We start from the raw sequence: 144,179 nt of genomic DNA, 5'->3' as shown, positions 1-144,179 counted from the left end.
GAGCCTGCACGTCCGGAGCCTGTGCTCTGCAACGGGAGAGGCCACAACAGTGAGAGGCCCGCATACCGCAAGAAAAAAAAAAAAAAAGGAGTTAACTAGTCTGTGACTCAGTGATGAGCATGTCACCTGCAAGATGAAGAAGTGCCACTTGGACAAGACAGAGCCGCCTGGATCCACAGCCTACACCTGCTAGGTCACACCTGCAGCAGGCAAGTCCCCGCGAAAGCCACCAATAACTATCAATATATTCCTGGCCCACAAAACCCAGATTCAGAGGTAAAGAAATAAGTTAACTCACAGAATGGAGGCTGCAGGAGGGAGAGAGTCTGTGTGGCTCGCCTAGTTCACCCCCTACGCTAGACACGGGGAAACCAAGGACCGGATGAACCCAACGACTCTGGGAGACCCTGGTTTAAAACTGTAAGGGCTGTGCATACAGTGGAATAGTACTCAGCCTTAAAAAGGAAGGAAATTATGACACAGGCTGCAACGTGGATGAACCTCAAGGACATTATGCTAGGTGAACTAAGCCAGTCAGAAAAAGACAAATTCTGTATGATTCCATTTGTAGGACGTACCCAGAGTAATCAAATTCATAGAGACAGAAAGCAGAATGGTGGTTGCCAGAGGCTGAGGGTATGGGAGTGAAGAGTTAAGGTGTAATGGGCATACAGTTCAGTTTGGGAAGATGACAGAGTTCTGGAGATGGATGGTGGTGACGGTTAATGATGTATAATATGTATAATATCAAGGACATGTAAAATAATAAGGACATATTCAACACTTCTTAACTATATGCTTAGACATGGTTAAGACAGAAAATTTTATCGTATGTGTATTTTACCACAATTAAAACTAAAATAAAATAAATTCTTAAAAACAAAACTGTAAGAGCTAAATGAGAGTTCAGGTCAAGGTCATGGGGAAAATGAGGACCACTCAAGGCTGGAGCTCCTTCTTGCCCCTCCAGTGGGTGAGGACCCCCAAAGTGCCTCAGGCCACCCACACACATCCGTGAGAGGCACCCTCAACCGATCCCACCCACCCACCCCATCTCTGGCTGAGGAAGCATCACGCGGTTTGTACACCTCCCTTGAGCCCTGCCTCTGTCTCATGACTGCACTGTGCCCTTTGGGTGGGCATTTCTAAAGCAGGGCAACAGACCCTGAGAGGTGCACCCAGGCCAACAAAACTCTTTGGCATGAAGCCCCTCACAGACGTCACCCTCTTTCCTCATCAACACCCCAAGTCTGAACAACAGCTGAGTGTCCATCAAAGGGGGGCAATACACATAGGTGGACTCAAAAACATCTGAACAGCTACCTGGAGGAATGCTGAAAACATGAGCCACTGGGAGTCGCCTCCTCTCCACACTGACCTGCCCTCCCTGGATGAGAACATGGAAGACGTGCCGATCCAGAAGGCAGATGCAGGCAAGACTAAGAGAGGCCATCTGGACAGCAGACAAGATGAAAGGCGAACAAGGAGACAAATCTAATTCAATGATGTTTATCAGGGAAACGTGTGAAGTCTGTGCTCTGCACCCAAGGATCCAACTGTCGAGAGGGGGATGCGTCTCAGCAGTAGAGCATGTGGTCCATATGACTTCACAGTAAGTTCACTGTGACGCCATATTGTGTGGGTTGCTGAGGCAGAAGCTGCAGAAAAAGGGAGGGTAAAGTCATGGTCAGACCATCAGGCCAGAGGGAGGGAGCTGGGGGGAGGAGGGAAAAGTGAAAGAACCGGGGCCATTTAGGCACAGTGGATATGAGGTAACTGCCTCTCTCTGGGTTGTGGGTTGAATAGAAGCAGTGGGTGGAGTGAGAGAAAGAAGGGTTTTCTTTTCTCTACCGTCAGCATGCTATGCATGTGTGGTGGGCTCTCTCTGGGAGGTGATGGGTTTCTGGTCATAATATCCTGAAGCTCCCTTGACAGGATGTTGTAGAAATCTTCATGCACAATGTGGGCTATTGGACAAGTTTTTTAATCCCTTTCAACAAAATAATGAGTGGGATGTGAATTAAAAAGCTAAGTTTGCCTTCCAACTTTAACATGTGTTCAGAATTTCAATTGATTTCAATTGAACTTAAATTGTCCAACAACCAACATCTCCCTTAACCATTTTTTAACACCGGGAAAAAAAAGTGATTTCTACAAATAGGATCATTTTAGACCTAACTCTTGATTTTTCCATGATTTCACAGTACCAACAGCAATACGAGATTTCTCCACGTGCCCCTGCCTAAACAACTTCATCAACCTGGAGCACTACTGAAAACCAGCAGTAGCAAAATAGGGATGCATCCTTTGCAATGCTCAGGGCAGCAGATGAACAGATAGTTACCGAGAAAAAAATCCAGACTCCAAAACGCATGCGCTTTTCCCATGAAAAGCAGTCTCAAAGCCCTCACCACGTGCTTAAAGACTCTTCCGAGTGCACTGCTAACATAAGTTGTTTGTCTTACAAGGCTGCCACAAGCTTGAAAGCAAGCTTGAAAGGTAATGGCAGAAACATTAATGGGTAATATTGAGAAAAGAGACAAAAAATTATAAAACAGCCCCCAAAATTAACAAGCACAGTAACCTGGGGCCATTTAGTACAAGGCAAGCAAAGTAGCACGCCTCGGGATGGCCGGAAGCCGTCCGTCACTGGACCACAACAGGAACCATCACAAGAGATGACGTTTGGAAGGGCTTTGAAAACTGAACAAAGCTTGCGTCTAGTAATGATGGGGCGACACAGAGTCGGCCGTGAGAGAGGCTCTGTCTTCCTCTTTATTATGTCAGGGTGGTGACAGACGCTTTAGAAAATGTCTACCCCAAAACCAAGTCATAATTATCAAACTCCTATAAAATGAGAGTGGTGATAAGACATCTCTGGGGTCTGAAAGCCGGATACAGCCTGCTGTGGAGGAAGAAAGTGGGCTTTGAAGTTTGGCCCCTGACTCCACCATTAACTAGTCATGGGACTTCTCACCAACTTTCCAAGCTCCAGCTTCCTCATCTGTAAGAGGAGGTAATACACCTACCTTAGGAGAAATTCTATAAAGCACCTAGCACTAAGTCCTGCAACAATTATTATTTCCATGACCCCATACAAAATAAAGGGCAAGAATAAGTCACAATTCACAGCGTATTCAAGTTACCCATTCAGTTCAGCGGCCAGCGAAGAACTCACTTGCTCTGAGCATCCCCGGGAGGACACGAAGAATGAACAGTGCCTCGAGATGCGTGACTGTGCTGTGAGCCTCCTCCACCCTACGTATCCCTACACTGTTTTCACAGCTGTGTGGGTTCACTGGTGAAGCCTTTTCCATGAGACCAAAAAGTAGAAAAATTTATTCTGCCAATAAAATCTTGAGGAGTAAGTCAAACAAACTTTAAAAGTCTCATCTTTTAATAACCAGATTTCCAGACTTGGGGCTCTAGTTTTCTTTTCTTTTCTTTTTTTTTAATCTATCAAAAAGTTACAATCACCAATGGGCTAAAAATTAAATTAGCTACAAAGGGGCTTCCCTGGTGGCGCAATGGTTGAGAGTCCGCCTGCTGATGCAGGGGACACGGGTTCGTGCCCTGGTCTGGGAAGATCCCACATGCTGCGGAGCGGCTAGGCCTGTGAGCCATGGTCGCTGAGCCTGTGTGTCCAGAGCCTGTGCTCCGCAACGGGAGAGGCCACAACAGTGAGAGCCCCGCGTACCGCAAAAAAAAAAAAAAAAAAAAAAAAAAAAAAAATTAGCTACAAAGGAAGTCATCCCCATGTGTCACATAGCACCAAAAAACTATGAATAACCTAACCACCCAATACTAGAGAGTTGATTGAATAAGCTATAATCGCCATATTGAACGCACTGAAGCTATGACAAAATTATGTTGTAGGAGGATATTTGGTGCCATAAAAAAAATAATAATAAAATATTAGGTTTAAAAAGTAGGTTAAGAAACAGTGTGTCAAGGGCTTCCCTGGTGGCGCAGTGGTTGAGAATCCGCCTGCTGATGCAGGGGACACGGGTTCGTGCCCCGGTCCGGGAAGATCCCACATGCCACGGAGCGGCTGGGCCCGTGAGCCATGGCCGCTGAGCCTGCGCGTCCGGAGCCTGTACTCTGCAACGGGAGAGGCCACAACAGTGAGAGGCCCGCGTACAAAAAAAAAAAAAAAAAAAAAAAGAAACAGTGAGTCAAAATGATCCCATTTTGGTGTAGGTATGTATATTTATATATATACATATACATAAATACATACATATATTTGCATAGTACATATGTATATATGCATACGTGCAGCCATATACCATATCCATATGTGGTCACAAGTATGTATAATATATAATTTTATTTAGTAACAGAAAATATTTATAAATTTAAACTTTTTAATTAAAATTTTAAAATTCTAAATAAGTTCTAAAATAAACAAATATTTTTTTCTTTTGGCTGCATGGCTTGCAGGATCTTAGTTCCCAGACCAGGGATTGAACCCAGGCCCCCCAGCAGCGGAAGCACCGAGTCCTAACCACTGGACTGCAAGGGAAGTCCCTAAAATACATAAATTTATTAGCGATATATATTTATAAATGGGAAGAAAGCAAAGGTACCAGTAGCAAATATTCATAGTGGTTGATTCTGGATGCTAAGATTACGAATGATTTTTATATTTTTCTTTGGGTTTTGCTTCACTTTCTTTCCACTTTTTCTAAACTGACCAAGTATTACTCTCACAATAAGAGTGTCTTTTTTGTGACTCATGATTTCCCATCTCTTTTCATTCAAATGATGGGATAGATGCTCTCCTTCAGGGCAGAGTTCCACTGAGGTTTCTAAGGAATAAGAACTGTACCCTCAGCACCCAGCTGAGACTCCACGACTGCTAATGGCCTCAGTCTGCACTAGAGTAACTGACTGGCGAACATCAAGCTGAGGGCTGACCGTGGAAGACCCACCAGGAACATTCTGTCTATCTCCCATTCAGCCGGGATCGAAGTCGGTGATCCCTGGCATGGGATGCGACCAACCATCAGCCAGCAAAGCCCCTAAAAGGCCACAATTTCTTCCCTCTCACCCTACCGCGTGTGCCATCACCAAAGCCTGTACAAGAGCCTCCAAGCCCCCAAGCCCCCAAATGCAGCCTGAAAATTATTTTGTTTGAAGAACTTGCTACCTCTTGGACACTAAATTAAAACACACAGTTAGATTTCCATTAAGTTACAGCAAATTCTGCTGAATTGATCGAATCGGCCTACATTCCTATATGACATCATGCTTTAAAGGTTTGGCCTGAACATAAATACTTAATGTAAAAAATACAGTCTGAAATAGTTGATCTCCTTGGCAGTTTAATTGATCTACTACAGAGACTGACAGGAAAAATTAAGTTAGTTCTGTCTCCTCTCTGCCGAAAGCACATTTTCACCATAGAAAGGCACATGAACGATAATTTTGGTTACAAGTAGAGCTCTCACACATCGATTTCTTGTTGAACCTTCAGGTTAAGGGTAAGAGTATGGAAGGAAATGAGTAAGTGGATTTATGAGACCTTTCACATAAATACTACAGTTCATTTCTTCTTTTTTTTTTTTTTGCTTTAGAGCAAAGTAAATAAATGAATAAACATATTCTGTGATTCCTAATACCATATCCTAATACAGTTTACAAGGAATACTTGGATGGCAGTGTTAGTAGACGCCTACAGTATTTAAGCAGAGACTTTTAGATGCAGTGGCTAAGTGTGTTCACCAGTAATCAAATACACAACAGGGTCCAATTCACTCCTGGGTGACTACTATCACAGAACCCCCAAAGTGCTTTCTCCTGTACCTGTGTTATGGTTTTTATTGCCTCTTTACCATGAGTTGTGTTTATTTTTGTACCCACCGCACCTCCCAAACTTGCAGGGTAAGAGCTTTCACCTACCGCCACCCACACAGCCCTGATTCCAGAGCTAAAATTTCCAATTTGGGTACAAAGTAAGCACTTGAATATTTGGGGAAGGGAGAAAAGGAGGGAGAGTCTATCTTTCCTGACTGAGGGGGCATATTTTAATTCCTCAAAGGTTGCCAGCTCCCAGGTTCTAAGCTTCCTCAATACGCCATGGAAAGAAAAACTATGGTCATCACAGAGTTACCCAATCTGATTAATGCCAAAACCCCCAGGTTAACTTGACAGGTTATGCTGGAGGAGTGGACTCTAAATCCCTCCCTGTCTTAATTCCACGTGTGCACGCACTGTCCCAACATCTGCTTATTCACTCAGCAAATGCTCCCTGACAGGAGTCGGCTCAGTCGACCGTCCCTCATGCTGTGACCCAGTCTCGGGGCCAGAGCCAATGTCCCATTTCTGCTTGGATACCTTTGAAGGGGCAAGCAAATGATGACAGCACCCAGATTCAAGGACCCTGGCACAGCCAGAGAAGCAGCAGGGACACGCGTTCTAGGTGATCCGATGCCAGTGAGCATCACCCTCCCTCCTTCCGGCGGCTGCCAGAACTCTGGACGGGCAGCCTGCTTCCCCGCTGCCTCTGGGCACAAGCCAGGAGCCCTCTGCTCAGCTCCCTGCACTCCAGGGCCCCATTGATTAGCAGGAAGGGCAAACCCATCAGCACCCATAGGAAATGGCTTCTGGAAAGTGAGTTGCAGTTTTTAAAGCCAGAGAATGATAGCAGGGGCCTGTAAAAGGAACGGAATCAATACAGGGTGTGGGGAGCTGGCAGGTGGGACACTTGGGTCCCTGGCTTGTCTTACCTCTGGCAGAGGCACTGTGTGACCTTGGGCAAGCCTAGCCCCTCTCTGAGCCTCAGTTTCTCCCACTGTATCCTGGAGAAGTGGTGGTAATGTACTCATCAAGGAGATTCCTTACAAATGTTAAGTGCTGGGGTTCTCCACCCCTGCCTTCCTGACATCGGCTAGGCACCGAGAGGCTAGGGCTGACCAAACCACCTCCCCCATGAGGACAGACCATGTCCTGGCCCTCAGGTGCCCTGTTCCCCAAACACCTGCACCTTCAGAAATAAGCCAGGAGCCCCTGCAAGGCTGTGCTGCTTTCCTAAAGCTGCACACACTGTGGACCTCAGGCTGAGAGCCTCTCCCATTGAGGAGTGAACGCCTGCAGGAAGTGGGATCCTCTGCCCCAGAAATCCAAACCCAAACCCTAATCAGATCCAAGTGATCTCTTGGCCTCATCCTCATAACCCTAACAACAATCACCAGCGCCTACCAGGAACTTGGGTGTGCCAGGCAGAGGTACACACCCTACAGACCACAGGCAATATTGGGTATGGCCATGACGACCCTCATTTTATAGATGAGGAGACTGGGGTCTCCCCTAAGTTGGCCTTTTAAAGGGAAGGAGGCAGTGAAGGGCCATGGCTGGTCTGACTCCAGAGCCTGGGCTCATCTTGAGGCCACACCATCCTCTCCAAGGACCGTGGCTCCATCCAACCTCACACTTTGTCCTTTCCTCAACCAGCCAGCCTCAGTGCCTTTGCTCATGCTCTTCTGTCAGATGCCTGGAGTGCCCACACCCACTGGTCAGCTCCTACAGCTCCTTCAAGCCCAACTCAAGCATTTCCTCTGGAAAACCTTCCTCATTCCTACAGAGAAAGAGTTCCTCCCTCCTCTGGGCTTCCCCCACACCTTGCATGCCCTTGTTGGCCTCTATGAGGGCATGTGAGAGTGTCACAAGTGTCTCTCTCTCCAAGCCCACGCCCAGCCTTGAGCCCCTTAGGGTAGGGTTGTATCTAACTCATCAAAGGATGCTCAGCCCCCCATTCAGAGACTGACAAAGTAGGGTGCTCACTGGGTACTGAATGAAGAACAGAAGGCTCCAGCAGTTTCTGGGGCCCAGCAAGTGGCCCACAGTACAGGGCCAAGGCCAGTAGACTGGGGTCTCCTAAGTGAGGCGGGTCTCCCAGGGCCAGAACAACACGACTTTCTTTCCTTCTTTCCCCAAACGTCACTACCTTTTACTCGGCACCAGACCAGACCCTGTGTAAGGGGCAGAGGTAAGTGGCTTGGAAAGATCTAGAAGTGAGCCAGATAAGGCCAGTGCCCTTAAAGTGCTTATAGTCAGGATTGCGAAGTTGGGTGGGTTCAAAAATAAACATCCCAACTCATGTCACGAGGCCAGAGTATCCTCAATGCCTATAGAGTCAGTCTCTAGAGAGGGCCTTCAATGAACCACCCTCCCAGTATTCACACTGGTGCGCAGTTCCCTCCACCTAAGTCTGGGCTTGCTCTGTGAGCAGCTTTAATCAATAGAATACAGCAGAAGTGACATTGTGCCTGTTCTAAGTGTAAGTCTTTTTTTTTTTTTTTTTTGTGGTACGCGGGCCTCTCAGTGTTGTGGCCTCTCCCGTTGCGAAGCACAGGCTCCAGATGCGCAGGCTCAGCGGCCATGGCTCACGGGCCCAGCCGCTCTGCGGCATGCGGGATCCTCCCGGACCAGGGCACGAACCCATGTCCCCTGCATTGGCAGGCGGACTCTCAACCACTGCGCCACCAGGGAAGCCCCTAAAGTGTAAGTCTTAACAAGACCTGGCATCTTCTGCTTTTACATTCTCAGGATCCAACCGCCATCCAACTCCCACCATGGGGAGAGAGAGAGAAAGAGAGAGTGCTCCCAGCCCCCCAGCATCCCTGCCAAGGCACCAGGCACAGAAGTGATGCCATCTTGTATGTATCAGCCCCAGCTGCCATCTGACTGCAACCTCATGGGACGCCCCAGGCAAAAGCAGCAGCAGAACTGCCCGGCTGAGCCCAGCCCGTCCTTGGAATCAGGAGAGATAATAAAACAGCTGGGCAGTTCTGCTGCTGCTTTTATTATACTAAGCTGGGGGGTAAAGTAAAACAATACTGAAGCCTGGAATGGAGATTATAAGAAAAAAAAAATCATGAGCCAATTTCTTCATGATCATAGATGAAAAAACCCTAAACAAAATAGCAGCCAATCCAGCTATATATAGAAAGGATAACATGTCACATCTAATTTGGGTTTATTCCAGGAATGCCCAGTTGGTTTAACATTAAACAATCAATCAGTGTAATTTACTGTATTCATATATTGAGAAAGAAAAATCATGTGATTGTCTCAACAGCAGCAGAAAAAGTATTCAATGAAATTCAACATCCACTTATATTCATGATCTTTTAAAATAATAATTAAAATACAACTCTGAGAAAACTAGGGCAAGAGAAATATATCTTCACTTGATAAAGGGTATCTTAAAAATAAAAAGGCAGACAGCAAACACGATTGTGAAACTGTGAGAGCTTCCCCCTGAGATCAAGAATAAGGGCATAAGCCAAGGATCAGCCACAAAGAGCAGATATTGTAAGATTCCATTCAATGAGATATCCACAATGGCAATAGCAGAATGCCCACAATCTATAGAGACAGAAATATTGGTGGTAACCTGGGGCAGGGAGGGTTGGGGGAAATGGGGACTGACTGCTAATAGGTCTTGGGTGATGAAAATTTTCTAAGGTCGATTGTAGTGATGGTTTCCCAACTCTTGACTATACTAAAAATCACTGAGTTGTACATTTTAATGGATGAATGGTATGGTATGTGAATTGTATTTCAATAAATCTGTTATTGAAAAAAAAAAAGAACAAGGCAAGGATGCCTATTATCACCACTTCTATTCAGTACTGTACTAGAGGTTATGGCCAGCACAGCCAGACAAAAAAAAAAAGAGAGAGAGAAATAGGGCTTCCCTGGTGGCACAACAGCTGAGAGTCCGCCTGCCGATGCAGGGGACACAGGTTCGTGCCCTGGTCCAGGAGGATCCCACATGCCGCGGAGCGGCTGGGCCCGTGGGCCATGGCCGCTGAGCCTGCTGCGCGTCCGGAGCCTGTGCTCCGCAGCAGGAGAGGCCGCGGCAGTAAGAGGCCCGCGTACCGCCAAAAAAAAAAAAGAGAGAGAGAAATAAAAACTATAGTCTGCCCTTCTGTATCCGCAGGTTTCGCATCCCCAGATTCAACCAACCAATTGAAATCGATCCGCCAGTTGGTTGAATCCAGGGATATGAAATCCACGGATATGGAGGGCCAACTGCATTCATTATACTACAACATTTTATATAAGGGACTCAGGATGGGTGGGTTTTGGTATGGGGGTCGGGGAGGTCGTCGTGGAACCAATCCCCCACGGATACCCAGGAATGACTGTATAAGGACTGGAAAGGGAGAGGCAAACCATCTTTATCTGCAGATGATCTGAGCATGTACACAGAATATCATTAAGAATTGACAGCTAAACCTAATTACATGGATAAATCTCCCAAACATAATGCCGAGTCAAAGTAGCCAGGCACGAAAAATACAACCTGTATGATTCCATTTATATGTATACACACGTACAGTTCAAAAAAGTTCAGACTAGACAGTAGTGTTTCTGAATGCCTATGCAGGTGGTCGGCAAAGCTGCATTACCACAAAGGTCAGCATAGTGGTTTCCTTTAGGGGGAAGAAAAGTGACATTAGTAGAAAGGGGCACAGGGATTCGGGGGCTTCTGGGGTGCAGGCATAGTTCCAAAGGAAGGGTAGCACATGGGTGCTTAAAATCATTCATTAAGTTCTAGATGCATGTTTTCTGAGTTTTTGATTAACATATTTCATAATAAAACAATTTTAATTGCTTATTAAGACTGTGATTTTTTTTTCTTTAATCACAGCACAGGAAAAAGTGATTAAGAGAATTAGGGGGAAAATGTTTTCAGGGGACCTGAAGGAGGAAGAGGCTGCCTCCGGCTCTGAGTTTAGCCCTGGCGGGCAAATGTTCATTGGCCAATAAAGCCCTTCCAATCTCAGACTCTGGACACTTTACCCTGGCCTGGAGGCCCAAGGGCCAACGCCAACGTGAAGCAGGGAGGGCACATTCTTGGGTAACTAAGGGGCCCTGCTCTCAAGAAGGACACGACCAGACCCTTTCCCAGCACTGGACACCCTGCCCCTCGCCTGCCTGCTCGTCCTCACACACATGATGCAGGCCCAGGACTGCTACTCTGATTGCTAGCATTGACTGAGCACCCACTGCGTGTCAGGACATCTCCGTCAGTCCTCACGGCTTCCCAGGCCTGGATGGATGGAGCTCAGCTACGGAGGTAGGACCAGGTGTGTCTGCCTCCAGACTCCTCCCTGCCCGGGCCGCATGTGGGACCACAGGAGCCATCTGGCCTCGCCAGGAGCCGACGGGAGGTCAGCCGTGATGCCCCGCCCAGCCGGGGAGAGTGGCTGTGACTCCCGGGCATGAGCGCGGACTGAGTTATGAAAACTCTCCCCTGGCAGCCGTAATGAGTTTCCACCTCACACCCAGCTCTCCGAATCACAGGTTAGAGGCAGCCGGGCCAAGTGCACCAGGGAGAAGGCCTCCGCTGACTGTGGCCCGTTCTGTGGCCAGCACTTCCCCGGAACAAACCCAAGCACTTCCCTCGGCCATTAATAACCTCCTCTGCATTAATGAATTGCGAACAGGAGGCTGGCCATTAAGACAGTGCAGGAAAGCTCTTTGTGTTGCAAAGGCTTTTCCTCTGGACACCCATTATTGTTATGCAAACCCTGACTTCATGGGGTAGGGTCCCGCTGCCTTTTTATTTTTAAGTTTCCGTGGAACACTCAATCAGGAAACACACTGACTGCATGCCTGGCCAGGATGGGCCCTCTCTGACCACCCCAGAGTACAAAGCACATCACTGGCTGCATGAAGCCCCAGGGAGGGAATGGATGCCCTGACCAGCAAATCCTACCAGGGACAGGAAGGAGCTCCCATCACAGCCAAAAATCAGAACAACGAGGGTTGACGAGGAAAAGGTGAATGTCAGCAGCGATACAGTTCAAAAACAATGGGAGAAGTTTGGGAGAAAAGACATTTCAGTTTGTCTTTTAAAGATGAGTGGGACCCGGTGACTTGAAAATGAGAATGGAGGAATCTGATTAATAATAACGGTGTTGACTCACACCTCTCACTGGTCCAACTCACACTCTACCCATTTGGTCCTATAAATCCAGTCCTGTGATGGTCAAGATCCCCAATTTACAGATGAAGAAGCAGAGGTAGAGATTCCCAGTACTTAACTCAAGACTTACATGGCCAGAGAATGGAAGAATGAGGATTCACACCAGGCAGGACATCCAGAGCCCTTGCTCAACGCTACTGTGCTAGTTGACTGCTTGATAATTAAAGGATAATTAAAGGAGGAAATTTCCACAAGTGCCTGGTTTTCAGTTACCTGGCTCTGTTGCTGGTGGGCAGTTTTCTGGCCCCCTCTGATGGGCACAGCCCAATGCCCATCCACACCTCCCTGCCCAGCAGAGCGTGGAGGCAAGTCTGCCACACGTCTACCTATAGACACTCTGCTTACCCAGCCACCCCGAAGGGGCCTTCCTTCAAGGGCACCGGCCCCACCTCCCACCCTTCCCAGGCTCCCGATTGCTTGAGCAGCCTTGCTGACCTAGCCAGACCCATCCCTCTGTGAACACCCCCATCCACACGCCCCAACACTGAACCTGCTGAATACGTGTCCCCAGGGCTCCAGCCCCAGAGCTGCATCTCAGCCACCTGCCCAAGCCTGGGGACCTGGCAGCAGAACACAGTCCCCTGGCACAGGATGTGGCAGAGGGCGAAGCTCTGGAAGGTCTCTTCCCTCACCCCTTGGCCTGAGGCAGACCTGCCAAGCCAGCTCAGTGTGCGCTGTGGCAGTTCTGAGCTGTGCAGATTTTCCAAAGCCAGGGGTCATTTCCAGCCTCATCTTGGTTTCCCTAGCTCTCGAGCTGCTTCCGAACCCCAGGCCCCTGCCTTCAACAGGTGTCTCCAGGGAATGAGAATTAGGGCCTCTAATTTCCTAAGAAACCCATAATCTGCTACTGACTTCTCAGTCTGGGTGCTAAAGCTCAGCAAAGCAGCTGAACGACCTGTTCCTCTTCACCTTTTCTTTTTTTTTTTTTTTTTTTTTTTTTTTTTTTTTTTTTTTGCTGTACGCGGGCCTCTCACTGCTGCGGCCTCTCCCGCCGCGGAGCACAGGCTCCGGACACACAGGCTCCGCGGCCATGGCTCGCGGGCCCAGCCGCTCCGCGGCACGTGGGATCCTCCGGGATAGGGGCACGAACCCGTGTCCCCTGCATCGGCAGGCGGACTCCCAACCACTGCACCACCAGGGAAGCCCCTCTTCACCTTTTCTGGGCCACTTCCCCCACAATCTAAAAATAAAAAAGCAGAGTCTAGATCCACCAGCATGTTCTGGGCCACAGTCATGGAGCTGCCAGGGCCCAGCCCACCCAGCCATTCACATTGGAGGCAAGGCTTGACGACACCCCACAGCTCTGTGCTCTGGGAGTCCAGTTTCTTGGGCATCCCCCCCAGCACATTCCCTCTATATCCAGCACCCCGATCTGCCCCTGCTTGCCCTTTTCCTCCCCCCAGTGCCACCTGCTCCAGGAGCTGATAGCCAATATTCCAAGAATGCCCTTGTTTTCAGAGCACATTCAAAGCCAAAGTGTTTCCAGGGAAGTGAATTCAACAACTACTTAGAGGACCTAAGGACTTCAAGGACCGGTACTCAAAGGAATTCAGCAAACCGTACCTCAACAACCCCCAGGCTCCCCTACAAACACACCTGGAGGCTCTCTCAATGTTTCCCAGGAAGAGACTTCACATCTGTCACAACAACACATAGAACCGAAAGACCAGGACCCCCAACTCAGAGTCCTTCGACTTGTAGCTCTATAGAATGCTCTGCAGGCAGTTAGCTCTGGGAGCACTCGCTGGGGTGCTCCATGTGCCCCCAGGGAGAACTGATCCTGCCTCGACACTGGGAGCCCGGATTCCCCTCACACCCAGGCCGGGTGCTGGTGTAGCACATCTCAGCCTTGGCTTGGATCCTCAAGCCCTGGTCTGGAGTCTCAGGTCTGGAGTCTAGGGATGGACACAAAGAGTGCTGTCTGGGGCAGGGCCGGAATAATGGTGGCCTCTCCAGGACACCTGCTGTCTTTAGTCCAGGGCCATATGATCCCACTAGGACCACAAAGCCTGGGGAAGGAAACCTGAACACTGGTTTGAGTCCAGAAGCTGAAATTCACTTTGATTCTTTCTTGGGGATGATTTGCAAGTTGCCTCGGGCCTGGAGAAGTGGGTTGGGATCTCTGGGCTGGAAGGGGCTGCGGTGCTCAGCTCACAATGGTTCTGGTCTCTGGGTGAGTCCAGATTCTTCCCCCAGGGCTCATGCCCGGTGGACCGCCAGCTGTCCTCACTTGCCAGGCAGAGAAGCAGGGCGGGGGTCAAAAGCCCCTACCAACAGGTGCCTACCCAGAGGAATGAATGAATAAATCATGCCTGGAGGAAAGAGCACACCAGGATCCTGTGGAGATCAGCCTAGATCTCAAAGGGGAGACCTCGCTGATATGAGTGACCTGTGAGCAAGTGGCTTTCCCTCCGGGAATCTCAGTTTCTCGTTTGTAAAAAGAGGGATGGGTATGGAAGCCCAGGTGTGTGCCTTCTAGCACACACGTAGATGAAGCTCCTCGCAGCTTGCTGAGGGGGCCCCCTTATTGGCCAGAGGCCCCAGGAAGCAGAGCTCAGGCCACCAGCTCTGCCAGCACCTGGCCGCCCAGCCACCTCTGGGGGTGAACTCAGGAAAGGGAGGCCAGGTCACAGCCCAGAGGTCCGGGCACTGAGCCAAGCCTAGAAAATTGGGATTGCTCCTCTCTTGGGCCTAAACTGGGCCACGCACTTAACTTCTGTAGCTGGGGAACCCTCGGAGAAGAAGACGTAGGCTGCAAGAGCCTGGAAGATGTAGGCCTCAAACCACTTAACAAATGTTCCGGAAAACAGTCGAGAGTTGAATCCCGGGGCATCCAGAACCTGACTTGCAGGTACACGCTTGTTACCCCAGGTTCTGAGGCAGAGGCAGGTCCCCCAAGCACATCTCCAAGGACGGCCGAGCCCACCTGGACTGGAGCGAGGCTGTGCCGCCACCTCACAGGGTCAGGCACTCTTAGAATGCAAAGATACCCCAACCAATGCCAGCTGCTATCGCAGAGCCATCCCAGCTCCACTGACCTGCTGTGCAGCTCTGGAGCCTCCCTGATACATCGTTTACTACGCTCCTCTACCGTGAGAATTAAGCGGGACCACACATGAGACCACCGGGCAGAGGACAGAAAAGGTTTTCAATAATCACTCATTTCCCTCCCTTTCCAACACCACTTAGCTTGCCGGAGACTAAAAAGCCAGCTGCTCAGAGGGGCCAGATAGCAAGGGCCTTGGTGGGTGAAGGGGTCAGGATGAGCTACAGGAGGGGAACTTTGCCGGGGGAGGCCTGAGGAGGAGCTACAAATGCAGGGAGAAGAACACAGAAAGCAGAGATGGGAGGGGTGGAGGAGAAGTGCCCCCCACAGAAAGGCAGTCTGCAGGCTGGTCTGACCAATGATGCACCCATTTGGCCCAAAGACTTGGAGGTCACATTTAAAAGATGGGACTATTTTGGGCTTCCCTGGTGGCGCAGTGGTTGAGAGTCCGCCTGCCGATGCAAGGGACACGGGTTCGTGCCCCGGTCCGGGAAGATCCCACATGCCGCGGAGCGGCTGGGCCCGTGAGCCATGGCCACTGAGCCTGCGCGTCCGGAGCCAAAAGATGGGACTATTTCAAATAAAAATCCAGATTTCCAGCTTCTCCTGAAATTTCAGTAGTTCTGGCAATGTAGGGTCCACAGACCCACTTGGCCACCATCGGCTGACGTGAGTAGTAGTTGACCCTTGAGTGGGCAAATGCTCCCCAGCCCACCTCTGCCGAATCTCAGGGAGCCCCTTAGCGTGCTCCTCGCATAACTGCTTCTGACGTAGAGAAACGTGCCTTTTCCCCACCCCTTTCTCACAAGTGGGAGAATGACGTATAGACCAAGACGGCTGCATGTCCCAGATGAGCAAGAGCACATTTGTATCTGGGGGAGCAAAGACAAAGCCTACACATACTCACTTTGCTCATTGCCTGCCTGGCTCTGGAACTATCAGAGTGTGTCACCTGCCCCAGCACACCTCGTGTCCCTGATCGTAGCCAGGAAGACCTTCCAGTGGGGATGTGCAAGCTTCCCGAGCAAGTGCCACCACAAGGCACAAAGATGTGCCCTGGCTTGGTGAGCACACTGTGACTTCCATCACTTCTGCCGAATCCTGACACCCCAACGCCCCATCCCTCCATCAAAGGAAAGTCTGTTTCCAGCGAAGCAGGCACAGGTCAGGCCCCAAGGGAAGTGCTGGGGCTGGGGGAGTACATACGAGTAAAGGAAGAAGAGGAGAATGACAGATTTACCTGCCCCTCCCACCAGCCCTGCTTCCTTCTGCTCCGTCCTCTGTCTTTCTCTTACCAGTGCCTCAGCCTCTCAGTGGCAGGCAGGCACTCCCACCCTCCCTGCCAGCAGCCTGGCCCTCTCTCCACTCATTCAGCCACCTCAGGCCTTCACCAGGGCCTGGGCTTTGCCCCAGACCCCTCCCAGCTGCCCCAGCGAAGAGACGTGGGATTCACCTTCAACTCGTGAGGCTGGAGTGGGGCAAGCAGAGAACATTGATAAAAGAGACGGTTACTCTCAGGAACTGAGCTGGGCCTCACCGAAGCAGAGAGAATTTCATGGATGGACACAGGATTGCTTTTCTGCCCAGAGCAGCTCCTTGAATGATATACAAGTCCCACTTGGGTAATCTCCTTCTGGAAGCCCCTTCCAATTGGGACCCTATCTTCACAGTGCCCTCTCAGCCTATTGTGTCTGTGAATATGTCCCAAGGCCACTCTGTGGCAGGGGGCTCTACTTGGCCCCTGGAGCACACAGACCCTGGAGCTGAAGGAAGCACTAGCAGGGCACGGGGTCCAGAGCTGGATGGAGCTGAACCTCATCAACCCATGCTGGCCATCTAAGCACGGCGACTTGCCCAGCTGCCTGGACCACGCAGAAGTGGCTCCAGGCCTCAGGGTCCCACCTCCTACAGTGGAAAATCCAAATGCAGGAGTGCGGCATCCAAGGCCTGCAAGCTCTGGCCCCTCCACCTTATCTCTGGGCACTCTCCTGTGGGCACCCAACATACCAGCCATTCTCCAGACAAGCCTGGTTCTTCTCCCTGCTCCTGGCACTCTGCACGTGTTGTTCCCTGTGCATAGAACACCCTTCTCTCCCTTCAGAGATTCCCTAGAGAGGCTCCATCATGCCCTTATTCAGGCTCCAGAAACTACATTTGCAATGCAGATTGCCAGTGTGCGTATGCGTGTGTGTGTGTGTGTGCGCACGCGCCCATGTGTACACGCACGTGCAAGACCAACCTGCAGGAGGGGGAACCTCTCGAGAGCAGGAGACCCCAGACTCTACAACAGAGCACACAGGAAACATCCTAGGGGGGCCTCTCCCACTGCCTATTATGGGGAAAAAGCCTACAGCCCGCACCTGCACCCCCATCTCCCAGACCCGCTGTGACAGACAAACCCCAACACTAATACTCACTGTCCCAGACGAACTCTGGGGCCCAGCCCTGCTCCCGGCCAGCACAGCTGCTTGGTCTCCTCACAGGAAGAGTGAGTTTGGGGCCAAGAATTGAAAGACACTAGATGGACCCATTCATCCAGTAGGGTTGACCCAGAAACCCCCAAAGGACAGCCCCACCAGAGTCCTTCTCTCTGGACCTGACAAAAATGCCCCAAATGGTTTCCATCCTTCAGACAACCACAGCCTTTGAGAAGACAGCAAATCTTAGAAAACCACAAATCCTAACCCCTGACATCAGGAGGCCCCAGGGAAGGCACCTGGGGAGGCTGCACGTATGGGGAGGGTCCTCACGAGCTGGGACAACGGTCCACCGCAGGCCTCACCCACGAGCTGCAAGCTAGCACCTAAAACTGGCACCGACAGGAGGTAGCAGTCTGTGAACATGCAGTGGCCCCTTCTGAAACAGCCGTCTCTCAACCAATTCCGCAGCTGGTGCAGTGAGACGACATTCACCTACATCCTCAGGCCATGTAGAAAGCAAGCAAGAGAGCATGTGTGGAAACAGATGCTGTTCATGACCCTTGGCTGTGATTGACAGGAGGAGAAAAGGAGCTATACCAGCCCCAGGTGCAAGGATGGACCCGCCCAAGAAAACAGAAGAGGCAAACCATCTCCATGATCCCCTTGGAGGTGGTGCAGGCAGGCAGAGCCCCCGCCCCGCACCAGCAGGCAACAGAGCCCAAACTCACCTTTCAGGGAGGCAACGTGTGACAGGGCCTGGGCGTACGTGGCCGTATTCAGGAGGGTCCCCGGCAAGCAAGAGGGGAAGAAAGGCCCTGTGGGACCGACAGTTCGCCCCAGGCTGGCAGTGAAGGAAAATGACACACTGAGTTCCCAATCCTGGGTGCCCGCCAGCCCTCCAGGCCCTGGGTTCAGCCAGCCTCACCTCTGCTGGGCCTCCAGGACCTCCTTCTTGCTCCGGGCCTGGTCCCCAGGGGGCGGGGAGTTGATATTTCTCACAGGCGGTGGCGTCACCTCTGCCATGGGCTCCTTGGCTCCTGGCTCCTGGTCCGAGGCCCCTCTCTCCGTTTTCCTCCATTTGGCTCTTCGGTTCTGGAACCAAACCTGAGTCCCCGAAGGAAGCACACACCCAACAGAGGCAGAAAATCAGACAGAAGGAGGCAACCAGAACCTAAACCCGAGTGCCTGGTCCCCGTGCCCCCGGCTCACAGCTCCCCTGCAGTAGGTGTGCGGGAGCACAGCCTCCTCTCTCTAAAGATCTAGCAAAGCAGTGCCCCCTGAATTGCAGCTTCAGACTCATGGGTGGGTCAGAAAATCAGAGTCGAAGGTGTGACAGGCATTTTTTAATGAGTGTGAAATCATAGAAAGTATCCAAATGCACTGCCCACAGTAAGGGTAAAAGTACTATCTTGTGGAAATTCTCAGTGTATGCAAGTACACTTATTTGATGTGAAATGTGTTTCCTACGGGGAGGGGGGGGATTCATCATCAGAGCAGTTTGTAAAACACTGCCCTGGGATTTCCTCATCAAAAAATACTCATTCTCTCATCCAGCAGGTTTGGCCGGAGTGTGTCTGGCCTCATACAGGTGATTTAACACGGACACATCACGGCAAGTTCATGACCATCAGCCTAGTGCATCCACTAGAAACACTGACTCTGGAGTCAGTCCTGGTTGAGAATTCTGGACCCCGGTGAATCTGGTTTAGAATCCACTGCAATCCTTTAAGGCAGGTAGTTCTACTACCCCCACTTTACAGATGAGAAAACTAAGCACAGACAGTTTAATTAACTTGCCTGAGGTCATCCAAGTGCTAAGTGGCAGATCCACAATTTGAAGCCCAGTGGCTTGGCTGGGTACCATGATCCAAATTGTTTGAGAGTACTAATAACAGCCATCCCCAAGCATTGTTAGGAAATTTAATGGAGATGCATGCAAAATACTAAGCACAGTGCCTGGCACACAGCAATCAATCACTCGGTGAACATTAGCTAGTGTTATTATCTCCACCATCCTCAGGTTAGGAGGCAGCTTGTGATTCACCTGCCCTGAGTGCCTTCTTAGAGGCGGGTGTGGAATTCTTTAAGCCTTAGAAACCAAGATCGCATTGCAGGACAGCCTCAGGGTAGTCAGGCAGCCTGGGCCCAAGGTGTTCCCAGAGGTCAGTGAAATCCTGCTGCTCTTTACTCCGTGCAGCTAAACCTCTTCCCCCTCTCTCCTGGAAGATAATTCCTGGCTTAAAAAAAAAAAAAAAAAAAAAAAAAAAGGGCTTGTCTAGACCTCCCTCCGATTCCCCTGGGCATCCTCTCCTCCTTGCCTGTCAGCAGACTGGCCCAGGAGAGAACCTCGGTCTCCAGGCTCATCCCACCTCCAAATTTTCATTCTCCTTTAACTGGGTTTCTTTCTTTCTTTTTAATCTAGTTGGTTTTTAATTGCACATATCAGCAACCACTGAATAATGATTTTATCTATATTCTAAATTTAGGGCAGTTAAATGCAAAGCAAAATGCAGACACTTTCTGGCGTCTTAATTGAATGAAGGTCACAGCTATAACAACATTTAATTGAGCTATTTTTCATTATCATATTTTAATGACTTTGCACTAACAGTTCGCCTGCTTCTGAGGAAAGAGCATGATGGAGTCGTTTATTTCCCTATTTAGCTATTGTTTGACAACATCAGCTTCGATTAAGACCCTGCTTTATAGAACATTAATCATATTTGAATGAGCAAGGGGTGTAAATGTAAACACATCTCCCTTCCCGCCACCAAAGCCGTGTCCCCACATGGAGTCTCACTAAACAAATGCTTCACAGCCATTGTCTGTTTGCATAATAGCCAACAATAGCCCCAACAACAATTCCCAGCTTTAATTGTCACCACCCCTATCTCACCCTTGCACCTTTCAGGGAGAAGTTATGATCTTCCACTTCTGAATGCTCAATAATTGTGCCATTTATCTCAATTTGCAGTTCAGTCTTTAGGCAGCTATTGGCAAGCTGGCATTAAAAAAAGAAAGGATAAACGGCATCCTGGCCAAAGGAGATTTTCATTTCCAAATAATAATCAGTTTAATTTGCCCGCATATGACCAATGATTCATGTTCAGATTTAATAATCAGGATCACATAATCTGATTATAGGGGAAATAATTTGTTTACAACCCCCAATTTACTGTTCAGAATTCCATTATCTCTCTTCAGCCATAGGTTTTTAAGAGATACTAACATGACCCAGGGGAACCGAAAGCAAACTATTATATTTCCTACAATTAGATCTTTGCATAGTCTTAACCCCAAGCCCCTACATAAAAAAGAACAGAAACAGCATGGAGGAAACCCCATAAATAAAATGAATATATAATTGTGCTCAAAGAATAGCTCGCCCGGAGAGGCGCTGCTGCAAATCTGTTCCTCCTGCGTTCGGGCACATCTGCTGGGCTCGACGGGTTTGTGCACTTAAACGTAATCACCGTGTAGCTTCTAAAAAGAAATCCTGCTTAGAGACAGTCACCACGGGCCACGCTCGGCTCTGAGGCAGCCCTTTTGCTGCTGCCGTTTAAAGATTTTTAAATTGCCCATGTTCTTCGGACCACTTCGCTGAAAGAGTCCACGTGCTGGGGAAAAGTTGGACATGATGCAATTTCTGGAAAGCAGATCCTACTCTGTTCCCATATGAAAACACAGTTCTCTGCAATTGACCGGCCTTACCCCAGAGCGGTCAGAGCTGCTTTGAGAAGAGCATCTCAGCTCTTTTTTTTTTTTTTTTTTTTCCAAAGCAAGGAAATGGATGTGCATTGATGTAATTTAGTACCTTAGAGACGCGGACAAATTAGTGTAGAACATTATCACTAGTTAATTATGAATGACCGATTAATCAACCTAATCTAATATTCCACATTATGTTGATGTTATTAAAGTGCATCATGAAAATGACAGATAGTCTTCATTTGCTTTCTTTGGCCAAATGTGCACTCTGCAGTCATGATGTCAAAAAAAAAAAAAGTTTGCCAGTTTTAATATTAGAGAGTTAAATAATTAAAAAGAAGGTTTACCTGCACTCTGGCTTCTGTGAGGTTGATTTTCATGGCTAGCTCTTCTCTGGTGAAGACATCAGGGTAGTGTGTTTGGGCAAAAACTGCCTCCAGGGCTTCCAGCTGGTAAAAGGAAAAAAAAAAATATTTACTGGTGAGAGGATGTGGCTAGGTGAGAGGAAGCAGATGCATATTTCAAATTTGCTATATGTGGTGAGGAAGTAGTTTCACAGATCAAGTAGGGGAAGAAGAGGGAGAAAAATGCTCTTTGAAAGGATCCCACAGAATTAAAATGTCAACCGCGGAAGACTTGGGAGCTAAGACTTACTAACACTAACAACCTCAGTGCTACCCCAAGAGGTAGAAATAAGAGAGGCACAAACATCTGAATGCATTTACATTTAAAGTGCAACCCACGCAGCTTTCATTATAGAGCTTGGAAGAACAGAATCAACTTGCAGAAGCTCTCACTGGGTCAGCCCCACAGAAACCACCTAGGGTTTCTGCTCCAGTGTGCTCTGGGAGACAAACGGATCTAAGGGAAGGAGCCCCGGCCCTGGCAACACAATATCAAGGTTCCAGTTGTAGCCCTTCCACTTATGGACAACAATACCTTCTACAAATCAGTCAACCTCTTGGGCCCCGGTTTTCTCATTTATCTACTGGGGATGAGAACACCTGACCTGCCTTCCTCAGAAGGTTATTTCGAAGTTGAAATGATGTTGCTGTATTGCTGATGTGGAAACGTTCCCCAAACTATCAACTTGAGACAAAAGGGTGCCGTCATCATTGCCTCTTCACTGACTATCTGGGAGCCTAATGTCACAGTCCTCTGCCCTCTCCCCAGACAGATTCCTTGACACATCAATTGTTCAAGAAAACAGAAAGATCCAGTTAACATGATCAGTTGGCTTTATTTTAAAAGACAAAGAAGAGCTGCTCAAACTCTGATTATTTTGGAGGCAGGAAGTGGATGGCTCTCAGAAGGGGAACATCATTACCTGCTGAAGAGTGAAAGTGGTCCGGTTCCGGCGCTGTTTTCTCCGCAGAAACCCATCATCGAAATCTCCTGTAGAGTGGTTGCCAAAGGGTGCAGTGCCTGCAGGGAACAAACTGGATCAGCCTGAGCACAGGGACCCCCAGTCTTCACATTGAGCCTCTGCCATGCACACGCACTCAGTGACCCATCCCACCCAGACGGAGCCCTGTCTGTCCTAAAGCATCTTTCTCTGCTCCTGTTATTAAGGCTCCCTCTTTTTCACTCTCTCGTGCTTTCTCTCTCTCCCAGTAATCTCTGACTTTAGGCCTAACTATGCCTATTTCATAGGATGAGTGGAGACCTTACTCCCCTAGACAGCCAAGTCCACTTGTGAAATTCTAGACTCTGAGCCAGGACGGGTCATTAACTTGAGATGGAGCCTTCATCGGCCCTCTGGCTCCCAGCTGCCTGCACCTCTGTCCAATGTGCCTTCAGCTCATCCCTTCTACCTCTGATCCTTTAATAAAAGCCTCTACGTTTCCCTTTTGCTCACTTGTTATTTGACTTTCCCTGGTTTCTACAACAATAAGAATTAAAGGCTGGGGATAGGGGAGGAATGAAATCACCAAGAGCTTTTCCCAGCACTTTTCTCCAAGAACTTCAGGACACGAGGAGGTAAGAAGTTTATAAATGAATATTAATACTGTTGGTCACAGCTCATCAGCACTCTAGTGGATCTGTTATATAGATGTCAATTAACAAGAAATCTGCACCAATAGCGACTGTCCTGAATTCCAGGCAGACTTAAACAGGAGCCTCTGGCCAGGCTCATAAAAGACCCACTACTCCCACTTCTGTGAAAAGAAAGGCATCCTTTCCACAGTCCTCCCTGCCAGCCTCCAAAGCTCGGATTAAGCCACAACAGAGTTTGGCCCCAAATGTTCATTCAGATCATTTTCCAAATTTGCATCATTTACTTGACAGTCCACCATTTACTTGGCTTCTTAGGGAAACAAATGAGCAAGTTCCCATTAGCCAGTGAACGCTGTACCTGCCATGGGCTCCGGTCTCAGAATCATTGCATGTTCGCCATTAGGAGCTGGCAAGCGACACTGCCCAGGCATCATCCCTCTGAAGGACCTCAGTCTCAAAGAAGCAAGGTCCTTCGGCTTTTTAAAATTCTATCTGCTAAAGGGAGTCCCTCTTACTTATTATTCAACTCCCCAGTGCACATCCTTTGTCACAAGACCTCCACTCTCTGGTGAAGACTTCTCTCTCCACCATCCCATCCAAATTGCTTTCTTCCTCAAAATCCTAGTTACAAATATTTCTCTCCAGCTCATTGGGAACTTCAAAGGGACAGCCTCAAAGCGGTCTTATTTCCATTATTTTGTGGGAAACCAAACGGTTTCCTTTTCAAACAAAGTACTTGACTGGTGAGGATGAAATGCAATCTCTGAGGCTCTCAAATCACAATCAGCCTCACAAACTTCTACCGGCTTGTCCCAAACTGTTTCACAAAGTGTACGTATAATATCTTTAAGTGAAACACTGCATGTCAAACTGGATCCTAAAAAAAGCTGACAGTTCATCAAATTAATAAGAACAACGATTGACAACCTAATAGAAAAGAGGAAATTATGACAACAGGCTTCTTACTTAAAAATAAATAGAATGGTTGATAATGTTATGAAAATGTTAAACCTTGCAATAATTAAACAAAACATTTTTGCCAAAAAGATAAGCTGCACAATTACACCCAGTACAGTTAAAAGCATAATGAATTGTACACACAATTCACCATTTGTAGGAGCATGAATTTGTGCAGCCTTATTAGAGGGTAATTTGACAATATCCATCAAAAATTTTAAGTGCACATACAGGTATGTAGTCTATGAATATACTTTAAAAGTGTGCCAAAATGGAGAGAGAATATTGTTCCTGGTAACATGGTAACAGAAAAAAAAAAAAAAAAAAAAGGAAACAACCAAACTGCACAATTGTAGGCACTTTCTGAACAATATATAATGGAATACTACACAGCTATTTAAAAGAAGCCAGTCAGGCTTCCCTGGTGGCGCAGTGGTCAAGAATCCGCCTGCCGGGGCTTCCCTGGTGGCGCAGTGGTTGAGAATCTGCCTGCCAATGCAGGGGACACGGGTTCGAGCCCTGGTCTGGGAAGATCCCACATGCCGCGGAGCAACTGGGCCCGTGAGCCACAGCTACTGAGCCTGCGCGTCTGGAGCCTGTGCTCCGCAACAAGAGAGGCCATGACAGTGAGAGGCGCATGCACCGTGATGAAGAGTGGCCCCCGCTCGCCACAACTAGAGAAAGCCCTCACACAGAAATGAAGACCCAACACAGCCAAATAAATAAATAAATAAATAAATAAATTTATAAAAAGAAAGAAAGAAAAAGAATCCGCCTGTCGCCTGTCATTGCAGGGGACACGGGTTCGATCCCTGGCCCGGGAAGATCCCACATGCCGTGGAGCAACTAAGCCCACGTGTCACAACGACTGAGCCCGTGCACCAGGCTCCACAACAAAAGAAGCCACCACAAGGAGAAGCCCGTGCACCACAACGAAGAGTAGCCCCCACTCGCCGCAACTAGAGAAAGCCCACGCACAGCAACGAAGACCCAACACAGCCAAAAATAAAAACAAATAAGTAAATAAATTTATTTTTTAAATAAATTAAAAAAATAATAAAGGAAGCCAGTAGATCTGCATACATTGACACGGAAAAATCGCCAAAATCTGTATTATGAAGTGAAAAAAGGGAAGTCCTAAATGATGTGCCGGTATGATCTCAGCGCAAATAAGGCATAAAATATAAAGGAAAAATACATAAATGAGGGTAAACGCAGGTGATAGCATGTTTTTCTTGAAGGAATCACAAGAAACCAACAATAGGGAGTATCTTTAGAAAAAGAGGTAGAGAAGGAGGATTTCACTTTTCAGTGTATAAGTTTCTGTTCTATTTGAATTTCCTAAGCAGGTAGATGTAATACTTTCTAGTTTAATATCAGCAAAATTATCTGAGAAGTGAGATTATGAGCCATGCTTTGCTTTCTCCTATATGCCTCTCTAGATTAATTTTAAAAAAATTACAATTAAAAAGCTGATAGGCAATAATGAGAAGTCAGATTACAAGGGTCTGTCCTTAGCCTTTCCATCGGCAGCAGGTCACCTCCCTCCCCCCCAGCAATACTAAACTAAAATAAAACACCCGTTTCTGTAAAACTGCCTTTGAAACACATCTGCAGAGGAAGAAAAAAGTTCTTAAAGACCCATCTTTTCTTCTGGTCACAGCAATCAGAATAAGCACTGAGGTGGGATGTGCCCCAGGTGTGGGAAGGAAAGGTGAGCTAAGCTGAGCTGAGGGCACCAAGCAGCTCAGTGTGCTGGGGCCACGACAGGCTGGCCAGGGCTCTCCCCAGGTGACTTCTGCAACCCACCCTGCAGACTGGGCTTTCCCCTTCAGTCACCTAGGCAGCCTACCATCTGCTAAATGCCCAAACCTCAACCTTCCCACTTTAACTGGAAGGGTGGGCTGCCGAGTATCAATCAGTCCAAACCTGAGGTTCAGAGATGCAGAAAAGGTGTGTCCACTGCACAAGCAGAGGATCTCCCTGCAGTCCTAGGTGTCAGGGGATGAACCTCTCAGACCTTTATAAAGCCCATCTGCATGGGTCATTGGAAGTAAAAGGAGGTGAAATGCAGCCAAGTGTCTGGCCTTCTCTTCTTAGGAATGCTGATCGGGCTGGCAGGGCTTGAACCCTGGTGCTCATTAGCCTCCTTTAGAAAATCCTACTGAACTCTTAAATGCTTCCATGGGGAAAACAAAACAAACTTTCTGAAATCCCTGCATACACTGGCCAGCTGAGGCCAGCTACTGCTCAAGGTAACCAGGGCAAGGTGAAGGAGCATGTTCTGATGTTTCAGGTCCCCCCGGTGTCTGACCACTTTTTGCCCTGTCCCGTGCCTTTCTCAATTTCTTCCCCTCCAAAATTCACTCACTGCCCCCCCCACAAAGGAGTAGGTTGCCAAAGCCAAGTCCTGGTACTGCTCCCAATTATATAAGTCCTAGTAGCCCATGGCTGAGACTACTGGTCTGAGGAAGGCGCTGTTAAAGGGCCAGAGTGTGTGGCTTTGCATTTGCCTGATACATAGAAATCCCCTTCTTGTGTGGAGGGCCCACCCCTGGGGAGCCCCCAAGACCAGAAATCCAAGCTATTTCCTTCTCACCAACCTACCCCCACCTAACAACCCAGTGCAGAGACCACACCAAGGATCCTGAAGCGAAATTTCTTCTAAGAACTGGAGACCCTCAAAGACCCAAACCCTGGTCATGGGCTGGCCCTGGGAGTGGGAAGTGGTTAGCATCTGAGGTCAGAAACCCAGTGAGTCACAGAGGAGCAGCCATGCCAGGGCACTTCTGGCAGTGGTGAGCAGGGCCACCCTGCTCCTGAGGGCCACATTGGCCTGGCTGAGCAAGATGGCCTTGGGCAGGGAATGAGAGCAACCTGGCAGCGGGGGTTCCTGCTCACGTCTGGCCCAGGACCCTACGGGTCACCTAGTCCACCTCCGCTTATCGGGATGTTTGCAAAACACCGTGAAAGATTGATGCGGCCCCCTGGGCAGGGGAGCCCGAATTAGAGGCGTGACACCAGCATCTGTGCTGGGAGGATCCGCCGGTCCTGGCAGTGCTCATAGCCCGGGGGCCAACCCGCCCAGGCCCGGTTGGGGTGGGGGGGTAGGAGGCAGGTGGCGACGGGGTGGAAGGCTGGAGCCGGATGTGGGGAGAGGGCCAAGGGCGCCTCTACCCACCTCCGGCGGCTGCGCCCCTCGCTGATAAGGGACCCAACCACCAACCAGCCCCAGCTGCTGCTATGGCCCTTTCTGGCCGGCGCCGGCCTTTTGGAGCAGCTCCTGGCTCGGCGCTTACTCACCCTCTAGCTGTGGCGGACAGTGGAAATAAAACATCGCCGACGGCCGGATCGACCTGACGGCCAGGACTCGGGAGGGTGACTGCGGGACCGACAAGGCACGCGTAGATCTGGCCTGGCTGCAAAGCAAACAGCGACAGAGCCTCAGTCTCCCTCTGCCTTCGCCCCCGCCCGGCCCTGGAGCGCCCCGGGCGCTCCTTTCATGGAAAGCCCCCTCCCAACGCCTTCAGCCCACTCTGGGGACTGGGGGGGAGGTGGCAGCGCCGTCGCAAGCCGGAGACCCCGTGGGACAGCCCTTCCGTTCGGGTCCACCACCCGGACAGACGTCCCCCCCACCTCGGCCCCAACACCAAGCCCACGCAGTCTGGTTCCCGGCTCTCAGGGGTCCCCGCCACAATCCCTGCACCCAGGCCAACGCAGCCGAGTCCGGAGAGCGCGCCAGGCCATCTGCGCGAAAGGCAGCCCCCGCCAGGAAGGCAGCCGAGTCCCAAGGCCAGACGCGCAGGGCTCGGTGTGTGGGTCGGGAGCCGCGCGTACCTCGGCGGGCGGCGGGCGAGGAAGGCCGGAGCGTGACCGCCTCTGGTCCGCTCGCCCGGCTCTACTGGATACGGGCGGGGCTCCGCGCGGCTGGCGCCCGCAGGACCAGAAAAGTGACTCGGGAAGTGGCCAGATGTCTTGCTATCTGTCTACAGCGCGCGCCGCCGCTCAGCACTCGCCTTTATAATCTCACGCGTAATTGGCCTTAATCTGATTATTTCCAGCGCTGTCTACAGCGAGTAACTTGGATAGGTCTACTGGGCCTTACAAATGGCCCACGTGGTGTAAAAAAAAAAAAAAAAAAAAAGAATCCGTCATTTCTCAGCTAACATCAGGAATGTTTTTCCTCTTTTCTTTTAAAAGAAGGTTGAAACAATACCACTACCACCATCCGCCAGAAAGCATTATTTTCTGAACACTCCACCCCACCCCCACGCCAAGTTCCCTGTGACTCAAACCTTCTTTCTCGGGGAGAGCTTGGTTTTAAGCTCCCCTTGTCAGGCCTGGTGACTCCTGGGCTGCAAACTGACAAAGCGCTGCTAACTGTCGCCACCGGATGGGTTTTGGGGGGACTCTTTGCACACGGCTTCCCTTTCCAAGCGACCATACAAAAGGAAAGTTTGATTTTGTTCTCAGCAAGGGGTCCCAGAATTTATGTTCGCTTCTCCATGCAAATGATATGCAGTGGGACCCTTCGCAATTACTTTTAAAATGCATCCGAGGCAGAAGCTCAGCGGAGAGACCGCCCTTCCCTCTGCCTGGGTGAAAATGAAACTCTAAAGTACCGGGCTGAAATTTTCAAGTCAGGGGTGCGGGATTGGATCAAATCACATAAACTGCAAAAAAAGCAAGTCTAATGGCACATAATTGGTTCTGTAATAGCATTACACCAGGATAATAGCCCGTTACGGCCCCCTGCACTATTAAGTGCTTCCCTGGCGGAAAGCCTTTATGATATTAAAGGGGGAATATAATGATATTTTGGTTATTAAATGCGTGTAATTAATTTATGCACCACTGAAAATAAAGTTGGTATTATGACCCACTCAAGATGCATCAGAAGATGCAAGTCAGACAACTGTTGATAAGTTCTGGTGTCTGTGTTCCGTCTAGACTGCTGATTTTATTTTGGGACGATGGCTTCTTGGACAGACTACATAAATTGAATATTTTATAAACATTCTAATGCTGCGTTCAGGAGCCCTGGAGAGGCGGTGGGTCGGGTCCCTGCACCGCCTGGGATCCAGCCTTGATCTTAAAGATACAGTGAGTTGGAAACAAAAGGCCTGGCTGGGCCACACGTGGACACCCGCCCCGAGAGAGGTGCGTGGAGCTGGAGGGCAGATTACTGGGGCCCTGACCGGCCCGTGGACGCCCCTCCGAAAACCGCCAGGAGGAAGATGCAGCACGGCTCCTGCAGAGGCAAGTCGGGGCCGGTGCACTTCAGCGGCCCCTCCTGGGCTCAGCCCGCCCAGGCGCGGAAAGTCGACCCAGTCACGCGGAAGAAACCGCTGGAAACGCCGGCTGGGTTCAGAGCGGAGAGAGCCCGCTGCGCCAGCTCCGGGCTGGGCCACCGACTCCAGGAGTCCAGGTGACCCGCCGGCGGGGAGCGCGCATGCGGGTCTGGGCGGCGGGCGCGGTAACAAGCAGGGCCGGCGGGCCATTTCCACTTCATCCAGAAAGGGATGGAGCCCTGAGAAACCGACCCTATTTCAACCCAGGCCAGGAAGCTCGGCGCGCTCTCTCTCCGTCTCCCTCAGAGTACCCTTGCTCTCTGGATCTCTTTTCAAGAGCCCGAGTCTCCCCTTGCGTGCTTGGGTTTGCCCAAAGCCCCCTCAAACTCCCACCTGCCCTAGGCGGCATCCCCCCTCCTGCAAGAGCCCCGCGCGCTCCGGAGCCTAGTGCCTGCGAAGCGGGGTGAGGAACACATCCGGGCGGGCCCGGCCAAGATGCTCCAAGGAGCACCTGAGTATCTGTACGGGAACTCAAGGCACCAGGCGCCCAGCGCCGCGTTGGCCCCAGAAACCAATGAGGTCCAAACCCCAGTTTCAGCTCCCCATCCCTGACATCCGCCGAAGCAGTTTCTTGGCAAGGCCCAGAGATGTCCCGGGGGCTGGACAGGCTTGTTCTGGGTCGGCGGGCAGCGCGCTCCCAGAGCCTCCCGGTTAGTCAGGACCCTGGACAGAGGCACCTGTTCCTCCTGGGCTGCAGAGGAAAGAGACCAGTCACAAGGGCCGCTCTGTGGCCCTGCACTGCGCCGCGGCCGGACGCGCCCCGCCGGATTCTGGGTGTTGGGGGCCCGATCCCAATCCTCTCCTGGTCCAAACCTAAGAAAGTTACTTGGGACGCGCGCTCAGTGCTCGCAGCAGGGACCAAACTCTCGGCTCCGCAGACCCACGCCCCACTCCTGTCCCACGGCTACGGCCGGGAAGCTTCCCACGGCCGGTCGCCGCCTGGTCCCGGCTTTCCCAGCGTCCCCGACGCGAGCCTGGTTGTCTCCCTGATGGGACACTTAGCCAGGCTCCCGCAAAACACCCACCTGGCGCGGGGCTCAGAGCCAGCGGGACCCTCGGCCTCGTCTCCCCCGAAGTTCCTCTCCCCCAGCAGGGAGGCCGGGCTCGTTCCTGTTGGCAAAACAGTGAATAAACAACCAACCAAGCAATCGCAGAGAGGAAAGGCTACAGCAAACTTTGATGACAACGCGGGCCGCTTTTTTTCCTCGGATTGTCTCTGACACTCGGGGCCGGAGAGAGGCGGCTAACATGTATGTATGTATTCGCTACCATCTCCCTCCCCTCTAAAAAAGAGCGTTGGCAACGAAAAGGTTGTTTTTCCTTAATTCTTGTGCAGTAAAATGTATTTTCCAATTAACCAAATTCACCAATCTGTCCTGCTTGGACACTCTGATAATTTACAACCTAAAAGTGTACTTTCTTTATCTAAAGACCAAGGTGACTGCTTTTAATTTTCTCTAACCTCTTTACACTTGATGTTCACCAGACTCATAATGTTAATTGGCTTCATATACGGATCATCAGTTTAATGAAGAAATAAATCCTGTGTTGCTTTATGTTTTAACAGTGATTGCTTTAATGAGGAATGTGACGTGTTCCAAAATCAAAGCTGCAGGAGACATTAGAGGGAGCTTCTATTAGGACGGAAATGCTTATTTAAAGTTAAAACCACGGGTCATATTTCAACAGATTCTCACACCGCTGCCCTCCCTACCCCCACCTGGGTTGCTTCCAGCCTCTGGAAGGAGACAATTCTGTGGTTGGTCCTCAAAGGCTCCTTCTCTCCGTATTTAATGCACAGCAGCCACAGTCTCCATTCCCTCTAACAATCACTTTCTGGTTACTAAACAGGCATGCTACGTTACCTCCTGTCCAGCAGAGCAGAGAGAAGCTGGAACAGAGTGGGGAGTTCAACTTTCAAGGTTGTTCACTTTTAAAAAAATAATAAAACCAAGTGGGAAGAGAGTAACACACACCCTAAGATTTGTGTGCGGATGCTGCAGAGAGGCTCCCCCGTGCAGCGCATCCCTACCCCTGAAAACACAAGCCTCCGCTCTTAGACAGACAGCTCCGGCTTGGGCCAAATGGGCTGCTGTTGACCCAGACTCTGGCCCCTGAGAATGTCTGCAGGGGATGCACTGGGCTCCCATCTGGGTGATGGTAGCTTTCCATCTCTGTATCAATTAATGAGAGTAAATCTGCTTTCTCTAATGGGTGTTCGATTTTTCTAATTTTAAGCTTGTTCTATGAAGGGAGAACTGCCACCTCAAAAACACTGAGAGCAGCAATAAAATGCTGGAAATTGGAGCATCTATACCTGGAAGGCCTAAATTGTCTTTCAGTTGAATTAGGAATTATTTGTAATTGATTCTTGAAAAGAATCCCAAATCCTTAGAAAATGTAGGGAGCTGAGGCTCCAGGTCAGTTTCTCAAACACCACACGTGGTATTTATTTCTTACCATTTGCTCTGTTTTAGGAAAACGGAGAAACCTTTGAAAACACCACTGTCAACATCTTCTGAGCCTGAATGCATGAACATATGTTGGATTTGACATCTCAACTGTGCTCAGAAGAGATTTTTCCAACCTCCCTTTTAAAACTTTCTTTAGCAGAAACAGTTTTAGTAAACATCGTTTAAAACCATAACAGTGGGCTAAAGCAGATAAAATACTTGCATTTTCAGGGAGAAAAAAAACCCCACTGAATTCCTAATTATGTGTTTTTAAAGTGTCTGGGTGTTTTGTAATATTGTTTCGTTATTAAATTTTTTAAAGCCTCTCGGGTGTAATACTCAGTGGCCACACAGCTCTCCCAAGACAGAAGGTGCAGCATATGCATGTTCAGTATGGACCCCACACATCCTCTATTTGTCTGCAAATCTATTGTCATTCTGTAGTTTTGGAAATTGCCAAGAAAGTTTGCAATTGCTAAACACAATGGAATATGTGAGAAAAAAAAAAGCAGCTAATTGAAATTCCAGATGAACAGGGGACTATGAACAGAAGAAAAAATTAAAATATATATATATATATATATAACAAGGGATAAATATGCATTTTATCTTCGAAATTTCCTATCATTCATTAGTTTTACTGTCATGTAAAAGTAATAGCAGCTACTTAAATACAAGCCAACTTCTAATAATCTCACCTGCAGTGGCCACAGGACAGTGTATTCTCATGTGGCGCTCAGGGAATCTCACAGCTGGCTCCAGTCTGCCTAATCCTCACGAGGTAAGAAAGCATTACACCTGAGGCAGGCCCGCTTCCTGAAGACTGTGCATACTTGCCTTCACTCAAGCAGGCTCCAGCCCTCATGAGAAAGGTGAGCTTGAGCAGGTCACGTACTCCTTCAGGACCCCCGTGACTTTCTCTGTGAAGGGGGGATAAAAATACTTACATCAAGTGCTGGTGGGCAGATTAAAAACAGTGTTAGAGGGTTTAGGGCAAAGAAAGTATTCTGTATGTTACCGTGGTGGATACATGTCATTATACTTTTGTTAAAACCCATAGACGGTACAACACCAAGGATGAACCCTAATGTAGACTCTAGGCTCTGGCTGATTATGGTGTGTCAATGTAGATTCATTGACTGTAACATCTGATGGGGGATGTTGGTAATGGGGAGACTGTGCATCAAAAACTGCTCTGAGGGCTTCCCTGGTGGTACAGTGGTTGAGAGTCCGCCTGCCAATGCAGGGGACACGGGTTCGTGGCTCGGTCCGGGAGGATCCCACATGCCACGGAGCGGCTGGGCCCGTGAGCCATGGCCGCTGAGCCTGCGCGTCCAGAGCCTGTGCTCCGCAACGGGAGAGGCCACAGCAGTGAGAGGCCCGCGTACCACCAAAAAAAAAAAAAAAAAAACTGCTCTGAAAAATAAGTCTATTTTCTTTTAATTAAGGGGGGGAACTGAAAACAATGCCCAGCACGTAACAACCACTCATTAGCTACAACTGTTCTACTACCATTATTGTTATTATCTTCTCAGTACTATGGCCCACTAGGGGGCCACATTCCTGGAGAGATGCTATCCTGAGCTGCTTCGGGTACTTACAAGATGGCATCTGCCTCTTCTGGCTGTCTCCAAGATGAGCCCACCTTGGGTCGAAGCAGTACCACCATGGGGAGAGCTCCTCTGTGGCTCTCCCTCCTACTCGTCTGCCAGTCTGCCTTGTTTATTTCCTTACATTTTTCCCTTCATGCTTCATTGCTTGGTTTGTTGAGTTTTACACAGCACACAACTATTTGACTAGAAAACCTAAACCAAGGGCCTTTAAGCTGTATCAGAGGTATTTTACTTGGCCAACCGAAGTTTTTTAGAAATTCAAATTGAGTGCCTTTAGACTGGGCCTGTCAACTCTACTTAGCCACAGACCCCACTATTCTGCACTATTTCCTCCAGGTCACCTCTCACATCTATGTGACACACTTGGTTCCTGCAGACATCTGACTTTCCTACCCCTGACATAAATTCTGTGTGAGTCTAGCATAATTTCCCAACTGATAATGCCTTCTTATCAAATGTTAGGATGGGAAAGGGGTGTATTGAGGGAGACTAAGTCCACAGCCCCTGGAGTTTCAGAGTCTAGTTCAGTCCACTTCTATAAACACTTATCTAGCACCCCCTCTGTGCTAGGCACAGGAGATACAGAATTGATTTCTTGGCCTCAGGAGCCAGCCACTAGAGATTCTGGCGAGGAAATGAGATGGGGTAGCAGGGAGAAGGGAAACTGACACCATCTGGTACCACACCGAAAGGCACTGGATTCACTGGGTCTTCCCTCCTCTGCCCTAGAGAGCTTTTTGGAAGGGCAGCTCTCAGAATACATCCCACCCCCAGCTGAAGGAGGGGCTCCCATACTCCTGTATCCTTATGCGGCTTCAAATGGAGAAGTGGCCTCTCTCCCCAGAGGCCACGGACCCAGTCTCCCCTCGGTCCCCAGTGTTCAGGCAATCACACCAGAATCCAAGAGTCTTGACAAGGCTCAACAACAGCCTTCAGCCTCCTGCTTCCCAGTTTCAGCTACAGTGAAAAATCTCAGGGAGCTGGACCACAGTCTGGGATATATCCTACAGGTGCACCTGCAGGATTCAGTTTCTAAGATCCCAACATCCAGGACTACTCTGCAGGATTTACTGGAGTCACTGACTTGGAGCAAAATCATTTTAGGAACGTTTAGTTGTTAATTCCAGCCGGCTATTATTAAAGACGTCATAATAAGTTGCTGATAAGAAAAAGAAGTCAGTCCAGGGAAATCTCAAATAGGATCCAGCCAAAAATAGAAGAAAGATCTGTCTCCAAATCTAAATTATCTCACCAGTAAACCTTTAGGACAAATAACTTTCAAGGTCAGCTCTTTGGTGTAAAACAGTTGTCCGTAAGAATAAAATAACAGAGGCGCAGAATGTTAAGAGGAGGAGTGGGGAGATGGCAACTGGAGGAACTGGTTATCAACAGAAGCAAGACTGGAATCCATCCCCCAGCCCCAAGCCCAGGGCTCTTGGCTGTGCCCTCTTTAATGAGACATGTTTCTCCTGAAACAAAATACACAGTCGTTTGCCCATGCTAAATGTTTAGTAAATGTGCAGAATTTAATTGAAATGACTACTAAAGAAATGAAATAGGTTTACAACATGAAAATTAGTAAGCACAATAAAAGCCTTCTAATTTTTAATAGACTTGAATTCTGTAAACATCTACAGTGGGAGGGGGGTAGGTTTGCAATCAAGCAGACTTGGGGTTAACCCCCCTTTCCTTGTCTGCAAAGCAGGATTGACAATGCCTGCCTTTCAGTATCTGACCAGCTATCAGTACATCAGAACATCAGTGCCTTATTCTTTCTCTCTCTCTCTTTCCCTCTCTCTCACACACACACACACGCACACACACAGAGTAGGCACTTTATAACTGTGACTTCTCTGTGACACCCTTCCCAACCTGGATCTTTAGGAACCTCCCGTTCCCTCTGATCAGCCCACTCGTGTCCATGGTTACATCCTCCCCTCCTTCTCCAGGATGCTGCCCCCAACCCCACACCCAGTCCACAGCTCTGCTCATATTGTCTGGTTCTCCCTTTGTGACTCAGTTCACCATGGCCTTGCCCAGCATGGAGAGACCATGTGTACGTACAGCAGAAATTCTCAGCACACTCCAAGGGTACGGTCCTATTGCCTCCCTTCCCTCCTGCTGGCCTCAGCCTCACTCAGTGGCAGACTCAGAGCACATTTAAATCCCAACATAAATATTTATTGAATGACAATGACTGGTGTCTGAGCAATGCTGGTGCAGGCAATTCCCACCTCTCAGTCGAGTCACCAATCAGCCCACAGTGCCCCACAGGCCAGCCTGGTGATGGGCAAGGCTCAGCTTGACTATTGATACAACTGGGGGCATCCTCCATGTACCTGTCTATCCATCCACTTCTTCATTCATTCCCCAAATAGCTGTGGAGTACCAGTTTCGTGCCAGGTGCATTCAGGGGATGCACTTATACACAAGATCCAGGGATAGAGAAGGTAAGTGTGTCAGGAAAGCCTCTCATAACCATTATAGCAGAGCTTGCTAAAGCCCAGGCTCCAGCGACAGGCTGTACCCTTGGAGAGGACCCCTGCTGCCCAAGGCTGCCCCCCAGTCCTGCAGCCGTGTGGCCCAGAATCCCAGCCAGAGAGACTGAGCCCAGCTGCTGCAGGAGGGCAGCTGAAGCAGGGATGGATGAGGCCTCAGCTTTGCTGGGGAGGTGGAGGGCCCCATCAGAGCTTCCCTGATGCCATCCTGTAGCTCCAACATTCCTCTTCTCCTTCACCTCTCACTCCTCCAACAGATGCTCACAGAGAACCATGTTTGTGCCAGCCTTACGCTGTGGGCAAGAGAAAAGAGATGTCTTTTCTTTCACTGTGCTTAAACCTTTTAATATCGTTTATTTGTGTGATTTTTTTTTTTTTACTAACATTACCTCCCCAAGTAGACTAAATGTCATGAAGTTAGAGAACAGGTCACAGTGGGTTCATCATGATATTCTTAAGCCCTTAGCCCAATGCCTGGCACCTAATAGACATGCAAGAAAGAACGCATAAGAATAAAACGAGATCTAGAGGCTCAAGTCCAAGAGGACATAGACATGAACAGAGCATTTGGCGATCAACGTCTCTCCCTTCAAGTGTTGGGCCGTGTCCTTCAATGCTCCCTGGGACAAGTCAGGACAAAAATAAGTACATGAATCAAGGGCCAATCAACCATCTCCTCTCTCCCGTATCTCTTACTAAACGTTGCTGAGGGCCTTCGAACAGTTACAAGCAGTCACCTCCAAGATGGTCACAAGCAAATCAGATACTCCTTCCAGTCTTACAGGATGAAAGCACTCTCCTGGGCTGTTTTGCCTGACTCTACTCACAAAGCATTCTAGAGCCTTCTCTCTCCCCACTCCACAGCATGCAGTATAGAATGCACATGGTGTTTCATGTCCGAAATCCCTGGCTCTTCTTTCCAGCTCCTGGGTCCTCTTAGCTTTTTGAACATCATCTTCCCCATCTGCAACAGAGAAATGATTCCCATCTCAGAAGAAGTACTTTATGAAATGGTAAAAGGCTCTGTAGATGTGGTGGTAGAGGTTAGCTTGCGTGAGCTCCCTTTCATAAAACTAAAGAGGGGTGAGGTTGGGAAATGGATAATAGCCCTTCCACTTTCACATTCTCTCTCTCTCTGTGTCCCTCTCCCTATGCTAAATTCTGTCCTATCCAAGGGATGCCTATCTCCTTCCCTCTCTGCTGTAACTCTCCCAAGAGTGTCTGTGTGGGCTCTGACCTCTCACCACCTTCACCCTTTTAACCAAGAAATAATGTTTGGATGTGGGGAGGTACGAGTGAAGAATGGGGGAAGAGGAGTAGACCCTCATTTTTTACTTTCTGAAGGGGTGGCCACCTGGCTATTGCGGTGAAAATTTTTTTGTTCAATCCAAATTGGTATTGGCTTTGTTTTATTTTCTTTAAAATGTGAAAACGATTGTATGGAACACAACTGATCAAGGTCCATATCCTGCCCCTTTGTAACACTGGGCACTTCACACAATGATGATTTCTATCTGACATCTGAAGGCATCTGAACTTACAAACCCTGGATAGATTTTTTTTAAGTGGTAGGTTTATGGCTGACGTTCCTTTTCCTCTGCTCCTCATAAAAAGTTGTCTAAAGGAAAAATAAATCAATCAATGAATTAAACGTTAAGATATTTCTAAAAAGCGCATAGAGCAATGAAATTAAAAACATCCACAATCTCACAACTTAAGAAGACCATTATTAACATTTCATTATAGAGCATAACAGATATTTTACATGAATTTATTTTATGCATTCTTTTTAAAGAAAAAAAGTAGGATCATAACACTACCTGGTTTTGTAGTTTCTTACTCTCTTAAGAATATATTGTGAATGTCTTTCTATGTCATTAAATGTTCTTCCACAATATTCTTAGTGGTTCTACACATAGTTAGGATATATGTTTAGTTGCTGTGATAGAGACACATAACAGTGGCTTAAAGAAGACAGTTCGTTTCCCTCCTGTGAGGATGTCCACTCTGGTATGGTGGCCCTGCTCCGTGAGGTGGCAGAGCTCCCTTTAATCTGCTTTCTCCACCATCCCTCGATGAGGCCCTGTCCTCATGGCCCAAGAGGACCCCTCTCCATGTCTGCCTTACAGCCACCAGGGAGAGGAGAGAAGGAGGGTGGGTGGCACACCCTTCACCGGAGGGCACAGCCCTTCCAGCATCTGGAAGGTGCACATGTTACCTCTGCTCTCATCCCCTTGGCCAAGACTGTGGCTACACCCAGCTGTTAGGGAGGCATCCGTGTGCCCAGATAAATATCACAGGGTCTGTTATCATTGGAGAAAAGAGAGTGGATATTGGGTGACAACTGTCAGTATCTGTCACGGTGCTGTTTCATTTGGGGGACTGTTGTGGAACATTCATCCAGCCATTGTTATCCTCTTAAGATACATTTTCAGTATTCTCTTATTGATCAAACAATAAGCATACTGAAGATTCCCGAGAGTCATTTGTACTTCTTCCCAATTCTGTGAAAGCCCATACCCACGTGCATATTTTTCTTGTTGGCTTCCCTTCCACTTTGAGGAACCTTCAGCTCTCCATCCTTTAACATGGGGACCAGCCTGCATGGGTAGTAGACGTCAGTGGGCATAACCCCCAAATGAAAACCACGTCTGTAACGCAAATCCCACAGGCCAGCGTCAGCCCCCTCTAGTCGCGGGTGGCAACGTTGGAGCCAATTAGGGTCTCAGGGACAGTCCAGAAAGTCAGATACTGCCGGCGAGAACCCATGGACCACAGGACAAAGGTCTGGATGGAAGCCCCTGATCCCCCAAACAGACCCTTGCGAGGCTGGCTGGGGAGAGAGGTCACAATCAGGAAACCTGAAGCCAAAGGACACTGGGGCGGGGACTGGAAGGCGGCAGAGGCAGGTCCTGGGACAGGTATGAGATCAGGGCTTTCTTTCCCAGGCTGAGGAGGAAGATAGTCTGGAGGTCAAACATCAGGGGAGTCAATACGCTAGGCCACTGGCTGATTTCTCCCTAAGGCAGGGACATCTAGCAGTGGTCCTCAGGACTCCCTGAACCCACTCAGCTCCTCCACCACCAGGGGCTGCCACCAGCAGATGAGGCACTCTGCTTACATCCCTACAGAGTGGCCATACATCCCGGTTCACAGATCAGTACTGTAGACTCCATGAAAACGTAAGCCCAGGTTAAAAGGAGAACAGAGGGAGTGGGAGGAAGGCAGGAAGGGAAAACCCTAGGCAACCCCATCTTGGGGAGCAGAAAAGGGGATGAGGGAGGGCTCTCTGTGTCCCCAGTTCTCCCAGCCCAATTTCCTCAGACTGGGCTGGCAAAGTGTTACCAACCGACTATGCAACTTCTGAGATTGCTGCTGTTATCCTGAGGTCCCATGGAGCCCCCCAACCCAGAGTCGCCCCGGTTGATTTAAGCCGGAGCCAAAAACTGCCACCAGGTGGCACCAAACTGCAAAGACAGTAGCTCCTTCCTCTTCAGCTCAAAATCCTGTACAGACAGCTTCACGTCCACAGCTGGAGCCCCGGCTGATTTATCTGTATGTTGCCTGCTCCCGCCGAGGCCCTGGCACAGAGTGAGGGCTCAGAATATGCGAATGTCTTCTGGTTTCAGGATGGACAGGTGGATGGTTGGAGCTGATTCCCACTGCAGGAGCTGGACACATCTTCTCCTTCAAGTGGGCACTGCAGATGAAGCTGAGGGTGCACCCCGGGCCTCACACGTAGCTCCAGCTCAAGAACAGGACTTCCCAGCTGCCTCTGCCTCTGGCTCCATCTGGGTCCACAGCCTGCAGAGAGGGTCTTTATTATACAAACTGGTGGTCTACCGCCATGCCAGGGGTTGAAGAGTAAGAGGTCGCTGTGGGTGTCCTAATGGGGCATCTCACCTGGGATGATCAGAGAAGCCCCTCCTGTACCCAGTCCCCACCCCAGCCTGGCCAGCTGTCTTCCCACCCTCTTCCTGGCTCTCCTCTCTGCCTCGGAAGCCTTTGTCAACTACAAATTGGCATTTTCCACTGACACTTGCCATCTACCTCTACAAGGATTAAATCATGCGCTGCTGCAGCTGCTGACTTTCAACAACCCCTGAAAGGAGCTCAGGTGGAGAGCAGAAATGAGGCACTCTGTATTCTGGGAAAAACTGGCAGAACAGGTCTTCAGATAGTTAGATATTTTCAGGAGCCACTTTTATGAGCCCAATTCTTGTATCTCCTCATATCTAGAAAAGCACTAAAATTCTTCATGGTGACAACTGTTCCTCTAGACTAGCAGTAACCTGCACGAGACTAGCAGAAAATTTCACAAAAAATATATGCTTCATGACCCAGGAGGGCCAGACTATGTTGCCCTCTAGGTGGAGGAATTGACCCGGGCTTGAGCACAGGACCCAAATAAGACAGGCTTTTTCATTCTGAGATAGGAGACAGCGAAGTGTCCAGAAGCCTGGAGTACACAGGCGCCGTCTGTGCTGCCTCATGAGAAGAACAACCCTTAAAGTGAAGTCTTCATAGCAGACAGTAAAGTCCCAAGATGGAGATGGTCAAAGCCCCTATGGCAGTTGGTACCTCTCAATGCAATTGTACCTGAAGCAGCTGCCTCTGGGGTTTCCCAATGATTGAGGCCAATAAATTCCCTTGTTGCTTAAGCCAGTTTGGTGTAGATTTCTGTTACTGGAAATCAGGCATCTTCTAATATATGATGTTACTCAGATCCAGCTGAAGTAACCTCATCCTCTGAGATTTAAATAAAATGTATTTGTATCCCCTTCCCTTTAAAAAAAAAATATATGTGCTTGATTACATGTATTCCCCCTTCACCAAAATCACATATATGCTGACCTTCCCCCCTCTGCCTCTTTGGAGCAGTTTCTAAGAGCTATCTGGGATGATGCCTCTGGGTTGCAGTCCTCATTTTGCCGCAAATAAAACTTAACTGTCGGGCTTCCCTGGTGGCGCAGTGGTTGAGGGTCCGCTTGTCGATGAAGGGGATGCGGGTTCGTGCCCCGGTCCTGGAATATCCCACGTGCCGCGGAGCGGCTGGGCCCGTGAGCCATGGCCGCTGAGCCTGCGCGTCCGGGGCCTGTGCTCCGCAACGGAAGAGGCCACAACAGTGAGAGGCCCGCATACCACAAAAACTTAACTGACAACTCTCACGCTGCGCATTTTGTTTAAGTCGACACCTTCAAGCCTCTGGCCCTCACATCATCTATTCCCACCTCTAAGTCATCTCTTCAAGAGAAGACTCCCAGGGCTACCACAGCCCCACCCTCCCCACACCCCCCAACTCTCTGCTCTTCTCCTGCTTTAATTTCCTTTTTAGCTGTCAACACCTCCTCGCGTGTTTTATTGGTCTACCTCCCTGCTACCGTGCAAGCTCAGTGGAGCAACCCAGTGTCTAGAACAGCACCTGGAACACAGCATTCTGCTGACCCAACAAACTCCAGCTCCTCCCCTAGCTAGACCAGTTTCTGGCAGCCCCTGGTCCCCTCCCCCACCCCAGCCAGGACTCCCACCACCAGGGAGAGTTCATTACCCCTGAGAAGTGCATCTTTGCACAACAAAGGCAACTTCCCCTTAATTACTCTGCTGATTGTAAGTCTTGAAGTCCTAGATCTGCACCACCACCACTGCAAACCTCATTGCCTTGTGAAGTCCAAGATAAACAAATCTAATATATTTTGTTTTAATTATCGTTGTTTAATGAGCCATAACGAAACTATGGTGAGGGTGCATGAAAGGAGATCATTTAGGGGAGGCACCCGTGCAGAGCTGCTGGTGAGTGAGAGTCTTACCTGCTCTCATCTGCTGTCATCCGGCTGCCCCTCTGTGCCCAGAAACCTGTCACTCACTCATCCCTCTCTGCTTCTGGCTACTCTGCTCTTCGTTGCGGTGCGCGGGCTTCTCGTTGTGGTGGCTTCTCTTGTTGCGGAGCATGGGCTCTAGGCACGTGGGCTCAGTAGTTGTGGCTCGCGGGCTCTAGAGCGTAGGCTCAGTAGTTATGGCACACGGGCTTAGTTGCTCCACGGCACGTGGGATGTTCCCAGACCAGGGCTCGAACCCGTGTCCCCTGCATTGGCAGGTGGATTCTTAACCACTGCGCCACCAGGGAACCCCAGCAGGCAACTTTTAAAATCATTTCTGACAGTCTGATAAGCCACACACAAAAAAGGCATCTTGCTTTATCTTTTGTTTTTCATTTTTATGAGGTTAAACAGTTTACTGTACATATATTGCTTCTACTATACTGTATTTCTTTGGGGTTTTGGGGGTGGGGGCTTGTTTATTTTCCTGTTGGAGGGTTCATGATTCCTACTGGAGGATCAATGATTTGTAAGAGCTTTAAATGCAAAAAGATTTCACTCTTCTGTTTGTCATCTGTGTTGCAAATGTTTTTCTTAGTTTATTGTGTGGCAGTGGCTGTGTGTCTACCCAGGACAATCCCACCCGCTCTGGGCTTTCGCCTCGATGAGGCGGGGTTGTCCCCCCACTGCCCTCGTGATGAGTCAGGCGGAGGCAGAGCCCTCATTCCTCAGTCGGGCGCTGGTTGTCTGGTTACCCAGAAAGGGAAACCCCTCCTCCCCAGCCCCCAGGAGGACCCCAATCTTGCCTACATCAGCCCCATCACTTCCCCTCCATCCTGCACGCCCACATCCCTGTTTTTCCAGACACTTCCTCTATTCTAGTCTTACATTTAGGATCCTGGATCCATTGAATCTTTGTTTCTGCTTAGGAGGGGACTAGAGAAGGAAAAGACAGCCCTGGGACACCAGTGAGAGAATTCAGGGGAAAGGAACTATCCAGAAAACTACACAGATGAGCCTGAAGGCTCCCTGCACGACGGCTTGTCTTCCTTGTCGTGTTCACGGAAAGCTTTCTAAACTAGGGGCCAGCCTAGGAGCAGGAAGAGTGAGCGCTGCTTTCAGCATCAGCCGTCCCTCAAGGGAGTGTTTGATGGAGGAATTTGGGGAGGCAGTGTCAGCTGCAGAGAAGGTGGGGGGACCTTGGAAACAGCCAAGGCCTCAGGTAACACTCAGCTCTGCAGAGCCACAGCCAGTCACTCACAAGCTGCCCCTGACCATCCAGAGAGCCAGGGTGATGGGAACAAGGCACAGTTGCCCCCTTGCACGGGATTTCCTGGCTCAGCCTGACCCTGGTCCTTGGCACACAAAATCCTGGAGGGGAACAGGGGCCCGAGGGGGTTTGTCTGGTCCCCCACTATAGCCAGAGGATCATTTGCAGAAAATGAGTACTGGGAGTGCTTTCATCTATTCAATCAACAAACTGTTGCCAGGCTAGAGGGGCCCAGACACGCCCAGAGGCATCCTGCTGTCAGGACACCTCCACAGTAAAGCAGCAGAAGGCTCTGCAGATCTAAAGAACCTGTTCCCATTTTGCTCTGCAGACAGCCAGTGTTCCCATAGACTCATGCCTATGCAGTTGGGTTTTTCCTGCAAAATGATAAGCTTCTGTCTGCGATGGGGAGACTGATGGTTGGGTTGGGAGCTGGGGGACCCATGGGCCAGGGTCTCTGATTGCCAAGCCACTCTGCAGACCCCAGCCCCACAGAAGGTATGAGAGGAGGGTAAAACCACAGACCCATGGAGGGACTAAGCTGGGGCAGGGCGCAGCACAGTCAGTCCACACCAACTCCATCACGATGGACTAATGGAAAAAACAGCCAGGACTGGAACCCGGGTCCGCGGGCTCAGGAGTCATGCCGTGAGTGGAGCCTGAGCAGCTTCATGCTGGCTGGGCAGGCAGGACCCTGCGGGGGAAAAGTGACTAGGAGAGAGGGGAGTGGCCGAGCCCAGGGAGGGCTGGGGAGGGACTCTGAACGCAGCTTCTACTCCATCTGGGCCAGTGGCCAGCACACCCATGCTTTGGTCCTGCTCATTTGGGACTTTGACTATATTCTCAGTGTGCAAAGGGCTGGGACCTGACCGCTCTCATCTCTGATGCCTCCCCTGCCTGCCAGAGGGGCCCGTGACACCCAGCGCACTGTCAACCAAGCCCTCACCCACTCAGGCTGAGCATGAAGCTGTCCTCACCGTTGGGCAGGGCCGGCTAGTCCCCCAGGGGGCTCCTTGCCCCTGCTGTTGGTGCAGATGACAAGCAAGGAGTTCCCGTTCTCTTTCCTGTCCTCTTTTGGTCGATCTTGCCTTAGTTGTCCTTCTGCAGCGCACCCACGCTCTTTGTGGTCAGAATCAGAAAGCTCCTGGCCAAGGCCTTCTTCTGGATGCAGACAGACACCCAGAGACAGCAGGGTCCCAACAGGTAGGAATCAAACAGGATGGCCCTGCGACCGCACCACCTGGGTCCAAACTCTGGGTCTTATTAGCTGAATGGTGTTTTTTCCCCCAATGGTTAGCATTTAATGGGAACTTTCTATGTGCCAGGCACTTGATTTTTTGCATTATCTGAAACCAATCTTCACAGTACCTTCATGAAGTAGGCGCTATATTTATCCCCGTTTTACATATAAAGCATCTGAGACTTAGAAATAAGATGTGTTGAAATAAGTAAATTTCTTTAATATGCACCAGTTCTCCTTAAGACAAACCAGATGAGCAAGTCGTGGTTTTCTGCCTAAGCAGACCCAAGCCAGTGCATGTTTTTAATGGAAAGACAATCCCAATAAACATTTTATCTTTGAATATTAGCAATGGAAGAGACCTTAAATTTCATTCAGTGCCACAACCCACACCCCAGATTAAGAAAGTAGAGATCAGCATCCTGGTCACCATCACAGACTTGAGTTACTGCAGCACCAAAGAGCCCTGACCCACCAAATGGCCTCTTGTGCCTCAGTTTCCCCATCTGTACAATGGCAACAAGAATGGTGTAAATCTCATAGGCTTGCTGAGAACATTAAATTCCTTTGACGTGTTATGAATGAGCTATTTTTCTTAGCCCAAGCCAACTTCCCCACGAGCTGGGCATTCCCAGCATTCAGTGTTTTGGGGGGATGCCAAAGTGCCCCTTGGTATTCAAAACCAAGTCCAGTACAATGTGGTCTGGAGTTTTCTTGACTTCATTCATTTATTTCCCACCTTCACAATGTGATACAACAAATTCAGTGCATAATATTGACTTCATATTTTTCTATAAATCACATCACTTTGGTAACCCAAAATTTATTTTAAATAAACACTTTAAAGCACTATTATAAACCCAGTATCTTTGTGTTCCTGAGGATAGACTGAAAATAAATATGGAATACAAATGATACTCCAATAGCAATGAGCATATATACAGTGTTTGGTTTTTCAGTACCATTCCCCACTAAAACAGGAGTCAGGCTCGCAAATGCTATGTAAGTTTGAAATTGTTTCAGAATAAAAAGAAAGAGAGAGAGGTGGGGGGGAACACGACTCAGAGGAATGGCTGATTCCAACTCAAGAGGAGAAAAGTACACTGTGAGCCTGAACTATCTTGCTGTGCCAGGAGGGAAGGAAGTAGCCAAAAACTATGGGAACACGTCAAAAAGCTATAAGAGCTCACATAACACAGCTCCGGGCCAAGACTGGGAATGTCTGAGCATCAAACTAAATGATGATACTAATGGATTATAATCTACTGAACAAAATAAAATTCCATAAGTCCATTCTGCTCTAAATAAATAAGCAGGGATAGCTCTTCCTTCTAATGAATGCAATAATAAATATAGAAGGAATGATGAAGTTAGAAAATCCTCTGGCAACCATCATAGTAATCATGGATCCAGGCAAATCTCATCAATGAAGATTAAAAACAGTGGGCAAAAATTTGATGAGGAACAAGATAGCCATATAATCTCAAAAGCAACTCCCCACAAAATACTTAATGAGCTTAAAGAGGGGGGTAAAGAGTAACATAGAGGGGAGGAGCCTGGGGGGAACCCACCTTCCCTAGGTGGTCAAGGTCAGCATGACCAATATGGGGTCAGAAGCTCATCAAGCCTGCCAAGGCCATGCCCTGAAGGGACAAGACACCACCTCTGCTAAAGATGCTTCACCAAACCCTCATCGTAAGCAAACACCCCACAGACCCAAACTGAGAAACATTCTGCAATGTCCAAATTGTGAGGGTCATGAAGGCCAAAGAAAGGTGGGACTACTCCACTTAAAGGATACTAAAAGAATGGATGACCAAAGGGAGTGTGTGGTCTTGGACAGGCGGGTGGCAGGAGCTGCAGAGGACAGAGTGGGGCAGCTGATAAAATCTGAATATGGCCTTCATATCAGATCATAGTATTGCATCAAATTTAAATTTCATGCCTTTGATAACTGCACTGTGGGTATCTAAGAGATTGTCCTTGTTCTTAGGAAAAGCACACTGAAATATTTAGGGGTAAAGGGGCATGTATACAACTTACACTCAAATGTTCAGGAAAAAGTATGTGTGTGTGTGTGTGCGTGTGCACACGTGTGCAAGCAAATGGGGCAAAAATGTAAACAGTTGGGCTTCCCTGGTGGCGCAGTGGTTGGGAGTCCGCCTGCCGATGCAGGGGACACGGGTTCATGCCCTGGTCCGGGAAGATCCCACATGCCGCAGAGCGGTTAGGCCTGTGGGCCATGGCCGCTGGGCCTGCGCGTCCGGAGCCTGTGCTCCGCAATGGGAGAGGCCACAACAATGAGAGGCCCGCGTACCGCAAAAAAAAAAAAAAAAAAAATGTAAACAGTTGGTGAATCTAGGTCAAGGGAGTTCTCTGACATTCTCATAACTTTTCTGTAATGTTGAAATTATTTCAAAACAGCAAGATTTTTAAATTAAGGGTATTTATCCATGTGCTGACCCAGATCCTCTGCCTTGGACATCATCAAAAGAGTGAAAAGAGAATGTGGCTGACTGCCGCCCTGCAGCCCAGCACCTGCGTGTGGTGTCCAGGAACACCAGAGCCTAACCTGGACACCTGGGAACTGGAGCCAGAGCAGCCTGGGTGGTGTTGGAGGAGGTCCATCTGAGACAATGCACGTGAAGTAGCAGCAGTGCCTGGCACATAGCACACTCCACGCTGCTTCCCTGGGCCCCCAGCCCCTCCAGCCCAGAGGGTTGAGGCCCCCTCCACCACTTACATCCAGGTGACACCAAATAGCAGCCAGCCATGGGAGGTCAGGGGCATGTCCATGACTGAAAGGAGGAGACCTCCCTCCAACTATGGGGGGATCCCAGGACCTGAGGGATTTCCACCAGGGACACAGCAACCCTGCCATGAGCTGAGCCCACATTCCCAAAAGCTCCACATAGCACCAGTATGAAATTAGACCCAGATGCCTAGAAACGCCATGCCAGCCAGGGAACTGGCCTCTTCCTTTCCAGGGAACGTGAAGGTCTCTGACCTGGGAATCCTTCCAGGAAAGTGATCCAGAATGAGAAGGGAGAGAAAACCGTCATGCATGGGAATGTCCACCAGTATTATTTATAACAGGAGAAAATGGGAAACTGATGTTAAATTATTATATATTAAGTTAATAAAAATGGTATAAACCTCATAGGCTTATTTATTTAATAAATTAAATAAATTATGATATACCTGCATATGACAATATTATGTGACCAAAAGAATTCTTTTTTTTTTCCAAAAGAATTCTTAACATGGGAAAGTGATTAAATGAAGACACCAAATGAAAAAACATATGTAATATAATCTGTTATTAAAAGTATTCAGAAGAAAAAAGACTGGAAGGAAATATATCTAGAAGTTAATTATCGTTGCCCATGAGTCATATGATTATGGATATTTTATTAATTTTTCTTTATACTTTAGGTTCCAGATTTCCCCCAGTGAGCATGTGTTCTGTGTCCTTATTACCCTATGAAATAAAATCCAGCTCCATCCTTGTTATTCCAGGCCTTCTAGGATTACCTCTAACCACCCACCACCCATGTCCCAGCACAAACTGGACATTCGTGTTTCCCCTCCTGGAACATCTTCCCTTCTCTGCCTAGCAAGGTCCATGCATCTGTCAAGACAGCCTAGACAGCAGGTACTTTTCTGGGGATGCTGTCTGGCCTACAGTGTGCCCAGTAGAGGACTGTGGTATGAATGAGTGCAATGCCACCTTCGATACCAGCTTTCCTTGGAATCCCTGCTTCTCTTTTCTTTTCTTTTCTTTCTTTTTTTTTTTTTTTTGTGGCCATGCAGACAGCTTGTGGGATCTCAGTTCCCTGACAGGGATTGAACCCAGGCCACAGCAGTGAAAGCCCGGAATCCTAACCACTAAGCCACCAGGGAACTCCCGGAATCCCTGTCTCTTGAGACCCCTACCAGGGCATGGGTTCATCCTGCCTCTTGATAGTTCATTGAGAGCCTGTCTCCCCCAGGAATGGGTCTCTTTGAGAATACAGCCATTACCTTCTTTATTATTATTATTATTATTATTATTATTATTATTATTATTATTTTGGCCACGCCTCGTGGCATGCGGGATTTTAGTTCCCTGACCAGGGATCGAACCCTTGGAATCACAGAGTCCTAACCACTGGACCACAGGGAAGTCCCTACCTTCTTTATTTACCCTTAGAGAACAGATTAATGGTGCATACTGTTGACACATAATAAACATGACCAAATGATTGAGAGAGGGGGAGGAGGAGGAAGGGGGAATAAGGGAAGGAAGGTGCATTGGGGAACTTGATAAATTCACCCCAGAAACACACAGCACCTGCCCTCAATGCACACTGTGCCACCTCGATGCCCCCTGCTGAGGATGCCCACCCTGTCTCCTTCAGAAGAAGGCCCATGTGGCCTGAGGAGCTGCCCTCCATGGCATCCCTCTGCCCATGCTCTCCCCAATTAACTTGAGAGCCAGAGCATTACCTGAGCCAGGCTTGAGACCAGACACCTAGGTCCTGCTGCCTCTGCTCCCACTGGCTGTGGGCAAACTGAGAGCTCAGGGGAAATGCATCTAGACGGGCCTAAGCTGGTTATCCCTTCCCAGACACTCTCCTTGTGGGCCATCTGCTCCCCTGGCAGGCCCAGCTCGCCCTGGGGTCATGATGGGCCTTGTCATGGACAGGAGTCCTGTGTGGATGATGGAGTTTAGAGCGTGGCACTCAGAACTTCTGGGGTTTGCCTTCTGAGTAGACGCTGAAGAAAAAGTGGACTGGACTACAGGTGCTGCAGAAGACTGGGAAGGGGGGGTGGGGCAGTACTCACTGCCCTTTGTTCTCTCCCTTGGGTGGGGTGGGTTAATGAGGATAAGGCAGAGGGTGGCTGGGTCAGTGGAAGAGAAGTGATAGGTCTCGGGGGGTGTTCAGTCCCCCAAAACCAGGGAGCCTGGCCTCACTCCTCACTCCCCTTCCCCTTTAGTATGTCTTATTAGGTAGCAACAAATTTTGTTTTTGTTTATCTGGGCAAGTTTTTATTTCACCTTCAGTTTTTAATGATAACTTTGCTGGTAAAATGATTCTACGTTGATAGTTTTTTTCTTTGAGGACTTTGTTATCCCTGCCTTCTGGCTTCTATTGTTTTCTGAGAAGTTAACTGTTAATCATATTGAAGTTCCCTTGTAAATGATGCATCATTTTTCATCTGCCACTTTCAAGATTTTGTCTTTGATTTCAGCAATTTTACTGATGTGTCAGTGAGAGCCTTTGCATTTAGTTCACTGAGCTTCATGGATTTTTAAAAAAATAAATTTGGGATATTTTCAGGCATTATTTCTTAAAATATTTTTTTCTCTTTTCTCTCTCCTTCCATTACTCCCGTTATGCATATATTGGTGCACTTAATGGTGTATCACGTTCCCCTTTGGCTTTGTACATTTTTCTTCATTCTTTTTTCTCTGTTCTTTGGATAGTATAATCTCTATCCATCTATCTGCAAATTGCCTGAATCTTTCTTCAGCCAGTTCAAGTCTAGTGAATTTTTTAACTTGTCATTATGCTTTCTAACTCCATGAATTTAGCCCCTGCAACTTGGAGCTGGAGGGGATGAGAAATGCTGCCAGCATGCCCCTCCCAGTGAGATACAGTATCCCTGGATTGGGAATTGCAGGAAGGAGCCACATTTTCTTGGCTAAACCTACCTGGATCACAGACTCTGTCATCACACTGAGATGAGGAGGAAGTGGGGAAGGAATAGGTCGTGGCTCAAGAGTCACAGACTTTTGCTGTTCTTACCAAGGTTTAGTAGATTTTCTTGACTGTCTCTTCATTTACAATATACCCTTAGGATTATTTCCAGAAATATTCAATTTTCTGGGGGAGGGAGGGGATGTTTGTCTTCTGGAATTTTGTCCAGTTATAGTCATTTTCTGGATTGCACTTCTGCAGGGTCCTTCACACTGCCATTCTGGAAGTAGAAGTCTAAAAGATGTTTTAATTTTGGAAAATTACTGTGTACTTTACAACACTGAGAGAGATTTAAAGGAGAAAAACTACACAATTAAATCAATAGTGCAGAAAAAGCATTTAATAAAATTCAGCACTGGATTCAGGATTGGAAAGAGCATTTCCTTTTTTTAAAAAAAATTTATTTACTTTATTTTTGGCTGCACTGGGCCTTCGTTGTTGTGCGTGGGCTTTCTCTAGTTGCAGCAAGCGGGGGCTACTCCTTGTTGCAGTGCATGGGCTTCTCATTGCAGTGGCTTCTCTTGTTGAGGAGCACGGGCTCTAGGCGCACGGGCTTCAGTAGTTGTGGCACGTGGGCTCAGTAGTCAAGGCTCGCGGACTCTAGAGCGCATGCTCAGTAGTTGTGGCGCATGGGCTTAGTTGCTCCACGGCATGTGGGATCTTCCCAGACCAGGGCTCGAACCTGTGTCCCCTACATTGGCAGGCAGATTCTTAACCACTGTGCCACCAGGGAAGCCCAGAAAGAGTATTTCCTTAACCTGATAGAGATCATCTGCCAGAAAGCAACAGCAACTGCATAATTAACGGTAAAACTTTAGAAGTCAGGAATAAGGCAAGGATGTCAACCGTTGTCAATTATATTCATTATCATATTGGAAATACATGGTGTAAGTATTGAAATGGAAGAAATACAATTGTCATTATTTGCAGCTGACATGATTGTAACACACAGGACAATTTACAGACTTACTGGAATTAATAAGAGTTCAAGCAAGGTTGCTAAATACAAGACCAATATGTAAAATCCAACAATACTCTTATAAACTAGAAAATGTGATTTTAAAAATGTTACTTACTATAGCAACAAAAACTGTAGGATAATTAGGAGTTAATGTAAGATGTGCATGACCTTATGAAAGTGAAAGACATTATGGAATTATGAACAGAGTGATATGTCCTATTCATAGATGAGAAACTCGGTAAACAATCCTCCTTAAGTAATCTGTACAGTCATTACAATTTCAAAAACAACAACAAAATCCAAATGTGACAAGCTGATCTCAAACAAAGGTCCAGGAACTAAGAAATTTTTTGGAAGATGAGGGGAATCATTCTACCATATGTGATTGCCACTTATAAAGCTAGAATTATTAAAACAGTGGGTTGACACGTGGAACAACTCCTACAGAACACCTACTGAACGCTGGCAGAAGACCCCAGACCTCCCAAAAGGCAAGAAACTCCCCACATACCTGGGTAGGGCAAAGTGGAGAGATCCCCACACAGAGGATCGGTGCCGAGCGGCGCTCGCCGGCCCGAGAGGCTTGTCTGCTCGCCCGCCGGGGCGCGCAGCGCTGGAAGCTGAGGCTCGGGCTTCGGTCAGAGCGCGGGGAGAGGACTGGGGCTGGCGGCGAGAACTCAGCCTGAAGGGGGCTAATGTGCCACAGCTAGCCGGGAGGGAGTCCGGGAGAACTCTGGAGCTGCCGAAGAGGCAAGAGACTTTTTCTTCCCTCTTGGTTTCCTGGTGCGCGAGGAGAGGGGATTAAGAGCGCTGCTTGAAGGGGCTCCACAGACGGGCGCGAGTCGCGACTGAAAGCGCGGAGCCCAGTGACGGGCGTGGGACGCTGGGGCTGCTGCTGCCGCCGTCAAGAAGCCTGTGTGCGAGCGCAGGTCACTGCCCACACCGCCCTTCCGGGAGCCTGTGCAGCCCGCCACTGCCGGGGTCCCGGGATCCAGGGGCGGCTTCCCTGGGAGAACGCACGGCGCGCCTCGTGCTGGTGCAACGTCACGCCGACTTCTGCCGCTGCAGGCTCGCCCCGCACTCCGTGCCCCTCCCTCACGCCCGGCCTGAGTGAGCCAGAGTCCCCGAAGAGGCTGCTCCTTTAACCCTGTCCTGTCTGAGCGAAGAACAGACGCCCTCCGGCGACCTACACGCAGAGGCGGGGCCAAATCCAAAGCTGAGACCCAGGAGCTGTGAGAACAAAGAAGAGAAAGGGAAACCTCTCCCAGCAGCCTCAGAAGCAGCGGATTAAAGCTCCACAATCAACTTGATGTACCCTGCATCTGTGGAATACATGAATAGACAACACATCATCCCAAATTGAGGATCCCGGAGTCAGTGCTGTGCCTCTGAGGTGGGAAAGCCAACTTCAGGACACTGGTCCACAAGAGACCTCCCAGCTCCACATAATATCAAACGGCAAAAATCTTCCAGAGAACTCCATCTCAACACCAGCACCCAGCTTCACTCAACGACCAGCAAGCTACAGTGCTGGACACCCTAAGCCAAACAACTAGCAAGACAGGAACACAACGCCACCCATTAGCAGAGAGGTGGCCTAAAATCATAAGAAGTCCGCAGACACCCCAAAACACACCACCAGACGTGGACCTGCCCACCAGAAAGACAAGATCCAGCCTCATCCACCAGAACACAGGCACTAGTCCCCTCCACCAGGAAGCCTACACAACCCACTAAACCAACCTTAGCCACTGGGGACAGACACCAAAAACAACGGGAACTACGAACCTGCAGCCTGCAAAAAGGAGACCCCAAACACAGTAACATAAGCAAAATGAGAAGACAGAAAAACACACAGCAGGAGAAGGAGCAAGATAAAAACCCACCAGATCTAACAAATGAAGAGGTAATAGGCAGTCTACCTGAAAAAGAATTCAGAATAATGATGGTAAAGATGATCCAAGATTCTATTTCCCAGATCCAAAATCTTGGAAATAGAATAGACAAAATGCAAGAAACAGTTAACAAGGACCTAGAAGAACTAAAGATGAATCAAGCATCGATTAAAAACACAATACATGAAATAAAAAATACTCTCGATGGGATCAATAGCAGAATAACTGAGGCAGAAGAATGGATAAGTGAGGTGGAAGATAAAATAGTGGAAATAACTGCTGCAGAGCAAAATAAAGAAAAAAGAATGAAAAGAACAGAGGACAGTCTCAGAGACCTCTGGGACAACATTAAACGCACCAACATTCGAATTATAGGGGTTCCAGAAGAAGAAGAGAAAAAGAAAGGGACTGAGAAAATATTTGAAGAGATTATAGTTGAAAACTTCCCTAATATGGGAAAGGAAATAGTTAATCAAGTCCAAGAGGCACAGAGAGTCCCATACAGAATAAATCCAAGGAGAAATACGCCAAGACACATATTAATCAAACTGTCAAAAATTAAACACAAAGAAATCATATTAAAAGCAGCAAGGCAAAAACAACAAGTAACACACAAGGGAATCCCCATCAGGATAACAGCTGATCTCTCTCAGCAGAAACTCTACAAGCCAGAAGGGAGTGGCAGGACATAATTAAAGTGATGAAGGAAAAAAACCTGCAACCAAGATTACTCTACCCAGCAAGGATCTCATTCAGATTTGATGGAGAAATTAAAACGTTTACAGACAAGCAAAAGCTGAGAGAGTTCAGCACCACCAAACCAGCTTTACAACAAATGCTAAAGGAACTTCTCTAGGCAAGAAACACAACAGAAGGAAAAGACCTACAATAACGAACCCAAAACAATTAAGAAAATGGGAACAGGAACATACATATCGATAATTACCTTAAATGTAAATGGACTAAATGCTCCCACCAAAAGATACAGATTGGCTGAATGGATACAAAAACAAGACCCATATATATGCTGTCTACAAGAGACCCACTTCAGACCTAGAGACACATACAGACTGAAAGTAAGGGGATGGAAAAAGATATTCCATGCAAATGGAAACCAAAGGAAAGCTGGAGTAGCAATTCTCATATCAGACAAAATAGACTTTAAAATAAAGACTACTAGAAGAGACAAAGAAGGACACTACATAATGATCAAGGGATCCATCCAAGAAGAAGATATAACAATTGTAAATATTTATGCACCAAACATAGGAGCACCTCAATACATAAGGCAAATACTAACAGCCATAAAAGGAGAAATCGACAGTAACACACTCATAGTAGGGGACTTTAACACCCCACTTTCACCAATGGACAGATCATCCAAAATGAAAATAAATAAGGAAACACAAGCTTTAAATGATACATTAAACAAGATGGAATTAATTGATATTTATAGGACATTCCATCCAAAAACAACAGAATACACATTTTTCTCAAGTGCTCATGGAACATTCTCCAGGATAGATCATATCTTGGGTCACAAATCAAGCCTTGGTAAATTTAAGAAAATTGAAATTGTATCAAGTATCTTTTTCGACCACAATGCTATGAGACTAGATATCAATTACACGAAAAGAGCTGTAAAAAATACAAACACATGGAGGCTAAACAATACACTACTTAATAACGAAGTGGTCACTGAAGAAATCAAAGAGGAAATTAAAAAATACCTAGAAACAAATGACAATGGAGACACGACGACCCAAAACCTATGGGATGCAGCAAAAGCAGTTCTAAGAGGGAAGTTTATAGCAATACAATCCCACCTTAAGAAACAGGAAACATCTCGAATAAACAACCTAACCTTGCACCTAAAGCAATTAGAGAAAGAAGAACAAAAACATCCCAAAGTTAGCAGAAGGAAAGAAATCATAAAAATCAGATCAGAAATAAATGAAAAAGAAATGAAGGAAACGATAGCAAAGATCAATAAAACTAAAAGCTGGTTCTTTGAGAAGATAAACAAAATTGATAAACCATTAGCCAGACTCATCAAGAAAAAAAGGGAGAAGACTCAAATCAATAGAATTAGAAATGAAAAAGGAGAAGTAACAACTGACACTGCAGAAATACAAAAGATCATGAGAGATTACTATAAGCAACTCTATGCCAATAAAATGGACAACCTGGAAGAAATGGACACATTCTTAGAAATGCACAACCTGCCAAGACTGAATCAGGAAGAAATAGAAAATATGAACAGACCAATCACAAGCACTGAAATTGAAACTGTGATAAAAAATCTTCCAACAAACAAAAGCCCAGGACCAGATGGCTTCACAGGCGAATTCTATCAAGCATTTAGAGAAGAGCTAACACCTATCCTTCTCAAACTCTTCCAAAATATAGCAGAGGGAGGAACACTCCCAAACTCATTCTACGAGGCCACCATCACCTTGATACCAAAACCAGACAAGGATGTCACAAAGAAAGAAAACTACAGGCCAATATCACTGATGAACATAGATGCAAAAATCCTCAACAAAATACTAGCAAACAGAATGCAACAGCACATTAAAAGGATCATACACCATGATCAAGTGGGGTTTATTCCAGGAATGCAAGGATTCTTCAATATACGCAAATCAATCAACGTGATACACCATATTAACAAATTGAAGGAGAAAAACCATATGATCATCTCAATCGATGCAGAGAAAGCTTTCGACAAAATTCAACACCCATTTATGATAAAAACCCTGCAGAAAGTAGGCATAGAGGGAACTTTCCTCAACATAATAAAGGCCATATATGACAAACCCACAGCCAGCATCATCCTCAATGGTGAAAAACTGAAACCATTTCCACTAAGGTCAGGAACAAGACAAGGTTGCCCACTCTCACCACTCTTATTCAACCTAGTTTTGGAAGTTTTAGCCACAGCAATCAGAGAAGAAAAGGAAATAAAAGGAATCCAATTTGGAAAAGAAGAAGTAAAGCTGTCACTGTTTGCAGATGACATGATACTATACGTAGAGAATCCTAAAGATGCTACCAGAAAACTACTAGAGTTAATCAATGAATTTGGTAAAGTTGCAGGATACAAAATTAATGCACAGAAATCTCTGGCATTCCTATATACTAATGATGAAAAATCTGAAAGTGAAATCAAGGAAACACTCCCATTTACCATTGCAACAAAAAGAATAAAATATCTAGGAATAAGCCTACCTAAGGAGACAAAAGACCTGTATGCAGAAAATTATAAGACACTGATGAAAGAAATTAAAGATGATACAAATAGATGGAGAGATGTACCATGTTCTTGGATTGGAAGAATCAACATTGTGAAAATGACTCTACTACCCAAAGCAATCTACAGATTCAGTGCAATCCCTATCAAACTACCACTGGCATTTTTCACAGAACTAGAACAAAAAATTTCACAATTTGTATGGAAACACAAAAGACCCCGAATAGCCAAAGCAATCTTGAGAACGAAAAATGGAGCTGGAGGAATCAGGCTCCCTGACTTCAGACTATACTACAAAGCTACAGTAATCAAGACAGTGTGGTACTGGCACAAAAACAGAAAGATAGATCAATGGAACAGGATAGAAAGCCCAGAGTTAAACCCACGGACATATGGTCACCTTATCTTTGATAAAGGAGGCAGGAATGTACAGTGGAGAAAGGACAGTCTCTTCAATAAGTGGTGCTGGGAAAACTGGATAGGGACATGTAAAAGTATGAGATTAGATCACTCCCTAACACCATACACAAAAATAAGTTCAAAATGGATTAAAGACCTAAATGTAAGGCCAGACACTATCAAACTCTTAGAGGAAAACATAGGCAGAACACTCTATGACATAAATCACAGCAAGATCCTTTTTGACCCACCTCCTAGAGAAATGGAAATAAAGACAAAAATAAACACATGGGACCTAATGAAACTTAAAAGCTTTTGCACAGCAAAGGAAACCATAAACAAGACCAAAAGACAACCCTCAGAATGGGAGAAAATATTTGCCAATGAAGCAACTGACAAAGGATTAATCTCCAAAATTTACAAGCAGCTCATGCAGCTCAATAACAAAAAAACAAACAACCCAATCCAAAAATGGGCAGAAGACCTAAATAGACATTTCTCCACAGAAGATATACAGACTGCCAACAAACACATGAAAGGATGCTCAACATCTTTACTCATTAGAGAAATGCAAATCAAAACTACAATGAGATATCATCTCACACCATCAGAATGGCCATCATCAAAAAATCTAGAAACAATAAATGCTGGAGAGGGTGTGGAAAAAAGGGAACACTCTTGCACTGCTGGTGGGAATGTGAATTGGTACAGCCGCTATGGAGAACGGTATGGAGGTTCCTTAAAAAACTACAAATAGAACTACCATATGACCCAGCAATCCCACTACTGGGCATATACCCTGAGAAAACCATAATTCAAAAAGAGACATGTACCAAAATGTTCATAGCAGCCCTATTTACAGTAGCCCGGAGATGGAAACAACCTAAGTGTCCATCATCGGATGAATGGATAAAGAAGATGTGGCACATATATACAATGGAATATTACTCAGCCATAAAAAGAAACGAAATTGAGCTATTTGTAATGAGGTGGATAGACCTAGAGTCTGTCATACAGAGTGAAGTAAGTCAGAAAGAGAAAGACAAATACTGTATGCTAACACATATATACGGAATTTAAGGGAAAAAAATGTCATGAAGAACATAGGGATAAGACAGGAATAAAGACACAGACCTACTAGAGAATGGACTTGAGGATATGGGGAGGGGGAAGGGTAAGCTGTGACAAAGTGAAAGAGCGGCAATGACATATATACACTACCAAACGTAAGGTAGATAGCTAGTGGGAAGCAGCCGCATAGCACAGGGAGATCAGCTCGGTGCTTTGTAACCGCCTGGAGGGGTGGGATAGGGAGGGTGGGAGGGAGACGCAAAAGGGAGGGGATATGGAAACATATGTATATGTATAACTGATTAAATTTGTTATTAAAAAAAAAATTGAAAAAAAAAAGATAAAAAAAAAAAACCAATAAAGGTGTAAAAAAAAAAAAAAAAAACCAGTGGGTTATTGGCAAAGTTAAGTAAGTGGACCAATTTAACAGAGTACAGAGCCCAGAAACATTCCCATAATTACATGGAAATTAGATATAGTGATAGAGGAAGGCTTACAAGTCAGGAGGGAAAGGATGAACTATTTTTTTAAAAGGTGCTAGAAAAAGCAACTATCCACATGGTGTTTACAAGAGAATTTGAGAATGTAATCATGACTTTAGGTTAGGAAAGGGATTCTTAAATAAGGAAACAAAATGAAACATGAAAAGACTGAATTTGACTATATTTAAATTAAAAACTGTATGATAAACATCATAAAATAGTTGTGTCCTAATTCTCCATATTTTCATGCAAAAGTAAAAAGATACCTCACAAAACTAAAAATCTATAAAATAGCTAGGAATAAACCTAATATGAAATGTGCAAGACCTTCATGAAGAAAGTTATTAAAATTTTATCCAAGAATATAACATACTCTAATAAAATGAGGCCTATCATGATGCTAATGGGAAAAACTACATTAATTAAAAGAAGTCTATTATCCTCAAATTAATGTATAAACTAATACAATCTCAATCAAAAGAGCAACACAATTTTAGTGGAACTTAATAAACCGATTCTAAGATTCACCTGAAACAGAAAATGCACAAGAATAAGACAATGAAGAGGGGGGAAGAAATAAGGGAAACATGCCTATAGATAGCAAAACACTGTACAAAGTTGGACAGGGAAGTGTGTGGTCAGTAGAATAGAATCTAGATCCACTGTGCAGAAACAGACAATTCAGCATATGATAAACTAGCCATTTCAAATGGATGGAGAAAAAAATTGGACTATTCAATAATAGTAGGAACAATTACCTTTTCTTTTTTGTTTGGGAAAGGGGGTAACCCCTAAGAGAGAAAGTGATCTATAGTAAAACTAGGCCAACATAACATGAACAAGCAACTTGTAATGGAGGATCTACAAATGGCCAAAAAACATGGAAATGTTTAGTTTTATAAGTAATCAGGGAAATTCAAGTTAAAACAAGGTATTTTCAACCACAATATTGTTTAGGAAAACAAACAACAAACTCCCGAGATTGATACGGCCTACTGTTGGCAAGGGTGTGGAGACATGGTCCCTTTATGGAGTATGAATTGAAGGAAGCACTTTCACTACAACCACTAAAATTAAAAATCCACCTAATTTTAATTCCAGCAATTACATGAAGGTTGAGCTACACTTACAGGAATGAAAGGATGTGTTGTATATAACGTTAAATGAAAAGTTAATAGCTGCAAAATAATAAAGATGATAATCCCATTTTGTAAATCACATATAAAACAAAACCAGCTGCTGTAACAAAGACTCCAAGACAGTGGTTTAAACAAGTCAGGAATTTATTTTGCTCTTAAGTTAACGGGTGAAAGGGAAGCAGTTCAAGACTGGCAGGCCAACGTCTCCATCCTCAGCACACAACTTCTCCCCACCTCAAGTCACTGCATAAGCTCCCACAGGCATCTCAGCCAGCACAAAGGGGAATATCGAATGGAGTGGACACCCAATTCCTTATTTAAGGGCCCAGTCTGGATGTTCTCTTCGTAGCGCATTGCCTGGTCACATGGCCACAATTAACCATAAGGGAGGCTGGCAAGTAGAGTCGTGAGCTGAGCAGCCATGCGTCCAGGTAAAAAGCAGGAATCTTATCAGTAAAGGAGAAGGGGAAAACAGACATTACAGCAGCAGTCTCTGCTGCACGCATCTGTAAAGGCATGGAAAATAGCCTGGAAGAATACACACCAAATACAGTACTTATCTCTGGAATACGAACAAGAGGGGGTGGGGAGGCAGAGTACTGCTTGAAAATTTTTAAAGAGTGATAGTATAGTCATGTATTAACTAAGGAATTTTTAAAATTTCACAAAATTTTAAAATCCTTTATTGTAGCTTAATACCAATATAACATTTTAAATACATTAAATCTATCTATATTGTACAAAGCTTTTAAAGTTCCAAAAGTTAGGTTTTATCTAAATGAATAAGTTATTCTATGTTGTTAAAACCATGACTTAGAGCATCTTCCTCTAAGTCTCTCCACCCAGAGGCACGATGACAATGTTCACAGATATCCATACTGAGACACAGGCAAGGCAGTGACTACCCAAGGTCTCAGCTGGTGGCAGAGCTGAGACAAGGCTTGGAGTGAAGGCCACCTTGCTGTGACTGCATCATAACTTTTGCTGGCATTTTCTACTTGATGAGAAGGCTACAACTTCCCTAGCTTGGTAGAGTTTAGATTTCACACAATAGAGCTAGGATGCCAAAGCACTTCACACTAGTGAACTGCATCGGTACTTTAATCCGAGAACAAAAGGGATGCAATTTTCTTATAGGCTAATGATTACAAAAATAAAAATAAAAAAAGAACCTCCCAGAAACAACAGTCATGAATTTTGACTCCCTCCTGAGCCAAGCAGTCAAGTTTAGGATGTATTGACCTGTTTAAAAGTCTCTATTATTTCTAGATAATGATGGCAAAATGAAAATAATAGAATCTTCTTCCTCTAACACCGAACCACTTTAAAAACAGAATAAAATAAAAAAGCCAGAATCCAAAAAAAGCAGCAGAAAATTCTGGTGGGAATTATGACTCTGACAATGACATCTCCTAATCTAAGGGGAAGGATTCATGGCCCAAGCTATTTAACAAAATCTCAGAACAGAAAAGTAAAACCCAAGTCCTCCAACCAAAAGCTGCATGCTGCCCAGCAGAGGCCCTCCCCGACCTCCAAACCCACACCCCTTCTCTCTGGGTGCCAGGGAAGAGCATACAGGAGATCTGGACCCAGCTGCCTGATTTTAGCATGAGCTAGATGTAAAGAAACAGCATGGGAGGTAGGAGAGCACAATACAGAAAAATCAGAAAGAGTGAAAACAGCAGGCCAGAGGAAACAACTCTAAGAAACAAACAAATTGCACCGTGACAGCTCTAGAAGACATTTAAGGAATCCAATGAACTTCAGAAAACAGGACTTCAGAGCTGTGATGATAAAACAATGATAAGGAAAGAAAAACAACGCTAAGAAAACAAACTAAGGATCAAAACAACATCATCACAAAACTCTAAACACATAAACAACAGCCAGAAACAGATGCAGCTGAAAACCAAACCTCTAAAACAGGAGCGTCATGGTGAACAGAAAGGGAAAAGAGAGATGAAAATAACTGGACAGAAGAAGGAGAACAATGATGTCTGATATAAAGTTACCAGCATCCTTAGAAAGACAGACAATGAATAAGGTAAAAAATGTTCAAAGTTCCCTCCCAGGATGTAAGCAGAGAGAGGGCTAGAATGGTGCTCACTATGCGGTGATGATGGTATATCTGGGTGTGGTCCGGAGTGATGTCCGTGTGCGTGTGTGTGCGCTGGTGGTTTTATTTGTACCTACTTTTGGTTCTGCTTGAGTTTTTTTTTTTTAAGATAACATATATTTTCCTAAAACCACTATGCGGTGGTGGTGGTGGGGGAAAGGTGCCCTTTGCTTAAAATAAAGCCACTGTAAACTAAGAAAACTACAAGTTTCTACAAATACATGTCTCATCATTTATTATCAAGCTATTCCATGCTTTACTAATAAAAATACCTGTCAATTTAACAGTACCTTAACAGAAGATCGTTTAAAGGCAACTAATAGGACTCAAAAGGTAACAAGTCCGATCTCTTTTTTGGGTGGCAAATGATTGATTTAAACATTTAAAAGCTAGGTACCAAAAACAATTCTGTTATCAGATACTGATGAACTGATTTACTGAACAGGCCTAACTGAATATAACACATGTTTTTAGCACCAGTAAAAAGAATTCTTGAGAGTTCTGGTCTATAAACTTCTAAATGAGTAGTAATGTATTCCCTGACAGCATCTTCTGGGTAAAAGAACAAATGTGTTCCAAGGATTAACAGTTAGGTCCCTGATTTCATAATTAATTTTGGAAAAAAAAATCCAGGTATTTTTATAAATTTCAGAGAAGAAATCTCTTCCTCCTTAAAGTTTTAATTATGAGGTAGCTATCATTCAAAGTAAACATCAAATGCAGCCAATTTACATCGACAAAACATATGATTATTAATCGTAAGATTAATAATCAGAAATGTCCACTAGAAAAAGTCAATTTAAAGTTCAGAAGGTAATACTGATCAGCAGTATTCTGGCTTGAGTTTCCAAATTCCTTCACCACCTGAAGTTCTATGAAAAGTGCACAGGTTTCTCAATAGTTCTCGAAAGACACAAGACTGTGATGCTGATAACTTGGATTCAAACTCCTGCAGTATCTCCCGAGTGCTGGCCTGGCCATCAACTTGGGCCTGAAAGGCAATGAAGTTTCTCATTTCTACCAGAAGGTCATCGTGTTCCATGCTGGAAGGCGGAGGAGCAGAAGCCTCTGGAAGGTACCCACTTTCACTTTCTAAGCGCTCTGGCAAAATTAGGTGGTTTCTAGCTCTCATTTTAGCCAACAGTGAGGACGAAGTGAGGGCTCCGGATGAAGGCTCCGCATCTTCAACTTTTCCACTAAAATGCTCCGAAACATTATCTTTTCCATCCTTTTTCATAGTGCTGTCCTGGAGAAAGAAGACCAGTGCATCGATATATTTAATCTCCAGTTTATGCTCCCACTACTTATTTCTCCAAAGGCTCTGAGGGGCCATAAGATAACACACATGCCCAGGGCACTGAGGCTGATGGAGAATGGATGATACACCGTCTAATGCAAAGGGAAAGGAGGAGAGTCAAGTGTCTAAATGAACCCACTCTTACAAAACATTTCCTAAAAAACCCCAAACTACACTATTTGCTTCGTCACCATCCTGAGGGACGAGAGTGGAGGGAGGGCAGAGAGGGTGGGGCCGGGCTTCCAAAGAAGGCTTCTAGGGAAACTGTCTCCAGGAGGTACGAGCTCTGTGGGCATTTACTGTTCTTCCTCCCAAGTTTTCCCTGATTTGAGCACCATAGGATAAGGAACAATATCAGAGCTGTACTTCCTTCACTTTTAAATCTTTTTACTACTTTACACCTCATGTGAGTTTCCTTAGAACAGCTACATAAATCTAGTTTTTCTTCACATTCCTACTGCTAAAAGAACATAACACAGGAAGTCAAAAAAAAAAAAGGTTCTCTATTCCTAAATGTGTTCATATTAATCTAAAACAGGAATCTGAACCTGGGAGTTTTCAAATTTTATAAGTAACATGACCCTTAAGCAGAAAGTAACAAAGTATTAAATGATAAGAGTATGGCCTACTATTTACTCTCACTGAAGCACTCAAGGCCTTCGGGGTTGTAGGACAGGCAGAGAAGGGCACAATGCTCTGGCAGCTAGTAAATTACAAACAACATTCAATAAAGGCCCTCTAGACCTTCAGTCTAGAGGGCAGTGGTCCTTGGAGCTAGTACTTCACCTCTGCATGGGGCAGGCGGTATGGGCAGCAACTCACACATCACCCATCCTTATATGAACTTTTGGAAGACAAAACAGAGATTCTACTATGGATCTTGGGTTAAAGACTTTGTCTTTTCTAGGAAGTTAGCTGGCCCTTTTAAATTCACACAGAAGTACTTCATAAATGCATGAAAGTGCACACAACATAAATATCAGATGTCATTATGCCAGTGATGCTCTTCACATGCAGAATTGAGTGAAATTTTCATGGCAATTCAATTAAGTAGATCTCACAAGTGAAAAGTTGATAGGCTATCAGATTACCTGGCATTTCTCCTTTGGAGACGTTGAAGAGGGATGTTGCACAGAGAAGCTGGAGTTCCTTTTCTGACCAAATCTTCTCCTAAATACGGAAGAGAGTCATATGTTGATAAAATGTAACTTTGTGACTTACAGATGAGAATGCCCTTCCAACACCTAAACTCCTCTTGGAGCAGTTTTCTTCTGCACGGTTATTCTTTCACAGCCATGACGCTTCTGCTCCATCAGCCATGATGCTTCTGCTCTATCCCCTGAGGTTCCCGTACTTTACTCTCCTAGTAAAGCAGTAGAAATTATTACTGCATCTCAAGTAAAAACCACTCAATATCCTTGCTCAGCTTACTACCCTTGAATTCTAGGTAGGGAAGCTATTCTAAAAGAGCACGCTGAATACCACAGTAATTACTGATTGCTGAAACCCAGCTAATCATCTTATTAAAGTTTAATCGTTATTCTGTACCTCTTACTATTTTTTATGACATCACCTCTTAAGCAAAACAGATTTCTCCTTTCCCTGAAAAATCAGCTTTGGAAAGGAGGGAATGAAAGCAAAGAAGAAGGTAAGATGATAGAAGTCTTTCCCCAAGTCACATACATCTGGCTGACCCAATCCCTCCCTGAGAGATTTTCTACTGCTGCAGATAAACAGGAGGAGGTATCCCTGCCTGCCCTGATTTTATTTCCAGCCCAGCAGGTTTGGCCTCCTCACAAGCATGGCAGGGCGGCAACCTCTTACTTTCTTCCTGCTGGTGCACCAGCCACACCCCTGTGGCCAGTCCAGGTGGGAACACCAGATGTTGCTCCCAGACACCGCTGCCGAGAGAGTCTCAGTGCTTTGAGGGCATCCTGGGCCACACGGTTGGCCTCCGCCTCCACCAGCACGTAGTCTGGACTGGCTCCGTCCATGATAGCATCATGCTTCATGATGCTGTGCACACCCACTGGCAAGAGCAAAGGAAACAGTGAACGTGTTATTTCAGCTCATACACAATCACACGTTTTCTTCTGTATAGGCTAGTGTGTTGTGGGTAGAGGAAACATCATGAACGTTTTTAGCTGCTATTCACCCGTGACCACCAGGACCCAGGAACTTTTACAAATGCTGCTGCTCTTCACCTGCATCTCTACCCGATGAGGGAGGGACTATCAACTGTCACTGCTTTGTATAATCAAAGCATAATGCTTTAATAACCACACTTCAACATAAACTCTTCACTGTTACCTGGAAAACTTTAAAATTTTCTACTAATATATTCTCTATTGAAGGGGGAAAACATACAAATATAAAATAAAACTACACAATTTCTAAAAAGTAATGATGATGGAAACACTACATATCAGAAGAATCCAATGCAGTCATCAGTGGAAAATGCATAGCCCTAAATATTTCTATCAATAAAAATGAAAGAACAAAAATAAATGAACTGAATTCCAAGTCAAACAGTTTTATAAAAATTAGGACCAAAAAAACTCATCAAAACAACAACAAAAACAAAAGCAACAGGAAGAAAATACTGAAGATAAAAGCACAAATTAATAAGGTAGAGAACAACCATGGATCTAATTAATAAATCAAAAACCTGGTTTATTGGGGAAAAAAAATCACAAAATAGACAATCTACTAGCTTAACCTGACAAAGGAAAAGGGGGGGAAATATACAAAATTAGAAATGACAAGGGGGAAATTATCTTGAAACAGAAGCCAATTAAAAAAAATTATTACAAGAGTATTTTCTATGCCTCCATGCAAATAAACTTGAAAACTAGACAAGACAGATAATTTTTCTTAGGAAAACAGACCAGGAACTGTAGAAAAAAACAGAGCAAGTTACCAATGAACTACCTTACAAGAAAGCATCAGGCCCAGATGGTTTCCTTCTGAGATGCCATACGTAAGCCTGCTTTCCTGAACAGAAACCCATTCAGCAATCTTTGGAAACTCAAGGCTGTCACCTTGGGAACACAATGACTGGTGAGACCTGAGTAAGACAGTCCCAGGGATGACCAATTGGTGCAGGCTGGCCGGTCCCTCCAGGGTCCTGAGCAATTGTTGAGTCTGCTTTCCTAATTTTTCTCCCTTGATATTAGCTACCAGCTTTCCTACTTCCAGAGTGCCTGCCTCTGGCCATGCCCCTGTCTCTCTCCCCATGATCTGTCACTTTACTCTCCTGTGGTTGTTAAATCAGATAAATATAGCATGCAGAGAAATCATCTATGAATGTTCAGGTAGTACAAATCTATTTTAAGCATTGCACCCCTCCTGTATGTGGTTAGAAGTCGAGTCCTATTGTTCTCCCAAGGTTCAAATTCTCCTAGGAAAGAGAGGTGAAAATGATTTTCAAAAATGTTAATACATTTCAAATCTGAGTTTTAGAAGGAAAAATACTTCCAGTTGAGCACAAACCCTGCACTGTCAGGAAAGGCTGCTTCCACTAGAAGTGGCCCCCTCATTTCTATTCCTAGCACACCTGTGGCAAGGTCAGCAAAAGGAGTACCTGATTTTCTGAAAAGCTTTTCCAGGACGTAGTCATCGTGGCTGTGTTCCTTGGGCTCGCTCTCATTTTCATTGTCTTGCCTCCGGTACTGCTTCTTCTTCACCAGGTGCGGAATTCGAGTTCCCTCAAACTTGGCATCTCTGCGGTGCTTAGAGCTCTTAAGCTTTTGCTTCAGCCTCAGATGTTTCTCCAGGGTCTTTTCTTCTGCCACATGTTTCGTTTTCGACTTGTGCTTATAAAAATTATTTTCTGTTTGCTCATTCTCCCAAAGAGGTCCTGTTTGAACCCGGCAGCTTTCTCTTTTATCACAAAGACCCTCCTTTTCATCGATGCTTTCCTCACCAGACATCCTGTACATTTTGCTGATTCTTGGAGAATCTGAACCTTCTCCGTTTCCATGAATCACTGAGGAATCCTCCAGTCTGGACACTGCATCTGTCTCTTCTCCAAGCCTCTCACTGTTAGTTAGACTACAAGATGTTTGAGGGGCATCTTTCAAAGGATCACCTAGATTAGAAGTTACTGCATTCACTTCAGGTCTTATAGCTGTAGATTTCTCTTCAGATGACGTGGCAACATTTGCAGATGTGTTAGAACCAGGAAACTTTTTACCTACTGGAATGTTCTGGTCTGTTCCAAAAGCCAGTTGAAGTTTTCTTTTTAAATGGCGTTTGGGTGTCTGAACATCTGAACCAGTTCCTGTGAAAGGGAAAAACATGCTAGTGTTATACTGCATAATTCTTATGTATTTCGTTACTTTAAGTTAAATTATTTTATGAAATACCTGCAAAAATAGCACTTGTTTCAGTGCTCTGGGATGCATCAGGACTAGTCAGAGTAAACAGCTCATAAAGATCATTGGATTTGAAAAATCGCCTTTGCTTTGGATCTTTTAGCACTCTATTTGTCAAAAACTGCTTGAAGATTTGTCTAAAAAGATAGAAATTAAGCTGGTATGAAACAACGTCTAGCTGTACCTCAGAATTCTAAACATACAGTAATTGTTTATTAATAAGGTAGAAAAACAATCAGGTTCAAAGACATTTTTAAAAAACACACAATAAGGGCCTCCCTGGTGGCGCAGTGGTTGAGAGTCCGCCTGCCGATGCAGGGGATACGGGTTCGTGCCGCGGTCTGGGAAGATCCCACATGCCGTGGAGCGGCTGGGCCCGTGAGCCATGGCCGCTGGGCCTGCGCATCCGGAGCCTGTGCTCCGCAACGGGAGAAGCCACAACAGTGAGAGGCCCGCATACCGCAAAAAAAAAAAAAAAAAAAAACACACAATAAGACATCTAAGCTTATTTTAATGAGAAAGAAAAAATACAAAAACAAAACAAGATAAAAAAACCAAAACACATATCGCTCAGTTACAGCAACTATTGCTCTAAGATGGAAAGACTTTTTTTAAAAAATTAATTAATTAATTAATTTGCTGTGTTGGGTCTTCGTTGCCGCGCACAGGCTTTCTCTAGTTGCCACGAGTGGGGGCTTCTCTTGTCGCGGAGCGTGGGCTCAGTAGTTGTGGCTCGCGGGCTTAGTTGCTCCGCAGCATGTGGGATCTTCCCAGACCAGGGCTCGAACCCATGTTCCCTGAGTTGGCAGGCAGATTTTTAACCACTGCACCACCAGGGAAGTCCCAAGACTTCTTAAAGTACTATTTTTTTAAAATTCCCTGCTCCAAACCCTGGCAGCGTGCCTCTCCTTCCTGCACACCCGCAACCAGGAGAGCAGCCTCTGGTCAAGGAGCACAGCCATATGTACTGACCGGTGGTAAATCTTCTCTTCGATGGTGCCTGCGGTCAGAAGCCTGTACACTGTCACCTGTTTCTTCTGGCCTATCCGCCACGCTCGCTCCCGGGCCTATGGTAGAGAGATGCAGCTCAACAAGGGCCCTTCTCAGCGATAAGCACTGATTAATAGCCGGTCGCTTCCTCCCACTCCCGAAATTAGAATTTTGGCTAATGAGGCTAAGTACAACCAAGGCCTATTAAGGAAGATAAACAGGCGGGTGACAAAACAGACCTAGCCAACTCTACCTGGAAAACAATGTGTGTCTGTCCCCTCCCACGTTCTCTTTTTACCCATGTCTAGTGTTCCTGCTACGGGAAAACTGTGAAGACCCTTACTCCAAGCTGAAGACAAGCTACAACCAAGATGTGAGCTATATGCTGAGGGTAATGTGGCACCGAAGGATGCTCCCGAGTGCAAGCCATCAGATAGTATGTCACCAATATGCTCCTTTAAACAAAATAAACGGACCTGCACGTCTGTGCTTGGGTTCCAGTCAGGGTCATAGATGATGACTCGGTTTGCCCCCGTCAGGTTGACTCCTAGGCCACCCACCCGAGTGGTCAGAAGAAACACGAATATGGATGTGTCCTAGAGGTAAGACACACAACACTCAGTATGCACGTGGAAGACTAGTTACAGCTCTTCACCTCTGCCTTTACATATTCTCCACACGGAAGCCTGTTCCCAATACAAGCAATGGGTTATGCCCCAGAAACCTTTGGTCAGTCAAGATTCCATCTCACAGCTTCTACTTTTAATATCAATTAAATTAGCAATATTTAAACCTGGGTTTTCGAGAAGGAATACACATTCTCTGTTTAAACACAACACATCCCAAAAATCCAGAAATTCACTGAGTTAAAAGCACCCACTGCCCAATCCCAGATGTAGGCACTGTGGGTGCAGACCTCTCCTTCTTCCCCTCTGTACAAAGTAGCACCATGTGACTTCATCGTTCTGTTCACTTGTTACCTCATTGTATCTTGTAATCAGTGGTTGTCTTGAAGCTATCGCAGTGGTACCATCCATCTTGAGATAGGAATACTTTTGGGCCCTAAGGAATACTTCAAATATGTCCAACATCTGTTTGGGAGAAGGGGTGGAGGATATAAGAGTTTAAAAATCAAATGTACACCTCCAGTGAGTACTCCACATTTGTGTAAAGAGTCACATCCTTCCCAAAAGGCTTATATTAAAAGGGGTTTCCTGATTCGAGGAAGATAAATATAACTACTGCAAGAATATTTTTGGTATTTCCGTACTGTTAATTCTTATAAGTTTTGTAATCAGCACGGCATTTATTTGAGTTCAGACCCAAACTCACCTGCACCCCAGAATCACATTGTAATAAACCTTTTTTAAAAAGCCAACTTCTGGGCACCAACTCTAGAGAAAGATCCCATCTCCCAAAGAGCTTTGCAGGCTGCCACTTCAGGGTCAATGGGTGGATTTGCCTTTGGAATCAGTATTTTAGACAATATCTCATTTTTAAGTAATGATTGTGAGTCATAAAGAACCAACTTGTTTCTTGTATGAGGTTTGTATACTCACCTGTCTGGACTGAGAAAACAGCAATACTCGTTGGCCCTGCTTGTGCCATATTTTCAACAAGGACTCAACAACTATCATTTTCCCAGAACGTTTCCAGTGTCCAAACTGATCTTCTCCTAGTTCCTCATCTGGAATACCTTTAAGATTCTTGGGGCCTCCAGAAAAGAGATCAGGGTGGTTGCAGATTTTTCTTAGGGCTACAAGTCCAGAGAAAATCTATGGTACAAAAGAATTACGTGCACTCAGATTACCCCACGTAAAATACTATTCACTCCGGAAGGAAAGGAAGGAGGCTATTTGATATGTAACACAGATTAAAAAGTAATTCTTCACCAGCTTCTTAGTTTCCTCCCTAATCACAGCATATTAGGAGCTGGAAGAAATCAACCTTTACACATCTTATTTTCCTGATAGGGCAACTTCTCTAAAAACAAAAAAAAATCCTTTTGGACCAAATATATTTACCAGGGTCACATTCAACTGCTGATGATTTATTTTCTCTCTAGAAAAAAAAGTATGCAGTTCACAGTATATAAAAAACTGACTCACCTTTTAAATATAAATTAGAAACATCATGCCCATCTAAAATTTAGGGAAATCTATCATGTAACTTAACAAATGCATTTATTATTTTTTAAACATTTTTATTGGAGTATAATTGCTTTACAGTGGTGTGTTAGTTTCTGCTTTATAACAAAGTGAATCAGCTATACGTATACATATATCCCCATATCTCTTCCTTCTTGCGTCTCCCTCCCTCCCACCCTCCCTATCCCACCCTTCTAGCTGGTTACAAAGCACCGAGCTGATCTCCCTGTGCTATGCGACTGCTTCCCACTAGCTATCTATTTTACAAACAAATGCATTTAAATATTATACTCCTAAGTACCTCACTAGAAGTTCTGTATTTTAACATGTGAGTCAGAGGTTGAAATTCCCTTTACCTTTACATTAGTTTATCTGAAAACATACCCACGTGGAAAATCCATGGATGGGAATGACGTGCGGGACTTTTCACGCAGCAGAAGGGCTTGGAGATCCCAAGTGAGAGAGCCCACCCGCCCACCCCAACAAGAGGGAATCTTTCACAGGTTTCACCCCTGACTCAAATCACACTCACCAGTAAAAAACTCAAGTGGAAAAAGATAAATCATAAATTAAGCCAAAAATCAAAGAGTATGGTAGTTTTAACTAGTAAACAGTTAAACAAATAAACAATAAATGATCTGAACAAAGCAGGAACCCCATCACCACTCCCCCGAGTCATCTGTTACTTGTCTTTCTTCCTGGAGATCTCTGCTGTCCAATACAGCAGTCACAAGCCATGTGTGGCCACTGAGCACGTGAAGTGTGTAGTACAAACTGAGATGTGTTACCAATGTAAGATACCCAATTTTGAAGACTTAGTATAAAAAAAGAGTAAAATATCTCAGTAGTTTAAAATTTTTGATTATATATTAAAATATTTTAGATACATCAGGCTAAATAAAATATATTATCAAAGTTGATTTCACCTGTTTTGCTTTTCAATCTTTTTTAATGTGAGTACTAGAAAATTTTAAATCACACATGTGGCTTGCATTCTCTATCTACTGGACAGTGCTGATCTAGACCACCTAACGCTTCACAACTTGGAGACACGTGAAGATAAGTTAAGGGGAGATACAGGAGAGATGAATAAATGTGAATGATTTAAAAACCTCCTAGAGATGCCAATGACAGATGAAATAAATAGTAAGAGCTGGGAAAAAGAACAAAAATGCCTTAATCTGGAGGCAAAAACATGTAGATACTACGGAACACAGGCAGCCTTGTCACCCACACTCATCTTTATCTGGCTCCATGCAGGAGGCAGGAAAGTGTATTTCCGAGCATCCCATGCTACTCAGATGTACCTCCAACGAGGATGGACCAAGGACTAAGGAAGTCTTACACGTCAAATAAAAATACAATTCACGCTTCAAGATACTGAAGCACAAAGAAGTTGAAGAGTTTACGTGAAGCTTTTGACTAAAGCTGATGATAAACTTACTACATGTGCTTAATGAAGAGACGTTTACCCACATATATTGCTGAATATGGCCAGTAACTAAAATGTTATTACTTATACAAAAATGTATAACAATAATTCTTCCTCTGTGCACCCCAGCAGTCCAGGACTGCTCCCAACATGCTACATAGGAACAGCAATCCCTGTAGGACCCACCATTACAGACCCTGTTGTCTAGTGCATTCTTCCACTAGACCATGCAGTGCTGGGTTCAAGTGCAACAGTGCTGCAGTACAGATAAAAAGGGAGCATGCTCAAACTGTGTGTTCTCTTACTTCTGGAAGGGCTTCAAATGAAGGGAAGGTTCACACCCAAATATTTTCAAGAGGGTAATAATAGTGAATCCTTGACTAGTACTAGTTTCCTTTCCTCCCCCACTTTCCTTGGTCCACAATTCTTTCTCCAGCTTCTATTATTTGGCTTACCTGCATGTCTCCATTGAGAATTCTGTAAACTTCTTTGGAATCAATGAAATTTTGGTACACTTTATGTTGCTCTTCCGTAAGACGGCAAAATAAGACCTAAGGGGAGGATAAAAACAGAGCTGGAAAAAAAACTTAACAAAACAAAATAACTAAAATATTAACAAAATTTACTAATCAAAAGAGCACAATGTATGCAATTTTCACAGTGTACCTCTTATTAAAAACAAAACAAAAAGAAGCCACATCTCAGAGCTGAGCAAAGACGAGCTCCCTCCTCTCAAGAGCCCCCTCCATTTCTGTCTTCCATCCACTTTTTGGTCCCCATGCCATTTGGTCCCCATCCCACTATCCCGGGAGTCCCTGAAGCCTGGCTTCCTGCTCATGGGGAAGTTCAGGACCAGGTGCACAGTGCTTCCTCTATCCCAGCCTTTGAGTGCTCAGACCATCTCAGCTCTCGAGCCCCTCAACCCACACTTCACTTCAGCAAACCTGATCAGGAACCTTAACCTTGCCTGGCACACCCCCTCCCTTTCCTGGAGTTCTAAGCCATCCCCAAGTTTACCAGACTCACTTCTGACAACCCCTTACCACGCCAGCCCAAAAGCACCTACTAATCCATGCCCCCACGTTCCCCTCACCCCCCAACATTCTGCCTCTCAACCCTCCTCTCCTTCTCCAAGACCACTGCCACCATTTCACAGCCTATGTTCCTCGGCTAGTCACAAACCCATGGTATTTTCCTTCAGCTACCCCTCTGCCACCCACTGCATCTGCCCTGCAAACTTCCAAATGAAGAGGAACTCAACTGCCTGCCTTCTCCACTCCTTTCTGGTAAGTGCTGAGTGCCGCTGGAGACAGCCCCACCAGGGCAGCGTCCTAGAGCTGACACCCCCCGCTCAGCACCTGCTCACACCCAGACGCCGTGACAACACTCCTCACTCTCCCCAAGCCACCCACCCACCACCTGTGTCTCAACCTCTACTTAAAAACATCAAAAGCAAAAAAACAGAAATAGAGGGGCCTCCCTGGTGGCGCAGTGGTTGAGAGTCCGCCTGCCGATGCAGGGGATACGGGTTCGTGCCCCGGTCTGGGAGGATCCCATATGCCGCGGAGCGGCTGGGCCCGTGAGCCATGGCCGCTGGGCCTGCACGTCCGGAGCCTGTGCTCCGCAACGGGAGAGGCCACAACAGTGAGAGGCCCGCATACCGCAAAAAGAAAAAAAAAAAAAAACAGAAATAGAAACTGAAGCTATCAGGCCTGATTTCCTAATTTTCACTCTTTAAAATGTATCTACTTCTTCATCTGCCACACCTGGTTGTTCTCCTTTATTCTCAGACCAGTAGGTCCCTACATGGGATCCAGGACAACCCTTTCATCTTTGCACCAGATCTGAAAACCCACTCATCTTCCTCAGATCAATGCTCCACACCTTAGATGCTCCAGAAACTGAGGGGGATGCTTCCCTGGTGATGCAGTGGTTAAGAACCCGCCTGCCAATGCAGGGGACATGGATGCGATCTGGAAAGATCCCACATGCCACAGAGCAACTAAGCCTGTGCACCACAACTACTGAGCCTGCGCTCTAGAGCCCATGAGCCGCAACTACTGAAGCCCGTGCGCCTAGAGCCCGTGCTCCGCAACAAGGGAAGCCACCGCGATGAGAAGCCCTCGCGCCGCAACTAAGAGTAGCCACCGCTCGCCACAGCTAGAGAAAGCCCGTGCACAGCAACGAAGACCCAACGCAGCCAAAAATAAATAAATTAAATAAATATGTTAAAAAAAAACAACTGAGGGGGAAAACTCCCTGAAAAGATGTGCAGAGTGACCACCTCCACTTCCCCGCCCTCCAGTCACTCCTGAGCCCAGCAGGCTCATCTGTCGTAGGCAGGTATATACAGCTGTAGTCTAGCCTGCCCCACAGCACCAGAGACCATACCTGTTAGCCTCACCTATTCTGTGTGTGAAAAGCAGGGTGAATGCCAGGTACACCTGTGCTTTAGGTATGTTTTGATAATTCTTGTATTTACAGACCTGTTCGTTTTTATCTGGCAAAGAAAGGCTCATTTTGACATCCGACTTCATTCTCCGCAGTAGGTATGGATTTATGGTATCTCGTAGAACACATGCACACTTATAAGCAGTTTTAACCTTTAATAAGAGAAAAGGGGAAACAATTACTGTATATCTAAGGAATGCATTTGTTCTTACCTCTCAATTGATTCCAATGCTTAAAAAAATTTTTTGAAAAGAATGACCAATGGTTGTACAAAATTGTTGGAAACAGTAGGAAAATGGTTTGTAAAAATTTAAGTTCCATATCCTCCAGGACGCAGTAGTTTTCATAATAATACCATCAGTAAAAAAACAAAACAAAACTTCTCATTAACCAAAATGTACGAAAGAACAAGTGGTAATTTTGTGCCCTGTTCCACCTCTATTTAATTATTATTATATAGTTAAACCCTAAAGTGGAGATTTATTCAGTTTGGCCCCCTCTAGGGAAAAAAACTGTTTTCAAACAAATCTCAGTTTATAATCTTGTACTCTCCAATAGCCACAAAGGAACTGCTACTCCACAAGACTGAAGATCAAACACTAACTCAGGGAAATGCTGCAGCAAGGGGAACAGCAGATAATAAGCAGAGATTACTGCCCACAGGAGACTCAGAGAGTAAGTTCAAGAAAAGCCCTATGATCCCAGAAATGAAAGGTCACTCCAGCCTAAAGTGGAGCATATGGCTCTGTAATGGAGCACAGCCACATGAGATGGGTATTAACTGTCCAGAGAAAAACAAAGACCCACAGTGCAGGAAACCACTCCCTCTGCAGTTCACTTAAAGGCAAACAAAGAATTCAATAAATTATTGATACTTTGAAAAAAATCTAAATAGGCTAAACAACCTAGTAAATACTATTTAACGGAACAAGAAAATTTCCAACCAAAGCTTAAATTTAAGAAACTTATCAGCAAAATGAATAATAAAAAGAGCTTGAATAAACACAGAAAAATTCACATTAAAAAATTAACATGGTAAAAAAGAAAACACCTTAAAAGACCCTAAGAACACCTCACTCAAGTCTGTATACATGTATGTCATGTATGTGTGTATATCTTGTATGTCTAAACATAAAAACAGTTTTACGACCAGCAGACAATAACAAAGAAACTCCATTTGGGGCTTCCCTGGTGGTGCAGTGGTTGAGAGTCTGCCTGCCGATGCAGGGGATGCGGGTTCATGCCCCGGTCTGGGAAGATCCCACATGCTGCAGGGCGGCTGGGCCCGTGAGCCATGGCCACTGAGCCTGTGCGTCCGGAGCCTGTGCTCCGCAACGGGAGAGGCCCCAACAGTGAGAGGCCCGCGTTACCTCAAAAAAAAAAAAAAAAAAAAAAGAAACTCCATTCATCAACGACTTTTGGTTACAGGTAACCCTGTAAATGTATCATTCAGACACTGATAAAAATTACCTGAAGATGATAATCAGGTACATTTTATGGCTTGTGATGCTGAGATAAATTTCAAATTTTAACAAGACATTGCAGTCCTACCAAGAAAGCAAGTACATTATTTAAAATCTTCCTAAAAATATATACAGCGTTAAGGAAACTCTGCCCACATGCTCACGTCTACCTCCATTTCTCTCCTCTCAAAGAACGAGTGAGATGCTAATGGCGCTGGAAACTCAGGGCTGGGCTGGTGAGTGGCCTGGCAGCTCGCTCTCTCCTGCCCATCTACCCTTCTGGAAAGTCCGCCCGCCCCCAGCCCACTTGTGCTGAACTTGCAAGGGTTGGAGCTCAGAGTGGCTGGGGACGGGACTGTTTCTCACACCCCACTCTCCCCAAAGGAAGATCTTAAGCTCTAAACTGGGGTGGGGATGTGAGAGCAGGGAAGACCAAGAAACCCTATTTTAGCTTTGACGTCACGCCACATTCTCCAGTCCAACTTTCGAGCCAATTCTATATTGAATTCCCCTCTGCTTCTCGTGTCTGCCTCTCTGTGAGTAAAAACGCACAGTGGGGATCCAACTGTGTTCCTTCGTTACCGCACCTCCCCACTGCTATGGAAAATGGACACCTTGCTGAGCGCGCTCATGCTTCCTTCCTCTTCCTGAGGAGGCAGAGTGATAACTCCCCCCCAGTGCTGCCTCTTCCAGAGCCCAGTCACCTCAGGCAAGTCACCAAAATGCTCAGTCTCAATAATAACCTTGGGCGTGAAATGAGGAGGCTCAACTAGATGACTCCTCGGGCTCTTTTCAGTTCTAAAATCCCCTGCACAGGCTCAATGTACAAATCCAAGGGGCAGTCCATGTTTTGGGTAGTTAATGTTCTTCCCCCTCACCCTCCTCAGCCTTTTATATCCTAATCACCCCCACCCAGGAAGCCTGCCTTGACTCCCACAAGCTCTGCTATTGGCTATCTCCCCTGAGCAAAGCCTTCATTACCCTATACTGTGATTATCTGTTTACCATTTTCCCCCCTGCACACTCTCCACTGGACCAGGAATGCTATTCAAGGGAAGGCTCTGATTGTCAGCCGTTTCCCATCATTTTAGCCCCAGCCTGACACACAAAATAGCTGCTGATAGACTATCTTCTTGGGATTCACTATTTCATGGCAACTATGGACTTAAAACAAAAAGGAGCAAATAAAAGCAGTACCTCTGCTCCCAAGGACTTTACAGTCTAAAAAGGGAAAAAAGATAAGTGCACAAACTTCTGAAACAAGGACTTCAAGGAAGAAACAGACCACATTTGCACCACCTCAAAGTATACCCCATAAATGACTTATTAATTATAAAGGAGAAGTGGTAGCTTCAAAGAGTTTAGAAATCTGACACACAACACCTTGCCCAGTAATCAGACCACCACCGATGAAGGGAAAAACCAACAGCATGTGCCTCCAGATACGAGTAAAGTACTGAGAAAGACAGGTCACTTCTGTGTACTCCCGCTCAAAAGGCATAAGCTGATTCCAATCACAAAGAATGGAAAACAAACCCAAGGTGAGGCACATTCTATGAAAAATAGGCCTGTAGTCTTCAAAAATATCAAGTCATGAAGGCAAAAGAAAGATCAGAGCAACAGCTTCAGATTAAAGGAGACTAAAGAGACATGGAAATTACTGGAACAACTGGCACAATGTGCATGACAAATAGATTAGATAACAGAATTACATCAATGTTACATTTCCTCCTGATTTTGATGTTTATACCGTGGTTATGTAAGACAACATCACTGTTCTTAGGAAATATACACTAAAGGATTTGGAGAAAAAGGGCATCGTGTCTACAACTTACTCAGATGATTCAGAAAAAAAAAGTATAAATTTGTGTGTGTGTGTGTGTGTGTGTGTGTGTGTGTATGTATAAATACAGAGAGAGAGAGGGAGAGAGAGAGAGAGAGACAGAGACAGAGACAGAGACAGGTAGGGAAGGAGGAGGGAGGGAAGGAAAGATAAAGCAAATATGGCAAAATGTTAGCAAAATGCTAACAATTAGGGAATCTAGGAGTTCTTTTTACAATTCTTGCAACTTTCTGTTAAGTTTGAAATTATTCCAAAATAAAGAGTTAAAAAAAAAAAAAGAACAGGATACATGAAGGATAACGGGGATTCACTGGAGGAAGAGAACTCCCGTAAAAGTTAATTAAAAATCAAAAATCGGGCTTCCCTGGTGGCGCAGTGGTTGAGAGTCCGCCTGCCGATGCAGGGGACACGGGTTCGTGCCCCGGTCTGGGAAGATCCCACATGCCGCGGAGCGGTTGGGCCCGTGAGCCATGGCCGTTGGGCCTGCGCGTCCGGAGCCTGTGCTCCGCAACGGGAGAGGCCACAACAGTGAGAGGCCCGCATACAGCAAAAAAAAAAAAAAAAAAAAAAAAAAAAAAAATCAAAAATCACTCAATCTCAAAATTTTAAAGGTATTAAAAATGGTTTTTGACAGTCCTCTAATCTTAAAGGTCTAAAATTCTTTTTCTAGTTATGTATTTTATTTCTGGCTCGGTCATAACCTGGCAGGTACAAGCCCCCACCCGAGAGCTGTGCAGAGACCCAGCCTCTCATGGAGGCTGGAGCCTGCCCCCAAATGCCATAAACCGCCCTCCAGTTGGCCTCACCTCCTAACGTTCCTGTCTGTGACAACCCCACTCTACCAGTCACCAGGCCTGAAACCTCAGGGGTCAGCTGCAGCAAGCTCACCACTCCTCCACCAATTTCCTTTATCTTATCAACCTCCACATCTTGTTTGTTCTGCCTAGAAAATGCCACTTGGGACTCTTGCTCTGGACCTGCTTTCTCAGGACCATCACCCACATTAAGGTCCAGGCTCTCATCACCCTCACCCCCAATTCCTGCAGGTCCCTCAATGCCAGCCTCCCTCCCACAACTACCTGCAGCCTGAGTAACCGTCCAAGAACAGCCTGCTCCCAGCCTCCTGCTCAAACACCTTTAGTGGCTCTTCCCTGCCTAAGCGCTCCTGCCTCCCTTCAAGGCCCCCACTGCCAGCATCCACAGCTTTCCTGCAACTCCCCCAAAAGCATCTCCAGTCCAGTCAAGCGTGTCTCTTCACTGCTCGTGGTCACACAGAGTGGCTGTGTTCATACTGTTGCTCTAACCTAGAATGTCCCACTTTTCCCAGCCTGTTTTCCCAGGATCAGGTTAAAGGGTATATGTCTTGTTAAGTCTTCCCTGGTGTCCCCTTTTCTAAGCTTGTAAAGTACTTTATAAGATGCACTACCCAATCTGCACTATTACATGCTGTCCAGAAGTGACTCACTCTTATCTCATAATTTCTGACGGCTCTTGAATATTTTACATGATTTTTTAAACACGCATCTGGAAAATTATGTGCTATCAAGCAAAAATAATTTTGTGGTTTTTATCAGATACCAACTTATAAGCTTGGTCATTTCCCTTACATTCTGAATGACTTGGCTACAAAGTATAGTATTTAGTAGGAACGTTTTAAATATTAAAATACCAGAAGTGTCACCTGCCTGATACATTACCTGTACTGGGGAGGCATTTGAATACCCCCCCATGGTGATGGGGACTGAGAACTGCTCCATAAACACAGGCAACGTGCCCAACTTTCCCGGGAAGATGAAATCAAAGAGTGACCACAGCTCACGGAGATTATTCTGCATCGGTGAGCCAGACAGGATGATGCGATGAGGGGTGCGGAACTGTTCAGGGAAAGCAAGGACTTTTCTGTTAACTTCACCTTTTGGCAGATGATCACCAACCCTACCCCAAAACACTCCCATGCAATCTTATTATTTAACACAACTACATATTATTTTGGTCTCCTCTAAAACGCAGACATTTTATGAAACTTTAATTCTTTAATTACACATAGATTAAAAATATATATATAGGCAAGAATTTTTCTTACTGTTCAAGCTGAAGACTATGGACTAGAGTTGGATTTGGTTACATTCTAACAACTGATCCCTATAAGAGACATTAAGCAACGTGAACAATTAGAATTTTAGAAAACATGATTAAGTGCAAGAATGAAAAGTGTTCTGCATTAAGGCAAAATGTGTATTTCAAATTCCTTATGCAAAAGCACAAGGAAAGATTAAATAAGCCTGTTACTAAAAGCAGACTTTATTCTCAATTAAATATTATCCACCTGGAAACCCTCCTTGTTGTAAGAGGTCACACCTGTTTGCAAGCTAGAGTGATGGCAGCATTTGGATTCCGAATTTTGTGTCCTTCGTCCAAGATCACGTAGTGCCAGCCATGCCTGCTGATATCATCTTGCATAAGTCGAACGTAGGAGTAAGAAGTGATCAAAATCCCATGACAATGAGCAATATCTCGAATTAGTTTCTCCTAAAACGATGACAAAATGGTAAAGACAGTTTTAAATAAGAAGTTAAATGAGGATGACTCTTAAAATCAACCTTTTAAGGACTTCCCTGGCGGTCCAGTGGTTAAGACTCCCCGCTTCCAATGCAAGGAGCACGGGTTCAATCCTGGTCAGGGAACAAAAATCCCACATGCCATGCAGCGTGGCCAATAAATAAATAAATAAAATCAACCTTTCATGTGGAGAAAAGGGAACCCATCTGCACTGTTGGTGGGAATGTAAATTGATACAGCCACTATGGAGAACAGTATGGAGGTTCCTTAATAAACTAAAAATAGAACTACCATACGACCCAGCAATCTCACTACTGGTCATATACCCTGAGAAAACCATAATTCAAGAAGAGTCATGTACCACAATGTTCATTGCAGCACTATTTACAATAGCCAAGACATGGAAGCGACCTAAGTGTCCATCGACAGATGAATGGATAAAGAAGCTGTGGCACATATATACAATGGAGTATTACTCAGCCATAAAAAGAAATGAAATTGAGTTATTTGTAGTGAGGTGGATGGACCTAGAGTCTGTCATACAGAGTGAAGTCAGTCAGAAAGAGAAAAACGAATACCGTATGCTAACACACATATACGGAATCTAAGCGGGGGAAAAAAAAGGTTATGAAGAACCTAGGGGTAAGACAGGAATAAAGACACAGACCTACTAGAGAATGGACTTGAGGATATGGGGGGGGAGGGTAAGCTGTGACAAAGTGAGAGAGTGGCATGGACATATATACACTACCAAACGTAAAACAGATAGCTAGTGGGAAGCAGCCACATAGCACAGGGAGATCAGCTCGGTGCTTTGTGACCACCTAGAGGGGTGGGATAGGGAGGGTGGGAGGGAGGGAGACGCAAGAGGGAAGAGATATGGGAACATATGTATATGTATAACTGATTCACTTTGTTATAAAGCAGAAACTAACACATCATTGTAAAGCAATTATACTCCAATAAAGATGTTAAAAAAATTTTTTTTTAAATTTTTAAATGGTTCTAAAGAACCTAGGGGCAGGACAGGAATAAACATGCAGACATAGAGAATGGACTTGAGGACACGGGGACTGGGAAGGGTAAGCTGGGACAAAGTGAGAGAGTGGCATGGACATATATACACTACCAAATGTAAAACAGATAACTAGTGGGAAGCAGCCGCATAGCACAGGGAGATCTGCTCGGTGCTTTGTGACCACCTAGAGGGGTGGGATAGGGAAGGTGGGAGGGAGATGCAAGAGGGTGGGGATATGGGGATATATGTATATGTATAGCTGATTCACTCTGTTATACAGCAGAAACTAACACACCATTGTAAAGCAATTATACTCCAATAAAGATGTTACAAAAGAAAAGCAAAGAAAGAAATAGCCATAGGTACCAGGAACAAACAGGGGATGGGCAGGGAAGAAATAGGTGAGGGAGATTAAGCAGTACAAACTTCCAGTTGCAAAATAAATGAGTCAAGGGTGAAATGTACAGTGCGGGGGAATGTAGTCAATAACTATGCAATATCTTTGTATTGTGACATATAATAATTAGACTTATCATGAAGATCATTTTGAAACCTATAGAAATATTGGATTACTATGTTGTGTAACAGGAATTAACATAGTGTTATAGGTTAATTATACTTCAAACACAAACTCATAGAAAAAGAGATCATAGTTGTGGTTACCAGAGGTGGAAGATGGTGGGGAGGAGAAATTGGATGAAGGCAATCAAAAGGTACAAACTTCCAGTTATAAGCTAAGTACTGGGGATGTAATGTACAACGTGATAAATATAATTAACACTCCTGTATGTTAGGTATGAAAGTTGAGAGTAAATTCTAGAGTTTTCATCACAGGAAATTTTTTTCTATTTCTTTAATTTTGTATCTATATGAGAGGATGAATGTTCGCTAAGCTTACTGTGATAATTATTTCATGGTGTATGTATCTCAAATCATTATGCTGTACACCTCAAACTTCTACAGTGCTGTATGTCAATTATATCTCAATAAAACTGGAAGGAAAAATAAATATAATAAAATGTTTAAAACTTTAAAAAAAATCAACCTTTCCATCATGATACAATCTAAGGCACTTTATAAATATGTACACAAACATAATACATACAACAGAATTATACATTATCAGCAGTGGAAGTTTATGTTTCATTAATCTGTAAGTCGTAAACACTGACTAGTATGCCCACTACTGTGGGGGAGGAGGGCTCATAAGAAGACCAGAAAAAGGTATAACATGTAAACACTTACCCAATTTTTATTTTTCCAAAACATCCTTTGTGTTAATCCTTGTTAAACTGAAAACAACACAGTAGATGGAAAACGTTTTTAAAAAAAAAAAAAAACGAAAGAAAATGAGAGAAAAGCCAAGGAGACAAGAAAGACAAACCCAGGAGCTCTGATGATGTATAACATGAATTCAAGAAGGACAGAGGACAAAGGATATAAAAGAAGTGATTTTAAAAATGATAGAAAAAACTTCTGAGGAGAGACCAGAGCCTATAGAACAAAACACCAAAACAGCCATACACCTGGGTACACGCCTATTAGATGCCTGAATCCCAAAAACAAGGGAAAACAAGAAAATGCTGTAGCTTCTAGTCAGAACGAAACAAACTGAAAAAAGATTCCCTGCAAAGGAAAAAGACTACCTGCACTGAATATCTTTTCTGCAACACTAAATACGTCAGATAACAAAGGGCAAATCTTTCCATAATTCTAGGGGGAAAGCAAAGACCCTGGAGTTCTGCATTGATCCAAATTAGCAGTCATGCTTGACAGAAAAAAATAACAAATTCCACCTTTAGCTGGGCAAGGACAGAAAATAAACCAGCAAGAGGTGGCCTATGAACAGCACGCCACCTCCAGCCGGTGCAGGGGTGCGGTCACTAAAAGAATGCAGCTCCTTTCCCTGGTGGGAGAAGAAAGGTGCTCAGGACTCCGCACTCTGCACAAGAGCAGGCAGCAGAGCTCCCCGCCTCATGCTCATCACAGACTGAGTGCTCACAGCAACTCTGAGAGAGGACAGAGGTCCTTACCCCCAATTTACAGAGGGGAAAACTGTGGCTTAGAGATAGTAAATAATATTATCAGGTCACATAGCTGGTAAAGTGGTGGTAGGATTTGAGCATAGAAAAGCAGCCAACTCCAAAGCTAATATTAACTAAATATTAGGCAACACTGCCTCTTACTTTACTATAAAAGAAAATATTTTTAAGGGAAGATTACATGTAATATACCTACCATTCTTAAATTATTAAAATAATAATTAAGTAAATATTAAAACATTGTTTTAAATACTAATAAAACTGTTATAAAATTATCTAAAATATAAAAAGGGATCTATTTTTGCATGATTATAATTCCAGTTTAATTTAACAAACCTAGAGCGAGAACAGGGGAAATTAAGAGTGTACTAAAAATCCCACCTTATCAATGGTAGAATGGGACAGAGGTTATGAATACTGTTCAATTCTTTATCATGACAGAAAAACAGACTGAAATACATTCATAAAAAATTTAAACCCAGGGCTTCCCTGGTGGCGCAGTGGTTGAGAGTCCGCCTGCCGATGCAGGGGACACGGGTTCGTGCCCCGGTCCAGGAAGATCCCACATGCCGCGGAGCGGCTGGGCCCCGTGAGCCATGGCCGCTGAGCCTGCGCATCCGGAGCCTGTGCTCCGCAACGGGAGAGGCCACAACAGTGAGAGGCCCGCTCACCGCAAAAAAAAAAAAAAAAATTTAAGACCATTTATTGATTAATAGTTGCTACTTCAGCATAAATACCAGAAAAGAAATAGACTGTAGAACTATCAAACCACTATCAGGAAAAAAATAGATATAGGAATAGAAAATTTTCTAATAGGAAACAGAAAAAGAATTAAGAAAATATAAAAAGCAGAAAATACAATAAACAGAAAATAAGACAGCTGGCTTCAGACCTAACATTTACGTCAGGGTCTCCACGTGACAGTGGGCTGTCAGCAGTGACCCCTTCCACTAGGAAAGTACAGCCAAAACCTGGCCTTGTGTTTAAGGGATGAGACCCAAACTAGACTGGTGCTAAGAGTTAAGAGTATGGGAACTATTAAAGATATCCCAAGGAAATGCAAACAAAAACAGGGCAGGATCAGAAATACAAGTATCAGACAACAAGAAGTGAACAGGAAAAGGAGGGCTTCTTTTGTATTTTAAGGAGACAACACACTAGAGAGAAGAGCCAGGCCTTTACCTGCCTGCCCGGAGCACTGCACCAGAACCCAAGGCACAGCCCTTAGAGCTATGCTGGCAAGGTAGCACATCCACAGCCGGCAGGGGACACGGCCACAGCTTCTCAGAGTTCGACAGAAGAGACAGAGGAAGACTAAAGGCAACTAAAAGTTTATAGTTAGGATCCAAAGGATCTGAGTCTCTCCATCAGTGAGCTCCTTTTAATAGCTCTCAGCAGAGCCTTAACCCACACAAAGATACTCATTCCCCATGCCCTACTGAGGCTGAAATCAAACCAAGCAGCCAATACAATTGGCTAAATAAAGACAGTGAGACAGTAAGATAAAAACAAAAATCAGTGAAGCTTAAGGACAAAACCTGGTAGAATTGATAAGAGAAAAAAACTAAGTAACTCTTTGAAGAGACCAAAAAACAGACAGACCTCTGGAAAGTCAGCCCAAAGAACAGACTCAGATGGGCAGCATGAAAAACATTAAAGGAGTCACCACAGAGGCAGAGAACACAAAACGTGAGCCAATGCCACGTGCAATCCAATGCCAAAGAATCTGAACTTTGACAGAGAATGTGAACATTACCAAAATGGACCCAGGAAAAATGAGACAAACCAATCAGACCAATACTGAAGGACTTTAAAAGGATGTTGTTATGCTTTTCCCACCAGAAGTCTACTAGACCCAAAGGGTTTTACGAGTGAAGTAGGAATCAATCCTGTTATTTAAATGGTTCCAAAATACAGAAAAAGATAGAAGGCTAGCAAAACCCTGTTTTCAAAACTGACAGAAGCAACATACTCACACAGTGTGTGTACTCCCCAACTAGAGATTCATTACTTTATAAATAAAATCTAGCACTATATTAAGCTAACAAGGCATCACAGAAATAGAAGAATAGCTAAATATTAGGAAAACTAGTACAATAATTCATGTAATCATAGTCATACAAATATTATAAAATTCAACATCTTAAAAAATATTATCTTAATAAACAAGGGCTAAATAATTTTTAATTCAACAGAATATAAAAGGGTGTAACAATGGCCAAGAAAATTCTGAAAGAGGAAAAGAGAAACTTTTCTCATGTCATAATACACTCAAAACTTCAGAGTTAAGAGCTATAACACCTGGTACTAGTAAAGGTTCAACAGGTGAGAGGTGTATTATTAATATGACTACTGTTTTGCCATCTTCCTATTCATGATCTTCCGCGCCTATGTTACTACATCGAGGGCCACACCTGATTTAACCATTTCCTGACTTTTTTTTTTTTTTACCTTATGATGAATGCAGCACTAAATACCTCAAGGCTCACAGCCTTACAAACACACATATAGACTCTCCCATGCCTCGCCTTACCCACTTCTCCCTGACTACGCTGCTATTCCACTGCCACCGGCTCTGCCACGGTGGCTAGTGTCCAGTGAAGAAAAGCAGGCTCTCCAGAGATGCACTTTTCCACCTCGAACGCATCCCACCAGTCCTGAGACTTTTAGAAGCCAGAGCTGATTTCAATAGCTCCTCCACATCTGACTTTTCCACTGAGATTCTGGGCAGGCAGCTATCCCAACTCTATCCCTATCTCTTCCTCCTCCTGGGACAGCAGTGGCTGCCAGAAGTCATGAAGCAGGTAGGGCGTGGAATAACAGCAAACCGACACACAGGAATGCCCCGTGCCCTGTGCTACTCCAGGCACAGAGCTATGTGCCCAGAGAGAAATGGGAGAGTAAAACAACAACAACTGTTTGGGGCGTGAAATACAGCAGAAGTGAAATTACCACTCACATTTATAAAATGTTCCCTGGATCACAGCCAAACCCTGCCCATGTGGATCTAGTTACTCATGACCCTGGAACTCCTAACTGCTAGATGCAGTGACTCACCACAGTCATTCCACTACCCTCCAAGGAACGCCACCCTGAATTGGATTTCGGACATCACTTTACCACAGTTAAACAAACGAGATGCCATGCCTCTCAAATACATACCACCAGAGTGATGTTTAGCTTCTTTGACATGTCTAAGAATTGAAGTTTATTTGGAAAATTCTGTAATGTTAACTACAGAAATACAAAATTTCTACCATATTCAAAAAGATGTATGATGATAAGAATCAAAGATGCTTTTATAAAAAGAGTAAGAAATTTTTTTAATGTCCACATTGAAAACATAACCTTCACTTAACAGCCACTGGGTAAAAACACACCTAAGACTATCTGTTTTTACCTGATTCAATCTCAGAATTCTGTAACTGCCTAGACCGGAGTTTCAATAATGGTGAATTGTTGAATATTATGGACGTCTCTATCCAAACACTTAAGACAAATCATCTCGGGCGGTTTCAAATTAAAAGCTTGTAAAATATGTAACCTCTCCTAGTTTTTGCAATTAATAGGGTACATCTGCAATTAGCCTGACTTACTGAATGCAGTGCTGTTGTCATTAAAAGATGTCTGTGAAAGTGCTGCTGTTATTATGGAGGCTCAGGAGACCAATCCCTCCTAGAGGGCAAACAGTGGACTGGTAGAAAACAACAGCCATAAATCACACTGTCAGGCAGCAGGGAGAGCAGAGTGGAGCACAGGCACATGAAGGCCATTCACGGTAAACACAGCACGGCAGCTTCCCAGGCAGGATTTACTGCACCTGTAATTAATTAAAATTTCCTTCAAGCTAAATCTTTAATAAACAAGGATTTGTGCTGACAATGAAGAAAAAAGGGCTCCAGCAACATAATTTTACAATATCCCTCAAAGACCAAGCATAGCATCTATCATTTCTTGTATCAGGTGTATACACCGTCTCGAAAGTTAATGGGAACTGCATCACATTGTGTTGTAATTTGTGTACCTGGAGTGGGTCTGAAATATTTAGGATGCTTGAGGGACCATGTGGCCCTTTTCTACTTTTATTTGTTATGTTTTTACTTGCCTCCCTTCCAGCTTTTTAAAAAGCCAAGTCTTTTTATGCTAGTGTTTCAGAAAACGGGCCTTTTTAAAGAACATGTGATGGTAGTTGCATCAGATGGCCATGTTTTCCTGTGGTCTGTTCTTTAGTCATACCTTGCATTTCCCAAAAAGAATTTTAACACTGTATTTCACTGTATCATTTTGGGGCCAATGAATCTAGACACGAAGGAGTAAGGCCTAGACGAGAATGACTATGAATATTTTTGAAAAAGCAGGTCTGAACCTTCTATCTCGAATGTATTTATATTGAATCAATCAGAAATGTCAGAGCATCTTTTCTCAAGTACTGAGATGAAGATGTCTACCACATTCTTCATTTCTAATTGTAGGAATTACCTGAGTAGACACTGTATGCTGGGGACCATACTAAGTTTATTGTGCACACATATTAACCCAATAAATCCTCAAAAAATTACCAAAAATAACCCATTTTCAGGAGATCAAACTAGGCTCAGAAAAGCTAAGTGACTTGCACCAGGTCACAAAGCTATAAGATGGCAGATCCAAGATTCCAACCCTGGTTTGGTAATTATAAAATCTATGCCTTTATGCCATTGTCACATTTCCTAATCCTATGCCTCTAAATACCATGAATGGATCAAAATGATAATCTCTTTGAATTATCAAAACTATTCCATAGAATTACTATATCCTACAAGGCAGGGAAAGGTGGGAGAGCTACAAAGTGACAACTGTTTCAGAATATAAGCAAGAAATTTCTCATTACACATCTGCCAACAAATTGAAAAAAGGGTCCTTAATAATTAAATAAACTTTACAACACAGTGCTGAAGTTGCCACCCCCTGCTGTGAGTTATGGGATAAGAATTACAAAACTGCCTTCTTTTATTATCTTTCATATATTTTCTTTCCCCAAGAAAATGGTTAGCTTTTCAAGATCAGTTAAAAACATCATATCCATTTTTTAGAATCCTAATAGCATCAAATACCTGCAATGTTATGCTTATAGTTATTCAACAAATAAATATTAATCAACTTACATATCGTTTCTCTCCATTAGAAAAAAGGGATCATAAAACATGAGAAGAGGATAATCTTAGATTCCTAGTAAATGAGATTTCGACTGACCATTAAAGGAAATTCAGAGCCTGAAAATGTCTTTATCTGATTTGATCATTTGGTTGAAAATATTAGCCACATATTTTTTTGCAAGGTTGCTGGGTGTGCATTTGATAATTCAAAATTATGCTGTCAACCAAAGAGAATATTAACAAAGATAATACAGGATCACCTGGTGAGAGAGGTGGGAAGCTAAAAGGCAATTTAGGGAAGAAAAATGATAGATGATCTCCATTTAGAAATTGTTTGATCATTTGATAGCTCTTCTCTAAATGCAAAATTTCAAAGTTTTACATCTTACCAGCTACAACAAATCATTAGAAAAATAAAAATAATCTATTTGAATGATAAGCAGAATAATTCTGGCATTATTACTTTTTTAAGTTTTCCGAAGAGAAATTCTCTTCTCTTCCCTATTTTCTCCAGCACTGAATAACCCTATACCAGAGTGCTGCTATTATCAATACATTTAGACAGGACAGCTGCTGGGCACAGAAAGTTCCCCCATGGAAAAAAGAAATTTCAGCCTATAAGGATGGAAAGGAAGTTAGACATTAGATGCTGGCTTAAAGGACAGACCAGCACTGACAGAATATTTGAAATGTGATTAAGAAATGTAAACTCTATTGCAATCTAACACACACCTATAAGCCAACAGGTGTGCATGGAGTGGTAACAAAGATCTGTACACACAAATACAAAAGGAAGGAGCAAAGGGATCAAATGCCACTCAGTCTTTTAACCCAGAAGCCAGAGTTCTGATCTTGGAAGTGTTATAACAAGGCCTGTGCAGAGGAATTAACACATTTTCAATACGTCGTCATCACAAATAATAAACTGATATTAATATTAATAATAAACTGATTGTGTTTCTAAGTAGAGAGTATGGTTTGAAAGATGCGAAAGAACATCTTTTCGATCTTTTGCATAACAGCTTACATCTTTAGAGATCTGAGATACTTCATAATGAAAAAGGAACTGTCCAAAGAGTTTAAGGGTCAGAGTAAAAACACAAGTCTACTGCTTTTCCTCAAAAGTTAAGCAAGAAACTTCAAGTTAAAGTTCTTGGTAGACCATTAAGTACTAAAAAAATTACAAACAATCATATATATGCATGGGTCTGTGCATAACCAGACACCTCAGAAGGTGCAAATCACTGTAAACAAAAGTGAAATAATTGTTTGCTCTCTAAGCAAGTTAAGGAAGCAAATCTCACCAACAGAGACACTGACCAATGTCAATTCTATTTTCATTCATGAGTCAATGTATTTCATTTACATGAAGGTTGCTCTTCAGGCTATAATAATAGAAGAGACTCAAGTGAGCCACGATATGGTAAAGGTGTAAAAGAAAAAGCACAAAAGAAATAAAAGGATAAGGAGGAACATGTGAAAAATTTGCCTTTTAAAGACATTCATCAACTAATGAATCCTAGTACAAGACTTTGCAATACAAAATATTAAGAAATGTCAATAGACAATGGAAGTGAAAAAAGGAATCAAAAATGTTTTACAGGAATGATGACAGGATAGTTACAACAATTTAGTTTAACTAGAAAAACAATCTAAGCTGTTATTTTCATGCTGTTGAAAAAAATCAGGTTTTTTTTGTTTGTTTTGATTGCAGCATTTATCCCACTTCATTAATTATTTCAACTCATTTGTTTTCTATTTATCATTTAAAATTCAGGGCAAAGTATGCTGTTTTTAACAATAGCTAGTAAAAGCAAGATTCCATCTCACCAAAGTTGGGCTACCAAATTATAGATACTCCTGATTCACTTTTATCAAAAGTTCTGCTTACTCATGACCATGAACAAAATGGGAATTTGGAGGAAAGGGGGCAGAATTATAAAGACACTGGAGTTTAGTGGCTCACACGTATTTAACTGAGTGAGGCAAACATTCAACAGCTCTCTCAGCTGGCACTGCTTTCATGGGGGCACAGAGACCTCACTCAAGAGCTGTGAGACTCAGGACAGAAAGAAAGAACTCATAACAAACTGACACTTCTTGTCTACAGAGTAAACCTGCAAACCCACAGTGAAAATGTGTAATTATTACCTATTGTCTATAGGGCCCTTGGGATACAATAATGATGAAGACATAGTCTCCACACTGAAGAGCTTACAGTCTAGATGGTAGACAGACATGAGAATTAAAAAAGCATAATACAACCTATCTATGCTACCCAGAGGAGAAGAGATGATAAACCTTTTTGATAATGTGGGTAAAACTACAAGTGAGAAAATGCAACTTTCAAAGAACAGTGATTAGACTTAAATGGTAATCATCGATTCAGAGAACAAAAAACAACTTAACTAAAAGGCAACAGTACAAATTACAAAATGGCAGTCTGTTCTTTTGTTCATTTAAAATACATTTTAGGGCCTCCCTGGTGGCGCAGTGGTTGAGAGTCCGCCTGCCGATGCAGGGGACACGGGTTCGTGCCCCGGTCCGGGAAGATCCCACATGCCGCGGAGCGGCTGGGCCCGTGAGCCATGGCCGCTGAGCCTGCGCGTCCGGAGCCTATGCTCCGCAACGGGAAAGGCCACAACAGTGAGAGGCCCGCGTACCGAAAAAAAATAATAATAATAAAAATAAAATAAAATAAAATACATTTTAAAAGCATGTGAACAAATTCATTCATCAATTAAGAGTTATTTTATTACATTTTGTACCTACTTTTCTAAAACTGTTTAAAGTCACTAATGCCCCAAATCTAGCCAGTTAACTGCTGCATAAGCCCCCTGATTTCTGGTCCCACTCAGGGTATCAGGCATGTGTTTCACAGGACAAGAACATGTCACCACCATGGACTGTTAGAATGACAAAGCCTGCATTCATAATTGTTTTAAAAATACAGAGCTCTAAATTAAATCAATAACAGTAAGTTTAAATGCAAGAAAGAAACACAGGAACATACACTTAATAAATAAATGGATCAAAGCAAAATCAATTATGTAAAATAGAGGGCTGTAAAACAAGCAAAAAGATTCTGAAGTACTGTAATGTTACCTTTTTGTGGGTAAAGGACCCAGTTTCGTGCAGAACTGCCACTCTGAATGGAGGCCACCACGTGTGAAATTCCTTCACCCACTGATGCATCACTGTCGTCGGACAGACAATTATAGTTGGACCCAAACCCTCGAACCTGCACCCAAAATTTCCAAGAAGAAAAGACAACCATGAAGGACAGCATATGGATGATCAACTGCCAAAAAACAAAAAAGAACAAACAAAAACTTAACAGCTCAAAGAAGAAAATCCTAGCTTTGGAAATTTACTCATATTTTCTTTAAAGAAAAAGCTATTGAGGATAAAACCCACCGAGTGAAATCCCTACAACCCCATTCATCAGTTAGTGAGTGCAGATATTAAGAGGAAACACCAGCTACTACACATCAAAAGATAATGTCTATAGTAAAGTAAAAAAAAAAAAAAAAAAAAAAAATTAAACAAAGATTACCTAACAAAAATACTTTTCTCTCTTCTTCCAGATTAGCGAAGGCATTATACACTATATCTTAACCTAAGTGAACATAAGAGTGTCTTCAATTGGTCTGAAGCTTTATAGTCTACCAAGAGTTTTCACCCACAAGATTTCAATCAATCTCACAGCCTCGGGAAGCAAGCAGGACAGAAATCCTGCGGTGCTCAGGGCCGCTGAAGGCTGCTGTGCCCAAGGCCCCATGGTTACCAGGAGATGGAGCAATGCCTCAAGTCGGTCTTCTGATCGCTGCAGCCTGCTCTTCCACTACATGGTGCTGCTCTCTTCTCCGCGTGATAAAAAACAAGTGGGTGAGCATCATAGTGACCGGTTCTCCCAGAAAGCCCAGGCCAACGGAAGGCAAGCTGCTCAGTTCTTGTGTAAAGCAGCTGAGCACTACGTGGCAAGAGCTTTAACAAGAGTTGCACGTTGACCAAGCGATCCCAAGACAAACATTTGTGTACTGCGATACATACTGTAGCATTATTTATACTGTGGGAAAAGTGGGCGCTGCCTGAACGTCTGTAAATAAGAGAAGGGCTGAATAAACCATCTTTACTGCAGCACAGGCTGGTGGTTAGGAGCACTGCCTGGGTCTGAATCCCAGCTCTGCACACACTAACGGAACCTCAGCTTTTCATCTTAAAATAATAACAGTAGTGATCATACCGTTTATATGAAGATTAAATCAACATCTATAAAGTGCTTAGAACAGAATACAGTAAATACTATTAGGGTTTGTCAAATAAGATGGAATATAATATAACCATTAAAATCGTCTTTGAAGAATATTTAAAAGCTGGAAGATGCTCATAAGTCTTTTAAAAAACCAAATTATTTATGGAATCACCCCAATTCACTTACACATAGGGAGCCAGTAAACTGGTCATGGCCCCCTCTCTCAACATCCACATCTCCCCTCTCTCCTTCCGAACAGAACCACAATTTTGTGCAGGTATCCCCTCTTCCTTCCCAGACATGTACTCGATGGGACTCTGATCACTGTCTGGCTATGGCGAAGAGGGGAGAAGCCAGAATCATAGCTTGTCTGTCAGCACACAGTGTTCCCCTGGCGACAGTCACCTGTCCACTGAGGGGAGTGGGAAGACTGGCTTGCTCACGGTTAAGGAAGGACTTACACTCTAGGTCGGGGAGAGTTTCCTCTCTTGGTCTCTCCTGCTGCATGTGAACAAGGAAATACAGTGCAAGGAGTTCTTATGACCATGAGAAGAATTGGCATCAGGAGAACCCGGGCCCCTGATGACATCATTGGGCTGCTTCTGATCATGCTGTGTCTACAACCCACCCCCTCTGTAGGTATGTGAACATTTAACCCAATTTGAGGCCAGAATTTTTTTTACCTGAAGTCAAAATATCCTGATCCACTGTACACCGTAGGCACCTGACTGAATCAGTACCATCCTGCCTTCCTTCCCTCCTGTTACCACGGAACAGGTGTCCCTTTTCTTGTCTGAGCCCGTACCCCCGCTACATCAATGTTCCTACCACTGGAGTTGCTTCATCCTCAGTCCTGCTGGGAGATGGGTATCAATGAAATGAAAACTAAGCAAAGTCAAACTAACTATGGGAATCTCTTCAACACTAGACTCACACTCAGCTCATGCCACCAGAGGCAACTGGGAGCCAAGACTGACAGAGGACACTGGAGCCCCACGTGGCCTACCTTCGCACTCATCCAGGAGCAGAGTCACTGGCACCTTTTAAACTGTCATTCTCCGCCCCCTACCTTTTTCTGCCCCACGAGGATACTGAATATCTGAAGCTAGATCCACTGCACACACTTTCCCCATGCTATCTCATTAACTCCCAGTTTCAATTACTGTCTCTGCACGGATGATGCACATCTAGGTCTCCAGCCCCAATCTCCTTCCTGAACTCCAAAGTACCATATGCCTGGATGTCCAACTGCCGGCTGATCTCTCCACTCAGAGGTCCCCACGGCACCACACATCATCCCCCTCCCCACCTGGCCCTCCTACCATGTGTCTTAATCCAATGGAAAGAACTGTCACCCATTCTCCAGGTACCCCAACTGGAAATCCGGGCCTCTGCCCCTCTCCCGTTCTCCACTGTATCCAACCTGTACTGAGTTCATGTCACATCTACCTCCTAAATCCCTCTCAAAGTTACCCTGTCTCTCCATCAACACTGTTAACACTCCACTTCTGGCCACTATCATCTCTTACCTGGGTTACTGCACTTTCTAGGACGATCATTTCAAGAAAGCAAAATCTGAACACCTCATCCCTTTGCTTAAGAGCCTTTTCATGTTTGTCCCCTGCTCTCGAAACAGTCCCAACACCTCACCCTGGCATATGAGACCAGGAGGATCTGACCTCACCCCACCTCTTCAGCCTCTCCTCTCTCAGGGGCCCTACCCCGACACTGGCCCGGTGGTTCAGCACTCCCCCACCAGCACCGTCTTCAGTTCCTACAAAGTGCATACTCCTCTGCCCTCTTAGCCTTCACCTTGTCCCTTCTTGCCCTCTTCTCCTAGCCACCTGTCCATCAGCCCGCAGCTTCTTCCCTTCCCGTCCCTCTCTCTCCAGGTAGGTCAAGGACCCTTCCTTGGTGCGTCCACTGGTTAGGACGCCACATTAACCCTGTCATAACGCATATCACCCTTACTGGAATTGTTTACTAGATCCTTCCTAAGGTCCTTCAGGGTAGAGGGACAGACTCTTCTTCAAATGATCTCAATGTCTAGACCACAGGAGGTAATGCATAAATACTGGCTTTATTAAATGAAAACTTTTTTTAAAGGTTGGAATAAATTGTATCGAAACGTTAAAAGAGATTATTTCTGAGTTAGGGGATCCTGGGTGATTTTTATTTTCTTGTTAAAGTTCAATACATGATTCCTGAACTTAAAATGTTTTTTAAACTAGAATAAATCACACAGTACTTGAAACATTAAAAATAATCTGCACAACTGAAAAATACCTTGTAGTTCTAGTAGATAAACAAGCCACAGCCTAAATGAGGCTCACCCTTATAATACTCCAATGTAACAAAATGCCTCCACCCACTCTAAATCCTCCCAACCTCCAGCTACAGTCACTGCCTCTGCCCCTTCTGCTCCACAGCATGGGCTCAGATTGCAAGAAGCCAGGTGCTGAGACTTCCTGAAGAATTCCCAAGCCATGCTCTGCCCCTCCCCAAGGGCAGGGCCCATGCAAGAGCCCCCTCAAACTCCCTGGGGAGAGCATGACTCTGCCCTGGCCCCTTCCTTGACAATATTCCTTTCTAAAAGGATTAAATGCACCAACTCCTTTATATCCTCCAAGGGGAATTAAAGAGAGTTATCATCAATACGCACTTAGCAGGGATTAGGAAACAACCAATCAAAACCTATCTAAAATATTTAAAAACAAACTCACTTTCAAATAAACATAAATAGGTACATATGCTTTTGTAGCTTATATAGTATTTTTGCTCTTTTTATAACACACTCTCTGCCAACTGCCACAATGTCATTTAAGGCCAACATTTTATTCTGGCTGAACATCTAACTGGCATTATTATGCCCTTTAATTTCTGCCACTCTATTAGAAGATTACAGAGGTTTTCACACAGTGGGAATCTAGGAGCAGACCTAGCTCGTCCCTGAACCACGGAAGGCGCAATCAAACCCATTAACAGTCACTTCAACTGCACCACCCTTCCCCAACCCTCAATCCCGTGAGATGAGTGTAAGGAATGGCTAAATGCACTAGAGTGATTAGCATCAATTACCAAACTGGCTACAATTCTTTTCATCTCTGATTATCACTGATTACCTAATGAGTTTACGACAAGCCAATGGCTCCATGGTCAAATATTTCAACCTGCAGGATGGAAATCTGCCATTCATAGCCTTGAACTTACCAGGAATTACAAAGTAAAAATATTTACCTTTGAAAGTTTATTAACTTTTTCAGGCCATTTATTTGTAACTAGGAATTTCCTAAATGATATCCAAGACTTCGAAGTATTAACTGAAGTTTGAAAGGTAAATAATTTATTTCCTCTCCATCACAAAATTCAGGGGGCCTATCATTATAATATGAATGGCAAAGTGAAAAGACGGTAGTGTATACAATATGAACTGGGAACACAACAACTAGTATAGATGTTTATTAACCACATGTAAATGTAAATATGCTTTTCCCTCTTTTTTAAAAACACACATATAAAACACATTAAAGAAACAAAAATTTAAAACTTCTTTTACCAGGAAATTCCTTCCTGGTATCCCAGAGACTTCCATGGTTTCAGGGATCGTTGACCTTAAAATTACAACACTAAGACCATCTCAAATTAGGGCCCCCAAATCTACAGCTTGCAAGAGTTCAGAGGAAGTGTACATAGCCCATGAAGCAAAGCTGGCTCATGCAGAACTTCGTTTGACTGTTCATCTGGCTATTTTTCTTTAGGACATAAACAGAGGAGGACTCCAAGTTCATCTAGTTTCAGAGGAGGACATATTACAAAATTGTGAGGAAAATGTCATACAATTTGCTCTGGCACATGCATGTGGAAGGGACCAAGCTCCTCCGTACACCTCTATTCATAAAGAGCTCAGTTGTTTGGCTGATATATAACTGCATTCTGGGAAGCCACTTCTACCAATACTATTTTAATAAAGACGATCTGGGCTATAATCCAACATGCCACACTATTTCATTATGGAAAAGAGGAGATGCGCATTGATAGTTAATTGATTACAGCTGCTGCTCATTATTAGCCCTCACTTCACTCCTCGTAGGATTGTCATCACTCGAGAGAGCACGTTTTAATTTTTTGACCAAAACTACACTGCAGGGATGACTTTAGGTTTCCTAGGCCCAGCATATTAGACTCCACACAAGTTTCATGGTAATAGGAAGGGAAGAAAAGAGATGGGAGATAAGAAAATCCCAGAAATCATTTAAGCAAAGAAAGACAGTCTTAGAAACTAGGGCAGCTTAGGGCATTCTAGTTAACAGAAACACAAACAAAACAAAACAAAAAAACAAGAGGTGCAGAGCCAAGCCGACCAAAGAGCCTATTTAGAACAGAGAAAGCATTTTGTAAATGGTGAACTAATGACATACACAGACAAGAAAACACTAAATGCCCATTTTCAACTCTGACTTTTCCACTGGGATGGAATGTTTTCACATGAAATGAAATAGAATTCCAGTATCTGAAGAAAAAACTCTGCTTCAACACAACTTCCTTGTAATAACAATGGAACATTTAGTATTTAAAAATCGCCAAATACATTTTTCCCTTCCTACAGCTATATAAGTATTTCTAAAATATTCTAAAACTTCAGTACTGCTCCTGGTAAGTGTTGATCTGCTAAATTAATGAAAAGAGTAAGGAATAAAAGCAAAGCAATAGACTTTGAAGATTTTTTAAAAAGTTCTTTCCTCAATAGTTTATGGTTCGTAACTGGCTCTCTCGTAAACATTTCTCTGACAATGAACCAGCGTGTGGGGCAGTAACTCTCTGCTGTTGCTGCCTTCAGGCACACTGACACTCTTTTAAAGGGATCACCAAATCACATCTTGTGAGTGCCTGAGGTTTCCAGGACACAAGCACCTGGTAAGTAACTTGCTGGTACTCATTAGGTCAGCCTGTTGGAACCCAAGGAGATCTTGGATCACCTGGGCTCAAGATTAAAGATCCCACATAATTTACCTAGCATTATTTTTACCAATACTAATTGACATAAAAAGTCAATTTACAGCTTAAATACGGAAAAGCTCACTGATTTCAAGATAAACGATTTCAGTCCTACCACATAGAACAAACATAGTTTAAATGCTTACTCTTTCAGAATATTAAAGTTTTAATAGTTTATTTAAGTTCCTAAAGAGAATAAAGATTACAACCTAAAAATATTTTTGTATCATTTTACAGTCACTTAGGCTTTGGCTTTAGAATTTATATAAAATTATTAAAGACTAGGAGAGGAAGTAGAAAGCATAGTGAGCAGATAAATACGTAGCTTCATGAGAAAAAAAAGCACTATCTATAAAAGCTATCACGTGTAATTGATTACAAAGGAAATTCTCCAAAGCTTCAACTTTCCCCATGAATAGACTTTGTACTTACTGTAATGCTCACCCGGTCTCCTGCCAGAACAAATATTTTAATGTAAAATTTAATAAGTGGAACTAAAGGTATTATGTCTAATCTAAAATTCCATATTGTGTAAACTACTGATATTAACATAACTGAGTTTGTAAACAATCCATTTGTAGAAGCTAACCTTAGACACTGTATTGACCCAAAATATCTAGTGGGGCTCATCTGCAAAATGAAGCATCAATGCCTGGAATTCATTAAAAGTGTTACATGTTTAATTTCTCCTGCCCTACAGCTCCATTGTCTCGTAAAAATTTTCCTTTGATGTCCCCCACTAAAAGAATTAAAGGAATATTGTAATTGAAATGTCATCAATAATTCACAAGACCCTCCTCCACAGCAATACATCTGATGAAATATTAATTGAGCTCCACAGACTGACAGTCTGCAGAGGAGCACTTGCCTGTAATTTGAACCACGAGTCCTGATCTTGCTGTAGCTCAGACCTGCCAAGAAGGCAATTATCTGGATGGTCTTGCCCAATCCCATTTCGTCTCCCAGAATTCCTCCTGCCTGCTGGCAGTGCAATTCCCACAGCCACCTAACACCTGTCTGCTGGTACCTACAACAACAAACACCAACAAGAAAAAGAAAATGGCAAATGGTGGATAATACAGATCATAGCAGAAAGTACTCATGAATTAATCATTTAGTGAGGTTCTAGTACCAGTCAGAGAAACATGCCGGATATGTGTTTTACATGAGTATTATATTTATAAGGTCATACATTTTTGATTACCTAGGCATAAAAATCACAAATTTTTCTAGACAGAACATTAACACATTTCTAATTAAACTGATAGATAGGGTAATTAGGGACTATTTCATTTCTTTTTCAACATTAGAAATAGCTTGGTAAACAAGCATAAACTTATTATCTTTTACTCAACATCCTTCTGGAAAATACTGCAAATATTTTTAGTTATACATAGTTCCAATAATTTTTCTATGAAAAGATGCATTAACATTTACTTTTTCCATCTGTCTGAACAGCTTCAAAAAGCAGGACAGAGAACACTACAATTTATAGTATACACTGTTAAAAAGTCACTTGGTAATCATATTATGTTTTTATAGGAAAAATTAAATTAAATTTTAAGGCCATAAACAAGTCTGAATAACAGGGCTGCTCACAAAATTAGTACATAACATATGATTCTGTCATATTACTAGCAGATGCAAAAAAAGAAAAAAAACAGTTTAAAGACTCAACAATACCAAAGGTCTTTTAATATTTTAAAGTAGAACTTGATTCAGGGACTTTATCATAGATACAAAAAAGTCGGAGCTATTAAAATCTTAAATAAGGAGTACAGGTCAAAGAGCAATAATATATTCCCCTCTAAAAACAAAAAAAAGAGTTGGTATTTGCCCTTCTCCATAAATGGTATGTCTAATTCAATAGTCTAAAAATGAAGTTAAAAAAGGAATAATGCAAAAAGCATTTTTGAGAGTGAAAGATTTAACACTATGGAATGGTATGAAAATTATATGCCACGTAAAAAAAATCTAAAGCAAAAAACACTTAAAAGACAATGATGTGCTTCCCTGGTGGTGCAGTGGTTGAGAGTCTGCCTGCCGATGCAGGGGACACGGGTTCGTGCCCCAGTCCGGGAAGATCCCACATGCCGTGGAGCGGCTGGGCCCGTGAGCCATGGCCACTGAGCCTGCGCATCCGGAGCCTGTGCTCCGCAACGGGAGAGACCACAACAGTGAGAGGCCCGCGTACCGCAAAAAAAAAAAAAAAAAAGACAATGAAAGCTAAAGAATTTTTTTTTTTTGAAAGAAAATACCAAGGCTGGTGAGCTGCCCACCTTAAAAGAAGGTGGTTTTGTTGCTGTTTTACTGCCCAAATGTTTTTTACTCTTTGGTATGTGATAGGTCTACCTAAAATCTCATTGTGGATTTCAGTCCCTGTTAAACTAGTTTTGTTTACTCTTCTCCTAGTAAGTATGTCATAATTAACTTCCCCCCAGTATTCTGCAAATCAATTCCAAAAGTTTGACTCTAACTGTTCCCATTATTATCATATAAGGAAAACTTTGAATGAGAATTTTGCTGCTTAAGTTTGCTAATTATAATATACACACTCAATATGTACCCTGGACGAGAGGATTTAAAGTCCAAACACAGTGAAGTCTACTATGGATAAAAGATCATTTAATTTGGGATGAAGGACAAATTCTATTTAACACGTGGTATATAATCAGAAAATAAAGGCTACCAACCATTTAAGGGGCCTACTGCTGGGGAGGCACCTGGCCAGGTGAGGTTTGGATACAACCTCACAACCAGCCCACACAAAGAGGATCAGCCCATTTTATAGTTAGGAAATGAAGGCACAGAGAGGTTAAGTAACTTGCTAAAGGTCACACTGCTAGGAAGAAATAAGCAAGTCAGAACTGAAATCCAGAACCTCTGATTCCAAAGCGATTCCACTTTGGAGATAATCCTGACCAGCAGTTCTCAACCAGGGATGGGGGTAAATGGGGGGTAAAGAGGGTATTTTGCTCCCTAGGGGACATTGGACAATACCTAGAGACATTTTTGGTTGTTACAACTGGGAAAGTGCAAATGTAATCTAGTGGGTAGAGGCCAGAGATGCTGCTAAACATCCTACAATGCACAGAATAGTCCCTACAACAAAGAATTATTCAGCCCAAAATGTCAGTTGTGCTGAGAATGAAAAATCCTGATCTAAAAATAAAAGTTGGTCGTGAACTACTTACATTGGACTAATCTCAGCTATGGAAAAAGATGTAGTCCAAAAAGCTCCCCAAAAAACTGATGTACGTTCAGAATCACTAAATTCCAGTCAATCAGCCTCCTTTTACTGAGGTACAGAACAATTATGGGACCAGCTCCTCCGGGCAGAGTAGGGGCCAAAATCTCCCAGTGGCCATTCCAGTGTTTTCCCACTACACAACACTGCCTCCACCCAACACGGGTCCAACCCCTCTCTCTGTTTGGGGCCAATCAACTTAAGGAATCAAGAGAGGAACAATCGAGAAATCATGAAAGGAATAAAAACTGGTGACCAGCATGGTGTCCCAGAGGGAGTTAGGACATCTGGATTCTAGGTGACCCACGAGAGGCAGAGACACTGTGCTAGATGTTTCCTCATCTACAGATGTAATTTCCAAGGGCGTTCAAACAGTGTATGATTGTGCGTATAAGACGATGAACAACACTAAAGAAATGACTTCAGGAAAAATATCTACCAGGCAGCCCTGTAAGTCACATCACTACATGGAAATCCCCAACCACAGCTAGGGACGTTGTATAAAGATGGTGAAGAGTGGCTCTCTCTTTCCATGAAGGCCCTCAGGCTGCACGAGCACACTGATTGGTAGGCATGTATCACTGGATGAGGAGTTAGGGGGTCTGGGTTCTGGTTCCAGCAGTGTCACTAACTGACTCAGGTTTTGTTGCTTTAATTTCCTAATAATAAACACTGTAAAACAATTACATACTTTAAATGAAAGCAGGCTACGAAATTCAGTTTTCAGAGCCTTTGAAGACATAAAAATTACTCTTTAGAAAAAGTTAAAAGACTTTTACAAACTACTGTGTAAGAGTAAAGAAATTACTGTACTCTGCTTCCCCCATGAGACTGAAGCATCACAAAATAACCACAGATAATTGGTATATCTTGGCATTGTCACATTAACCCAAGATCGCATTTACCAGTGTGGCTAAAAGTAAAGTTGAAAGATCGAATTTTGTCATCTGATTGCTAAATCACACAGTCAAATACATTTTCCGGGCAAACTTTCAAAACAGAATTTTAAAAGTTAACCATGATCTTGCAGAAAACAGCACTTAAATAGATAACTGTACCTGCTGACTCCCTTGCGTACAAATATACCGTTAATTTAATTCCACAGAGTGCGGTAAGTACAGTAAAAACAGATCTACAGCTTAAAATTAAATTGGCCTGGCTAAAACTTAATCATAAAAGAAAAATGGAGACTCTACCAATCCTATTACTTTTTTTTCATGTAGCAGAATAAAAGAAACAGAAGTTTCATAACATTTATGAAGTGTTTAAAATCCTGTTTTTGAGAGATGAAAAATGAAAACAACAAAATACTTCCCAGGAATGTGCAATTAAGACAAATTTTTTTTTTAAAAAAACGTGCATTTACGTTAACTACAATAGGGTTAATAGTCAATACACTAAATCCTATATACTCCTAGTAAGCCAAGTTTGGTTCTATTAACTGTGAAATTCCTTTGCTAGAAAATACCACATTTATACAAAAATGCACATTCAACTTGATTCTTGAGGATATTTGCCAAATCACTTAATACTCATGTAGAAGTATCCCGTCTTTGTTAAACCAATTTAATCTATAATCCGGGTATTCCTTTTGCTAGTTTAACACTGATATTATTTGGCGTGTTTCTTAATAAGCAATCACTTTAGAGAAGATGAAAAGAGTCGCCAATAAATATTATCTTTATGTACCTTTCCATAGTTAAATTTTCATTTGGGAGAAGCAATAAACACAGTAGCCACCTCCCCAGGCTATAAAACATCTACAAAAATTACTAGAGGTTCAGGTTTGAACTTCTTTACAGTTCTTCTGTCCAGTACGGCAACCCAACCAAGATTGTTCACATATTTAGGATTCAGCTTTCCTATTATGTTTAGTGGGATAAAATAACCACTCCCCTTGTCCCCTCCAACCCAGGAGAAAAATTAAAACTATAATAAAAGCTCTTCAAGAGGAAATATAAAAAGCATGCTCTTTTTAAGTAGTATCTTGCACAAGTTTAGGGCATGGCTGACACCTGAATCTATGAAGATTAAACATAACCGTCTCAAAGAAAGAAGTTTACATCCTGCACCCAACTACCAAGTGATGATACAAGAGACAGAAAGAAGCTATTTAATGCTTTAACTTCCTATATGCATCGAGGAAGCCTTCCTAAAGCACCTTGTTTAGTAAATCCCAGGAGGACTGAGATTGAAAACGTGGCTCAGTATTTACAGTCATCACGGAGACTCGCCTGGACCTTGTAGGCTACAGGCACGCATCTATCACAGGGCATCCGGTTATATGCAACCCTGGGCCACTTCACATATGAAACATAGTCAGTTTCAAATAGCAACTCAACCCTGAAGGTGTTTGCCTATATCTTCTCTTTTGATATCAGAATAACATCTACAGGAAATATTTAGATACACATTTGGTCAGCTCAAAAGTATTATACCCTTAGGTACAGTATAGGACACTCAGAAAAATAATCTCTACACAGTTTTTTATTTCAATATAGAAGTAAAAACCTCCCCAATATTGATTTTAATAAGCAACTCTTCTTAATTAATCTGATTTAGAAGTTAGAGGTTTGGCCCCTTAAAATTGCTAAGAACAGCAACAAAAAAAGAACTCGACATAGATAGCTTTTAAATGTGTAGCTTTTAGTCTGCCGAGACAGGTCCACATAGATTCATCCGTTTATAAACATACCCAGTGTGCACTTTAGTCAATTTATTACCATCTAATTTTAATGAACAGCATGTGGCTAAAATTTCATTTGACAGTATCTGTGTTTGCAATAAATTGCTGCAAGTACCTTAAGGGCCCACAGCTAAGTACTATGTAGTTCCTAAAATATTAATTTGTACACAATGGCTTGATGACAGATGTAAAGGAAGGAACACATGGCACATACTTAAAAAGCTTTTTGAACAGAAAACCCGGCACTTTAAAACCTTCGTCAAATTCGGCATCACTTTCCTCAGAATCATCTTCAAGCCTCAAACTCTTCTCTTTGTCCTGCAGTCTCAGTTTATTCCATCTCCTACCATGAAAACAAAAATCATATTTCCGTTATTTTGGTTCCAAACCAGGTTAAAATAGATAGTTCTAAGTAATATACAGGAAAAAACAGACCAAATAGAACAATCTTTTAGCTTTCTGCTGCCATCATTACCCAAAACACTGATATTCAAAGGAAAAAAAAAAACCAACTGATTCTCTTTTCCTTCCTCCTCAATTCAATTCTCATTTGAATTATGATAGCTGCTCTAGAAATATTCCTGTAAGGTCTCATTTCATTATCAAAACTACTTGCTCCTCTCCTGGCATATACCCTAAAGGGAAACTTTCTCTGCTAGTTCCTAAGATATATGAACTTAATTCTAGAAAAGAGCCAGTGAAAATTTCAATATAACTAAATGTATAGATACTAAATGTCATAGCTCCAAAATGACAACGTAAGAAAAAATAAATTTTCTTTATAATTACTAGTTCTGTGCTAAAGATATGATGGTCATAGCATACAACAGCACAACATCTTGAACATAAAGCAAATTTTTGGTCAAAATTACTATATATCAGATTCACATGTTGATTACTTAATTAAGGGGAGGCATCAACAATATAAAGTACTGATAATTATACCACTGAGAAAAAAATGTGTCCACTAAATAAAACCTAAGTTATAAATTTAGTTATATGATGCTCTTCAGATACGAAATAAGATGAACATTTATATATCAGAAGGGTGACGCCATGTATGCATAACAAAAGAAGCGTCTAAAGATCGGAAAGTATTAGCAATACAGCAAGGCTGTTGGGAAGGTGCAGCCATTTAGCCAGACTAATTTTGCACCTATATAACTATAATGGACACTGGGGTCACAAGTGGAAAAAAAAAAGTCGACAGCCTCATATTCTAGTCACTTCCATAATAAAAGGATGGCTTTTTTCAGTATGCATGCAACTGACACTTTGAATTTCACAAAATGGTCGAAATGAAATAAAACAGTAACACAGATAAATGCCTTCCAAGTAAAAAGCTCACAGGAAGGGAGTGAGAACAGCAACACAATAAGAAGGCACTTCTCTGCCACTGACTATGCAGGAGTAATAGAGAAAGTGTGAGGGAAGGTAAAGGAGAACATGGAAGGATAACACTGCACACGCTGCCCAGTTGGAGGAATGGTATGTTTTCCAGCACCAACTACCAAATCAGCACAGAAGCCAAACACAGCCCCGTGCACTAGATGCTGGAGGACCTTTAAAGCACGTCCTCTGATAAATTCTGGTCTTCTTGAAAATTTCAGCTCTTCAGAGTAAGGAAAGGAAGGGCTAGCTGAGGATCAGTAAGGAAGAATTGGTTGGTGATCTGAAACTGCTTCGCAGGGCACTAAGAGAACCTGTAAATAAGCAGTGCTGGTGATTTCCAGAGAACAGCCAATGAAAGAGACAGTATATGGCCAAGTCTAAGGAAACAGCTGTCACATAACCATAAGGTCTAATATGTGAGTCTTTTTATGGGAAAAATTTAATGGCCTTTTTGTGCCTAACTTCTAAAGGTGATCTCTTTCTCCCTTTTATTTGTATTTTTCTTCCTTAAAATCACCATGCAATTGATGAAATGAAGTATCTCTAAGTGGCTATAATAGTCTCTGCTACTCTTCTGAGTTCCCTATTATCTACAAATTTAGGCAAGTGCAGTGGTTCTCAACAGGGGGCAATCTGGCCATCCTCCGAGGGCAACCCCCTCACCCCCACCCCAGGGTAACGTGACAATGTCTGCAGACATGACTGGTTGTTACAACTGCTGAGGGGAGGGGAGAAGCACTACTAGCATCTAGCAGGTAGAGGCCAGGATGCTGCTAAACATCCTACAACGTCCAGGACAGTCCTCCACAACAAAATGTCATCTGGTCTCAAACGTCAATAGTGTCAAAGTTGAGAAACCCTGGTATAAAGGTAACCCTGACCATTGGAACTTAGAAACCAAAATGATGTATAAACATTTTCCTAACGTATATATCTGAATTCCTGCTTCTCACTATCTGAGATTTAGCAAGCAGGCAATTTCAGATAATGAAGACAGTCCTCAGTACCCAAATTCCTACTATCAGAACCAAACACCTGCATATTAAAACATAGTTGTTTTTAGCATATTTGTGGATAATACAAATTTTGTGGAAAAATCACAAAGCCTATCACAGCCACTTAAGAATACTTCATTGCACAACAACTCAAAAATAATTTTACAGGAAGAAAAAGAAAAACAGAAGATCCTGGCTTAACAAGTTTGACACAACGAGGTCGTGAAATATCTTACATACAAGAGTACCACACATTACCCTTCATTGATAAATGATAGCTATTGCCTTAGACTTAGCCAGTTAGTCTTTGTGGCTGTTAAATTTCCCACCGCATCACTCTGTTTCAACAGATTTTCAGCTTCCCCCTCCTCCCTCCCTTCTAAAACATACAGGCATCATGTCGCCACAGAACACACAGCACCTAGGAAACCACATAAGCCACTACAGAAATGACTGCATTCCAGTGCCTTCCGCTTTGTAAAGAAAGATGAAAAGAGACAAATGTTTATTCCGTTTGGCTATCAGATGACTAAAGGTGGTGGGGAAAAATCATTATTGCCTACAAGTATTTGTATCATTGTAAAGACAAATCGCCCCAGTAGAATCATATACACATATTAAAGACAGAGAGTACCAGGGTTATAAAACCACATGCATGTGTGGCTCAGGCTAAGAGATTCTCCTGGTATATAAAGCAGTAATTCCTCATGTGGTTTACAGCCGAGAGACCTGACTGTCTAACCCGCGCACGCTGAAGCAGGGCAGCACCAAGTGCTGGTCGACAAGAAGTACCACGTGGCACACTAGGGGGGTGGAGGAGGGCCAGATTCACCTGAACTCTGAGAGAAACAGATGCCTTTCCCATCCCAGATGCTACCAGGGTCTAAAATTGCCCTCTTTAGTGTGCTTAACTCGCTGGTCCTACAGCCTGGCAGGCCAAGCGACCTGTCCAGCCAGCAGGTGTAAAGGGGGATGAATAAAGCGGGTCTGACATATGCAATGAGCACAGGCCCAAACCCTCAGACTCAGACAGTCTAGAATCAAATTCTACTGCCATGTATTAGCACTTTAGCCCTCAGCAAGCAACTTAACCTCTTTAGCATCTAAGTTTCCTCGACTCTGAGATGGGGGAACAGCGGCATCTACTTCACTGGATTTAGGGGAGAATTAAATGAGGTGCCACATATAAAGCACTTAGCACGAGCCTAGAATATAACAGGTGCTTAATGAATTAATATGTTATTATATATAATCATATCTACTTAATGAAATCCTCACATAACCCTGAGTGAACTATAATGTTCACTTACAGAGGAAGAAACAGAGGCAATGTATAGTCCAATACAATCTGCATGTGATAACGCAATGTACCACAAGCGCTTGACAGAACTCCTGAACATGTATATTTGCACAAAAACTATGATAGTCTGACAAATGGATGCTCAGTAAATGACTGTGAATAGCATGATCACCATGAGTAAAGACACCTAGTCATCAGAACGTATCTGCTGGAATATCTCAATTTAAAAGTTCTATAACAGGCTTCCCTGGTGGCACAGTGGTTGAGAGTCCGCCTGCTGATGCAGGGGACACGGGTTCGTGCCCTGGTCTGGGAAGATCCCACATGCCGCCGATCGGCTGGGCCCGTGAGCCATGGCCACTGGGCCTGCACATCCCGAGCCTGTGCTCCGCAACGGGAGAGGCCACAACAGTGAGAGGCCTGCGTACCGCAAAAAAAAAAAAAAAAAAAAAAGTTCTATAACAGATTTGTAAACAGTAAATTGTCATGAAGTATGGCCATGTTTAATACAACAGTAACAAAAAGATAGCTACAGAATGACCTAAAACTGGTTGGGGGCAGGTCAAAATTAAGATCTGGACCCCAGTGATCTGAAATCTTAAAAATCTGAAATGGCCTCAAAATGTCTAAATTCTGCTGTTTCAACAAATAAGCTAGATAACAGATTTTAAAAGTGTGTGTGGGGGGGTAAATAGTCCAATATTTACATTTTTGGAAAAGAAATAACTTTTTCATGTTTTCTTTCCTCTCGTTTTAAAAGAGCCACACATGTAAGAGTCACAGCTGCAGCCACATAAAACCAAGCGGGCCTGGTGTTCTCTGGCAGGGTTTCTAACTCCCCACACGACTGCCGTAGTCAGCCCGCTGCCGACTCCGCTGGCAGCTACTCAGAGGAGAACCCAGTAATAAACATAAACTTACAATTCCAATCAGATGCAGGCAGGGCAAATGCTCCCTGGCTTCGCCACACTCACGCAGGAATGAGAAATCAGCCCAGGCTGTGGGACCTGGGGCTGATACTGCAATAATGATCTGTCAGAAGCAACTCGGACCCAGGGCCAAACTGCTAGCAATGCTGCACAGTCAGCTGAACTGCACCAGAAACATACGTCCTTCAATTGTAACCTACTGGCACGCCTTGTCGATGGAACCCTTAGAATACACCTAAGAAGTTAATTTATTTTCGAAGGAGAATTTCCAGCATTTCAAGGATGTTCAAGATGCCGGGGCAGAAAAACACAGCTAGCTGCCACTGTGCTGAAATTCACAGAGCCTCCTCTCTGTGCATGTGCATGCCCTGTACTGTCCCCAACCTCCCTCCCCCACACACCTGTGGACCCTTCAGAGCTCCGCCTGAATAGCACCTCTGGAAGAAGCCATCCCTGACAGGCCAGTTAGGCGTCCCATCCACCAGGTAGGTGCCTTCCCAACACCACGGCACCTGGGCACACCTGACGTCTCCACAAGAATGCTAGCATCCACCAGAGCGTTAGCATCTTTTGAAATCCGTATCTGTCTCCCCCATTAGACTGGGAGCCACTTGAGGTCAGGGACTGTCGCAGTCATTTTCGTATCTTTAGAGACTAGTGTAATGCCCACCTCACAACACGCTCAATAAATGCTGAGGGAATGAATGAACGAGGTTCTGAATTGGGCTAGGGATGAGGAAGACACCAGGGGTAGAGAAGCATGGCTTGAAAACGGTCAAAGTGGGTCCCTCAGAAACGGGTTCAAGAAACGTCCCGTTCTACCTCCTTTAGGGCCTGCCTCCTGCTGCACTTCCTACCCCTTCTACGTACGTGACTTTAACGTACTACTCCGAGCTGTAGCCACTGCCTAAACGTGGCTGGGCCCACTGCAAAGAATGAGGCCTGGCAAAGGGTGACTGCAAAGCCAGGTGTTTAATTTAGAATTTTATAAGGAGGAAAAAAAGGAGAGGAGGGTAAGCTCACTACATTGAATGACAAAAACTCTGTAAGTTATTTTCAAGCCCTGATGTCTGTTTTTGGGGGTTTCCCAGGGGATTCACTTTGCAACAAGACTGGTTTTTGCACACCAGCTGATTGGAAGAAATCAGGAGTCCTGAGTTTGGGTCCAAGCCTCCCTAGGACCAGGTGGGAAAGGCTGAGCAAAAGGTTCAACTTTTTATGAAAGACTTGATCTTCTAGCAGAGGAAAAAAGAAGTTTAACTAGCCCTATATTTACATTACTAGAAAGGAAATAATGTTTCTAGTGTTCCCACTTTCATCTTTTTCTTTAATCCATACATATAATAGTCACAGCTGCAACCAAATAAAACGAGGTGAGTGTGTTATTCACTGGGAGGTCTTCTAACTCCTATAGTCCCTCAGACTCCAGGGGCAGCCATGAGAGCAGAACCCAGCAAAAAACACAGATTTAAGATACCCACTGAGAAGGGAAAACCAGATGCAGGTCCATAACTAGTAAGGGGAGGTCCAAACTTTAGAAACATCATTTAACACCACTGTATTTGTCTCCTCGACCACACAGTGAGCCAAATAATAGGTCCTTATAGGACTAAATGAGATAATATGTATACTATACCCTTTGGAAACTATTTTTTAATACTACATACATGTCAGGTACTATCTTATAATTATTGGCAGGAGATTACACAAAAAAGTAAAATTGAGAAATTTTAGTTAATTGTAGGTTAAAAGTGAATAAATAGTAACAAATGTCAAAACACTTGGAATCACAATCTTGGGCAGGCAGGAGCTAAGTGCAGCCCCCAAGTCTAGAAGGTCATCATGCTACTGCACCTGTACTATCAGCCAAGATCAAGATTATCATGGTCACTCTAGGCACAATGTCCTACACACCTAGTACAGCAAGGAATGTGAAAACTAAGCCTTATAAGGCACAAGAGAAGCATCTGGAACACTGACCTCAGAACAGAGAAAATTGTGAGGAACCAAAGTGTAATCTTGACCTATCCACACTCAGAACCAATAAGCAGGCTGTGAGGTTGGAAGAATGCCCCCTGGGCAGATGTCTAGTGACCCCTAGTATGTTCAAGGGAGAAATAATTTTTTATTTCTCCCCAAACAATTACTGATAATGTACTTATAGTCATATAGATATTTTATCACTAAGTGGACCTTAATCATACTAATAAAAAATATATCAGAGGTAAGAAAAGCCTAACATCAAACAAAACTAAGTTTATAACAGCTAATGAGTTGCCTATGCATATTACATACAATTGTTAAAGTGCTTTTTACCTTGGAAGAACGTCACGTCTTCATACGTATCAATATTTATATAAGCTCTTCCTCATGATTCTCACAGACCCTTTTACTGGCTTGATGGAATCTTTGTAGTAAATGTTTTACCTAGTGGGCATGCAAATAACAAGAGCAGCTAATATTTGTTGAGTGTCTGACATTTGCCAAATATCTTAGATCTACTGCTTTTTGTAATCCTCATATCACCCTTGAAGAAGGTACTGCTAAGATCCCCATATACAAATGGGGAGATATACAAGACCTCATAGTTATTAGGGGAGACTGTGGCATTCTGACGCCATGGCCTGTGATTTCTACCCCCTATGCCATATATTACCTCCTTAAGCAACACTGCCTAGCTCTGGACAAGCTGTGTTTTGAAATTATATATACATACATATTATGTATACATTTTTTAAATTTAGAGGCAGAAAACAAACTCTAAGTAATAATAACAACTAATAGCTACCGATGCTCACTGTGTGCTGGGCACTGTTTTAAGTATTTACATGTATTAAATAATTTAATCCTTACAACCCTATGAGACATACTATTCTTAATCCCTTTCTCACAATTAAAGAAAGGTAGGCAGGGACAGGTAAAGCAGCCTGCTCAAGATCACCAATGTGAAGATTCTAACCCAGAGTCTGTGCTCCTAACTGTTGCATAATCTTGCCTCTCAAAAAGTATTTTCAAACTTCCGAAATTCACCCCTTTTCTCATAGCACCAGCCAAAAGGTCAATAATCTCCTCTTTAAATGCTATACAATGAAAATGAAATGCTATACAAAAAAAAAAATGAAAACAACTGCACAAGAGCAAATCAAATTATAAAACTTCAATTCAGATTTGTCTCAAAAAACATCAGTGCTAAAAGTTTGAGGAGATGGGCTTCCCTGGTGGCGCAGTGGTTGAGAGTCCACCTGCCGATGCAGGGGACACGGGTTCGTGCCCCAGTCCAGGAATATCCCACATGCCGCGGAGCGGCTGGGCCCGTGAGCCATGGCCGCTGAGCCTGCGCGTCCGGAGCCTGTGCTCCGCAACGGGAGAGGCCACAACGGTGAGAGGCCCGCGTACCACAAAAAAAAAAAAAAAAAAAAAAAAAAGTTTGAGGAGAGGAAAGACGGCCTTCGTTTTTGTACGATAACATGATTCCTTCCCCACCTCGCTACTGTGCAGAGTGGGTCAAAACTCACTTTTCACTGGACACCTGCCAACTTTTCCAAGTAACAGTAAAATCAGCTTAGTAATTCTTTTGAATACAGGTAATCTGGGCTGAACAAACATGTAAGATAAACTTAATACCAGACAAACCGACATACAGGCATACCTTGGAGATATCACAGGTTCGGTTCCAGACCACCCCAACAAAGCAAATACTGCAATAAAGCTAGTCACATGAATTCTGTGGTTTCTCAGCACATATAAAAGTTATATTTACACTATACTGTAGTCTATTAAGTGTGCGACAGCATTATGTCTAAAAGAACAATGTACATATACCGTAATTAAAAAATGGTTAGCCAAGAAAACGCTAACCATCATCTGAGCCTTCAGTGAGTCATAGCAGTAACGTCAAAGATCACGGATCACAGATCACCATAACAAATATAATAATGAAAAAGTTTGAAATACTGTGAGAATTACAAATGTGAAACAGATATGAAGTGAGCAAATGCTACTGGAAAAATGGCAATGATAGACTTGCTTAAGGCAGTGTGTCACACACCTTCCATTTGTAGAAAGCGCAGTTATCTGTAAGCACGGTAAAACGAAAGGCAATAAAAGGAGGTATCGCCTATACTCAAATGCCTACACCAACCTACAAGAAAGGCAAAATATACCTATTAATGGGAATTATCAAATATTAGTAGCCCGAGATTATATATTAATAAAATGAACATGCCCTCTCCAAAATTTCAAGGAACTCACTTATTTTGCTGCTTGAAATTTACAACTGACCTTATTGCTCTGTTTTCATTTTTACATTGTAAGAGCCACCAAGATCTGTAGTGATTGTGAAGGAAAAGTCACACATCATACAGTTAAATCATTTCTAATATAGAGTGAAAATTCAATCTCAGGATCATTCTCCACTTATTGCAATATCCATGAAAAAATTCTACAACAGAAGCACAGTGAGTACAATTTGATTTTTTAAAAATATACTCAAGGCACCTAGCTGGGTATTTAATATAGTTTGCATTTCTGTAGTGCAATAGGTTTTCTATTTCAGACAGCTAAGAATTCCTTACAGATTAGTCTAATTTGCTAAACTGAGATACTCAGTGTTTTACTTTTCTTATCTGCCTTTTTATGGTCTATCTGGTGGACTTAATTGGCACATCTGAGCAGATGAAATACTCTGAGTTAGGAGTCCAGATCTCACAGAGTAAATTAAGACTGATGCAGACAATTATGCACTGGAGCTGAGGATGAGAGGTGTGTGCAGAGCACGGAGCAGAATTAGTCTTCATTTGTGTCTTAGCTTCGTCATTTAAAAGAAGCCAGGATGCTCTCTAAGAAAAGTCCTTAAGGGAGTTAACTTTTTCTTCTCTCTTTAAAATATAGAGTCCTAGGGCTTCCCTGGTGGCGCAGTCATTGAGAGTCCACCTGCCGATGCAGGGGACACGGGTTCGTGCCCCGGTCCGGGAAGATCCCACGTGCCGCGGAGCGGCTGGGCCCGTGAGCCATGGCCGCTGAGCCTGCACGTCCGGAGCCTGTGCTCCGCAACGGGAGAGGCCACAGCAGTGAGAGGCCCGCGTACCGCAAAAAAAAAAAAAAAAAAAATAGAGAGAGAGTCCTAGAAGAACAAAAGAACACGAATTTATTTCTTGAGAAAGAAATCAACTCCCAGAAACTGATGACAAGAACAATCTTCAAATAATTATACTTAGTTTCTGGATCAAACCTAGATGAAATTTTTACCAAATTCAGATTTTTAGAGATCAAATGATCTGCGTTTTGTTTTTTTAAAGGTACAAGCAAATCAAGCTCTACACTGTATCAATAATTTGGCCTCTGCCTAAGTGTGACCTGAATCCGTGTGCAGCACAAACGAAGATGCAACTGAAGGATAAACATGGGACAATCGCACTGCAAAGGGACTGGCTCTAGGCAAAAGGAAGAGGAAGAGGCTCGGTGAAGACAATAAAATGGAGACAGAGCAGCTGAGACTGTGGTTCTAGGAGGCATGGCCTTCAGCGCCGTTTCAAGCAAAGGAACGGGGCCTGCAAAAGTGTGGGCTTGGTCCTCATCAAACAACGGGAGAAAGTGATCACTGAGGCCATGCTTTCTGAGCCCACCACACCAGTCCACACTGACAGACCACTCCCTCCTCACCCAAACCACCGGCTTCTCCACTTGCTGCTATCCTGGGCAAATGACTTCAGCTTTCTCGGCTCAGGTTCCTATCTCCTAGGGCGCTGTGAGGACTAAGCCAATAGATCCACATAAAGTGAAGCACTGCCAAGTGGTAAGCATTCACTAATGTCAGCTATCTTAGTTCTCATAACAGCCTCCTCCCTCCCCCACGGATACCACCCTTGCTCAGGGCCTCCAAATTTCAAATCCAAGAGACTTTTTTCAACATTTATCCTCCTCAGCTTTACTCATTTCGGCATCTGAAAATACCGACAGCCTTCCCTGCCTAGAACTATGCATGTATACAGCTAAACCCTCCAAACCAGGATCCAACTCGCCCCTGGCCACAGAAGCCACAGTGCTCAAGGGAGAGGGTGATGAAGATACCATTTTCCCAGATAATTAAGTCTTACGGAGGCTTAGAAGATACTCGGTAAGATTTACACAATGAATGGAGCCATGTGACCTTTTTTTTTTTTTTTTTTTTTTGCGGTACGCGGGCCTCTCACTGTTGTGGCCTCTCCCGTTGCGGAGCACAGGCTCCGGACGCGCAGGCTCAGCGGCCATGGCTCACGGGCCCAGCCGCTCCGCGGCATGTGGAATCTTCCTGGACCGGGGCACGAACCCGTGTCCCCTGCATCGGCAGGCAGACTCTCAACCTCTGCGCCACCAGGGAAGCCCTGACCTTTTTTAACTCCAAGTTATTCACGGTAAATAAAGTTCAAAATGGGGCAACAGAAAAGAAAAACCTCTAACGACAAAACTGTATTAGAAGCCAGTTACATCAACTGGTGTCATGACTACAGACGCAGGTTACACCACACCACGAGGCAAATGCTACTATGCCCATCCACACCAGATCAGTCAAGTTTTCTAGAGTCCCTAGCAATCTCCCCAAATCTTGCACCCAGCTGACTTGGGTCTCGGGTTTGGTCTCCAGCCCAGGGAGGTAGAGGCAGCTATGTCCTGATTCTTGGCACCACCATGTGGCTACACATAGGTACTGCCCATTCCACCCAATTCCACAAATGAAAGGAAACTGCCGTTTACACAACCCAGTGCTGGCTTCAAATCCCAGCTCTTAACCAGTGACATCATGGGCAAACTGATCCCCCTGAAAGGGCCAAGATAAAGTGTTCGTGCAGCCTACTATAATTAGAACAACTGAAAGATATATATGCATAGGATCAAAGGCTGGAATGAAATATAGAAAAATTAAAAAATAGAGGTGTAGGTAGTTTTTTCTATCTTAATATTATCACAATTTCACTATAAAAAAACAAGGAATTATCAAAAGTGAAAGGTCAGGGGTAGGGTATGGGAAGCCTTCAAACTATCTGGAGGTACCAATTCAAATCCATTTCAGGCTGTGATCTCAGCAGCTTGGCCCAAAGTACCAGATAATCTGAGGAGACTCAGGCACCACCTACTGAAGTCTGTTTCTAAATTCTACTGTTCCACTGATTGAGGATGGGGGTGGTGGTGATTTATCCCAGCAGCAATACCAAGCTAACTTCGGGCTAGAGTTGAGCATTACATCCTCAAACCCCAACACCTTTACCAACAATTCTTTCCAACCTCCTCAAAGGTTTCCTAAATGGGAACATCGTGAGGGCCTCTGATACAGAAGAATGCTACCAACCTCACCTCAGAATCAGTGGGAGCTCAAAGCCCAAGTGCAGTGCCCAGCTCCTGCTGCTCCGGGCTGAGCCCTAAAGGTGCTCCCCAGGGGATTCTCAAGCACACAGCCTGGTAAGAACCCGATGAACTATTATACACAGCACTGAGCTGAATAAACTGGCCCCAAAGCTCCTCCCCAGGCCCTCTCCTATGTAAACACAATTGTGCAAGGTACATAAAAGTTTAGAGAAAATGATATACAAAAACTCAGTCTGCCAAAACTTACAGCCTCAGAAAGGAAAAGAGTACATAAAAGTCCACTTATATATATCAAAGTAGTTCCCAAACATGCTAGTGCATCAGAATCACCTGGGAAAGCCCTTTTAAATTACCACCTGGTAGTCCCACGTACACTTTTTGAATCAGCACCTCCAATGGTGGAGCCCCCAGTGATTCTGCAGGATCAGCCCATGGGCTGGGAATCTTTGCCTTAGTCTATGCTCATTGCCAAAGAAATACAGCTGTTAGGTTAGCAACTTAAGCAATAATGGCTGGCAAATGGAAATAGAAAGGAAAGTTTCAGAGTATGGGTTTAAGTCAAATTATAAATGTTCTCCCTAGTCGTGCCAGCAGGAGACAGACCTTATTTGGAAGTGCATCCTCTCACTCGGGGTGTCAACGGACCTACACTCCAAGTCCGACCCAAGCAGTACGTCCACTGCTGGGGAAAGAGGCAAGAGTTGGTGACATTTTTCGTTTGTTATATCTCACTGTTGGCAAACAGTTAGCATGTTGCTTGCTTCCCCCTGTTGTCCCCGTGCCAAGGCAGACATCACCAACAGATTGCGGCACTCTTTCCCAGGGAAGCCAAACAGGCCTCAGTCTCCCCGGAACAGATTACCACTGCCAAAGGTGGGAGCTGCCTGGCAAAGCAAGGGCTTGTGCCCTCCCTGTCTTGAAGTGGCAGCTTAGCAACCGGACTTCTCTGCAGACCACGGCCACCATGCCAATACCCAAAGCAATCCAAACGGACCCTTGAGGAAACAACGTGCCCCCAAAGCAATGCAAGTATTTTCTTGTTCAGTGATGCACCTGAAGTTCGGGGGTAACTGTGGCAAGTTTTAACCTGCATCCTCAGGTCCATATCAACATATCTGAATGACCCAACAGACCAGGCCCAGTGCTGGGATGAACCTCCTCCACAAAATCTTCCCCAAATACCTCAGCCTGATTTCATTATGCCCTGCACACTGGTTAGGTCCCATCTGTGCCCACGTCCCCTGAAAGACTGCAGATTCCTCACAGGAACCCCTAGACGCCAGTCCTAGAATGGAGATGTGCATTCATGCAGTGACAGCAAAGATGAAGCAATGGAGATGACCTCACATCTCAATTGGAAAATGAACCAACTACACTGAGGGAACCAGGATTGCAGATCTCTGATCACCTGGTGGGGAAAGGTGCACATATGAAATGTTTGGTCTTCTAGGCCACTCTGGGCTCACCAGGGACGCATATCACCCAGCCCTGAATGTGTGCTATTTCTGTTAAGTGTTTGGCACCTGGAGCTCCCAGACCCTAGCTTTCTAAAGCAGCGATAGATTTTAAGGAAGACCTCACAACTGACAGCCATATCCTAATAGAAACGTGAGTACCCCAAAATTAAAATAAAAAATAATGGATGCTTTGTAAGATCTGTTAGCATTGACATGAATAAGAAACGACAGAGTATTTGCTTCTAAGAAGTGGCCCATCCATCACGGTACATTATCAAAGGTATGAAAATCAGGGAACACCATTGAGGAGACAGCCTCCAAATGCAACAGAACAGAGAAGAAAGCAGGATAAAAATGTTGGAAAGGCAAAATACACAGGCATTTTATAAGATGGTTAAAACTTCCAAGACTGATCTGAGGTCTTGGGCTAAGTCAGAGAAAGCAGGATCATCTACTATCCAGATGCAGAAAAGGTTAAGCTGTAGAAAGGGCCTAACAGGAAATTCCCACTGAGCGTCAGCTAAAACCAAAGACACCTAGTTAGGACTAATCTAGAGCTAATGAAAGACCTAAGACTCTCCAAGTTGAGAGAATAAAGGGGGTGAGATGTCTAGGAGTCACCCACTTTCACTTCTAAGGGTTCAAAACAGCATTATAATTAACAGGGCTATAACCAACACATATTTAAGTCCAAAAGGTACCTACCGTGGGTACATATTCCTAAATTCTAACCATTAGGAAAAACTCATTTTCTATGTTGTAAACTATATGGGGCTTTATTCTTCTTATCCATCAACAAATCACTGCTAAGATAAGAAATCCTAAAATGTTTTTCTTCACTCAAGGGGATACCATTACAATTTCATTCTGTCTACAAAGATCAACAAGAAGAAATAACAAAGTATACAGTGACTGGCAGTTTTAAAATATTCTTAATATGCTTCTCAATCCTGAGCATTTTATTTTCTTTTAACATCCCCCCAATCCAAAGGGTACCAAAGGAGATGCAGTATAAACATTTCAATGTGGATATCCGCAGTTTAACAATTATCTACCTTAATAACTGTAGCTATAAAATTTTAAGAGCTATAGTATTTTGGTGGCAATTAGAGTTATTGATATTTCTGAAATTCATTTGAGATTTTACTATAACTGGAGCAAAAAACTGGCTTCTAATATGGCTTTGGAAATAACAGTTTTACAATCTTAACATTATTAAGGAAAACATATTGCCGTGAATTTAAACTAAACCTGTATTTAAAATTCAATCAAAATAACTGCTCTTGATCAAAATACTGATATACTTAAAATATATTTAATATTGACTCAATTTATTCACTCCACTTATAATCAATATGTTGAGATTAACACTTTTATTAATTCCCTACAATAGTTAAGAAAAAGACTGATGCCACTCACTGTTCAGACAACTTTACAAATATCAAATGTGCAAGTTACAATGAGAAATGACCAACATTAAGCCCCTCCTCAAATCTGTCTTGCTGCATAAGGTACTACCACAGTGAGAGTGTAACAGCTCTCTTAAAGACCTGGACTTAGGTTGCAGGTACTTAAATCACTGGTGAAAAGAACTATGCTGCATCTACTTCTAAAAGGATGTATGTGGCAGTCTGGTTGTAGGGCATCAGCAGTTCTAAATAACAGAAGAAAAGAACATCAGGTCAATCTTCATTCGCAAAGGTCAGTGGAAAGCTACAAGAATTATAATAAACTAGGTCTCCCTACACTGAGAAACAAGAAAAAACTGTTGAGGACTGGGGAAAAAAGCCACCCCGGGAGCAAGTATTAAAAAAGTAATCTGGGGCTTCCCTGGTGGCGCAGTGGTTGAGAGTCCGCCTGCCGATGCAGGGGACGCAGGTTCGTGCCCCGGTCCGGGAAGATCCCACATGCCACGGAGAGGCTAGGCCCGTGAGCCATGGCCGCTGAGCCTGCGCGTCCGGAGCCTGTGCTCCGCAACGGGAGAGGCCACAGCAGTGAGAGGCCCGCGTACGGCAAAATAAATAAATAAATAAATAAAATTTAAAAAAAATAAAAAAGTAATCTGTTAAGCAGATTCCCGCATCCCTTTGAGTCTCGAGGCACTCTTAATAAGCTAAGACGTTAGACCTGAGTCGCACAACGTCATGCTCCGTGGGACACGGTGGAGACTGTAGCATACACACTGGTTTTCTTGACTCAGAAAACGTGTGGCAACATGCAGTGCGGACTCCACAAACAAACGTGTTCACCTAGGCTTCCCTGGTGGTGCAGTGGTTGAGAGTCCGCCTGCCGATGCAGGGGACATGGGTTCCTGCCCCGGCCCGGGAAGATCCCACGTGCCGCGGAGGGGCTGGGCCCGTGAGCCATGGCCGCTGAGCCTGCGCGTCCGGAGCCTGTGCTCCGCAACGGGAGAGGCCACAACAGTGAGAGGCCCGCGTACCTCAAAAAAAAAAAAAAAACAAAAACGTGTCCACCTTCCTTTTACTTACTTACATCAGACACTGACAAATTCACAGAAATAAGAAGTCAAAGTTAGTCTCTAGCATAAAAAAAGACAGGGCACAGGAAGGGTATGCTGGGCATAGGAAGCCCATTTCTGGCACGGTATCGTTGAAATTCTGTAGAGAACTACTTTTTCAAGACAAAGAAGGAGGGATTTACGAAAGCAAGCTTATTCTTTCATACACTAAAACTTAAATTTCAGCTCTTTTTTGAAGGAAAGTCTCCTAAAATTACTTTCACCCAACATACACTACACAAGCCAACCTCCTCCTGCCCCTTGTGGCAGGGCACCCACTCTCCGTGTGAAGCCACACAGCTCCTGCTTTAGTCCTAGGCATGCCTCTTGCCCAGCCCTCCCCCTAAGCTATTCTTCTTAGACTTGCCCTCAAATCTCAATGAAGACCCCGAAGTAGAAGCATCTTGCATCAGCTCCATCGAGGACTCAGGGGCTCTGATGGTTCTAGCAGACTAAGGTTGCAGGAAGTCCAACCTTTGGATGAATGGAGGTCTAATATATTACGCTAGACTAGAACTCTTATTTATTAATAAACCTACCACCTACGATAAAGCAAGCAGTACAGTTCCTGGAGACTGACCTTAACCGCTGCTTATAATAATCTTCATCTCCATCATCTCGGCATCTCACTACTTTCCGACCTCCTCCTCCTCCTGCGGCTTCAGCTTCTTCCCCAGAACTTGGAAATAAGTCATCATCAATCTCCTGCACTGTGACTTTCTTCTGCCGTTTCTGGCGACTGAGCACCCGTCTCCGGTCACAGTCGGTGCCTTCCCCGGACAGGTCAGCCTCTGCCGCCTCCTCCAGCTCCTCGTCCGTGGGCAAGTACTCGGACACTTCACCCTCAGAGTCTCCCTCTGCCTTTGGCCTCACGCCACACTCCAAGGGTTTCTTTCCCTTTAGCAATCCCACCTGCCCCTGGAACTGAAGAGCCCTCTTCTGGAGTTTCTTGATGTGTTTGTTCAAGCGCTTATCTGTTTTTGAGAGAACTTTGCCTCTCTTCTCTGGTTTGTTTTCACTCAGTGTTGAGCTCAGCTCAGAAGGGACCGAGGCCGGGGCTCTTTTAGTTGCTCTTTTATTACACGTTTGCTTCTTTCTTTCAAAGGACAGTTGTGCTTGATCTGCCAAATACTTTTCAAAATCTGATGCTTCGTTGAGCATCAGTTTTCTGGGCTTTTTCTCCTGCTTCTGAGGGATCTGGGTACCAAAAGGTGTCATCTGGCCAGTGCGGACGAGCTCTTCCCAAGCAGTCTCCTGAACGGGCATGAGCATGCTGCCGAGGCAGGACGGCCCTGCTTCTGAAAAGAGGGATGACAACACGTTGGGCACTAGCACAAAACTTTCCAGGAGAACAACGGATATGTGCACTACTCAATACATAAATTAAAAAAAAGAAAAAAAAATCACTGACGTACTAAAGTAGATGACGTACTAAAGTATAGTGTATATGAAGAACAGAGTGAAATTTACTATAGCATTCATGCCGCATTTAGTATACTCCTATTCAAAAAGGTAGCTTCTCAGTAACTTTTCCCAAAACACTGCATTATCAATATACTTTCTGTGCATCCAAAGACAGACCCAGTCGTATGTAACATACTGAGAGAGAAATTTTACCATGTTTCATTATCAACTGCCCTTGAGGAAGCAATCCTCCAAGTTTCCACGTCACTACTAATACCAGCATTCAGATGGACTTAAATACGAGAGAGAGCAGAACTGAAAACAGACATCTGAAGAATCAGCATGAACCTAAATAGGTAAAACATAAATGCTGCCTCTGCACTGCCCAATAGGAGAGTCACCATGTGGCTACTTAAATTTACGTTGAAAATTCATTCTCTCAGTGGTACTGGCCACATTTCAAGCACTCAATAGCCACATGTGGCTAAAGGCTACCATAATGGACAACACAGACAGCATTTCCACTATTGCAAAAAGGTCCACTAAACAGCACCGTGTTAGACGTGTGAAGTTAACTGACTGAAGGGATGAACTAAAGCTGGAAGTTATGCCATAACAATAGAAAGCCACCCAGAAATCATCCCTCTTTCATTAGTTGAAATTAATCTCTAGCAAAATTACTTTACCCATAGCCAAAATACCAGAAGAAGTAAAGGCTTAACAGGAAGGAATCCATATTCTAAAATCTGTATTTCTTGTAGGCCAATAACAGCACGGTGCAGTTTTTCATTAAATGTGCACTGAAGAAAAACATACATCAGAAAGTGCACAAATCCTAAGTGTACAGCTCAGTGAATTTTCAGAAAAAAAACAAACCCATAACACCAGCATCCAGATCAGGAAGCATAAATTACTAGGACGCCCAGATATGCCCTTCCTGGTGCCTCCCAGCTTCTACCCCACAAGATACTGACTGACCTATTAACACGGTAGACAAGTTGTACCTGGCTTTCAACTTAATGGAAATGGGAATGTCTGTACTTGTATCTGGTTTCTGTTGTTCAACATTATGCTTGTGTGAGTCACACTTACTACTGAATATAATTGCAATTTGTTGATTCTCATTGCTGTTAGTATTCTATTGTAACTCTACTACATTTTTTCCATTCTAGTGTTACTGGACATTTGGGTAGTTTCCAGGTTTGGGCTACTAGGAATAATGTTGCTGTGAGTATTCCGGTACACATTCTTTGGTGATGTATGTATATAATTCTTTGGGTATATTAAGCTTTAGTAGACACCACCAAACAGATTTCCAAAGTGGTCCTATCAATTTTAAGTTCCACCAACAGTGTTTGAGAGTTTCAACTGGTCCACATTCTTGCCATTCCACTTTAGCTATGCTGGTAGGCATGTAGTAGTACCACTTTGTGGCTGTAATTTGTATTTCCCTAGTGACTAATGAACTAGGGAATCTTTACGTAAGATCTGTTGATCTTTTGGGTAGCCTATTGTGAAGAACATGTTCAAATCTTTTGCCCATTTTTCTCATATGTGGTCTGTCTTTAAAAGAAAAAAAAAAAAAGATTTCTAGGAGTTCTTCATACCTTCTGGACTCAAGTCCCTGGACTGATACAGATATTGCAGACATCTTTTCCCATTCTGCAGCTTGCCTTTTCACTCTCTTAAATGCTATCTTTCAGCGAACGTAAGATCCTAGTTGTAACATAGTTCATTTATCGCATCTTCTCCTTTACAGGGAGCATTTTTGTGTCTTGTTAAATCTTTGCCCCAAGATCATGAAAATGTTTTCCTATGTTATATCCTAAAAGCTCTGTTTTACCCTCAACACTGAAATCTACAGTACGTCTGGACTTTGTACACTGTATAAGGGGCCAGTATTCGCTTCACCCTCCTGTGGATTAACCCAGCGCACGTGGTGAAAAGACGATTCTTCCCCACAGCACTCTACTGCCACATCCGTCATAAACCAAGTGACCACATATGGGAGGGTCTGTTTGCTGGACCCTCTACTCTGTCCCATTGGTTTGTCCATCCTTATGCCACTACAGTGTTTTAATTGCTATAGGTTAGTATTAAGTCTGGATATTTTGTTCTTCTTCAAGATTGCCTCGGCCGTTCTTGACCCAATGCATGTTTACATAAATTTTAGAATCAGGTTGTTTAGTGCCTCCCACCCTCAGCCTACTCTTCCTACTCTACACCCTCTCCCTCAGAAAACTCCCTGAAATTTATATTGGGGTTGCACTGAAACTATAAGTGGATAGAACTGTATCTGCCAATCTATGACCATGGTGTATCTCCCCATTGATTTGCCTTCTTTAATTTTTCACTGACATTTTGTAGTTTTTAACGTAGAGGGTGCTGAAGAAAACTACCTTTTTTACTAAGACTTATTTCCAGGTATTTGATTTTGATCGTAATTGCCATCTTTATTAAATTTTATTTTTTGCTTTTGCTCATATGTAGAAATATGACTGATTTTTGTATATTGACCTTGTATCCAGTGACACTGCTAAATTCACATGGTAATTCCAATAGACTGCCCATTGATTCTTTCAGATTTTTGATATGACCAATAACATACACTGTAAATAATGATGGTTTTATTTCTCTTCTTACATTACTACACTATCCAGTACAATGCTGAACAGGAAAGGTGATAGGAAGCACCTCATCTCATCCCAGATCAGAGGAGCAAAGCCAACTGTTGCAAAGTTTATCCCACCTAATTCCAGGAAAGGATTCTTTAATCAGATAATCCTCACAACAATTAGGAAACGGATCACTATGTGGAGACCAGGGGAAAGGAAACCTCAGGGAAGCATGTGAGCAAAGAAATGAAGGTCTACTATGCTTATGCCCATCTCAGAGCAGACTTGGAAAGGTTAAAGAATGTAGCCAAGGTCTATACCTGAGCAGTACAGAGCTGGGGTACACAAAGCCTAGACACTCTGTTCTCCTGCCCCACCTAACAAGGCATAGAGCACCACAGAGAAGGAGGGTATCCCAGAAGGGATGGAGGAGGAAGGGTTATAAGAGAGACCAGGAGTCTGAAGTGTTAGCTGGAGCCCCACTGGAGAGAGATAATACGAGCCAGGAGTTCAGAAAAAGGGCAAGCCCATAGGTCTACAGATTTATAAGATACTAGAACCTAGGCGGCCACAAAAGCCATAGGGAAATGGATGAGATTATTTGGGGAGAGGTAGTATAAGAAGGCGGCGGCTCAGGACTTCCCTGGTGGCGCAGCGGTTAAGAATCTGCCTGCCAATGCAAGGGACACGGGTTCGATCCCTGGTCCAGGAAGATCCCACATGCTGCGGAGCAACTAAGCCCATGTGCCACAACTACTGAAGCCCGCGCGCCCTAGAGCCCGTGCTCCACAACAAGAGAAGCCACCACAGTGAGAAGCCCGTGCACCACAATGAAGACTCAATGCAGCCAAAAATAAATAAATAAATAAATTTATAAAAAAGAAGAAGAGGGCTCAGCAAGGAATTCTGAGAATAATCAACATTTAAGATAAGCCCCGAAAAGATGGTCAAAAAAAACTAAACAGAAATGGTCAGAAGGCTAAAAGGAAAACCAGAAGAGAGACATGGATCCTGGAAGGCAGGGAAGCATCAGCTGCTACAGACAGGCCAAGTGGAGTTTTCAGATGGGGGAAGTAACAATTAATCCTGGGCCAAGTTTTACCAAACAAATAATAGGTAGCAAAAGACAGCAGCAAGTTCTAGTCAGCCAGACCAGGACAATAGTTTTTTTACCAATGAGAAATATGGCATTTCAGCAACAGAAAGCACTCCTCACAGGCCCAATGGATTCTGCGAGATGTTAATAGCACATCTAATATTTATTTTTTTCCAATGCCTCAATTCTCACAATTCTCTTGTCTTACTGAATAGACTTCTGGAATTAGTAGAAAATATATGCCGGAAGGGTTTAAATCTATACTTCAACTAGTAAATAACTGAACAGCTACCAACAATTTCTAAACACACATGCACACACACTGACTACAAAGATATTTTGTTTCAGAGCTCATCCCAAAAGGTTTCCCAAAAGATGCCCATCCAGATCAGTGATATAAACAAAATCATGGCCATGGATTAAATAACCTGAATTAAGATGCCCTTTCTTGAACAACAGAATTGATGCTTGGAAAGCCTGCCAAATATGTCCCCAAAAGATATTTAAAAGCAATTCTATGAATGTTGATGGATGATGCTTGGTCAACAAAACGTAATTCAATCAAGATGTTAGGTGTCTACGAAATCAATTATAAAAGAATGTTAAGATTTCTAGTTTATTAGACGTAATACTAAATGCACACCAGGAGCCTCCATTAGACTGAGTTAAAAATTTACTTTCTTTCTCTGAAACCCCATCAGACTTAAAATAGATTTGGTTCTACAGGTGTGGAGAATAAAATTTTCTGTATCTCCTTTGTCACTAAGTAAACAAATGTGTTTTTCCCAACATCCAGGCCAGAACTGAAGGGACACCCTCCACTGACGAGAGGCATCAGGCATCAATTCGAGAACAGAGACACTGTCCCCAGTATCCTCACCTGCATCCTCCTCCTCCAGACTGGCATGATCTAGTTCAACTTTTACCTCTGCTCCCCCAAGGATAGCCTGGAGACGTTTTTGTTTTGCTGTGATCTTCTTCAGCTGTTGTTCCTTAATTTGTAGACATTGAATACAAAAAACAGCAATGAAGTGATTAAATGTTAAATACAAACGACAGCATTGCAAAATTTTAAAAACTTTAATCAAGAGCAAAATAAAAATAAAACAGAACTACCATATATTACTATTACTACAGAAAACCTTATTTGAATAACTGCCACTTTTCTAGCAGGAAGGAGCCCTCAAACATGTCCATCGGGCAGCATCCCTGTCCCCACCCACTCTCCTGACTGGGCGGCACAGCTCTCTACTTGCCTGAGCAGCTAAGTTCACTGCACTGACTCTCCACTGACTTGGGAGGTGGAACTGCTCTACATGGTTTCCCCATTATACACTGGGTAAGTCACTGAATTTCTCTGTTTCTGACCTTAGCAGCCAATGGCTATGAGGTCAATAGGCTGTAGGGATAAGAAACAAACACAAATGTTCAAACAGTTGAAAAAGTCAGTCACCTTTGATAATCTACCATATTTATGACTGTCCTTTATAGTATCCTACCCAATCACAAAATCTTAAAGGGAAAATCTCTTTTGATATACCCTTTTACTCTGTCCTCCCCGGGCCCCCCTTTGTCTTGTCTCCCTCTACATCACCAGAGCTTGGACATGCGGCCATTCCTAGGGACTCCCTAATTAACTAGGCCTGTGGTAGGTGGTTCTTTTTCCCAAGGTCAAGAATGCTTGAACGCCAAACATGAGTGTGGGGCAAGGGGACATCCTAAACACCATGTTGTAATGACTTGTAATTCCTTTTACTGTATCTCACAGTTCTTCTCTCAGCAAACTCTCATACAAAACAGCCTCTCTCTGAATAGTCTCTCTCTAAACAGCAAAAAGCTGCTAAAGAAAGACAGGAATATATAACCAAGTTAGACCAGTACCTAAAGGGGCCTAGGATTGGTCCTCTCTGCTCTTCGAAACCCCAGCCCACCAGAAGCCCACTATTCACATGCTCCACGAGAAGCCAGGTGGTCTCCTCTCTGCTTTGGGGAGACCCCGGGTGCCTCAAGCCACTGTGAGCTCTGACTTTTGGGCTGCTGCTGTGGAGTTAAGTGAGAGAGAGTGTGTGGAGAAGATCATGAACCGGTGAGTGGAGAGCAAAAGGAGGAACCAAGGTTAACCACACCCCACAAGTAGAGCCTGAGTAAGAGCTGTGAGGACTCTACTCACTGCACTGAATCAACAGCAAGCACAAGGCCATCTGCTAGTCACTTCGGATGGCAGCAATAAAATGATCAAAACTAGTCATTTCTTCCTCCTGCAATATATTGTCATGAAGTGTACAGAAATTCTAAAAAATGTTTCAAACCTCATAAAAACAATGTCATAAGTAACAGACATTCCCTACCCTTAAGTCCTCCAACCCTAAGTGCGGACCCGGTCAGTGTGGCTGGGTGATGACTGAACACCGAAGGCCAGCCTCTCAGCACAGTGATCACGAGTGTGTGAGGGGAGAGGGCTGGGTCGATGGGAAACGTCTGCAGGCAATCAGTGCAAGCAGGAGCTGAGCAGGAAAAAGTGCAAGTCCACACAAGGCAAGGAGACGACATGAGAGGCCAGCGTGCCAAACAAGAACCCAAGCTGGGGAAAGAAAGTGGTGCCGCAGGGAGACTATGAAAGTACCCGAGTGAGGAGGCACGCAAAGCTAAAAGAGGAACTTCTTCTCAGTTATGTATGTATCCGTACATATGCGTATTTTTAGAAACACTCTTTAAGCAGAGGATGTTAAAGGGAAACAGCCAAAAAATTAAACGTATAAAAGGAACTCAAAAGTTTCTGTTATAAATTTGCTTCACATCTTACCAGTACTTTTCAGAATAGCTATTTCCTAAATATTAAATGAGCCTAAATAATGACTTTTGCAAAAATGCAACTTAGTGTGTTATTTGGAGTCACCTTGTTATACTTCTGTCGTTTTACAGAATCTAGTTTCCTGTTGATGTCTTTGTTGCTGTCAGCTTGAGGGCTAAGTTGTTCAATAATTTTATTGATTTGCCTTAGGGATGTCGTACATGACCTGAAAAAGAAGATAAAATGTCCATTTTCCACTCTGGTAACATCTTTTATAGAATAACATGAAGAGAGAAATGCTAAAAACATGTCCCTTTTACTTCTTATTAACTAAAAGACAAAAGAAACTAAACCAGAATACATATTCTTTTTGGCCACTAATAGAACTTGAAGGGTTATTAGAAGTCTAAGATGACTGCTCATGTTTTTCTTTAATCTGACCAATTTTAATCAGTTCATTCCCATTTGCAAGCAGATTCATTCATTCTACAAGCATTTTAAGGGTCTACTCTATTCAAGAGACTGTGCAAAAACAACAGGCAATAAGTTGTCCCTTTATAAGAAAAAATGCATACACTTTTGAGAGTTAATTTTTTAGAGCAGTTTTAGGTTCACGGCAAAACTGAGAGGAAGGTAAAGATTTCCCATATACTCCCTGCCCCAAATATGCACAGCGTACCCCATTACCAACAACTCATACATGCGTGTTTAAAGGCCATTATGGAAGTCTCCCAAAGCTGGGAAAAGTACTAAAAATATTTAAACATCTTCTTATATAGGTCAGGCAACTGTGACAATATTTTTCTTTTGCATGACTAGATGGCTTATTTGCTGCCGTTTTACACTTTGTAGTGCAAAGAAAAAGAATCAATTTATAATACATTGCTCCTAAAATAGACATCATAGAATTGTAACTCCCAATTTTCAAAACACAAATTCAATCTCAACGCTTGTGTAATTTGCTGTTTGTACCCTTTGTGGATTTCAGGAGAAAAGATGTTATCAATGCAAGTTACTGGCAGTCTCAGTACGTGTCACCATCTGTCTAGTGTTAGGTGACTCTGCAGCACCCTGCTCTGTCACCTCTGCAAGCAGTGGATACGTTCCCCAGGTCGAATGCAAAAGGTGTGTTCATTACATGGCATCGAGGTCCTCACACCTGAAGGTCAGACTACAACTATTGGAGAACACCTGCTGCTTAAGAGGCCCAAAGAACACACCAGAAAACTGTTAGCAGAAAACATGCCCTTTAAGTGCCAACAGCTGCCTGTACCACAGCACCTCCCCGGGGTAGCCAAAAGCTCTACGTGCCTCCCTCCCCTTCCCCCAGCCACTCCCACCTGAGACCACACCATCCCTCCACCCAGTCCTCCCCTTCCCCTTCCTGTTTCCCTGACACAGCCGAGAACACTGGCCAAGGAGGGCAGAGTGGCAACGGAGAGCGAGCTCAACTCAATCCTCCTCCCCGTCTTCCAACCCAGGTCCAGGGCACCCCCTTCCCAACCAGTGTGCTGTGCGCAACACAGCCCAGGTCTGTTTCTCCTCTAAAGCACAAGTGAAGTCTCTATGGGACTTCACCTTCCTTTATAGAGTCAAAAGTACAACAGAAGAAAGGAAAAGCAGGGAGTTGTTTCTCACTGTTTCTAGAAATGCAAATCTGAAAAGGTACCAAAAGACTGGCCCCAGGTTTAGGCACAGGAAACTGGAAAGAAATTATAGGATGGGGGGTTGGGGGGGCGGATATGTTCCTGGTATCTGGAGTAGGACATATCAGAACTTTAGGAACACTTCTCCTGAGAACCATTCTGTGCACAAGCTTGCAAAATCTGGGGCACTTAGAACAGTGCCTCTCTCCAGGACATCATGTGTAAACAAGCTGCTGTGAACTGAACTGAGCCCCTAACTACTGTGTACAGCACTTCTGAGCGAAAGGGCTGGGGTTTAGACACAAGGTCAAGGACCACCCTTACTGATCCCATCCTCCAATTAAAGGTTCTATAAATCTCCTAAATTTCTGGACTACCACAGCTATTGTCTGAATCTCTTCGTCATATGTAAATACAAACTCTATCATCAGAGAGAAGGTGGTCCACTCACATGAGGTCGTCCAGCACTGACCGATACTCCTTCTCCGCGTCGGCAAGCTGGGCCACGCGGCTGGCCTCAAGAATGGCGCTGTCCACCTGCTGAAGCACCCCTTGCTCCAGCACGTCCTGGTCATAGACGTCCACACCCAAACCCTGCAGCTCCAGGGCCTGTGCACTGGGCTCCACCGCCTGGATGTGATGTCTGTTGATGTGCAGCAGGGCTGGCCCTCTCCTTGGAAGTTCCGAGGGATACCCGTTGGCGGAAGTGGAGGGTCCATTAGCAGGGGAACAAGAGGGGAGGCTCTCCCCCAGCTCCATGTCGCCATCGTTTTCCTGCTTGATTGTCCCCTCTGCACTCTCACTGATATCCTGACTCTGTGAACAGTCTTGCTCCTGAGTTTGACTTGAGTGGGGGATTCTCTCATTTGGCATCCTCTACAGACTATCTAAAAGGAAAACAATGTTTCAGTAAGCCCTTCAGTTATATAGAATTGATATTTATATAGTTTTGTAAATATCTTATAATTAAAGCAGATCAATTTCTAAAAAAACCAAGAAATAATCCTCCAATTATACATAAATTTAACTTCCCAAGTATTTTTCTTAAAAGGGCACAAGCTATAGATCTTCTTGAGTGCTGATAACTGAGAAAAATTAACCAAAAAAAAAAAAAAAAAAAAGCAGAAAAAAGAAGAAAAAATGCAGTGTCACCAACAAATGACACTGGGGTAGCCAGCTAAGAAAGCTGGCAACCAGAATTCCGAATGATGCCCACAGAGTCTTCTCCAAATCAACTGAAGTCATTTCACTGCTGCTTTCCAAGTTAGCCTCTTCACTGCATTATGGCACAAGTGACCTACATTATAGTGGCAAGATCAACTGTAAAGTATAGATTTAGTGACTTGAGAGAGATTCTCTACACATCTAACACTAAAAACTTTTAGGTTGAACTCCAAAAAGCAGAAACTCTGAACAAGAGGTAATAAATAGCATCACTCAAATCAGAATCTGAGGAAGATTAATTAAAATATTCTCAAAAATAACTCCATTTCAATGCATGATAGCATTTGTCACCATCAGGCTGGCAAAAACATGACGACTGATAATATCCAGGAGAGGCAAGAAAAATCCACTTTCACATAATGCTGGTGGGAACATAAGTTAGTAAAATTCTTTTGGAAGGCAATTTAGCAATATCTATCAAGATTTAAAATTCACATTACTAGGCACTTATTCCAGAGAAATACTCACATATACATAAAGATATTTATTGTAGCATGGTTTTAAATAGTTTTTTAAAGGCATTAAGTATTTTCAATGGTAGTGATATAAAAGCCAAGTAAGACGAAAAAAGTCACATCGTATGAAGACATTTATATTGGAAAACAATGTGTATCCACATCTGTGTGTATGGAATGCATTCAAAATGATCTGGAGATACAAACTAAACCCGCGACAATTGGGAGGGGGAAGCAGAAGGAACAGGTAGGAATAAAGGGGAACTCTCACATTTTACTCCAAGAAATCAAGAACTCCTTGAATGAAAATGTGTTCACTATATTGCCTGTATAACTCCATCGAATAAATACTTTTATATACATTAAAAAAAAGTGACAGCTTTTCTTTTTATTTAACTGTGAATAAACTAAGGTTTCTTTCAGCACTAAAACTTTATGTCAATGAAATGATGACAAATTCCCCAACAAGCCCCACTCATTCCTCATTAAATAAAATGATCCCAGTGGCCAAGCACTAGGATACAAAGATGCCAGGAACTTAAGTGTCATCCTGCCCTAAGCAGCTCGCTCACTAGTGGAGACGCATGCCAGTAACAACACAGAGGGGCAGATCTGTAAAAGAGGCACAGGCAAGAGCCCAGGTGGGGGACTTCCCTGGTGGCACAGTGGTTAAGAATCCGCCTGTCAATGCAGGGGACATGGGTTCGAGCCCTGGTCCAGGAAGATCCCACATGCCGCGGAGCAACTAAGCCCGTGCACCACAACTACTGAGCCTGCGCTCTAGAGCCTGCGAGCCACAACTAGTGAGCCCGCACGCCACAACTACTGAAGCCTGCGTGCCTAGAGCCCATGCTCCAAAACAAGAGAAGCCACCGCAATGAGAAGCCTGTGCACCACAACGAAGAGTAGCCCCCGCTCAACGCAACTAGAGAAAGCCTGCACGCAAGACCCAGCGCAGACCAAAAAAATAATTAATTTTTGAAAGTTATCTTAGGAACTTAATAAATTCTTTAATTCAAATGAAAATCTTTGATCAATGTAGTCTTCAAAATTAACATTACCTACAGTATTTGGAGCAAGTCAGTTTGGAATATACACTGAGATATTTTTCTAACAGTAAAGATATAGAATCTATTTCCCTTTTTTCCTTCTGTTTCCCTGTGACCAAGGGCATATATATTTTTTTCTGTAAATTCATTTTTTTTTGAATTTTTGAATTTTATCTTATTTTTTATACAGCAGGTTCTTATTAGTTATCCATTTTATACACATTAGTGTATATATGTCAATCCCAATCCATCACACCCCCCCCCCGCCATTTTCCACCCTTGGTGTCCATACGTTTGTTCTCTACATCTGTGTCTTAATTTCTGCCCTACAAACCGGTTCATCTGTACCATTTTTCTAGGTTCCACATATATGCATTAATATACGATATCTGTTTTTCTCTTTCTGAGAAAAAAAGAGGCCAGGTGGGCACAGAGGAAAGGACAGTGCACTGGGTCTGGAGTTCAAAAAACACATACAAACTGAGATTTGAACATGTGACCCAGGATCTGATATACAGGAGGTGTTCATACACGCTGAAAGGAAGTAAGGTTCAGAGAGGAATCTAAAATAACAAGTCTGGTCTGGACAACTGAGTCACACATGAATTCAGTCACAAAAATATGAATCAGAAAAGCAGCAGATGGGAAGCAGGGAGAGCTGGCAGTAATATGTCCAGCTGGCACACAGGCAGAAATGCAAATCTAGGCTCTACAGAAAATCTGGACAAGATGTGGATGCACTGGCAGAGTAAACAGCCCCAGGGATCCCAAGGCTGTGACAGGTACCAAAGATCCTTTTAGAGGGTTAAGAAGAGGCTAACACTGAAAAGGTTAAAAGAGAACATCAGAGTAAGAAAGTTCCTCCATTTGGGGCCATTCTGATTATTTTCAGGAGAAAGGATAAGATTGGCACTCTATCATTTTCAACAGAGAGAGCAGGATTCTGGCTCAGAGTCTTCATACTAGCTGGAATTTAACAATTCTGTTTTCATTGTTCTTATTTGTATGTATATAAAGATTTCCTTTTCAGGTTAAAAAAAAGACATTAAATCCATCAAAATATTAAGTAATAACACTGTAGTACAAAGAAAAGGTTAAAATAATAATGTTTGGAGAAAACTTCTAATAATAGAAAAAGAGTAAGAGGGAATGGTTAACAATGGAAAATAATAGGGCAAGTTCCAAAGGAAACCAGAAAGGGTCCAGTGGATTTAGAAAGTAGGTCGCTAGTTACCTTAGTAAAAGAAACCTTAGTGGAGCAAAGGGGACAAAGCCAGACTGCAGTGGGATAAGAAGTGAGTAGGGAAGGAAACAGAGGCCTTATCCACTTAACGATAGGCCATGGCAGGGAGATCACTGGAATAGTAAAGTAATCAGAGGATGCGGTAAAGATGCTGAGTAATTGACCTTGGGGTCCAACCTGGGTAGATTTTTTTTTTTTTAATGGTACGCGGGCCTCTCACTGTTGTGGCCTCTCCCGTTGCGGAGCACAGGCTCTGGATGCGCAGGCTCAGCAGCCATGGCTCACGGGCCCAGCCGCTCCGTGGCATGTGGGATCTTCCCAGACCGGGGCACGAACCCGTATCCCCTGCATCGGCAAGCGGACTCCCAACCACTGCGCCACCAGGGAAGCCCAACCTGGGTAGATTTTTAAAAAACAAGCCAGAAGGGACTGGAAGAGGGAGGGAAGGAGGGAGAAAGGGAAGGGAAAAGGGAAAAAAGAATTAAGGAAGGAGTCAAGAAGCCACTTGGAGAATGGACCAAAGGGCAAGTCTCCTGGGAATAAGAGATGAAAACAAGGAAGCTCTCCTCAGAAGGTAAAGAGTTTCCAAAGTGAAATAAATTGTATGACATTCAATAAATATTTATTGAGTGACTTCCCTGGTGGTCCAGTGGTTAAGAGTCCATGCTCCCAATGCAGGGGGCCAGGGTTCGATCCCTGGTCAGGGAACTAGATCCTGCATGCCGCAACTAAGAGCCCGCATGCCAGTGCAGCCAAATAAATAAATATATTTTTAAAAAATATTTATTGTAAGTCAATTACACCAGGCAATGTACTAGGTTAACTAGTTTCTATCCCCATAGAGCTCAGAGGCTCTTGCGAATGACACACATTTTAAATATACATATACATATTTACGTATAAGTATGTATTTATACATAAATTATATACACACACAAATGTAACTGTGGTAACTGCCATAAGAAGAAAGTACAGGATTCTTCATGACAAAATAACAGAGGAGCCTAATTGACATTGCAGAGGTAGGTGTGAGGTCAGGGAGGTCTCTCTGATAAAGTGATATTTGAACCAGCATCTGAAGGATGAATAGGAGTTAACAGGCCAAAAGTGAACATTTTGCAAAGAAACAGCATGTGTAATTCCTAAGGCTGGAAAGAGCTGGCGTGGGTGGAAAAATGGAAGAAGGCTGCATTGTGAGAAATCTTTTATCTTATTTTAAATGAATAACAGAGTTAAAGGAGCTGATAAAGACTCCATTTATTGTGTAAATTCTACAAAACATCTCCTAACACTCTGCAAGGCTCAACTATCTGAGAAAACAATATCTTCATTGTCTTTCTTTAAGCACTGGGGCTTCTGTGGGATGAGCTGGATTCTGGTTGGGAGGCTTGGCTGAACGCATGCAGAGCCGGGGAGGGGAATGGGCATAAGTGAAGACGGAGGGGCAGGCAAGGGCCCTGAGGAAACACAAAGGGCCTGAGGAAACATGAACTTGGATTTTTCTCCAAGTGTAATGGAGTGACTTCGAAGAGTTTTAAACAGGGTGACAATGGCATGACCCAATTTATGTTTGTAAAAGACCAGTTGGACTACTGTACGTATAATGGACTGGAGGAAACAGTGCAACATGGACATGCTTGGGACACGTACGGGTGACAAGTGACAGAAGCTTGGAACAGGGAGACAGCACTGAAGATGGATGCTACGTGGGAAATCTTTCTGTTACGGAACTTATATGCGGACTGCTCAATCCTCCTTCACATACTCCCACTTTACTGTATCAATGCCTGAAGTGCCTGACTTCTACTTACCCGATTCTCTCTTTCAAATAACAACTCCAGTGTTTTAATCGAGATCAAACAGGGCCGGGCTGCCCCTGCGCGCGGGGGCCGAACACGAAGCCGAAAAGTTGATGCTTAGATGCCGGCCCGCCTGCCCGCGGCGGAACCAGAAGCTGGGACAACCCCCGGCCCCCCCAGGTGAGCGCCCCGCAGCGTCACTTCCGGCCGCAGGTGGGCTGGCGCGTGAGGCTGGCGCCCGGCCCGAGGGCCGGCTCCCGGCCGCCCGCGCGGATGGGCTCCTTCCCGGCCGCCTGGACAGGCCGAGCGGGCCCCAGACATCTCCCGCCCGACGTTCAACCCAGCTGCCAGAACACTCACCCCAGGGCCGCGCGGCCAACCGTACAGAAACGTAGACGAAGCCGCCTTCGCCAGCAATCTTGCAACCGGGACTGTGACGGGCCGCGGCGCGTGCGTCTTCTGCCCGCAGGAAGCGCCGCCCCCAACAATGACCCGACGGGCTTGCGCGCGTGGGGCCTACGGCGCATGCGCCGGCTCTAGGGTTTATTTTGAACTGCGGGCGGGACCACGTGGTTTGAGCGAAGAATGCAGCCCCGCCTTTCTACCTGTGAACCGGGTATGAAAGTGGCCTAGGCTGCTGACCTGTGGCTTGTGACCAGCGATTCACTCGTGGTGAAAAATGCCTCTGTAGTAAGGCGGTTATAAGAATTAAAAGACATGTTTCCAGAAAAAGAGAGAGAGGTACGTATACTAGTGTGCCGTGCGAATGTAAGTGCTTACAATTCACCACGAACTCCAAAAAGAAAGTGAGCTTGGGGAAGGGAGCTGGCTTGAGCACTGCACATTTCAGTAGCCGCGCGCAGTAGGCGTAGTGACCTCTCTTGGTCAAACGGCACGGCTGTTAGCACGTAATAGGGCTTATTTATCTCTGTTCCCCCCTTCGCTCTACACACACACACACCCCACCCTACCCCGCAAGCAGGGGTGGGTGTGTGTGCATAGTGGGCCTATGTCAATGTCTTGATTGCGTTAGTGAGCCAGTCATTTAATATTTGTCCTCCGATCAAAGAGGTAAGGAGAATTTTGAGCCAGGTGAGAATTTAGCTAGGAACATTTGCAGAAACGAAATGTTCACACACGGGTTCAGAGCAAAGGGAGGAAATTGAGCTACACCTGAGGAAGGAGTAGCCCACGATGGGTGGCAGCTGTACCATACAGCAGCTTCTCAGCCCAGGGATTCCTGCTCTGGGAGAGGGTGGATTTTCCAGGGACCAGAGCCAGAAAGCCCTCTGGGAGTGGCAGTGACTGTGGGAAGGATCTTTGGGGCCTAGGTAGAGAAGTGCCATACTCATTTTGAAGCCTGAAGTTGGAAGGTAGGAAAAGGGGGTGGGACGTGTACTTGATAATGCTCAGTAATACCACTGTATCTCTCCTATTAGCAGTGCCAATCTACGTATGCCTAGAGCCATCCCACATCAAAATATAACTTGTTTTATTAAAAAGGAATAAAGAATTCTAGTCATCTCTTGAATAAAATATTGAAAATAGTAATACATCGGTAAGATATTAGTTTTAATGCTTGAATGTCAGAGCAGTTTCTCCCAGATATATAGTGGTTTCCAACCATTCTGAGAATGAGGTCCACTTTTTAATGTGTATTATTTTGGTGAGCCCCTATGTATCATTCAGAATTTGGATAGGAAGCAGATGGTACACTCAGACTAGGTAGTTGAGAAGAATTAATAACAATGTTTACAGAGGTGTGGGCAGGGTTAAGGAAAACAACTCAGGATGGCAAAGTAACCCTGGGGCTAGCAAGAGGCCAGGAGCCTCTGTTCCCATCTGTTATGGGCTAGATCGCATCCCCCCAAATTCATTTGAAATTCTAACCCCCAGTACCTCAGAATGTGTATTTGGAGATCTGGTCTTTAAAGACCCTAAAAACCTTTAAGTCAAGATGGGGTCATTAGGGTGGGCCCTAATCCAATATAACTGGTGTCCTTATAAGAAGAGGAGATCAGGACACAGACACAGAGGAAAGACCATGTGAAGACACAGGGAGAAGATAGCCATCTACAGGCCAAGAAGAGAGGACTCAGAAGAAAACCCTGCAGACACCTTGGTCTCAGACTTCTGGCCTCCAGAACTGTGAGAAAATTAAGTTCTGTAGTTTAAGCCACCTAGTCTGTAGTACTTTGTATGGCAGCCCTACCAAACTACTATACCATCCCTGGGCCTGAGGGGGTAATGGGAGGATACAGGTTCAGAAGAGAGTAGCTGAGTGGAGAAGACCACTTGACCAGAGAAATGCACAAACCTGTGATCACTCAGCAGGAGGGGACTAGGGAGATAAATACCCAGACCTCACTATCCACCATGATTTCATCTGCTGGTGCATCCCATTGGACAAAACCACTGAAGCCAGAGGGCAAGGGAGCCTGTTGATGCCCATCTATATAGATCAGTATCTTAGAGCACAGGGCAGGGGAGAGAGAGATGGGGAGTGGATCTGGAACATCAAACAAGATACGCATCATACCCCACACAATTGTAATTATCCTTTTCATATCCCTTTAATTTAGAAAATGCATAATGATGTAGAGTCACTATTAATTCAGGAAAGCTTTTCACATGAATTTGTATTTAACTAAAGAATCTGTATATACTTTCCCTAAGCCAAGTTTCCTCTGACCTCTCTAGACTGAAAGTAGTAGTAAAGTCGTGTTAGCAGCAGAATTTGAAGATTCCTGTGCCCACCTGAATATTTAGGACCCTTCTTTTCCCCCATGCCCTTACAAATGAAACTAATACACTATAAAAGAGAGATTCCTTTAGCCCTTCCACCGTGTGAGGACACAATGACAAAATGGTGGTCCTGGAAGTGGGTGCTCACCAGACACCGAACCTGCTGGCATCTTAATCTCGAACTTCCCAGCCTCCAGAACAGTGAGAAATTTCTGTTGTTTATAAGCCACCCAGTCTATATTTTGTTAGCAGCCTAAATGGACATAGAATATAATAGTGGGATTTTCAGTAACTTATTTGTAATGCTCATTTATAAACTGAGACATCTAGATATCAACCAAGACCTCTCCTTTCCTCCCTACTCACTCAGTCCCCATTGGTTCTGCCTCAATAGCTTGAACACCTACCCAACTTTCTCCATCCCCTCTGTTGGAACCAGTCTTCTCACTCCAGTCTTGTTCCCTACCCATGCATTTGCATGCATTTGCCAGAGGGATTTAAGACGCTACTCTGATCATGTTCTCCTCTGCCTCAGACCCACTCTTGTACGATAAAATTCACGCTATTTAACATGTTATCCAAGCCATTTTATTATCCTGCCCAATCAGATTTTTCTGCATCATTTCTGTCCTTCTCTCCCGGGATATGCTCAAAATTTAAGGAACTACATACTCTTCTATTTGTAGTGTGCTGCTGTTGGCTCCTACTGGCTAGCAAGCCCATTGTGTGCATCTATTCTCAATTGTTTTAGACTTCTTGGGCTGCCATAACAAAACGTGAATGGCTTAAACAACATACTTATTTTCTCACAGTTCTGGAGGCTGGGAAGTCCAAGATTAAGGTGCCAGCTGATTCAGTCCTGATGAGGACTCTTCCTGGTTTGCAGACAGCCACCTTCTTAGTGGAGAGAGAGTTCTGGTATCTCTTCCTTTTCTTATAAGGGCATCAGGCGCATCAGATTAGGACCCACCCCACTCTTAAGGCCTCATTTAACCTTAAGTATCAATACATCCCGAAGGCCCTATCTCCAAATACATTCACAGTGAGGGGTTAGGACTTCAACATGTGAGGGTGGTCACGGGAGACACAACTCAGTCCATAGCCCACTCTGCTTTCAGTGACTTCGCATTGGTAGCTTGAAATTGGTCGTGTAGGAGTATTTACACTGCAGAAATGGATAAACTCTATGAGCCAGGGCTTTTGGTGGGAGGGGAGCAGTTAATCTTTCCCTAGCACACCTCCACTTCTTATTCTCAGGCCCATGTGACTTTGCACATGGGTCTCTCACCTGGAATTCTCTCACCTATTCCAAACTCAGCCTAAACTTTCTTCTTCTGAAGCTTTCCTTCACCCTCTCAGCAGAATTAGGCCCTTGCATCTCCTCTACACCCCGAAACCAGTATTTCAAAAATCCCTAGTATAGCACTTACTGTTTTTGATTTTAATGTATTCTACTTAACAAGCACTTATATAGCCCTGACTGTGGGCCAGGTTTTGTCCTAAGTGCTTTACAAATATTACCTCATTTAAATATGACCAGAATTGTCCTCGTACCTTGACGTTCTATTTAGTGTTCAGTGTAAGAAACTCTCCCCCTACCCTTACAAAGCAGAAGGACTATGTTGACTCTCACTTTTAAAAACTTCTGGGTGGGGCTTCCCTGGTGGTGCAGTGGTTGAGAGTCCGCCTGCCAGTGCAGGGGACACGGGTTTGTGCCCCGGTCTGGGAAGATCCCACATGCCGCGGAGCGGCTGGGCCCATGAGCCATGGCCGCTGAGCCTGCACGTCCGGAGCCTGTGCTCCGCAACGGGAGAGGCCACAACAGTGAGAAGCCCGCGTACCGAAAAAAAAAAAGAATAAAGTTGGAATCTACTTCTTACCACATAAAAAAATCAACTCAAAATGAATCATAGACCTAAATGTAAGTGCTAAAACTAAAGCTCTTAGAAGAATACTTAGAGGTAAATCTTCTTAAGCTTGGGTTTGGCAATGGATTCTTAGATATGACACCAAAAGCACAGCAATAAAAGAAAAAATAGATCAATTGTACTTTATCAAAATTAGAAACTTTTGTGCATCAAAGGACACTCTCTAGAAAGGGAAAAGGCAACCCACAGAATGGGAGGAAATATTAGCGAGTCATGTATCTGATAAGTGTCTAGTATCCAGAATGGATAAAGAACTCTTCTGACTTAACAACAAAAAGAAGAAAAAACCAATTAAAATAAGCAAAGTACTTGAATAAACATTTCTCAAAAAAATATTGGCTAAACTTATCAGATATGACCTGGGTAATATTGTCTGGCAAGAGACCCAGTTTTCTTTCCTCCCCATGTTAAGGAACAGAGGAAGCACCTAAAATAGCAATGTTGATAGTAGTGGCTTTAGAGGGGGGAAAATTATATACACACATTGCAAGATTAACCTCCCAGTTCAGCCTGTTAACATCCTCATTCATTTTTCTCTCCCTCATATTTGGAGCTAGCAATGCGTCTGACCCTTGGAAAGTGGAGGAATAAATATCTGAGTCTTTGTTCATGTCCTTCTTCTCTCTGGGTTGTCAATACGGTGATACTGTATGAGTCCCCCATTATTTACCTCAAATTTCAGTCCTTTCATAAAGCTTTCCCACCACCACCTTCAGGCTGCAGGAAGTCCTCTTTGCTCTCTGAGTCCAGCACAGCACTCCCCAGACTATTTTGCAATTGGCTGGGTCAGCGTCCATTTCCCCCACTGACGGGGAACTGGGACCTCTGCTGCCCCACCACCTTACCCTCTCCCTCCATAGACACAGAATACCACCCCTAGCCCTGTCCCCTCTCCCAGAGCTACAAGGACTGTCAAGCACTTAAGATAAAGAGGCCCAGCCGCTGCCTCTCAAAAGTATCAGCCCCTTGGGGACCGCAGATCTCAGAGCCATCAGCAGTTCCAAGGTTGTACCAAGTGGTGAAGCTTTAAAAACTTACCTCCTCCAGCCTGGCATGAGCATCTACCCACAACCCACCTCATTTCTGCTAGGGCTGTGCTTAGAGACTCACAGATTCCTCAAGATGCTTTTTAAGGCTTCCTGCTCTTTGCTGGCAAATTGTTAATCAGTTTGTGGCAGCATAAATAAAATTAGAGGGTTTAATTAAAACTAATGAACGAGTGAGTGGAGACCAGCCTGGCCACTTTGCTCTCTGAGCCTCAGAGCAGTAAATAATGAAAATGTCACACAGCAAGTGATGTGTTTTAGCAGAAGTGAAGGGCCAGCCGAAACAAGGCCACAGAGAGCTCCTCCACTGGGGTGCAATTTGGAAGTAGGTGGAATCCCCATTTTGGTGTATCTTATTAACTAATTCCACAGGAACTGTTCCAGTTTTCTGGCCCTTCCAAAAAGAAAAAAAGAGTAGCACACAGGAAGTCCATTCTCTGTGTAGCCTTGGCGTGCTTTAATGTCCTGGTCCCCATGGAAGGGAGCAGTGGACACAATGATAGGGCCATACTGTAGGCAGTATGTGGGCAGGAGTCTGGAATTCTGACTTTCTCAATGTGGAGGATACAAAAGGGAGAAGTGTTCTATAAACCACTCGCCTTTCAAATGCTTTCCCAGAAGTTCATGTAGGTAAAAACCTGTCCATGACTGTTTGGGCTTAGGTCTGAACGCCATTTAATCATAAAATCCTTTTTGCACAGTTTTAGTAAGGCATTTTCCAGATATGCAACGACCATGCAAGTGAGAGAAGCATTTTAAAAGTCACATCCCCAATGCAACCCTCCTCCCAGTGTCCACCTCTCTGGTATAAGACCTGCATCAGCCTGCACTGTAGCTTGTCACTTTCAAGGTGATTCTACACACAGATACAGGCATCTTATGATTCATTTTGTCCCTGAGTGGAGGCCTGCCCAAGCATTTACATGTTGAAATGAATATTACTTTATTACGAATTGCTTCCCTTTTATTTTAGTCAGCTAGGGCATTATACTGATTTCAAAAAACTGTGTGCATGTGTGCAGGGAGTGTTAAGAAATATTTATTACAGAAATGGGTGCCTCAGACGTGATTCTGTTTGTGTTTATGAAATGGGTGGGAGGCTGGCTTGTGAGGTCCTGGAATGGTCTGCTGGGGAGTTTCCTTCTGTCTTCCTGGGTCTAGCACCCTCTTCTTAGCTTGAAACAGTGCTTCTCCAAGTGTGGTCCGAGGCACACCTACATCAGCTTCAGGTGCTTATTAAACAGATTCCCAGGCCCCCTTCAGACCACAGAATTGGAATCCCCAGGATTAGGCTGGGAACAGGACTGTCTCCCCAGCAATGTGGGACCTGACATGTGGTGAGAAGAGGCCTCCAGGACTTCCGGACCAGGGGAGGCACTTCTGACTCCTCCCCCTCAGGGGACCTCCTCTCCTCCTCCGTCCTCATCCACATGCACCCACCCCACCCCCAGATTTAGCCAACATTTCCTTTCCTTACATTTACCTCCACCTCCTGTTATCTCCCTCTGTCAGCTTGGCCTATTTTGCACACCAGAGTAACTATTGTGGAGTCCAGTGGGAATATTTTCCTTAAAGTTACACTTTCATATTTCCCACTCAAAAAATGTATCTCAGGCACCCCTATGTTTATAGCAGCCTATGCACAGTAGCCAAGACGTGGAAACAACCTAAATGTCCATCGACAAATGCATGGGTAAAGAAGATGTACATCTATACAATGGAATACTACTCAGCCATAAAAAAGAATGAAATCATGACTTTTGCAGCAACATGGCTGGACCTAGAGATTATCACCTAAGCAAAGTAAGTCAGAAAGAGAATGGCAGATATCATATATCACTTATATGTGGAATCTAAAATATGACACAAATGAGCTTATCTACAAAACAGAAACAAACTCACAGACATAGAGAACAGACTTGCAGTTGCCAAGGGGAAGGGGCGGTGGGGAAGGGATGGATTGAGAGTTTGGGGTTAGCATATGCAAACTATTATATATAGAATGGATAAACAACAAGGTCGTACTGTATAGCACAGGGAAATATATTCAATATCCTGTGATAAACCGTAATGGAAAAGAATATGGAAAAGACTGTATATATATGTATAACTGAATCACTTTGCTGTACAGCAGAAATTAACACAACATTGTAAATCAATTATACTTCAATAAAATAAAATTTTTAAAAAAAGAAATGTGGTACTTTATTTGTAGTTGGCTGTTCTAGCCTGAGTCAATACAGAAGTGATACAGGTAGGGACTGAGGAACAAACGTACAAAAATCAGCAAAGGTCCCAGGAAAAATCCTAATTTAACAATGGCTTGGGATCACAGCTTTAATTTAAAATTTTTAAAATACATATTGGGGATGAGGGTTGGGAATCGTAGCCAGTGAGGTGTGTGTTGTTTTCTGACTGATAACAGTTGAGGCCTTTGGTCCAGGAGAGAAAATGTCAGGCTCAGCAAGATTCCAAAGTGGAAGCAATTTGAAAAAGGTTTGGAGAAGATCAATTCCCTGCCCGAAAGGCCTAAACAAACCCAAACTAGAGCTTTTTACACAAATGATTAGAAATGAAAGAAAAATTGCATCAAAGCAAATGTGTGTGTGTGCAACATATTGGCCCCCTGGTGTCATTTGAAGGAAGTTAATGTGGAGGGCCAAAGAGATGGAGTCTGCATTATGCAATGCTCCAGAGACCTGCCTGCGATTTTGTTCCTAGTGTAGCAGAAATAAATTCTCCCAGCAAGCCTTCAGGGAGAAATAAGACATGTGCATAAGTAAGATTAATCAGTAAAGCTAGCGTCGACCTAATGAGTCATCTTTGACAGCATAAAACTTGAAAACTACAAGGCTGTGTCCTGTCAGATCTGTGCATTCTCACAAGAAGTGAAACGGGGCTGCCCAAGTGTGCAGTGTGGGCAGCTCTTCAGCACATTAGGCCTAGCAGAGAGAAAGTGATAGAAAAATGGCTGCAGTGGGGTTTATTGACCTACCATGGGACTGGTTCTGTAGAGGCTTGGGGTGGGATGCTGGGGTGGAGAAAAATGAAGGTCTGGGGGCTCATGCACCTTCTTCCCTCAGGAACCCCCATCCTTCTTGTCAAATGAAGCTCCCAGGGAGCCTGTGTTTCCATCCAAACAATCCACCAGGATTTCCTGAGGTGCAGCAAAAGCTTCTGAGAGATTGGGAAATGGGGGGCACAGAGAATGGTCAGATCAGGACGTCCATGGGGCAGAACCTCCAGAAGTTTCCATGCCTGGTGAAGAGAGTTTGGAGTGGTCTTGTGTCCACTTGTGCTGCCAATTCTCTGCCCCCATTTGTCAGCAGCTCCTGCAGGCCAGCCCTCACCTAGAATTAGCCCCTCTCTCTGCTATGCATCAACACCTGCTCACACACAGCCTTTACTTTCTTTGCGCCTGAAAACCTCTTCACGTCCCTCTCTTCCCAGCCCTGATTATCCTCAGACTCAATCAAGGACAGGCTGAGGACCTGCTGTCCTCATAAGTCACAGTCCCTTTTAGAAAGTGGGGACATCAGTGTCTCAGATGTCCCCACCCTTGTTACCCTTAGCTGTCAAAGTGCCAAACCTCTTCCTCAGGGAATCATGGTGACCTGGCAAGCCAGACCCTGCCACTCCCCAGATATGCCCCAGCTTTGAGAGGTTTCTTTAAACACCCAAAAAGTTGAACCCCACCTTCCTTCTGTTGACTGATTCCATTTAGATGGTGGACAGCATGCCCCAAAGGACCCTAGAGAGTTCCTGTGTGCTTAGAGCCTCCTGAATGAATAGCCAGGCCCCTCCACATGCCCACAGCCAGGTTCTGTGGGAGCAGC

The 144,179-nt window shown here is 44.3% G+C and overlaps 2 protein-coding genes across 3 annotated transcripts in view; both read right to left on the bottom strand.

Moving 5' to 3' along the window:
- Positions 1 to 27,470, bottom strand: part of DRGX (dorsal root ganglia homeobox) — a gene marked incomplete at both ends in the record, with an annotated part of 31,946 nt that extends 4,476 nt beyond the window's left edge. The window contains 5 exons of the mRNA XM_081239850.1: positions 18,199 to 18,311; positions 18,396 to 18,574; positions 21,526 to 21,627; positions 22,506 to 22,603; positions 27,437 to 27,470. Of these exons, the coding sequence (XP_081095976.1) occupies positions 18,199 to 18,311; positions 18,396 to 18,574; positions 21,526 to 21,627; positions 22,506 to 22,603; positions 27,437 to 27,470 (526 nt within the window). The remainder of the gene's footprint in view (positions 1 to 18,198; positions 18,312 to 18,395; positions 18,575 to 21,525; positions 21,628 to 22,505; positions 22,604 to 27,436) is intronic.
- Positions 27,471 to 59,472: 32,002 nt separating this feature from the next.
- On the bottom strand, positions 59,473 to 135,093 carry ERCC6 (ERCC excision repair 6, chromatin remodeling factor). 2 transcript variants are annotated; one of them, XM_081234387.1, is made up of 21 exons: positions 134,985 to 135,093; positions 129,306 to 129,741; positions 127,314 to 127,434; positions 125,298 to 125,409; positions 119,883 to 120,600; positions 103,585 to 103,713; positions 98,306 to 98,464; positions 91,293 to 91,428; positions 79,792 to 79,962; positions 79,131 to 79,307; positions 74,163 to 74,279; positions 72,132 to 72,227; positions 69,657 to 69,872; positions 69,078 to 69,188; positions 68,574 to 68,693; positions 68,080 to 68,174; positions 67,099 to 67,244; positions 66,315 to 67,013; positions 64,556 to 64,760; positions 63,823 to 63,901; positions 59,473 to 62,680 (listed from the first exon to the last, which is right to left on the bottom strand). In XM_081234387.1, exons 2-21 carry the CDS (start codon positions 129,725 to 129,727, stop codon positions 62,258 to 62,260), a joined length of 4,452 nt encoding a protein of 1,483 aa, XP_081090513.1. In that variant the 5' UTR covers positions 129,728 to 129,741; positions 134,985 to 135,093; the 3' UTR covers positions 59,473 to 62,257. The 2 variants fall into 2 exon arrangements, with proteins under 2 accessions (XP_081090513.1, XP_081090514.1); XM_081234388.1 differs by having other exon boundaries at positions 129,306 to 129,737.
- Between the last annotated feature and the right edge of the window lie 9,086 nt (positions 135,094 to 144,179).

The sequence above is a fragment of the Mesoplodon bidens genome, assembly GCF_964165515.1.
Source record: "Mesoplodon bidens genome assembly, chromosome: 1".
Classification (NCBI taxonomy): domain Eukaryota; kingdom Metazoa; phylum Chordata; class Mammalia; order Artiodactyla; family Ziphiidae; genus Mesoplodon; species Mesoplodon bidens.
The sequence above is the reverse complement of the archived record's forward strand: the minus strand, read 5'-3'. Positions and strand labels throughout refer to the sequence as shown.

Coding starts and splice junctions, on each gene's coding strand:
- ERCC6 (XM_081234387.1), bottom strand. CDS start 129,727: ATGCCAAATGAGAGAATCCCCCACTCAAGTCAAACTCAGGAGCAAGAC. Junction 98,465..103,584: donor CTGTTCAAAAAGCTTTTTAA/GTATGTGCCATG, acceptor TTGTTGTTGTAG/GTACCAGCAGACAGGTGTTA. Junction 74,280..79,130: donor CAAATGCCTCCCCAGTACAG/GTAATGTATCAG, acceptor CTCTTATTAAAG/GTTAAAACTGCTTATAAGTG.